Genomic DNA, 113,300 nt, shown 5'->3' with positions numbered 1-113,300 from the left:
CGCCGGCCTACCCCAGGACAGCCCAGGGCTCATTGCTCCGTGCTGGGTGACCCACACCTACCTGGTGGCCTCCTCTGACTGCTCACGCCCGCCCCAGGGCAGGAGGTACCAGAACCCAGACCACAGCTGCAGCGACCAGGCCTTTAAGGTGACCGGCCTAGGCCCTGGGACAGGCAAGATGAGAGGAGTGGGGGGCCAGAGGCCCGGGCTGCACCGTGCCCCTCAGCCGGCTGACCGGGCCACTGCTGGGGAGAGGCCGCTGGGCCTGCGGAATGATGCTCTGGCCTGGGCACCGGTGGGGGCAGGGGGCTAGCCAGGCTGCCAGGAGGCTGCAAGGGCTGAGCGGGCAGCAGCGTGGAGAGCGGGCCTCCGTGGGCCTCTCATGGGGCCCATGTCAGCATTCCGATGCCCTCCTGCGCCCCCACCCCCACCCCAAGCTGGCCTCTGCCCCATCCTCGCTCCCTCTGATAGTGCCCTCATCCCCGGGGTCCTCACACCCCTCCCCACACGTGGGCCCTTGTGCTTACACAGCAGCCCCCGCCCCTGGGGATGCCACCTTCCTCATGAGAGGGCAGGGGCTCTGGGGCCTGCTCAGAGTGACTTGGTTCTGGGTGCCAGGGGAGGAAATGGAGCAGAGGTGAAGATCCCAGGGAGGCGCCATCAGAAAGTCTGGTGGTCTGTCCTGTAAGACGGCAAGGGCCTCCTGACCCCCAGGGCCAGGGAGAAGACATCTCAGGGGCACAGATGGCGGTGACCAAAAGAGTGCCAAGACGAAGGGAAGGAATACGCAGAGCTAGATGGAGCGTGGGGAGAGCCCCTGGTGGATAAGGGCATGGGAGGAGAGTGGGGGCGCAGCCGGGGACATGCCCCCAGAGGCGGCCACTGCAGACATCCTGCCATCCTGCACCTCCGTGGCCGTGGTGAATGCACACAGACAGCCGGTGCAGCTCCTGGAGGCCTCAGGCTGAGGCCAGGCCAGAGTGGCCAGCATGCCTGACCAGCGGGTCACCTTAGTGCTGCTTTCTGCCTCGTCCTCCGTTCCAACCCACCTCATCTGACTCAGTGGATCCTTGCAGTGAGCTGGGAGGTGGCGAGGGAAGGCTTGCGTACCCATTAGTTGGACACAGTGAGGCCTGGAGCAGGACAAATCCAGCAGCCAGGCACCAGTGTCAGGAGCTGGGGAAAGGAGAGGTTGGGAGAGGGTGCCCCCCTCCCACCCCGGGGGTTAGGAGGAGCCTGGCAGAGAGGACTGCACGGGACACTCCTGGGCCCACTTCCAGCCAAGGCTTGGCAAGGGGGTGTGGCCAGCGTTAAGTAACCAAGGTAGGGCTACTGGCCTCCTTGGGATTGGCCTTGGCTGCAGCAGTCAAGCCAAGGAGGGGCTGGAGGTTGACGGCTGAGAAAAGAGGGAATAGGGGTCTGTCTCCCTGAAGAGCACAGCTGTTCCCCCACTTGCTTCTCTGGTCTCTAGCCCATCTACTAGGGGAGCCCGGGGACAGAGGCCGCTCTGGGAGAGGCTACTGGCGCTTGGGTCACATCACACCAGGCAGGACGGGGCTGTTTGAAGAGCCCAGTATGGTGGGCTCAAAGCTCACAGCTGAGGCCTGAAAGTTGAGTTAACATTAACTAGAGCAGAGGGAGAAGAGGGGTACTCCAGGCAGAGAATGGCACCTGCAAGGGCCAGGAGAGGGGAGACAGGAGAGCATCTGCAGGGAACTAGAGGCGATTTGATGTGGTAGAGTCAAGGTTCTAGTCAGGTGGGAGTGAGGGGCTGGATAGGGGTGGCAAAATTGCTCAAAATTGCTTGGCTTTGGAGAGGGCCCTGCCCTGGGCGCTTCACTTCAAGGTCGGTCAAGGCAGGCTTTCTGGAGGGGGTAGGGTAGGACTGGGTTATTAGGGAGGAGGATCCCAGGCCAGAATCCCAGGCCCCATGGGTAATCCAGGAGTTTGTGGAGACAGGTGCAGAGCTGGATGATCCTTCCGATACGTGGGGCTAGGTGCTGGCAAGCTCAGCAAAGCCATGGCCCTGCCTTGAGAGGCCAGCTCATAGGTATTCTCACAACTTCCTGAAGCATCAGCCCCATTTCTCTCCCGTGTCAAGGAGGAGAAACAGACCCAAGCTGTGCTAGGGCAGTTCCCAGGGTTGCTTGGGACACCGGACTCTCCCCTACTGAGCCTGGAAAGAACAAACAGCCCAGGGGGGGTGTGCGCGCGCGAGCCCGAGCGCGAGTGCAGGCCTCGGCCTCCCTAGGCGGGCAGGAGCCTGGTCTAGCTGCTGTAGCCGAGACAGGAGGACAGCAGAGCGGAGAGTGCCAGAGCACAGAAGGGAACACCACAGCCTGAAGTCAGTGGGATGGTAGGGTTCAAGCTACCCGCTAGGGGCTGACCCAGGGCCCTGCAGGGTTGGGGAGCATAGAGCTCTGGGTGTGGAGTGGGGGTGTTGCTCCTGTGTCCCACCACCACTGAGCACCACACTAATAGGCTACAGCTGCTGGGGGGTGGGGGCCTAATTCAAACCAGCAGGTTGCCCAGTTCCCTCCTGCTGTGTAAACGTCACAGCCTTGGCATTCGAGGCCTCACCAGAAGCTTCCAGGGTCCTCTCCCACCCTTTTGGTTCAAGGGACCCTGGGCTTTTCATTTGTGTTTGAGCCTGGCCCTCCACATGAAACCTATGGGCTCCTACCCTCCTCCTGGAGGCAATCCCAGGGGCCAGCGTCCCTGGAGCTTTGATGTGTGCTTGGTTCTGAGAGGGAGGCCTTGGTATCCCAGATTTTCAGATGAGGAGCTGAATTATAAAGGTCAAACAATTTATCTAGTTACCCAAACTAAGAACTGACAGAGTAGAACTTGAACCCAGGCAGTATGGCTCTGGCTCAAATCCCTTAAGGACTGTACCATAGAATTGCTCATAGATGTCCTTAATTCAAAATAAAATCAAATTAGGCCAGAGGCATTGAGATTAGTGGGGTCCTTCTCAGCCTTTCTCTGGGAACCTGGCCTGCCGGAAGAGATGCTGGTCGCAGGAGGACCTGGGTAACCATGCCTCCGCCCCCTGTAGGCCCTCTGGGAGGCCAACTCCTCTCCAGGCAAGCCTGGGAAGGGATGGGCACCACCGATTTCCATGTCCAGTTGCGCCAGGTGTTCACACCCTCTTTCAGGGTTTGTGAGCCAAGCAACGGGCAGTCCAAGTCCTCTTAGTACACATGAGCAGTCAGAGGCTCAGGGTCAGGCCTCCAGATGCAGAATGCAGGTGTCTCTGTTGCAGCCCCGGGTCCCTCCCTTTTTACCGATTTTCTCAGGGCTCTAGGCTGGTTGAGACCAAACAGTCCTCAGGCTAGCCCGTGGAGCTGTGAATGGTGGACCCAGGGTCTCCAAGAGGCAGAAGTACTTGGCCTCAAGCTTGGCACAGCCCCAAAGTGGCCTGGTGATTCACAGGGAGGAGAGGGGAAAGGGGCAAGGGAGCACTGCCTCTACCCTCTACCGAAACCTTTAAGCGGACCACTACAGCCTCCTGCCCCTTTGTGTCGTGGCAGTGCGCTGCCCCTGCCTCGCACACACATCGGCCACTGACTAGAGCTGCCCAGGGTCTGTCCCAAGACAAGCAGGTGCCCTGTTCTTCCAGGATACCCCACTCCTACCCCTGATATCTCCGACGCCTGAGGCTGCCTGCCGCCTCTAGAGCATCCAAGGACTTCTTCCTGCCCAACAGGATTCCTCTCAGCTTGCGTCCCAACTCATTCTATCACAAGTCCCTCCCGGGACTTCTTTCTAGAAACCAGCCCTCGAGTCCAGGCTCTTCCAGCGTGTGAGGCATGGCTTCCAGGCCTCACCTGGCCAGCTAATTTACATCACTAGCATGGCAAGTTTCTCTCTACGCCAACTACAGCTTCCTCTCCCTTCCCAACAGTGATGCCAAGCCAGCTTTCATGGTCACTTGTGATAGGGGCATTTTTCTTGAATTCTCTTAGCTCTTATTTAATGCCCAGCTAATTCAGAACAGCCAAGACCAAAGTCCTTGACACATTTCCCTCCAGTACTGCCCAGCTGATCAAAGCGATCATTATCAGAATGTGAACAAAATGCTGGAGCTCACTAAAAAGGAACCTCACTTGGGGAGTTCCCTACAGCAAAAAGGCTGTAATTTTCTTTAAATTTTAGTGCATCTAGATCTGACTATTGTCAGGGATTCTGACTTGAAGGTCTACTGTTAATTCTGAAAACTGAATCTCTGCAAGTCTGAGAGAGGTTATGTTGTATTCACAAAGAAAACACAAATTCCTCTGAGTTCTGAGGAGAACAAAGTTAATTGTACTTGCCCTGCAAATTCTCATGTGGACACTAAAAATATCACCAAGAACGTTCTCTCTAGGAGCGAGTGATATGTGCCCAGTGAATGTCAGGGAGGTAAGCGTGGGGCTGTCGGTGGTACAGCTGGTAAGTGTGCTGTCCCTAGGCAGCAGCTTCCAGATAGACGGGACCTACTCCTTCCTCGGCAGAGACATCTGTATGCAGGTCACCTCCGCGGAGTGACGACAAAGCCGGGAGGAAATCCGGAGTTTGCAAGGGAAGAGAGACCAAGCACCATCAGTGCTTCCCCGGGGAGGTGAACATCTTGATCTCTGCCTGAGGTTCCCTCCAGCTCCACCTCATGCCCCACCACTAACACTCAGCGACAGGATGAAAATGAGCTGCCGAAATGACGTCTCTTTACTGGCTGGGTCAGCAAAGGGACGCAATGGTTCCTTTTTCCATTTCAGAAAGATCTGAAGTCTGGATGAGTAAAGAAAGATGAAATAGGCACAGATTTAGACTAAGTATATATTTTAATTTCTACAAGGTCCCCCTTTCAAGTTTTAGGAACATTTAAATGAAGTGTATACAAATTAGATATTGCCAATATGTACAAAAGTATTTTCTACAGGTTTGAACAATACCAGCTATATCATGTTTCATTTGCAGTAAACAAGACGTTACAAAAACAGTCCAATACATTTTCTATTAAGAAGCACAATACACAACATAATTAAATTTTATTAAAAAATAACTTAAAATACAGAACAATCCCCTCTAGGCAGAAAAGCTATTTCTGTAGTTCATTCAGTAAACACAATTGAATGCTGCGGCTGAGGGCTGTTCTTTTCCATGGAGGAAACAATCGAGGCTTCCAGGGCCCACCTTTTTTGGGATGACAGTCCCCCCCCACCCCGCGCCGGCAGTGGGCAGTTATTGTCTGGGGTAGGCAGGGTTCTAGGACAGCCTGCCCCACCCGCACCCCTCGCTTTGTGCCCCGATCCGAGCCTGCGCCTATGCAGTCACTCCTGTGATTATGCTATGTTCTACGGCAGAGCCGACCTAAAAATAGGGAGACTTGATCAGTTGGCTTGATCTAATCACACGAACCTCAAAAATGAAGGAGGAAGGCAGGGGGATGGGAAGGCCACTGAGGGTTTGAAGATGGAGGGGAATGTGCACGAAGGAATGTGAGCAGCCTTCAGGAGCTGAGGGAGAAGCCTCCGGCTGACAACCAGCAAGGAACCAAATGAACTTGGAAGTAGATGCCTCCCTAGAGCCTCCATAAAAGGATGCTGCCCTGCTGACCCTTGATTTCAGCCTTGTTGAGACCCTGAGCAGAGAATCCAGCCATACTGTGCCAGACTCACAAGCTACAGAACTGTGAGCTAAGAAATGGGTGTTGTTTTAAGCTGCTAAGTGTGGGGTAGTTTGTTACATAGCAGTAGAAAACGAATACATTGTCCAAGGGTAACTTTTCTTAACCTAATTAGATTTGGCAGTTTCTGTCTTTCTGAATGTAGGGTTTTTTTCACCGAGTGTTACAGGCAACTTGAAAACCCTTCACATGAATCATGCATTGTTCTGTACTCACTAGGAAGTACGTCTGTTTGACTTGGGTCCTGTTTTCCTAATGCACTCTCGTCTATCAACCTGGCAAACAGCTGACCATTTAACCCTGTTTATGAACCTTTTATGGGTGATGGTTTTAATATATCCAAGGTCACCCTTCCACCCATCAAGGTTGTCAGATCCCTCCAACTGAGGGCTCTTTCCCACTTCCCAAGTACCCCAAGCAAGGCCTGGGGAGGGTGGAGCAGAGTCCCACATCAAACATCCAATATGAATTTCTTCTGTACAACTGGCTTAAACTGGCACTAAGGTGATTAAGTACACTTGGGGGAAAAAACTCAAAGATTAAAAAAACCCCAAAACCAAAAAACACCAGTTTTTACAGGTCAAACCATTTTTGGAGGAACCACCCGAAACTGAAAAAGTGTGATTTGTGCAGTCCTGTACACCCCTCTTCCCCTGGACTTATCATGTCATGTGAGCTTCACGGAGTCAGAGTGAGTCACAGCGGAAAGAAGACAAACGTGCTGGTGCTTAGAACAGCTCAGCCGCTGTTGTGGTAGAGCTCCCTTAACCTGAAAGACTGGAAAGCCCTCCAAAATGTCCCCGGGATGTGGCAGTGAGGTCTGGCGGTACCCTGAATTCTACTCTTCAATCCGCTCTCCCGGAGGCACGCGTGCCAGTTCTGTGCAGCAAGCCCGAGGGGCCACGCGACCCTCTGTGCCAATCCTGCCTGCTCCAGGGGGCCCCAAGCCACACCTGAGCTTGAGAGAAACCCTCCAGATACTTAAAGTGAATGTAGCCCAGAAGGAACCATGCCTGGTGCCAGCGAATTAAAAAAAAAAAAAAAAAAAAATCACTTCTCTCTCTCCTGTGAGATTCTAATGTAAAGTATACTTGAAGAGGCACCAAAAGGTACCGAGCACCCAAAGATGAACCAGAACAGAATTGTTTTTTACAATCTAAACTTCTGATAGTATTTATTAAAAAGCACATAAAACATTAGGGCCTTGGAGACAGTGCAGGTATTTATAGTTAAGGCTGATTTATTCTTCCCAACCTCACCCGCCAGCCTGGAGTAATACAGACGGTGGGCTGTATGATGACCACTTTCCTGACCCTCTGAGACCACCAAGAAGGAAGGAATGAGTTAAGAACTCCAGAGCCACTGCCTTAAGACTCCTGGCTACCATCAGTATCGATTCTGGGTGGTTTGTTTCTAAGAGCACATATGCATAAGACGGTGTAACTGGTATATAAATATTTGGCCACCTTTAGCAGTTCTTCACAGTTCTGGGCTTGGCAGCATATACGCTAAGACCTGAAAAACGGGCAAAAAGAATCTGTATTCTAAGGAATACATGAGATGGAAAGAAGTAATCTGTCTAAAATAATATTGCAAATTATACTTAAATTTCATGATTTCTTGATTCAAGAAAATGAAATTCATTCCCGAAGTTGGCTACTGTAAAATGTGGCATAAAAATATTTTTAGGAGACATATCTGTATTTTAAATTCTGTGCACATGTAAATGGACAATAACAATTAAGAAGTGCCTATTTTCGAAACTTATTTCTAATGTTGAAATAGAACAACAGACTGCCATTAAGTTTCTTACATTTTTAAGTTACCAGATATTTACAAATAAGATATAATTTGTATCAAAAAAGGGGACATTTTCAACTATATGTGCTGCTTTCACTGGGGCTCCGGTGATGAGAGTAACTTCGGTCACTTTCACTGTCAGAGCCGTAAGATCTACAACTCCTGTGTAACAAAAGAAATATACAGACACCTTTTAACTTCAACCCTCTGAATTCCTCTTGAAGCTTCTTTTTTGATACGAGTGGCTTGAAAGCAATACTGATGTGGCATAGCACAGTGGGTGGACGAGTGGGGTCCTGATGGTGGCAACAGTGTAGACTTTTCAAAGATGTTTTAAATGACACATGGCAGTAATATCAAGATTAAGATAAAGAAACATCGCATCTTGGGAAATTACTTGAAATCCACTCATGCAAATGAGCATCAATATTTAATTAGACCGAGGAAGCAAGGGATAAAAAAAGGTACATGAAGAGTTTCATTAAAAATATGGAAACCAAAATGGGGATCCCATGAGGGGTGAAGGTGGGGAAGACATGGACAGGACCACTGGGACACTGCATCAAGAGGACCTGGCAATGGTCACCAGTTATTTTGAAAAATATTCAGGGAGCCAGTCACTTTGCTAGATGCTAGGGACATACACGGTAGACAAAGTATAGCTTCCTGGGACTCAAGGACCACACAGAATAGTGGACAAGGCAAACAGGGCACACTGCGGGGAGGCGGGGGTGGTATAACTCAGGGTTATCAGTCAGGATGGCCCCCTGGGGCAGCGGGTTGCAGCTGAGACCTATAGGGTAGGTAGGTGGGAATTGGCCATTTCAAGAGGTGTGTATATCTCCAAGCAGAAGGACAGGTTCTAGCACATTAAAGGAGGGAAGAGAGAAAAGCCCCAGCTGGAGTTGGTAGGCGGAGAGGCCTTACACGGGATGCTAAAGAGGCTGGACCTGCCCCTTTGGGCAGTAGGAAACCCTTCAAGAGTTTCAAACAAGGGAGGTGTCTAGATCACACTGATATTAGACAAGGATCACTGACTGTAGCTGCAACAGATGGGGAAGGGTAAGACCAAAAGCGACCAGGAAAGGGACATTACAAAAAGTCGCCATTAAGACTTTGGCAGTACCAGCCCAAATAGGTTATATAAAAATGTAATATCTATAAATATCTGTAATACATAAAAATGTATTTTTACTAAAACTGATGATATAAACCTCAACCCTGCTGTTAAAGCAAATGATGACATTTTAGTATACTTTTTTTTTTTTTTAATTTAAAAAACTAATAAATTGGTTTTGCTATTTTTAGCAAGTAGCCCTATTTAAAGGAGTGGGGCTTGGTCTGGGTGGCCTTCTCTCTTTACTCCTTCCAAAGAAACTCTTTCTCCAAGGGTATGTAAATATTACGGAATCCATTTTAGATTCAAACATGAACAATAACCAACAAACCTGACCCAGCAACCCCTAATACAAAAGCCACCTCTAGGAGATGCCTGTGGGTTGCTGAAACTCAAGAGGAAGAAATATTTCTGACCTCAGAAGATTACACTTTCTCTTCTACGAGCCGTGTGTCACCTCCCACGCCAAGTGCCCACAGTACCTTGCAGTGACCTGAAGGGGGGAGACGCACCTGGATCGCCTGCTGTACCTTCTGCCTCGGCGGTAACTGTCGCTCCTCTGGCTTCTGCTGCGACTCCGACTCGTGCTGTAGTAGCTATCGTAAGTGCAGGACCTGCTCCAACGGCAACCACACACACTTAATCCCCACTCCAACACTCACAGGCTTCCGTTTCTTCTTACGGTCTCTTCAGTGTTCTCTGAGGACATGGGCTCTCTATGACTGTGTGAGGACACATGTGCACAGCAAGTACTGGAGACGTTTAACAAGTGCCCCAGTGAGACTTACCGCATGAAACAGAAAAATGTTCATTTCTTTTCTGCATTGAAAAATATCACAAAGTTAGCACTGACTTAGTCTGACTGAATCTGGTGGATCTTCGGCAATTATATTCAATAAATACCTGCCATTACAACTGGACATCAATTGTCACTCTGACACCAGAGTACAATGGGCCAACAGATAAAAGCTGTCAAAAAAACCTCACGTAGATGGGAGATGATTTCATGAGACAAATACATGTGTTTAAATTTTTCAATAGCCTACAACACTTTTTAAAAGGGAATGAAGGGTTTTTAAAACAAGGCCTTTCAATTCTGCCCCCACAGGTGGTTCCCACCCCCTGTCCGTACCTGGACCGACTATGGGGGTCGTATGAGCTGCTCCTGGATCTGCTCCTGCTGGATGTCCTAATAGGAATCACATGAGGGACCATCATTTTGTGGCTCAGGACAGGTTATATCAAAAATCTAGACTTTTATTTGCCCATCAAGGAAAAAACACAATGAAATCCAGTAGGTGTATTTATTTCATTTCTTTATCAAAAATATGTTGGATTTTTTAAAAGCATGTTGGATTTCATTCTGATTAACTTTTGTTCTTCTATGAGGTGCACATAGCAAAGTCACTGGCGAGGTTCTAACTGGGTGGGGAGGGGAAGTCTGCACAGGTCAGATATCTGCAGGTAGGATGAAGCTGCAGCAGTGGAAAATACCTCAGAGGCAAAAGAGGGTTTGATGAAGCTGGGAGAAATACAAACCTGGGGTCACCCCCCCACATGCTCCATCCCGTGGCCCCCTACTAACCAATCAGTCCTCCTATCCCAATCCCTAACCCAAGCCAAGAGGTGACTGCAGATGTGAACTGAGGTCAAGGAAGATATACTGGAGGTCGGGGGTGGGGAGATAGTGGGCAGGGCCTTTTTAAAGGATTTCTACTGCTTCTCTTTCCTCACTCTGATAAGATCACATCCTGAGGATAGCCAGTGAGAATCTGACAGTTCCTAGAAAGAAACAACTAGACTGAGGTGAAGGCACTGACTGCTGGTATTCAGCAATGACAGGATTCTTCTCAAAAGCTCCCCCACTCCGCCTGTGCAGGCCTTGAAAAGCAGACAGGATGAAGACCACGTGGCAGGGTGGGGATCCCACACGCACCTATGACTTTTGTAACTGCGGTAGGAACTGCTCCGGCTTCTTGTGCGGCCTCTGCTGTACCATCCTCTGCTCCGACTTCTAGAATAGCTTCTTGATCTACAATTGAGAGTGAAAAAATATAATTGTTAACTCACCATGCTGTTCAAATGATTACTAGTGGGACAGGAAGGGGAGAACACAACAAGGAAAGGTCGTTCACAAACTCTTCATAGCAGGTTTGACAGTGACAGCTAATGAAGGTTTAAATTGAACAGAATGAAATAAGCCAGAAAAGGCTGATAAAGGTGTATTCACTGGAGTCCTACTTGTAAGACCAGAAGAAGAAATAATCCAAAGCTCCACTAATGATAGAATGGGGCGGGGGGGGGGCAGGGGGCAGAGAAATTCAGTAAAATACTCTCAAGTAGGAAAATGAAGTACAGCTACATACATCAATAGAGACATCTCTTAGAACATAGTGTTGAGTGAAAAATGCATAGATAGAACATGTATGTAGGTATGCACATCTGTAAAGATTTTGTTTGAAGACATGCAAAAACACTGTATACAAACAGAAATATCTGTGGCAAAACTAAAGAACAACAACAAAGGGGTGCCTGCGTGGCTCAGTCGTTAAGCGTCTGCCTTCGGCTCAGGTCATGATCCCAGGGTCCTGGGATCGAGCCCCACATCAGGCTCCCTGCTCAGCGGGAAGCCTGCTTCTCCCTCTCCTACTCCCCCTGCTTGTGTTCCTGCTCTAGCTCTGTCAAATAAATAAATAAAATCTTTAAACAACAACAACAACAAAACTACAAAAAAAGTTTATAATAATGTTTAATTCTAGGAGAGAAGAGAGAAAGTAGGGTGGCATTGAGTAGTAGGGATGTATCAGGTATGTCAAAGCTTATTTTTTAAAATCTACATGACATTTTAAATTATTTATTTATACCTAATCATTTTTTTTAATCTATTTAGTATTTAATAAAACAAGGAACTTAAGTAGTACAATTCTGCCCCTCTGCATTCACTTGGCTCCCCACTCTTCTCCCCCAATTTTCTACCTGTCATTTAGGACAGAACGATATCCCTATGTCTAGGCTACTTATGTAACATCTTCAAAGGTTTTATTTTATTTACTATGTACTTATGTTTTAGAAGACATGTTCTGCTTCCAGTTTATCTACAAGAGAATGAACACATTATGTTCTAGTAAGATTCTAGTCATTTACTCGACAAACAATTATAGAGCAGATTCTGTGAGGTAACAGAAAGATGAGTAGAAAATGGTCCCAGACTTCAGTGAGTTCACAGCCTAGTAGGGGAGTCACGGCCAGGTGAGTAACCAAAACAGGGAGGCAAGGTTAGCTGTCTGGTCTACTACCCATTAGCTGCATAACTTAAAGCAAATTCCTTAGGCTTTCTAACCCTGTCTTCATTTATCACATGAAATGCCACCCACCCCAAAGGCAGCCGTAGGAAGCTAAATGAGAGTGGCCAGCATCACCAGCAGCTCAGAACTGTCAGAGCATGAATGGAAGGCAGACGTTAAGCAAACAGGGGGGCTAAAGTAGCTCAATTGTGCCTGCATCTAGGAATATGAACCTAGAGAGAAAAGGCCAGGATTCACCAGCTCTCTGGGCCTGCTGGGATTCAGGGCAGGAGGAGGAAAAAGAGCCCGCAACATAAGCATGGAATGGTCTGAGAGGGACAAAGAGAGCTAGCTAGCAGGTTCCAGGAGGGCCAAAAGGACTGAAAACATGCCCTGGCACTCATGCGAAGGAAATACCTGAAAATAGCCCTTTTAGGAAGATGTGGGGGAGGGAAGGCGCAGAAGACAGACTGCAAGCAACTAAAGAGTAAATGGGAAACAGTTATTACAGATGGCAAATGTTGTCTCCTATCTTTAAAGAAATCCAGGCGAGAAAGGGAAGATAAATAGCTAGAAAGGGGGGGGAAAATCCCAAAGATTTTTACTATATTATTAGGCTCAAGTGATGAAAAGCAAGCACAATATACTAAGGGATATGAGCAATTAAGAGATAGTGAGGTAAAACCATGAAATATTTACAAGGAAAAAAAAGGAATACAAATTACTTATTAACTTCATATCACCATGATTTTGTAAAAATTCTCATTCTCTGCACAATCCAGTCTATGCTGATGACAAAAGTTAGATGCAACCTGAACCAAAATAAATAAATTTTTACCATGCCCCTCCCTGCTAACCCTTGAATAAAGATCAACTAGATGCAGGTCTTGGGCAGGTTAACTTGGCCTCTCTGGCCCCCACCTTCCACTTGTGTAAAATGGAGAGTTAGATTAATGATCTCTAAATCCTACATAATTCTGTAAATTCAGGATTTCCTTCTAAGGCATCACTGAGAGGTGGGAGAGCAGCGTCACACGGTTAGAGAGAGAGACTTGCCACCTATCATGGCAACTCATTTCTACCGCCAGAGAGCTTTAACTGACAAGCAATAGTTGTCGACATTGAGCCCACATTTCTTCGCCTAAAATCCCCACTTCCTATGTCCTCACAATTGGCTCTTAGTCACACAGCATGAGACTTCCCCTTATTCCCTTCCAGATATTTGGAAATAGTGATCTCGTCTCTAATTCTGGTGTTCTTCCAAGATAAACAGTAACAGACTCTCCTTTGGGCGGGGGGGGGGGGGGGGGGGGGGGGGGGGGGGGGGGGGAGGAAAGAGACTACATTGCTCACCGATAAGATGATGTGGAACTTCGCGATCGACTTCTTGAGTGACTGTAGGAGACAGACCGTGTTCTGTGTCTTGATTTGGTTTCAGATTTACTACGAGATCTGCTTGGACTCCGGGACTGGCTATCCCCATCCCGACTAGGGGTCTGCTCATCACTTGAACTCTCCTGATTCCTTGGCCTCCGGTTTAAGCGTGCCGTCTTTCTTACTTCATCAAAGAGAGACCCAGGCCGAACTTTATTTTTGCTTTTAATTTCTATCCTCAAGCCTTGTGGCTTCATCTCAGGAGCAGCAGTCAGTGCCTTCACCTCCGTGGCGCTGGCCGTGGGGGCCGTCGGTGCTGCCAGGTTCCCCACCCCTTGCAGGGGCTTCCATTTGTTATCCAGGAGGCCCATCTGGCTCTTCTCAGCCGCCTCTCTCTTCACAGTGCTTTCTGTGGCGCTGGCCAGGCTACCAGGGCTGCTGTCCCGCTTCCCCACGTCCCCCATCGTTTTGCTTTCCTGTTTTCCCTCCTCTGTCTCAGGATGCTCTGCGTGCATATCCTGTTGTAGAACAACGTTTACGTCTGGGGTGGCAAGCCTTGAATTTCCTAGAGGGGATGCCTCCTTGGCTGGGGAACTCCTATCAGGAGTGCAAATCTCCATGTTGTCATCTGTCTGCAGCACATCCTCCACTCCGCTTGGGGCCCTTTCTGCAATATGCTGAATGCTGGAGGGAGAAGCGGCTCCCTGTTCGTCAGAACTGAAAGCTGTGGGAGAAGCGCCCAGTTTACTATCCTCTTTAGTAGGCTGCCCAGTATCTGATGAAGTCATGATGAGATTACATTTACCTGAAAGGCGGCCCTCTTCGCAAGACCTCTCGGTGTGCGAAATGTTTTCTTTCATGGTCTCACTATTTTCAGAAACTTGTTTTTTCTCTTTTGCCTCTTGAGTAACTTGTTTCTCACTAGTCTCCTCCTCCTCCTCCTCACCAAATTCTAGTGGAGGCTGCCAGTGAAATGCCTGTTTTCGTTTTGGAGCCTTGTGCTTTTTGTCTTTTTTCCCTTTCAGTTTCTCCTTTGCTTTTTTGGTCTGTTCCCGTCTAAGATTTTCCTTTGACCCGTATTTGTGCTTCCGTGCCTTTCTTCTAGTGTTTTCTGAATTGGAATAGGACCCCTCGGAATCAGAGGTTGAAGACCGCTGCTTACTTGATTTCCAAGCACCATTACCATCAGGCAACGAAGTACTTGCCGAAGACTTTGTTGGGGGTTTGGCTTTGCTGTGAATTTCACCAAATTCTGACTCAGAATCTGACGTAGCTTCACCTTCCTCCTTATCAGAAGATGGCCGGGAAATATTTTTATTGTTTCTAGTTACATCTCGTTCAGAGTTTGACTCAGAGTCCCATTTACTCCCAGCATAATTCTTCCTTTTGGGCTTATTGCCATTTCTAAGGTGATCAGAAAGATTCTCTTTCAAGGCCCTTTTCTTTGAACGAGGGCATTCCTGTTCAGGCTTGGATTTCTCTTCATCTCTGTTTTTCTCTTGCTTATTGTTCATTTCCATCTGGACTTGCCTCTCTTTTTCCTGGGCTGACTGTGTAACCTGAACACTTGACTGTTCACTGTCCGAAGAATAATCTAAAGATGACCTGCTTTCGCTATACTTCCTCTGACTCGAAGACTTGTCTCTGCTTTTCACATATTTATTGCGAAGTCTCTTCTCAGAGCTGCTGCTGTGCCTCTTATTTGAAGTGTTACTTTTTTTCCCATTGGATCTAAATTTTCTCTTGGCTCGTCTTCCATCATCACTGCTAACGGAGGAGTATGACGATGATCTACTACACTGTGAACGATCACTGTATTTATTTCGTGAATGAGATCTAGATGAGGCAGACCTAGATCTTGAATGTGAACTAGCTAGACTTCGTGACCTTGTGTATGATCTGGAATAAGATCTACTCCTAGAAGATCTGCTCCTTGACCTTGGTGAACTTTCCGAACTTCTATCACTGTATTTTGAATAAGCACTCCGATCACTTTCTGAATTTTTTTCTCTTTTATGGTAGGATGATGAACTTCCAGTGTCTTTGATATTTGCTAAACTGTAAGTGCTTTGGAGGGGCAGCAAATGGGTTGTTTTAGCTTTCATTTCCTGAATTCGCTCATAAGAGGGCTTCCAGGGCTTCTGTCCCGGCTTCCACCTTGAAGGAGGGGGACTGTCACTCAGTGGTATTACAGGAATATTTTCTGCTACCACTGGTTGTACTACGACGTTTTCATTTTGTGGCACTGTTGCTCTTAAAGGTTCCGTTTTAACTGGCTTATTTTCACTTAACTGAGAGGTTGTTCGTCTTGGTGATTTTGATGCTGTCCTTTGGTGCCCTGACTTGGAAGTAGATCTGGACTTTGATCTACTTCGAGAATGTGATGAGGATTTTGATGGAGTCCTTGATCTTGAGCTTCCTCTGGAATAAGACTGCGAGTGAGATTTAGATCTGTAGGAGTCTCTGCTGGAATGGGTTGAAGAGCTCTGGTCACCCTTATCAGATTTAGACCAGTCCCTCTTTGATGAGTGATGAGATGATAACGAGGAAGAACGAGATCTCCTTTCTCTGTCACAAGAGGATTTCATTCTTCGGGTGGAAGATTTTGAGGATTCTATGTCTGATGGTACAATAATCCTTCTCTTCTTGGTCTGCTTGTGTCTTCTGCAACGCTTCTGCTTTTTAGCTTTCTTTTTATGTTTAACCTTTTTCTCTTTCCTGCGTTTTTTATGGTGACCATCGGAGTGTCTTGCTGTACTAAGGTCTGAATAATATCCATTATAGGACCACGATCTGGATCTCTGGGACAAGCTTCTCTCATCCCATCGGCTTGAACAGGGGTCACTTAATCTATTGAAAAGAATACAGTATACATGCAGTTATTTACAAGCATGTTTTCTAGGCTTTAAGTTTAAAACACATTTGTTGTCAATACAAAAGCATTGACAAAAGCCTAGTTAAGAACAAAGTAATGACTCCATCAACACTTTAAGCACAAATAGGAAGGATACATCAAGGGGTGACAGGCCTCATCTTGACCTCATAATTTCAGAGATACACACTGACAACTACTAACAGATTCACTAATAAAAGGATTTTTGAACTAAGCAGAAGATTTCAAATTTGACAGAAAAACGGTTTTGAACCAAACCAAACCAAGAGCACTGCTGATATACTGAGTTCCTTGGCTAGGATGTTCATGACCCTCTGGCTCCGGGAACAATTTTTGATGGAGAGTCAAATCAAGTTCCCAAACAATTCTGTTGATTCCCCGCAGATACAGGACAGCTGCCTGAACTTTAAAGAGGAAGTCTCTTAAAAAGCTAGCATGACTATTATTTTATTTCAGCTTCACAGAGGTAATTAAGACTTTCTCTTAAGGTTTTAGTTAAATCACTTCCTACAGAAATTGAGGAAAAAGCACATGAAAATAGATGCAGGCTTTACAATCTTAGTGGTAATGGGTAATGTCAGGGCTCAAAATAGAGAGTTCTCTATACCACTGTGTCTAAATCACTCTCACATAGCAGACGCGTTCCCTCTTCCGACTTCTAACCATTCTCCTGGACACCCACAGAGGAGAAGAGACTACTACCATGAACAATTATAGAGGGGTCCCACTGGTGTTATTTTTCACTAGCTATTCTGAAGCCAGCCCCATTTCTACAAGAGATATTCTGCTGTGGGGTGTTACAGAGGGTAAGAGAAGGGTACACTTCTGAAGAAGCAACAGTCCGTGGGGTCAGAAGTTAATGCACATGCCAGGTACAGATTTTCCTACCTACCAATTCATTCATCAGTGACTAAGAGACCTGGCTAGGAAAGAATCTGCTATATGATTTTTAGGTCCTGATTATTTCTAAAATTGTACAAGATATCTTTGAGAGATTCAGTAGGTTTATAGTTTTGTGAGGGAAGATAGAATTCTGATTTAAAAGCACCCTGAAGCCAATCAGCCCTCCTACTTAACAGCTCTCTTTTTGCCAAGTATTCCCAAATGCATTCTCTTTGGTCACGGTCGAACTTTAAATGTTAAGTCTTTAATGAAAAATCCAGAAGTAAGTCTCTAGCCTCTTAACACTCAAAATATAGTAGACACAGGATTGTGCTCATACTCAAAGCTCTTACTTATCTCCTTTACTCCATTTTTCTCCACTAGGTGGTCTGTATGCTCTTAATCTCTGCATTTCTTCTTTCCAGTGAGGAGGAGTTTCACTGCTATCATCATCGTCTGATTCAGAACATGATCTTGATCTTGGAGGAGTGTGATAGCGCTTCAAAAAACAAAGATAGGAATAACTGTTTTTAAAATACTGCTCAATTACAGTCTGCTATAGGACAGAGTTAGGTATAAAACCCAATCTCAGATGCTGTTCAAAAGCAATAATGATTAAAGCACAAAAGGATGATACGAAGTTATGTCATGACAATATAAGACACCAAAAGAAATGGGATTTTTTCCTAAAGTCCTAATGATTACATTAATTAGCCTAGATTATTCAACATACTAAGATTTCTCAACATACTCATTCACTGTTTCACATGTCATTTCATACTTAAAATGCAGCAATAAATTTTGATCTAATAGCAGTATCTTCATATACCTATGGAGAATACAACTAGCTCCTTGAACAGATAGATCTTGGATTGTACCTAAAATTAAAGCTAGGATTTTGCCTATACTGCTTACTTAGATAAGTAATTTGAAAAAAAGAAAAGTCTTAACACACATACAATTGTGCCCCTTCCTTTAATCTTCCGTCCAGATTTTGATACAGATGGTTTTTGATCACTTACAACAGGTGTAACATCAGGAATCTTCCTGGAAAAGAAGACTGAAAATTAAAAATAAGCAAATGCTGGGCAGTTTTCTCAATATTTAAATGCAGAATTTATGCTCCTATAATACAAAGTCATTTCATTTAGATCCAACACTTTTGCAGAATAAGGCACTCCACATAACCTGATTTTCTAGGCAAACTCTTTAAATGCCAAACCTTTAAAAAAAAAAAGGGGGGGGTAACTCAATTGGGTAGAAATGTATGTATGATACTATGCATCTTTTTAAGCATAGTACTACTTTTAAACAAAATCCCTTTTTACCTGCCTCTTATCAAAAACAGTGATGTTCTAAGGGAATCCTAAGGTATTTCTGACTCTGATGCTTAAACTGTTTTTAAAACTATATTTTGTTATCTTATTTTATATTTTTAATAACTCATTTGTCTTCCCCACTCTACAATAAGCTGCCCCTCCTTCAATGCTCTGAATCTATTGCCTTATGGTAATTCTAAGAGTACAGAGTTTGTGGCAGCTAGTCCTCCATGCATGAGAAGTCTTCATACCTCAAGTTTTTTACCTGTTACTAACATGATGGCTGGCTCTTATTGAGTACTTACTATGTGTCAGACATTATGTTAATAAGCATTTTTAACATAACTGAGTCAAATGTATGTAATGTAAAGCTGGCCATTTTAGCCAATTTTAAGTGTACAGTTCAGTGTCTTAATTACACTGATGTTGTGCAACCATCACTACTATCTTTCTAAAACTTTTTCATTACCCCAAACCCAAACTCCACCCATTAAGGAATACCTCTCCATCCGCCCAAATTCCCTCAGCCTCTGGTAACCTCTAATTTATGGCCAAATAACATTCCATGATGTATGTACACATCACATTTGGTTATCCAACCATGTGTTGGTAACTTGGGATCTGTCTCTTCCTTTTGCTACTGTGAATATGTTGCAATGAGCACTGACATACAAATATTGTTTCATTTTCTATTTTCAATTCTTTTGAATATATACCTCCCCATGGAATTGCCTGGTTACATGGTAAATCTATGCTTAACTTTTTGAGGAACAACCCAACTATTTTCCCCAATGCCTGAATCATTTCAGACTCCTGCCACCAATGTATAAGGATTCCAATTTCTCCATACCCTTGCTGACACTAGTTTTTTGGGGTTTTGTTTTAAATTACAGCCATCCTGGTAGGTGAGTATTATCTCACTGTGGGTTTGATTTATATTTCCCTAATGACTAATGATGTTAAGCATCTTTTCATGTGCTTGCTGACCATCTGTATGAAACGTCTATTCAAATGCTGTGTCTATTTTTAAATTGAGTTGTTTTTTTGTTATTGTTGTCAATGCTTTTGGTGTCAAATGTAAGAATTCATTGCCAAACCCAAGGTCATAAAAATTTACTCCTATGTTTTCTAAGAGTTTTATAGTTTTAGTTCTTATATTTAGGTCATGGACCCAATTTAATTTTTGTGTATGATGTGAGGTAGGGGTCCAACGTTACTCTGTTGCATGTGGAAATCCAGTTGTCCCAGCACAAACATTTATTGAAGAGACAGACTTCTTTCTCCACTGAATGGACTTTGCATCCTTTTCTAAAATCAATTGGCCATACATACTGCTACAGGTTTATTTCTGGACTCTCAATTCTATCCCACTGGTCTATATATCTTTATGCCAGTACCACACTATTTTGATGACTGTTAAGTTTTGAAATCAGGTGTGAGTGCTCCAACTTTGTTCTTCTTTTTCAAGACTGTTTTGGCTATTAGGGGCCCCCTACAATTCCGTATGATTTGATATTACTTTTCCATTTCTGCAAAAAGGCTGCTGAAATTTGATAGGGACTGCACTGAATCCAAAGCTTGTTTTGAATAGTACTGACATCTTATCAATATTAAGTCTTCCAACCCATGAACATGCAAGGTCTTTCCGTTTATTTATGTGTAAATATTTTGTAATTTTCATTGTACAAGGCTTTTACCTCTTTAAATGTATTCCTAAGTATTTTATTCTTTTAGATGTTGTTTTAAATATAATTGCTTTCTTAATTTCCTTTTCAGATTGTTCACTGCTGGTTGTTAACAAGCACTTTAAAGGCATTAGCTCACTGAACTCTCATAACAACACTATTAGCATCTTCATTTTAAAGATAGGGAATTTTAAGATTAAGAGGTTACAAATCTTGCCCTAAGTCACAGAAAGAAATGCAACTTCACTCTTAAAGCCAATAGACAGGGTTTTCTAAGCTCCAGGAAATCGGGGTCCAGGTAAACATACAAAAAAAATAAATTCTTCTATAGAAAAATCTTAACTACAAAGTATACGTACAGTTTTTTTCAGTAATTTCATGACATTACTTAATTCTCACAGTGAGAAAGTAGGTACTCTTGGTAGACAACTGTTAACCCCATTTTCCTCATGAATAAAAAGGACTGAACTTGCCTACACGTGTTCAGCAAAAATTAACGTTTACCTGGGAACCTTTTAGGTACTGGTGCAATGCTACTATCCTCCACCTTCTCCCCAGAACATTCTGATTTGATTTGCTATATGGCCCAGAAGCTGGTATTTTCAAAAGCCTGCGAATTATTCTAAAGTACCACTAAGGTTGAGAACAAATAAGCTAGAGCCAAGTGTGGTACCCAAATTCCGCTAAGCAAATTACTAATGATATGAGTTTAACTGCTGATAAATCAATAAGGTGGCAGGTTCACTATGGCTAAGAGCCCCTGCTTCTTATCCTTGCATATGTTGAGTTCCTGAAGCACAATTATAGCTCCCAAACAACTGATCAAAATCTCAAAGATCCTGATAAAATAGATCAATTGTGCTATCTTTGTACGACACAACTACCAGCCAATTATAATTTAAAGTAATTCTGCAGAAAATAACTTCCAAAGATGTTATGTGACCAAAGAAGAGTGATGACCAAACAAAATTATCCGCACTTTTCAGTCACAAATGAAATCACTGCTTTAACACCACCAGATAAGAGAGGTCAGCAAACTTTTTCTGAAAAGGATCCGAGAGTAAGTATTTTAGGATTTGTAAGCCAAGAAGAAAATTAAGGCTATTATTCAGGTATTCAGATAACAAGAAAGAAAACAAATTTTCACTAATGTTTTATCAGTAAAATTTGAAACATGACAACTGAGTATCATTTCTTTGTAATAAAGATCTACTAACGAGAGGAACAGAGTTCTTTTGGAGGGGAGAATAAGCCTGCTTCTCCCTCTCCCACTCCCCCTGCTTGTGTTCCCTCTCTTGCTGTTGTCTCTGTCAAATAAAAAAATAAAAAAATAAAAAATAAAAACATTTCACTTAATTAGGATTCACAGTATTTCCTATCAAAATAGATAATGCTGTTCATCCGGTAATGCTGATCTGTAATGAGCTTGTACATATTTTATCTTTAAAAATACCTTCTCGCATACAGGGGTGGTATGTGCAGTGCCTGAAATCCTGGAGAGCTCAAGGGCATCGCTGCGATGCCGCGTGCACCAAGCAGCCGTGTGAAGCAACAGAGCAGCCCATACAAACCGCCACGACGACGCAAGTAGGCTGCTGTAGCAAGGACAGCCCTTCTGTATCTTCTTACAGTGAACGAGTGGATGCAGCTGTGTTCCAGTAAAACTTTATGCACACTGAAATTCGAGTTTCATTTCATTTCCACACGTCACAAAATACTACTCTTTTTATTTTTTCTACAACATTTTATCATGCAAAACCCATTTTTTTAAACTTCACAGGCTATATAAAAATAGGCAATAGACCAAATTTGGCCCACGGACAACACCTGTCATATGACAGAGAAACTGACCTTTCAAGTTTCCTGCCTTTTGAAAGCCAAATAGATTTTTTTTTTAAAGATTTTATTTATTTATTTATTATTTGAGAGAGAGAGGGTGAGAGAGAGAGAGAACACGAGAGGGGAGAGGATCAGAGGGAGAAGCAGACCCCCCGTTGAGCAGGGAGCCCGATGTGGGACTCGATCCAGGGACTCCAGGATCATGACCTGAGCTGAAGGCAGTCGCTTAACCAACTGAGCCACCCAGGCGCCCGAAAGCCAAATAGATTTGATCAATGAACTTGGTGTCTTATATTTTAATAAAGAAGAGTCCCACTAAAATTTAACAAGCCAGAATTTGCAATGAAAACATCAACATGTTAAACTTTTAATTCAAAGATACATCCCATTTTATAACAGCTTTTTTAAAATGAGACAATACTAGGCTTTAAAAATGTTTAATGAACTAATAAATAAGGCCCACCTTATGTAGAAACCTGACTGTAAACAGGGCATGTGCATCATTTCTCAGCCTTCAACAGAACTCTTCATAAGGAACTTATCAATGATTCACCACATTATGGTATTTTTGTTCAAACAACATTTAATAGATCTAAACTTGAGGTAACACAAAATATACTACATAGTATTTTTTGAGGCCAAATCTAAAGCCACACATTATCTTTCCCAATGCAGAGAACTTATCACTGAGCAAGTTATTAGCAAGAGTCACATATTTATGGTGCTAAATTATACCCCAATCACCATGCAGTTAATTTTACACTATTCAAATTGGAACACATTTTGTCATTCCATTGAATCCAAACAGTTCAACTGACCCTCTGTTGTGGCGACCAAATCTCACCTCTAATGAAAAGCCAAGAAAAAAAAATTAGTAATGAAATCTTTCCAGAGCTCCAGTTAAGAACTTCTCCCCTGGCCTATGTGCCCAACCCCCTTTCCCTACTAGTAGAATGTGAATTCTGAAAGGTAGGGTATGTGTCATTCATTAACCTGGCATCTCCCACAGTACTGTTCAAAGCGCTTTGACTATAGGTCATGCTCAATAAATGAGTGTGGAACCGCAAGGAACTGATGGAATTATCATTCACAGAAATGAAAACACGGGGGTTAATCACCCTACTTACGGTTCAGGTTCCACGGTGACAAGAGGCATATCTCTTCTCAGTAAAAATCGGTTCTCAGGAACTGGAGGAATCTCCTCTGGGCGGACCACAGGCTTTTCTCTTTTAGCATTTGAATCAACTGACCTTTTTTCATTGGTATCACTCCTCTCTGAGTGACTTAGAGAGAACAAAGCATGCCACCAATTAAAATGTAAAATGTTTGCATTTCAGATAATATTAAAGAACATATAAAGCATGACCACAGTACTAAATACCACAGTACTAAATTCTGCTATGAAAATTGTCAAATGATCCTAAAACTTTTTTAAGTTTCAAGGATTTTTTTTTTTCACCTGCAAACACGTAAATCTTTGCTATGAAATGTCTGTGCTACCCCTAGAATAGTCAAATTTCAAATTAAAGTCCAAAAAATATTATCCTTTTTCAACAATAGGTTATAAAGCTAAGTTTACACAACTGCACATGCTTTCCCCATCAGGGTGTATGTGTTTTTTTTTTTAGCTTAAGATTCCCCTGGTGTTTCACGCTTACCCTTTTGGGCTCATTATATGTTTATTCCTTGGCTCTTCTGAACTGCTTGCTTCCTTTCGTCTCTTTTTAGAATGTTTAACTTTTGGCCGCCTCCTACGTTTCCTTCTTCTGCTTCTCTCATGTTCAATTTCACTTTCTGAAGAAGATTCTGAAGAGGAAGAGGAATTGGAAGAGGAATCCGAGTCTTCTGAATGAGTTGGTTTCTTCCTTTTTTTCTCAAAAACTTTTAAGAAATATTAACAAGAATATTAATACTGGATTTCAGTGCCTACCGTTGAGAGTAAAACATGTGACTACCTAGTATCATAAAACATGCTTTATCAACAGAAAACTAAAGACAGAATTTAAATAAACTTTTCTTCATGTTGATAATACAATGTGCTGCTGAGACTGTAAGGTAACAAAGCCCTTGCCTCATGAGGCCTATATTCTAGTTGGATCAGGTAAGAAAATAAGTAACTGCATAATATGACAAATAGTTAAGTGCTAGGACAGAAACACAAAAAAAGCAGGGTAAAGGGAATAGAGAAAGTCAGGGGGTAACTGAAAATTACATTTGAACAGAGACCTGAAGGAAGTGAGATAAGGGGTCATGCAGATACTTGGATGGAGAGTGCTGCAGACAGTGGGGACAGCCAGCACAAAGGTCCCTGAGTGCTTGGCGTGTGTCAACGTGGCTGGGAGGACAATGAATGAGGGGGAAGAGGTGAGAGAAACCGCAGAGCAGACTGCCTTAGGGACCAAGTAAAGACTTTAGCTTTGGCTGACTAAGGGAGCCCTTGGAGAAGATCACTCTGGTTGCTGTTAAGGACAGATTAGAGGATCAAGAGTACAAGCAAGGAGACCAATCGGGAATTTACGCTGAGAAAAGATTATAGAGAAGGACAGAGGTAAACAGGACAGGTATGAGGCTACTGTAATCGTCCAGGTCTGGACAAGGCTGATAGCAGGGGGAAGTATAAAGAAGGGAGATTTGATAAGATTTCTACATGACTTGGATAGAAAGTATGGTAAGAAGCACCGGGGCTATTGCCATACAACTTGTATAGTTTCCTCCACTACTAAAATCCAGTAAGTATGTTTAAGTTATAGTCTTCAACATGTTTTACCTATATCCTAGCTCCCTCCACTCCCCAAAAACCCTTACCATCTTTTGTTGATTTTGTGGCAAGCACCCCACAATCAATAACTCGCACATCTGCATAAGGTCTACTTGCAGCATCCGTTTTCAGATTTTCAATCTGTTCGATAACTTCAAAACCAGAAATAACTAATCCAAAGACGACATGAACCCTGTCACAATACAAATTCGAGAAGGAACTGGTTTGATCCCAATTAAGCCAGAAGCAGTAATCACAACTGTTACAAATGACATGTCTACAGACCTCAATAGAAAAGCAAAGTGTCTGATGAATGAAACAACTAGAAGGGAATTAGAACTTGAAATCTGCTTCATAAAAGGAACATACAACAACAATTACTCAAATTGAGTCTCAGTTTTCTGCCTAAAACTATTTCTTTTTTATGGTAGAGTCAGAACAGTCAGACTGCCCTTAATACTCAGAAACTATTGTTACAGAGTCACTCAAGAGAGCACGACTGGGAGGTCTATCCATAGGCCCAGATAAAGACCCCATTCAATGACATGACAGCTATGAGGTCTCAAGACGGACTAACCTGTGATCCTTAAGGAGGGGCCTGGCTTTGAGAGATTAACCCAGAGATCAAGAGCACCCCCTTGAGGTTCACCCATAATCCAACCTGTATTGGACTGGCCACCCAAACAACTCCCCAAGGTAATAAAATGTCACTCTTACCCATCCAGGTGTGGAGCAGGTTTTGTGGTACTGTGTAAGAAACATCAACACAAAGATGGCAAAAACCAGGTGTTCAGGTGAACAGAGCAGAAGGGTTTTAAAGCACAGCATGTAGAGAACAAAGAGGTAAAGATAAAAAGATAGGGAAAAAGTTAAATGTGCTATACATCTAAACTTAAAAACCTTACAAACAGCAATAGTAGCCATTTTACTGGTTAAAAAAAAATCACTCAAGATTATAACAAATTACAAAGTTGTATTTATTTCTGCAATATGAAGACTATCCTTATACATATGTATGAAACAACTTTGAAATAGCATAAAAATACCTTAAAATTAAAGTTATTCTCGAATCCAAAACAACAAAAGCAAAAACAAACTCAAAATTTATCAAGATAATTAAAGAGAATAAAAAGTACTATCATTTGCCCTAAGGAAAGAAAAGTATGATCAATACTTGGCCCCTACACTTAAATGAGTTCTTCTATTTGTTATTTCTCATACTGAGTCAGTCTGCATCTTTTAGGCAGGCAGATGGAGGTAGGCCTTAGGAGTCCTGTTTTCAGAACTTCCTGCCCCTCCCACCTAAGGTGAAGCTCTGCCGCTCACAGCAACCCTAAAAATGCAATAGGGAGCAAACCTTCCCTTTGTCAACACTTCTGACATGGTAAGTAATGATGGATAACACTACAGACACTTTACATTTCTATGGCCCAGAAAATGCCCAACCTGCTTCTACAGTCACGATCTGGCCGATAGTCACTCTTGGGAAGCCTATGGGGTATATTTGGTTAAGACATTTCGAACCCAAACTGGTTGTTTCCCTTAGCATTGTCACAAATCTTCACAATATGTGAATTGCAGTGAAAATTCAAAAGCAGATAACTAGACTCAGAAGGATGTACCACCAAAATCTTAGTTTGTAAGAATGAGAAACAGAAGAATTTGAGAAAGAACACTGGCTATCAGATCATGCTTAAAGCAGTCAACTGTGCTAGGAGCTCCCATATCAATTTTTATATTCATTTTAAGGCAATTCTAAGATACGTGATTCAACAAAACACAATTTTAACCTTCACAACAATGTTAAAAATCATTATTCTACAAGGAATGGTAGCATTTATACTTACATTAAGAATATTCAGTTCTGTAAAAGCACTACAGAATTTAATTTTAATAAAAATTGTCAATTTAAGAAGTTCCAGAATTTAAAGCAATCCTGAGTTTTAAAACCACAAAGTCTCAAATTCTCCTTAGAAGACTGAGAAGTTGTAATTCAAGCCAATATAATAGTAAAAATGAGTAAAAACAGAAGAAAAAAAGACAGAAAATCTGGCAAGCAGGTGAGGAACTAATGCTTAAATAATTAAACTAGCATCCGGAAACTACTTTGGATAATAACTTTAAGACGGAAATGTGCTTCCCATATATATAAAACTTTACCAAAGCAGGCTTATGATAGGAAGATATGAGTACATATGCTAGACAATGATTCCATTGTATGAAAGATGTAAGAGGTAAAATTTGTAAAGATAAAAATGTCCTACAATGTTAAGGGATTGATTTCAAATACGTAGCAGTGAAAACAAGGAGTGGTTTATTGATTAGGTATATTCCTCCTCCTTCGTTGATCCTTTCTCTCACAACTCTCACATCTTTTGGGGAAAAGCCTACAGATTTTTCTAAAACACACAGAACCCAATTCAGTTTGCCACACTGGCTAATAGGAGTCCTGTAAAAACCACCTGATGGCAAAACTCTGGAGCAAATGGTGAGAGATGAGAACACTCTAGCTAACTGCAGTGAGATAGCAACATACCCCTTGAGACTCAACTGGAGGATGGAATCACTACGTTTATGACAGATTCCAGTTTTGTTCTGAATTCAAGTGACAACTGAAGACAAAAAAACTTGGTCTTTCACTGCAATAGTGAAGTAAACAAATGAAGATAAGTACAATTATTGCAGGGGCAAATTTCAGCTGGCCTGCTGTGCCTAAACTGGTGTGAATAATTAAGTCCATCACTTGCATCCTCAATTCAGGAGGCAGAAATACAAATGTATACTTAAATCGGGTTAGACTACATATTAAGAATACTGAAAGTACCTTAACAAAGAAGCCCCTCGGGGTTCTCAGTCTACATTCCAGGAGTAAAAATAACAGTGTAAAGCAGGCATACTGGCACTAGGCTGACACCAGACATGGATAAACAGAGGACACTGCCAAATGGGCAGGCAGAAATGATATACTTGGTCCAAACTATTCAATCCTACTCAACCAGACAAAGAGATCTCATCCCACCAACTCTTAACTGTACTGATCTTTCAAAACTACACAGTGGTAAAGACCCATGCAGTGGTGACACTCAATAAATTCAGACCTCACGGCCAGAGACTACCATAAATATTTAAGTTTATACATGCTTATGAAAACATACCTAAAGGAGAAAGAACCACAAAGAACATTTCAAATTATAAAGGCTTTCAATATTTTCACATTTCCATTTTCTCCTGTCACTTAGACACTGATTTTCCAGTTTCCTCCACCCCCTGAATGTACTTTAAAAATATATGCATAAGGATTCATTTAAACTTCGTAAATCCTAGACATTGAAAAGTGTCACTGTTACTCCAAAAAACAATCTACATTATTATACCATTATCAAAGAAGCTTTTAGCCTTATACAGAAATTAACAGTTCTGCACTGAAATGAAATCTAAACCATTATATACAATACACCCTCTTCCCTGCCCTCCCCCAGAAGAGGTGTGGAAACATGGTGGGAAATGTACTTCCCAGGATTAACCACGAACAATAAAACACACTTGTTTTACATGTATTGCTGCCATAAATCAAGCAGAAAGTTTTTCTTAAAATGGTTCAATGCACATAACAATAGGATTAAAGAGATAAAGGCAAAGAAAGAAAAAGAGAGCCTTAGAGTAATGAGACATTACCTTTGGAGCGCACGGTGTAACACTCTTTCTGTAAATTTTACACAAAAATGGCAAGAAATAAATTGTAATACACTTTTAAGACAAGACTGAATCTATGTTTTAATATCAATATAACTTTGAAATTAAATATTTTCAAGTTTTATGCAAAGCAAGAAAGCTTTTTTAAAATGGAGGGCTCTAAATTTTCTTTCACATAGGATATGTATGTAGAGACGAACTATGCTTAAGAAAAACACTGTGGTGAAGGTGGGAATCTGCTCAGAGCCTTAATATTGTTAACACTAGAGTGCGAGTAACCAGTGTATTTCGCTTTGCAAATCCTACAAACTAGCTAAGTCAACCAACATCTTTCTCAAAAAAAGAGTAATGTATCCTGAGTACATACATGAATATAAAAATCTGAATGCCTTGGAGCAGTTACTACCAGTGGAAAGCAAAAATGTCAATGAAAAGGACTGAGTTAAGAGAATTCAAAACAAAATTTAAGGGAACTTTCTCTTCTTTCTTTAGTAATTCACTTCAGGTAGTTAAAAATCTTTCATGTGTCTACATTTGAAATCTTTTTTTCATCACACCCAACAGACCACTATTAGGAATAAGTGAGCAAAATTTGGACCATAGTTTCTGTTCGACACTTCTATAGTTGTTAAGCCCCCGAAAATAATAATAATAATAATAATAATAAAAAAACAATAAAGCAGCATGACTAGAATTTTTAGGATCTTCTCAAAGGATAAAAAGGCAAGAGATGAAAAGTATAAAAGTATGCTATCAAATTTTGGCCAAGATACTTGCTTTTCCTGCCTAATCTCTGATTTTCCCCATTGTAAAAAATTTTTTTCAAAAAATACAGTCTAACCAACTTTAAATCTATTAAACATATCTATATACTCAGACCAAAATCCATATTATATATAGTGGACAAAATTCTTTATAAAGGTTTCAGACTATTAAATCTTGAAATATTTAAAAACAAGCTTTAATTTCTTATAAAGGCATTGATACATGAATTACTGTCAAAAAGAATATGATGTTTCAAATAATGTGGTGTATTCAATGAATGTTGTAAAAAAAAAAAAGTGACTCCAGGTGTAAAGTAGTATGAACATAAAGATAACCTCTTTCTGTCTAATGCAGCCTTGAACATGCAATTTTTTCCTTCAACTCCTGAAACTACCACACCATCATGGAAGAGGCACCAAATGATAGTGAGAGACACAGCTTGTGTAAGGGCCATGGAAACTACCCAAGCCATGTTACAGAGCTCTCCCTATGTGTTCCAAAAGTCACCAAATAGAGAGCTTTCAAAAATTCAGCACTAATGTTAACATAATATACATCAAACACCACTAGATACAAAATTCCTTCCATGCTAATACATATGTCACATAAACACTAAGTGATATTAAGACTGGATGTTACAGATGACACTTGATACTCAGAGAACTTGGTTTATGGTTAAGTTTCACCAACATCTTTGCTGATGAAAAATCTTGCAATGTACACATAAAGATACTACCCCCAAAAAGGAAGGAAAAACTAGAACCTCCCAGATTATTGACACTTACTAGCATTTCTTCTCATACAGATTCATGAATATGTGGAGGGAAAACCATTTCTGCCCAAATTTACTTTTGCTACCCCAAATTGCAGCATAGCTTTATAAACCCCTTAACACCAAACCGGTCTTCACCTCCCCTTGCTCTGCTCTGAAACGATCGGCACTTCTCTCCCACTCAGGTGAGCAGCCATTTCTAAGTCTGGTTAGGACATATCCTGGAACTACTTTATATTTTCCTCCCACAGTCCTATTTATACGTGTTAACACTTTTTGTTTAAAGTTTGACTTTTCCACATTATCTTGTTTTCTTAAATTTTTATAATTATCATGACCACTGACAGTGGCCAATGACAGAGACTGTTCTCCAAAGCTCTGCAGGTCTTTCTACTCCATGGCTGTACATAAAGTGGCACAAACCAAGCGAAGGGAGACAAGTGTACCACCACGTCAACGTTCTGTTCGCAGCTGATGAAGACTGCTGCCTAATTTAGGCAAATGAGCCTGAAGCTTCTTTGCAGCACCTTTCAGACTGATGTAAATTAGGCAATTACAACTACTTTCTTTTAGGCAAGACAATGTTTGCACACAAATCATTCCACATATTCAGAAATCAAGGATCAACCTACAAAACACTTTCTTCCTTTTATGCCCAAAATTTCATGCCACATTTATCTTTGAGAATGGGACAGGTACTTCATAAGCCAAAAAGGAAAGACAAACTAACTCAAGGTAAATAGCAAATAAAACTAGAACCAAGGTCTCCTGATAGCTAGAATAGTAGCTCTAACCGAAGAGATAGTTATTTAATACAAAGCTATAAACCACCTAATCTTTTTAATGACTACTTCATATAATACCTTCTTTATCTTGTTGATGAATGTATAGAAAAACAATGAAAATTAGAGAATTAACAGACTGTTATTACTGGAAGCCAAAGGAAATGAAAAATGTTTCCGTGTGTCATTTTATCTTTGCATTATTTATACAAGGAAAAGGTTGGATGAGATGATCTTGAAATCCTTTTCCACTCTAAGACTTTATAATTCTATAGCTTTTATTATGGTTTCTTCCTAGTGTTTGGCTTCAACAAATAAATAATAAAAAGAACAAAAAGACTAAATACTGAGTTAACTTGGTTACTATTTTGGTTCCAGGTCTTTGAATTCCTTCAAAAATATTTCAACATGAACAAACCATTATTTCCTCAGTGAATCATGGGGACAGTATCACTTCCTCCATGTTTCTTGAGCAGTACTATTTCAAAAAGAAATAGTAGGCCCCCCAAAGCAAAATCATTATGACTGATACAGCAGGAGATATAAGCAGTTACTGCAAAAATCATGAATGGCTTTATAGAAGAAAATCTGGTTTTTACATGATTGTTACATCCAAAGAAAGCAATATGTGCACAATTATGTTTAATAAAAATTATGTATGCCTTAGGAAGGGGAGGTTTTAAATTCTTCAGTAATGAAGACAACAGTTACTGCACAAAGCACAAGAGTCCCTGAGGAATATTTTGCAAATACAGTAATAGCACCAAATTTACTCCCTGGGAATGACAAAGTAGTAGATTTAGAATATGAACTACAAATATAATTGTGGAAGGATGTAGTAAAAGTCCTTGTTAAGCCTATAAAACTGGACCTATCAAGGCAGTTCTTGGCATTTTCCCACCCATTTTCACACTACCCTTTCCTGTCTGGAACGCAGAAGAGCTGTTTGAGGCGCCCCCAGGAAGAGCTGTGGTGAGAGGGAGAAGCTCAGTACCACCCTCACCACCCTCACCACCCTCACCACCCTGGGGCGGCCCACAGAGGGCTCTGCCACGGCCCGCACTCGCAGCCAGCCTCAGCTTTGAGAGTTTAGCTGGGATCACAGACACAACTTGAAGATAGTACATTATACTTTTGCACTACTTCCAACTCCAAAAGGATTTGGGCTTGCAAGACAGAGATTTTCAAAGATTTTTCTTTTTATGGGCCATCATCTCCATTTCCCCTTTCTATAACAGAAAGGAAGTGTTTTGTTTAGAAAGGTGAATGTTAGTTTTATTTTATCCTTCAACCGTGGGGAACCGGTACTTTCAGCCAGCACAAAAAAGCACATGCCACAAAAATTTCTTTAAAAAAAAGACAATTTTTTTTTGCATGTACAAAAACACTAAAATACTTCCAAGACTACTTTTAACTGCAAACTCATTTCCAGAAGCAAATTTCAACTAAAAGTAGAAAATTTTCTTTCAACGTAAGTTCAGAGTGATTTTAGTGCCATTCTACAGTTAATTATGAAAACAAGCTTAAAACTTTTAATCCTAATTCACGGATGTTACAATTTTCATTTGGCATTCCTTGCCAAAAATAGCAGTCCAGTGTAAAATTAAACTATGTAGAAACAGCAATGGCCGTAATTTTGATACTAAGCATTCCTACAAAAGACTTAAGCAAGTACTAAATAACACAGAAACAAAATAAATTTTTTGAAGGGACAACTTTGTCATATACTGGATGTTAATTAATGTATGTACCTGCACACCAGTTTTTACTCTTCACGTTTGATTAAACAAGCTAAATGGTATGTAACAATGGGAAGAAGCTGTTGCTACCTGATAAATTTTAATGTACTGATATAAAAAAAGGAAATCTAAAAGAAACTTTAGAGCCCTCAGATGGTAGCTTCTTGACCAATGAATTTCATTAGTTTATCATGTTCACAGTTCAGATAAGCTTAAAAATGGAAATGGGAAACCTCAATCAAAGAGTAAATAGCTTTATATTAAATTACTATAAAGGAAGTTTTTCAAAATATTTCCCACTATTTTTTTTTGGCCCTTAAGAAGGTTAAAGAAAGAAAAATACCCTAGTAGAGAAGTATTAATAACTACTGCTCTATGGGATCACAACACAATCTAGGAACAAATTTCGGTCTTCCTTTTTTCCTGCACAGCTCCAAGCACTGTCATCTTCCATCAGCTTTCCATTTTTAGGACATTCTTAGGAACAGAATGCCCCTTATCTGAACTTTATCAGATCATGTTGGAAATCTATTTTGCAGACAAATTTAAAATGTGAGATTTATTTTACATGAATAATTTACTCCTTTAAAGACAGGGAAGCGCCATTCATACTCGTCCATTCAGAAAGATGACAAGAACTTTTTCTGGCAAACCATGAATAAAACATTTCTCCAACATATATAGTACAACTGTAGAGATTTACTTCTAATCAAAAGCATTAAACTTCATGCTAGCTAATTATCTTTCCTATTTTAAATCCTGGGATTATAATATAAATAGGTTTTAGAGTAGCTTTAGATAAAATATAACTAAAAATATAACTAAACCAAGTAAGGTTTTGGTTGTGCCTGTACATACATGAAAAGGTGTTTGTTTTTTTTAAAAAGCAAATTTTAGCATTCTGAAGTTTCCTGAGTGCTAATCTCATAAATTTTGGTGGAAATGACAGCAATATTGGTTTAACTCAATTATGCATAGAGATCTCAAGAGATTTAAGTTTTTACAATGCTGATGCAATAGCAAAGTCACTCATCTCTGTACAGTATCAGAAAATAATGGTACCTCTCTCAAATTAGCTCAAAGAGCAACAATAAGAGAAAAAGCAACCACACAACGGTTTACTCAAAACAACTGTTCTCCAGGCCAAGGGCACATTAGTCCTAGTCTACGAACAATTTTTAAATGCTGATCAATAGTTTATATTCCAATCTAGTTTTGGTAAACTGAGCCCCCAAATTTGTTAAGTCAAAGCCAATTTCCTTTCCTAAGACGACAACATACTTTGAAAATAATGTACATCTTCAAGTTACATCTTTTAAGTACCATTCTTCAAAAGGAGGATATATGCTGAACGCTGAGGCGGTTGTTAGAGCCTACCAGGTTCTGTAACGTTAGAAATTAGTAACAAAGTCCAATTTGGCAGAATTCTAGCATTTAAACTTGGTTTAACTATACCATCTTTCTCATGAACAGCGCTTCTCTGTTTAAGAAAAGCTCATCTCTGAATTATGCCTACTCACATGAAAAACTGGGAACCATTGGTATGTTTCCCTCGATTTGCCATTGACAAAAGGAACGCTCTGTCATGTTTGAGAATAAAGTTTTCATCTGTTTGAAGAAAACACAAATTCGTCAGTCTCCAATTATAAGCCACTTTTAAAGTGTAATGTTCACAGTAATAACTAGAAAGCAAAGGATGAAATTCCTCTTCTGGTCAGTATAGATACTTGTCTGAATATTTAGAAAAAAATTTTTTTAACTAATCAAATAACAAAAGCATAAAAAGATCAAAAATACTACTTAAAGCCTTGGGGAAAAGAACATATATTTAATGCTTTATACAAACAGCCTTAGAATAGTCACTTTTAGTAGTAACATACTTTGGCTAAATGATATGTAAACTACGTATTAACTTTAAGGGAAAACCAGTAAAGAGATTTTAGAAAAATCTCTACAGTAAAGCTCACTTTCTTCAACTTTCCAATTATCTTGCTTAATGCACTATATATGGGAGAAGTTTAATAATCTTACGTGCTTAATTTCTATATGGTAAACTTATTATTCAACTGTATTGAAGCTAGACTATGAGAGCAAAAAACAAAGTTACAATTTTAGTTGTAAGGATGTACATAAATTAATGTATATAGACTCCTAATAGATAGGATCAAAAATTATCTAAGGAGGCAAGTCCCATAAAAACAAAAACTTAAAGGGCAAAATATAATTTTAAGATACACAAGTATCTGCCACAGGAACAACCACATTAAAGTGGCCTACAACATTAGTTTCAAATTGCTACAAGATGATAGAACCAGCTAATGATCTGCTTCCTACTGGTTCAAAGGAAAAACTGTTATGAAGATCACTCAGAGATTATTTTAATTCCAGCAAATACCTTCAAAACTAATTTAAATTTCCTTGTAACATTCATACAAACAAATCTTTCTTTAGAACAAACAGAAACATAGAAAACTTTAAAAAATGATTACCTTGGGAACAGGCTTCTGAAAAAGAGTAGTAATCCATTTTCCCCCAAAAGAAATATAAAAGACTATTATAACACTGAAGCTATCATGGCATTTAAATCTAGTAAGATTGGATCCCATTATAAATCTCTGCAACTGACTTTTCTAAGGCTTTTTGGGGCAAGTGCAATAGTTAGAGACTTATGCAAATGCTACTACTGTAGGAATAAAACACAATCATATAGTTCTAGTATACAAAAGAAAACATACAAACCTCTGAGGAAGTAGGAAATACCAACTTTTATTCAAAGAAATTGCTTGGTTTAGGGGGAAAAAAACGTAACTAGATTTTTTTCCCTGATGTAGAATAACCCATTGGGAAAAGAAAAGAGATAGAGATGCATGTATGAAATAGTATACAGAATTTTCCAATTCTTCAAGCAATATTAAGAAATCCAGCCACAACCTAACCCAGGCTGTCCATAAATTTATTAGGAAGGGTGCAAGGGAACAGAATTGGAGTTTGTGTTACTGAGCTTCGTTCTCTTACCTTTTCATTTTGCAAAAGACCACATTCTCTATAAACAAAAGAATATGTTGACAGTTTTAGGCAGGAAGATAGGAGTTTTCATGTATATAGTTGCCTAACCTCCATGCTGAAAGTCATGTTTAACCATAAAGTTAGCCTTAATTAATCTTGTCAATTAAAAGTTACATATTACAATATATTTTATCCCCAAGTTCATGCAAATAAAGTATTCTCATGCAGCATTAGTTTCATGCAAAAAGTGAACTATAAGTAAACCTCTCCTCATTAAAAAGTACATGATCAAATTTGCTTTAATATCAGAACTGAAACAAAGGACCATAAAATATTAAGCCTTACCTTTAAAATATCCACCATAAATTGATTCTCCGCCTTTTCCATTACCTGCAAATAATGAGTTACATTAAATTATAATGAAAATTAAAATATATTAATACATATAAATTACTTTTTATGCTTTCAATTTGCTAAAGAAGCTAACACCTTGTAATTGTTATAATCAAAATTCTACAGATCTTCAATTAACCTCATCTTGAAAATAAAAGTCCAAAAAAAGCCCATTCCTATTTATAATAAATACTATTAAAAATTATCTCCATAACCCATTTATTTCAAAAAGTAATCACACCAACAAAATTCAGAAGAATAAAAATAATCCAAAAGTACTTGGCATTCATTGTAAGGGAATTCACCGACTATTTATATTATTATTAAAAGTACATAAAAACAAAATACATTCTTACTCTACACATCTACTCACTGACCATTTAATATTTATATCATACTGTGACATAATATTTATAATGGTATAATGAGATAGCTCAAGAAACTGACTGATGGAGTTTTTAAAAGTGCAACTTTTAGCTCTACCTTCGCTGAAGTCCCCACCCTGAATCATAAAGTTTTTAACCACACGATGGAATGTAGAACCTTTGTAACATAACTTCTTCCCAGTTGTTTTCCCAAGGCCTTTCTCTCCTGAAAAAAAAAAAAAAAAGAAGTGAAATTTAGCTACAAACATCTTTCCATGGAAAGAACCATCCAATTAGTCCTTTGTGAAGTCCCTCCTGTGTGTTGGCACTGTAAGAGATACAAAACATAGGGCAATGAGGCAACACACAAACTAAAATAAGTATCAAGCAGCATATAAATGTTAAATTGTGTGGCATAGACTCTACATGCAACAGGAGAAAAGAAGGATTAGAAATGGTTATCACTCCAGTAAAAGAGGACAATCAAGGAATTGGTTCAAAGATTGTCCATGTATTTAACTGTATCTTACTTTAAAATAACATTATAGATGTTTTTCTTATTTTTTTCTACTTTTAAAAAATATAAATCCAATTAAAGATAAAAAAGAACAACCACATTATGTTTTGTCTATCTTCTAATCCTAAATTTCTTGTGAATCTGGAATGCTAAATTTGTTTAAAACAATGAAATTTAGAATTTATGAAGTACAATGTTTAGAGATGACTTTATTACACACAGTAGTACTTTCTTTTTTACTTTTGAGACCATTTCTTTGTCCTTTCTACCCTTTAAGAAATGCTTCCCTGATTTCCTATCGGTGAAAATAGTATTTTTTAATGTGCTAAACTCGTTTTACAGCCAGTCACTTTTTACAGAAAACATCTAACTGTTAAGCAAGATAAAACTATAAGCCATGACTTCTCATTGGAAATAATTTAATAACTCATTTACCTGAGCATAGGCAAAGGAAGTTTTTGCATGTTTTTGGACATATGTCTGAGAAGAGCTGAAACATAATGCGACCAACTGAAATAAAACACATAAAAAAGAAAGTAAGCAAGATGATTAAATATGCCACATTTTATATGAGAGAAATAAAGTAAATAGAATTAACAAATTGAAAGGTCCATTTTTGTAATTTAATTTTTCAAAAAACTTAACAGGAAAAAATTTAACTGAGCAGTACCAACTAACAAGAATTCCACTCTATTTGTTAGTGTTAGAATTCACAGGCAGCCTAAGCGGTTTCAGACCTGAAACTGTAGGATTTTAAGTGTCTTGTAAAGGGGCTTTACATTATTATTATTTTTTTTTTGTCAGAGGGAGACAGTGAGAGAGGGAACACAGGCAGGGGGAGAGGGAGAGAGAGAAGCAGGCTTCCCGCTGAGCAGGGAGCCCAATGCGGGGCTCGATCCCAGGACCCTGGGATCATGACCTGAGCGGAAGGCAGACGTTCAACAACTGAGCCACCCAGGCGCCCCAGGGGCTTTACATTATTAGATCCCTTTTAGTACAGTTACCTACCTGAACACTATTAATTTGCTTTAAAATATTCTCGATAATAGTTGTCTAATCTATGCTTGAGGCCCTCCAGTGATGAGAGCACATCATATCACAAGACAGTCATTGTGGCCAGTACTGTTAGAAGAAAGTTCTGTCCTCTATATCTAGCTTTCTTTATGCAAGAACTATTTAGAGCCAACCTCCTGAATTGCCACCCACAACTAAAACTCACATTCTATTCCCTGAGAGAGCATAAAGAGAATAGTTTATGGTTCCTAAAAAATACCAAAAACACACAAAACAGGCAAAAAACATACAATACACAGGAAATGATAAGGAGCAAGCCTACAAATTTGATTTAACTATGCCACAGAAAAGTGGCACAAACTTTTTGTTCTCAGGACTCGTTCCAACTCTTAAAAATCACTGAGCTTTTACAATGTGGGTTATATCTATTGCTATTTACTGTATTATAAATTAAAACTCAGAAATTTTTAAAACACAAGAATATAGAGCACACATTCTATCAGCTGTCAGAGTGGTGACATCATTACATATCGTGTAATCTCTGGAAAATTCGACTTGTGAATGAGAGCGCAACAGACAAATTGTATTATTACAAAAGCAGTTTTGACTTTGCAGACCTCACGAAAGGTCTCAATAAAGTAAAAGATGATATTCTGATTTACAATGATATTCTGATTTACAATCACTTTCCTGAGTCCCCTTTCCCTTTATTCTACAGAATCTTTTCCATCATGAATGAACACTTTTATTTACTCAAAGGGACTTATAAATAAATCAAAATTAACTGTGGACCAAATACAAGTCATTTTCAGCACAGACACAAACTGATTTGATTTACTCTCTATCACTAAGAATTGAATTTATTCTTGGCCCAGTCAGTCAGTTCCTCTGAGGACAAAACAAAGCTACAAAGCTACTACATAACAGACATCCTTAAGGGATAAAAAGTGGAATAATGGCATCATATAAGTCATTCTGTCTATAGCTTCAATGGAGCCAAATTTTAAAGCAATTTCAAAATGTTTTAGCTGATCTTTATATCTAAAGGAATGAAGAAAAAGATAGGAAATTAGAATTTTAAAGATATTATTTATTTTGTGAGAGAGAGAGCACGCAGGTGCTATTTTATAGAAAACAGATACTTTTTTGAAAATATTCTGATGTATAGTCTTTAAAGAAAAAAATAAGTCCATGTGGTTCAGTAGTTTACTTATTTTCAAGTGATAGCAGGCATTAACTGTGATTACAAAACATTGAAAAGAAAAATGTAAACTACAGTTACTTAAGGAAAAGGCAGAATAAATTTGCAGAAGAGAAGATTCTCTGGCTCCCAAACTGATGAAAAAAATGACTATGATAGCAACCCCATTTCCCAATTGTAAATGCCTGAGGTTTACCGTCTCCTGTAATAAGTTAACATGCTCTGCTGATGCCTCTTCAGAAACTGATGCTGCTTTTGAATGAATGAATGAATAAGATCTCGAGGAATATTGTTAACGCTACTTACACTTTAGTGGGATTTAGTAATCTTTGTTAATCAGTCATTACTGTCAATAATATTATCTTTTATATATACTAAGATTTCTTCCAAGGAACTACCACTGTGCCAATAAATACACTGCTCTATAACTGTATAACTAAAATCTTAAATTGGTTTATGTAAGCATTAGTTTGTGTAAGCATCAGTATGGTGTTTTCAGGGCAAAAAATGTATGATTAAGGACAAAAATGGCAGAGCGGAAATGGCTTCTGACTTTAATACCAACATACCAACACACAGATCCTTAAAAATAGCCAAGACAGGGGAACAATACAGAGATTACTCAGGTAGCATCAATACATTTTTAAACACTGGCACAGCCAGGAAAAGCCAAGACACACCTATGTCATGTTGTAATCCTCACTTGGCCACTAGATGGCAGGAATAAAATTAGCAAGTACCCAGAATCTGGGTAAAATCGAACATCACCTTTCAATAATATTATTGTTTCTTGTTCTTAGAAACAGCTGCACTGGAATTACACACACAGTAGTGAAAAAAGAGACATATATCATGGACATAAAAGATACAGTAGTTGGAAAAGTGAGCACTGGTTGGGAAAAAAATTTAGGAAATGTTGTACTACACAGGGCAAAGAATATCACATATACAATTACAAGTAAGGGATGAGGATTAAGAACAAAGGTATGAACAGATCATAGTGGGTAAGCAGAGAGCAAAATCTAGGAGGAAATTAAGGACTGGGTGTGCCATTTCAACAAAATCAGGCCATTTACCCATTTAACTGAGATCCTCCCCATGTTCAGGTTGTCCAATAGTATATAAGACACAGTGCTTATTTTGGGGAGCTCACAGCTTAGCTTGGAATAACAGATACAAATTCTTAAACAATGTGATGAGTCATCAGTGGTATGAACAAAATACACTTACATCCACCCTAGGCCTGACTGACGCTGTGTGAGGGCAGAGGGATAGGGACCGTATCTGTTTTACTCATCATTCTATCCCCACTGATTTGTACAGTGTCTGGTACATAATAAGTATGCAATAAATACTTGAACAAAAATAAGAACACTTAAAACCAAATTATTCAGAGATAGGGATTAACAAAATATAAACAAAGGAATACCTAGATATACAGATAAAAAGTATTCATTACAGACCAGGAAAAGTTATTACAAGTGGCATGACATCAAGACATAGCTTCATAAAAGCCATTTTCAGAGGTATAAAGGAAAAGAATCCTTTTTGCATCCAGGCAATAAAATCATGTCACCTACAGGGAAAAAGAAATTAGGCTGACTTTTGACACTTTACATTAGAAACTGAAGACAACAGAATACTGTCTACCATCTTAAAGGGACTGATATGCTGTGAACAAAGAATTCTATATATAGCAAAGGAAATACATTAATTAGATTTTATCCTGAAAAATCTATCTGAAGGGCACCTGAGTGGCTCAGCCGGTTAAATGTCTGCCTTCGCCTCAGGTCATGATCCCAGTGTCCTGGAATCGAGCCCTGCTCAGCGAGGAGCCTCCTTCTCTCTCTCTCTCTCTCCCCACTCTCCCCGCTCATGCTCGCTCTCTTTCTCTCTCTCGTTCTGCACTCTCTCAAATAAATAAGATCTTTTTAAAAAATCTTATTTGAAATATAAGCCTGAGATATGACTCAAAGAACTAATGAGAAAGGCTATTGGGAAAAGAATGGCATTGAGCACTAATCCATTACAACACATAATTAAACCTATATAACTATAGTAATTATGGTTACAAAATATAAATGTTACAGCTATTGGGAAACAAAGTATGTATTGGTAAATTCTTTTTTGTTATTTTTAAGAACCTTCTAAAAATGTTCTTTTTCTTTTGAATACGCAATGTTTTCATGATCCAAAAATCAACAGCAGAAAAAAGTAAAACGAGTGAGAAGTCTTATTCCCACTTCTGTCAACAGGTCTGTCAATACTTTCATTAATTTCATGTGTATGCTTCCAGTCTTTTTGTACACACAGGCAAATATTGATATATTCTTATTTTTCTTGTTTTAAAAAGATAGCTAAGTTTGCTAAGAGAGTAGATCTTTAAAATTATTACAAGAAAAAAATGAAGGTATCACACAAGAAAAAAAATTTAACTGTGTGGTGATTAACAAGACTTCCTGTGGTGATCATTTTGCAATATAAACACATATACTGAATCATTATGCTGTATACCTGAAACTAAGATGTTGTATGTCAATTATATCTCAATTTTAAGATAAAAATAAGCGGTTCCTTGGTTAAAAAAAAAATAGGTAGCATGTTAGGCACACTGTACTATACTCTGCTTTATACACTTAATGAATATATCATGAAGATACATATCACAGTACATTAAAACCAACAAGAGGGCGTAGAGTTGGTTAGAAAAAGTCCATTTCCTGATTATTTCACGGTGGGAGTCAACAACAGGTAGGGGAAATATGGTTTAGGAATACTTAAACATGTAATTCACCTGCAGAACTAAAAATATATTAAACATCTTTCAAATTACTGTGGCGGAGCAACCCACAGTAAAAAGATACAAAACAAAGAAAAGCAAATAGCAAGAAAACACAAATAAGATTTAAGATAAGACCAAACAGCTCTATAATTTTTTTGGCACATAGAGCTTTTTTCATGACAGGTCAATCAACACCCAGCTAAGGTACCCTGCAGATAGTACCAGCAAAAACTCAAGAGAATTTATTGGCTCTATAGTTAGTTGACAAGGATACGGGCGGAAATCAGAGAATCAAAGAACTGTAGGAACCAGGATGTCAGAGTGAGGGCAGATCTTAGAGCTTCCAGTTCTCAAAAGGCAAAAGGTTCTGAATACCACTTCTTTGTCCCAATCAATGCATGTTACAGCTCTGAATAGTTTCATTAATGATTAGATATATTAATCACTCAAATGAAGATAAAAAAGCAGTAAGCAAACCTAAGAAAAATATTTTAAAAAGCTTTTAATGAAAGTACAAGCAGAAATTAATAAATTAGAAAACAAAAATATTAGACTTGATAAATAAATTCTGAAGCTGGCTCTTTTGGAGGAAAAATAAAAAGGAATACCAAAATATAGGAAAAAGAATTATAGGAAAGTATGGATTACAACTCCATGCTGGCAGAGACTAAAAAACAGAGCCAAGAAAGAAACGAAAATGCTGTTAAGTATCCATCCAAAAGAGCGTTGTTAAATAACTCTTCATACTGAAGTAAAATGTCTTCTCAACTGTTTCACGGCACAGCAAAAGATGAAAAGCTTTAACAAATTTTATGAAGCAAATTAAATTGATACCAAAGCCTAGGAAAGATGATATAAAACTTTAAAACCCTACATACTGGGGCGCCTGGGTGGCTCAGTAGGTTCAGCATCTGCCTTCGGCTCAAGTTATGATCGCAGGGTCCTGGGATGGAGCCCTACGTTGGGCTCCTTGCTAAGCAGGGAGTCTGTTTCTCCCTCTCCCCCTCTGCCCACTTCTGCTCTCTCTCAGGTAAATAAATAAAATCTTTAAAAAAAAAAAAAAACCCTATATATCAATCTCATTTTTTAAAAGATACTATCAAATATTAGGAAATCTGGGGCGCCTGGGTGGCTCAGTTGGTTAAGTATCCGACCCTTGGGCTCCTTCCCCTGTAAGCAGGTGTGTGCGTGCTCTCTCTGTCTTAAAACAAATGAATAAAATCTTAAAAAAATAAATATAAGGAAATCTATTAATTTATCGAAGAGAAGGAAGAACTCTATAAATATCCTAAGACAAAAAGCAAAAGACCATTTGATGAAATTAACATTCATCCCTTAACATAAACACAAGAATTCTCAGACATCCTTCAAGTCAACAGCCAGCATTATGTTTAATGGTGGAACATTAGTACAGCACTAATGTCATTAAAGTAAGGAACAAGTTAAAAGTGCTTGTTAGCATCACTACTGTCTAATGCTGTTCTAGAAACTCTAGACAATGCAGTAGACAAGAGAACCACATGAGAAGTACATATATCAAAGAGTAAGTTTATCATTATTTGAAAGACATAACTGTAAATCTAAATAACCTAAAAAACAAACTGAAATATTAACGGCGACATTAAAATTGTTAATATTTACCTTATGATCAACAAGAACTAGTAAAAAAAAGGTAACAATTAAAATCACATTCACAACACCAATAAAAAAAATTCTAACTACTTAGCCTTAACAGTGCAGGGCTTATAAAAATTACAAACCTCTGACAGGCATAAAGGCAACCTGAATAAAAAGAGAGGCATACCTTGTTCTTAGACAGGAAAACTCAAAATTGTAAATGTGTCCAATTTTCCCTAAAGTGACCTATAGTCATTTAATTGTAACCCCCCAAAAGTAGTGAGATTTCTAGAAGAATTTAACAAAATGATCCTGAAGGTTGTCTGAATGAACATGCAATGCCCCTCGCCCCCAGTACAAACAGAAAATTAAAGACACTGTTACACTTCACCCCAATTACTTCTGTAAATACTCCTAAAAAACAAAGATAATCCCCTACCTAGCCCCAATACCATTATCACACCATGTTAATAGTGATTAACACCACAGTCTAATACACAGTCCATATTCAAATTTACCCAATTGGCTCCACCTGCCCTTTATACCTTTTTTATTTTTTTAGAGACGAGACAGCACACACGTGGGGATATGGCCAAAGGGAGAGGAACAGAGAGAATCCCAAGCAGACTCCCTGCTGAGCTAGGAGCCTAACATGGGGCGCAATCTCACCACCCTGAGGTCATGACCTGAGCTGAAACCAAGAGTCAGAGGCTTAACTGACTTTGCCACCAGGGCTCCCCTATACCTCTTTTTTTTAAATCCAAGAATCTAACCACAGATTATGTACTGATTTGGTTGTCATGCCTTGGTCTCTTTTAATCTAAAACAGTCCCCATCTCCATCCCCCCCCCCCCCTTTTCTTACATCCCATCAGGAAGCACAGGTCAATTTGACACATTACTGGTAATGCTGAAATATTAGCCAGATCTCTGTTATAAAAGTACTTCCCCCCACTTTTACATTAATAAGTGGAATGACATTTTGAAACTTAAGAGCATACCATGTTCTATAACACTTTTCACCTAATGGTTTGGCCACTGATGATCCTTTCCTGAACCAATCATACTGAGGGTTGTAAAACGTTTCTTCTAATTCCATCATTTCATCTGTATTTATCCAATTTGAATTCTTCTGTTAAGAGCTTCACCCACCCATCCACCCTATGACAGAGTTATTAACAAGACAAAGCCTGGGTCCCTGACATCATCAGCCTGGATCTGCTGGGAGCCATGTAAGAGGAAACTTCTATCTTAAATTTAAGTCCCCATTATTTAGCCTTTATGTTTAGCAACCATCACCTTCATATATTCTAACAATACAGATATTTTCATACGATGGTAAACTATATAACCACTAGAAGTGATTACATAAAGCTCAATTTATTAAAACGGAAAAAAGTTGAGAACATGCTGTTTAACAGAAAAAGGCAGGACCAGAATAGTATGTAGCGTATACTATTTTTTAAAAATTGTGTAGAACCAGTATACAGAATTAAGATAAAATGTTCAGAAAAGGTTAGTTGTGATTACCTCTGCATGGCAGGATTTTAAGGCAGGTTTAACTTTTTAAATATTACTGGAATTTTTATAATGAGCATGTACTATTTTTACTGACAGAAAAAACAATGAAGGCCTTTTCAGCTTAGAATGTGCCAAACAGATGCAGCAAGAGTTCAGATCACATAGTTTAGAACTTGCAAATTAGCTTTACTGATTGTAATATTCCTTTCTTTCCCTAATGTGTCATTCATAAACACTGGCAATCTCCATCTTAAATCTTTTTTTTTTTTTTTAAAGATTTTATTTATTTATTTGACAGAGAGACAGCGAGAGCAGGAACACAAGCAGGGGGAGTGGGAGTGGGAGAGGGAGAAGCAGGCTTCCTGCCGAGCAGGGAGCCCGATGTGGGACTCGATCCCAGGACCCTGGGATCATGACCTGAGCCGAAGGCAGACGCTTAACGACTGAGCCACCCAGGAGCCCCTCCATCTTAAATCTTACATGTTTAAAAAAACATTTTTAAATTGGTGGTTTGGAATACGGAAAACATTTTCTAACAGAAACAATGTTATAAGTGGTGATTAAGTTCTGAGGATAGCCAAGAAAGCCTATCTGATCCATAATTCTGATGTAATTAAGCAAATAACTAATAGTATTAGCTAAAATTCTAGGAAGGGAGGAAGAAGCAAAAGTTTTTAATCCCTTCCTGTATACAATGATAATGGAAGATACATTTCAGAAATACTTTTTTGTTTAAAAATTCCCTACTGCCATATCCAACCTCTTTCCTATCTTAGGTGCTCCACTCCCCAGCCAACAAATATCCTAATGCTACCCTACTCAGCACTCGCCTCAAATCTGACCTGCTCTTCAAGGAACTTCACAATACTACCCCTAGGTTTTGCACAGCAGCCGTGGTATAATGGATAAGAAAGAAAACCTAGGCTAGAGCCCTGGCTTTCACAATTACTAGCTATATGATCTTGGATCAATCAGTCCCCCTGACAGTCTCCTCATCTGTAAAATAGATATAAATCTTACATCATAATATTGTGTGGACTAAGACACCCTAAAAATATATGGTATTGGGGCACCTGGGTGGCCCAGTCGGTTCAGTGTCTGACTCTCAATCTCAGCTCTGGTCTTGATCTCAGGGTTGTGAGTTCAAGCCCCAAGTTGGGCTCCACACTGGGCATGGAGCCAACTTTAAAATACACACACACACACACTCACATACATATACTAATATTATCATAGCCAAGATTATTACCAGGTTTCAAACACAGTTGGCTATTAGTAATGTGACTTATCAGAGGCCACCTATATAGAAATGAGCAGAGCCAGAACCAGAGCCTGGTCTTCTGAGTCCTCATCCAGTGCTCTTTCCAATATACTCAGCTGTCTTCCCAGGTTCTAACATCACTGACTTTCCCTTGCCCCAAACACAACTCCCAGAGTGGCTCTCTGATTGAGCAATTAAAGAAAGCAGTCTTGCTGCGTAAGTTCAGGTCATGTATAAAAACAAACCTTCCCAGAAATGACAGCATTCTTTAAAAGGAGACACTTATTTGCCCAAGTTGATCTTATGTACTTCAGCATAAAAGAACTGCAGTTTGCATGTAACAGTTAAGTGGAAACTTTCAGGCTCTCTGGGAAAGATGATTGTCTTGGGGCAGAAGCTAGGTACCTTTGGTTTATTCCTGCTTTTCAGTCTCCTTCTTCTACTCCCAGAATCAGACTTCTAAAAAAAACACCAAGTTTTTCAGGTGGTGACAAGAGCTAGGTAAGAGTAGGGGGACAAAGAGCAGCAGCTGTACTAGTTTGCACTGTCTGCGTTGTCTGTTTGGGTCACTTCCAAACTACTAGTGTCACTGCAGTTTTGTGATGAAAATGTCAAGGTCTTCGTATTAACTACATTACCTATGAGGATCCCTTCTTGGACCTTAATTTAGGGACATAACTCTTCCCTTTGCCCCATCATATTGGGTACCCAACCTGAATACAGAGATCTACCCTTTTTAGCCCCTCTACTCACCCAAATTACCTAATTAAGAATAAGTCTTCACTGATTTGTGCAAATCTGTAAGGACTGCAAACAGGAATTTGGGATTTCACCAAATAGCAATCTACTTAAGACAGTCTCTTGGAACACAATGAAACTAAAATAGGGGGTTACCTGTAGCAAGGCTTACAGTCAGGCATTCACAGCTAGTGGTTTTGAATGCAATTTTTGAGATAATTTTTTAATCATTACTTCAGTTCTAGATAACTTTGTCAGTCACCCAAATCTTGCCCTTTTTAGTCTGACCTTTTTTCTGCCTATTTAAAGATATCTTTTTAGTTTCCATCTGCTTTCATTCCCAGTAAGGTGTTTACTGAACACCTGACCAGTTGCGTAAGTGCTATATGTTCTACCAAGGGTTCAGGCTGAAAGATATATTCTGGGAAGCTTTAAGACTACGTACACGATGTGCAAAACACAACTGTAAGGAGTGGTACTGGACGGCTAGTTCATACCACTAATGTCAGAATACACTTGGCAACAACACTGACAGATAAATACCAACAAAGGTAGAAAAATAACAGGAAAGCACAGGGATTCAGTGTGGGGGCGGGTAGGGGTAGGAGGTACGAGTTAGACCAGGAACAGCCATCTTACGTTAAAGGTAGAAAAGGGAAAAAAATGTGTGTATATTTCACTTGGGGTTTTGAGGAAGAGAAAGGGGAGGGAAAGGAAGATGCTATGACATCAACTTTCTCCTCTCAAAGTCCCCATAAAAATCCGTGTCTGCCTTCAAAACCATCCAGTGAGGTTTGGTGTTATAAGTGGATTCTTCAGGCGCAATTTCTAAATGAATGAATGAATGAATGAATGAATGAATAAATAAATAAATGAAAAAAAGGGAAAGAAACCACACCAAACCCTCTTGCTTACAGAAACCTGAAAACAAGCCTTTTTCCTAAAATGTAAACAAAAAAGGCCTTATCTACAAAGGTCTGTCTAAATAATACCTTAATATGAAAGCCCTGTACTTGACTCAGTGCACATGCTCATGTTCATTCACATACAATAATTAAAGCAACTTAAAAAAAATAGGTCAGATACCATGCTAGGTTCTTTACAAGTAACAGTCTGCTCTGCAAATAACATGTATCATTTAAAGAAACATTGCATTATCAAAAATAACATATAAAAAGAACTGTTTCTATGGGAAAACAGGAGTTGAGGGACAAGGGAATTTAAGGTTTCAGTAAGAATGATTTTTTCGGGCGCCTGGGTGGCTCAGTCGGTTAAGCGGCTGCCTTCGGCTCAGGTCATGATCCTGGAGTCCCAGGCTCAAGTCCTGCATCGGGCTCCCTGCTTGGCAGGGAGTCTGCTTCTCCCTCTGACCCTCCCCCCTCTCATGTGCTCTCTCTCTCAAATAAATAAATAAAATCTTAAAAAAAAAAAAAAGAATGATTTTTTCATTAAAAGTATCACTATTATTAGGCATGTTTTTAGCTATAAGAGTATACTGTAAAACTTCAACATCACTGTGGAAATCCTACAAATGATCACACTTCACTCTGTTCCCCCTTCCCCAGCGCTATCACTAGCATAGTCCTTATTGTTTTTCAGATTAGTCGGGAAAGACGAGAATAACTTAGAAGAGCAGTGCTGCTCAATTGCCCTTGCTTCCTACACACTAGCTCCCTCCCTTGTTATCTGATTATTATAACACAGATCGTAGTCTGCCTAATTAAAACCATGCTCCTTAATTAATCCATGCCATCACAATAAATTCATGTTACAAAAACACAATCTGGAAGATAGCTGCTTGTATTATTTTACTCTTCTTCCCAACAACCTTACTACACGGGCACTACTACACTGGAGTCCTTCCTATTTAATTTCTGAGTATATAAAAAGGGAAGAGGGGTGCCTGGGTGGCTCAGTCGTTAAGCGTCTGCCTTCGGCTCGGGTTGTGATCCCAGAGTCCTGGGATCGAGCCCCATGTCGGGCTCCCTGTACCGCGGGGAAGCCTGCTTCTCCCTCTCCTACTCCCCCTGCTTGTGTTCCCTCTCTCGCTGTCTCTCTCTCTGTCAAATAAATAAATAAAATCTTTAAAAAAAAATTTTTAAAAAGGGAAGAAATCATCTAAATAGTGCAGACCACTGCATCCAGTCACTCTATTCACAAGCTCAGGACCAGGGTGAGATTGAGATCGCAAATACATTTCTCCTGTTCCCTCAGTACATATCAGATCCCCACATGCTTCACTCTCAAAGTAGAAACTATCTTAAGTATGATGAGTCTAATGTTTAAAGGGAAATTTTGAATATAAGCAAATTTTGCTGTGCTATCTTTAGGACCACATTAAGACAAAACTGATAGTATTTCTGTTCTACGAAGAGGTCAGGTGGCTTGCCCAAAGTCACAAGCAGTACTCCATTTTCAATTCAGTTTCTTGGATCAATGAAGTAAAAACACCAATTTCAACAACATACCCATTTTTATCTATTTTGATGAATTGCTAGGGTTTTATGATATTGCTCTGAGGCCCACATAAAAAAAATTTCCAAAGTCAAGCATTCCTCTAAAGAAATACCCTGGTTATCACTTTTGAGAACAAACTTCGGGGCACCTGGGTGGCTCAGTTGGTTTTCGGCTCAGGTCATGATCTCAGGGTCCTGGGATCAAGCCCCGCATCAGGCTCCCTGCTCCTTGGGAAGTCTGCTTCTCCCCCTCCTTCTGCTCCCTCTGCCTGTGCTCTCGCTCTCTGTGTCAAATAAAATCTTTTTTTTTTTAATATTTTATTTATTTATTTGACAGAGAGAGATACAGTGAGAGAGGGAACACAAGCAGAGGGAGTGGGAGTGGGAGAAGCAGGCTCCCGCGGAGCAGGGAGCCGGATGCGGGGCTCGATCCCAGGACTCTGGGATCATGACCTGAGCTGAAGGCAGTCGCTTAACCAACTGAGCCACCCAGGCGCCCTCTAAACACTTCTTATTCTCACTTTCGGTACCTACCTCACGATGGAGGAACAAGCTCACCCACCACCCGCTGAGCAGCACTTCTCTAGAGCATTTTATACCATTTGCTCTTGCTTTTTCTTTCTGCATGTGCAATTTTTTCTGAACAGTCATGGGATCATGACCTGAGCCGAAGGCAGACGCTTAACGACTGAGCCACCCAGGCGCCCCAAATAAATAAAATCTTAAAAAAAGGAAGAAAAAAAAAAGGAAGGGCACTGTATTCCTCTAAAATATCAATGTCCTAAAAAACAAACAAAAAAAAAGGTATAAAAATGGAGGATAAAGTGACATGGCAGCTAAATGTAGTATCTGATGCTAGACTAGATTTTGCATTGGAAGAGAAAGAATGCTATAATTGACTTTTTAGGCCCAATCACAAAAATGGAAGGAATACAGAGATGGTAGATTAAAGTATCACATCAATGCAAATTTATAAAGTTGATAACTACATTGTGGTTATGTAATAAATATCTCTATTCTTAACAAATGTGCTAAGAAAAATACACTGAAGTATTTAAGAGTAAAGAGCCATGGTGTAGGTAATTTACCCTCAGACTGTTCAGAAAAAATTGCACATGCAGAAAGAAAAAGCAAGAGCAAATGGTATAAAATGTAAACGGGTGATTTATAAAGAACAGATGGGTGATTTTTACTAATTTTATTTTTCAACTTCTTATAAATGTGAAATAACAGCCACACGAAAAGTTCAGAACACCTATAGATAAAGCCCAATGCTTGCATTCTGTGAAAGCATATAGAACAGCAGTTCTCAAACTTTTTGGTCTTAGAACCCCTCTAGGGCACCTGGGTGGCTCAGCTGGTTAAGCGACTGCCTTCGGCTCAGGTCATGATCCTGGAGTCCCAGGATGGAGTCCCGCATCGGGCTCCTTGCTCAGCGAGGAGTCTGCTTCTCCCTCTGACCCTCCCCCCCTCATGCTCTCTCTCTCTCTCATTCTCTCTCTCAAATAAATTAAAAAAAAAAAAAATTAAAAAAAAAAGAACTCCTCTATATTCTTTTTTTTCTTTTTTTTAAGATTTTATTTATTTATTTCAGAGAGAGTGAGAGAGCATAAGCAGAGGGAGCAGAGGGAGAGGGAGAAGCAGACTTCCCAATGAGCAGGGAGCCTGATCTGGGGCTCAATCCCAGGACCCTGAGATCCTGACCTGAGCCAAAGGTAGCCGTTTAACTGACCAAGCCACCCAGGCGCCCCACCCCTCTATATTCTTAACAATTATTGAGGACCTTAAAGACTTTTTATATAGATTGTATCTATTGATATTTACTATATTAGAAATTAAAATGGAGAAACTTTAAGAAATAGTAATCAATTTTCAATAAAATAAACTCATTATATGTTAACACAAATATTTTTAATAATTTATATTTTCAAAATTGAACAAAAAGTTTTAATGTGTCATTATTTTACATTTTTGCAAACCTCACTAATGTCTCATGTAGCAGAAGACAGGTTTTCTGACTGCTCTTGCATTACAACTACTGTGTCATCACATGTCCTGGAACCTGTGGGAAACCACTGCGGACTGACAGAATGTGAGTGAACAAATGGGTGTTTGACACCCTGGGGTCTCATGAAAGCCAGCCATCTTGCAATTTGAAAACAAAAGGCCTACACCATTTTGCTACTATAATGTAGTATATCATAACTATAATTTACTTTGAAATACCTTACATAAACACTGATATAAAAGAATCTTGAGTTTTTAAATTAAACCTTAACCAGAAAGAAATACCCTCCAAAAGTGAGAATCAAAGGCCACACCTCAGAGATGGCTACTAAAAATACTTCTATCTTTTATCTCTCATCACCCAGTGGCTTTATAATTAGTAACATAAATGTTAGAAATGGGTTTTTACTGGTAAATTAGTGATGTTCAGAATTAGTGATATACAGATAGAATAAAAATATTTGGAGATACTCCATACCCTTGTATTAACAGGACAAATGAATCTGGAGGGTCACCCATCAGAGTAGAACCTGAGGCTGGGTCCACCAAAAAAGTCCCAAGTCTAGCCACATGTTTAGAATATTCTGGTGCCTGACAAACATTTGCATGACAATCTTCAAGAGCAGGAATCTTTCACATAAAAAGTGCTTGGAGCACTAAAAAAAACAGAACTGGGACTTCATCAAGCTTACAGAACTGGTTTTTATGTGTGAGCATACCTGCTTGCTAATGTCTATGTACGGCAAAATGTGACTTTTGGTGTACCCTGGTAGCAAGGTTGTGATAAATGCAATCTATGGCCTCACCTAACTTATTGGTGACTCCCCGATATGTACTTAAAAATCCCCTAATGGCCATTCTTGACTAACCTGGCTTAAATCAGTTTACTGGTAGATATCTAAAACCTGGTTCCTTGGGCTCCAATTTCTTAGTACAAGGATCTGAATGATAAGGCAAGGAAAAAGGGAGCTTCTGAGGCACCAAAAGAGGGAAAAACAAGATTACCACTTCATGCCCACCCTGGGAGGTTCTAACAACACTAGAGAACATTTAACCAGAGAAGGGTGAGTCTTAGAAAAATGAAGCTGTCAGTGAGGATTTCATATATACATGTACTTCCAAACTGGGTATCACATTTCATACAAAAAGCTAATGCATTCAGAAAACACGAACGTATTTGTAGAGACAATGAAAAATGACTGGCTAATTTCTGCCAGCTAAAATCTTTAGAAATTTATAAGGAATTCTAGGTTCAATCAAAATGGAATAAATATACTCCACCCTATCTTTTTCACTGAACGCAACTAAGAAACCTTGGACAGAAAGCATGGAACAATTATCTAAGGACTGAAAAATAAATGGAAGCAGGCAGACTGGGGAAGTAACACAAAAAAAGCCCACCAAATTCGTAATGAATTTTGTTTTCCTACCTTATCTTGTGGCTCAGAATCAAAAGCAATCTGAAACCCAGAATTGCACTGTGGGTACAGAAAGAGCTCTGAGGAAAGCCTTGTATTTCTAGGGATCCCTACAGATGACAGTGAACAAGGGAAATCTCATTTTCTTTCTGTTCTTTCCATTCTCTCCCATTCTAGCTCCTAGGCAATTCCACAGGGATGGTGGCAAGAACAGTGGTGACCAGGCAAGCACATAAAACTTCAAGGCAGGCAAAGAATCTTTCTGACTAGAGGAACTGTGCTCCCAAGAGCATAGGAAGAATCCCTGCTGCTCTTTTACTCTCAATTCTCTTGCCACTTAGCCTCAGAGACCGACACAGTTGTAAGAAGGACATGGCAGAGTAAGGACACTAAAACCCTGGCTTTCTGGCCAGATGACCAAAAAAGGGAGTTCCTAAGGGCCAGAATATATTGGGGAAATCTCAAAGAAGAGGGAGCTCCCTCAAAAAAACAATCCCATGGAGTATGAACTCCAGGGCTTATCCATGCATTATGCATGTGTGGATCTGACTCTTAACAGCAGAAGGTGGTTGCCAGCTGAACCTAACCAGGCTGTCTGCCTGCTACAATATCATCATCACCATCATCAACAGTGAACATTCTCCACGGGATTTTAAACTAGACCCAGGGTCATGTAACATAATACACAAAATGTCCAGGATACAATTCAACATTTATCGACTTTTAAAGAACCACAAGAATCTCACATTCCTTACGGGAAAAGACAAAAACAGCAACTCTATGATAATACAGATGCTGGAAATGTGTTAGACAAAGACTTTAAAGATTTTATTTATTTATTTGAGAGAGAACATGAGAGAGAGAACAAGTGCGGGGTGAGGCGCAGAGGGAGAAGCAGACACCCCACTGAGCAGGGAGCCCAATGGAGGGCTCGATCCCGGGACTCCGGGATCATGACCTGGGTTTAAGGCAGACGCTTAACTGACTGAAACACCCAGGTGCCCCTAGACAAAGACTTTAAAGCAGCTATTACAACCATACTATGTTAAGTACAAATACTCTTAAAATGAATGGAAAAACAAAATCTCAAGCAAAACCACAAGGAAAAATTTTTTTAAAGATTTTATTTATTTGACAGAGACAGAGAGTGTGTGTGCAAGCAGGGGGAACAGCAGGCAGAGGGAGAGGGATGTGGGGCCCCAATGTGGGGCTCAATCCCAGGACCCGAGCCGAAGGCAGATGCTTAACCGACTGAGCCACCCAGGCGCCCCCCACAAAGAAATTTTATTATTTTTTTTAAAGATTTTATTTATTTGACAGGGAGAGTGACAGCAAGAGAAGGAACACAAGCAGGGGGAGCGGAGAGGGAGAAGCAGGCTTCCCGCTGAGCAGGGAGCCCAATGCGGGGCTCGATCCCAGGATCCTGGTATCATGACCTGAGCCAAAGGCAGACGATTAATGATGAGCCACCCAGGCACCCCCACAAGGAAATTTTAAAACAAAAAATACAATGGTCAAAATTAAAAATTCACTAGGTGGGCTCAACAAGACAATGAAGATGACAGAGGAAAAAGTTAGTGAACTTGAAGACCAATTAATAGAAATTATCCAATCTGAAAAATAGAGAGGAAAAAGACAGAAAAAAAATTCAACAAAGCCTTAGACTTGTGAGGTAACATCAAAAGATCTGATATTTGTGTCATTAAAGTCCTGGAAAGAGAGGAAAAAGAGTGCTGGACAGAAAACATATTTGGAGAAACAGTAGCTGAAAATGTCTTAAATTTGGCAAAAGACAAAGATTCAAGAAGATCAGTAAACCCCAAAGAGAATAACCAAAGAAATTCACACCCAGACACATCACAATAAAACTGCTGAAATCTAAAAACAAAGTAAAAATCTCAAAAGCAGTCAGATGAGAACAACACATTACATATGGGGCAACAACAATTTGACTACAGATTTACCAGAAACCATATCGACCAGAAGGCAGTGGAACATTTTTCAAGTGCTAAAAGAAAGTAATTGTCAACCCAGAATTCTGTAACTAGTAAAAATATCTTTCAAGAATAAACGCAAAGTGCCTGGGTGGCTCAGTTAAGCATCTGACTCTTGATCTCAGCTCAGGTCTTGGTCTCAGGATGGTGAGTTGAAGACCCTCACTGGGCTCCATGCTGGGTGTGGAGCCTACTTAAAAAAAAAAAAAAAATAGAAGAAGAAGAAAGTCAAAGTAAAATTCTCAGGTAAAAAAACCAAAAACCCAACGAAGAGAATTTGTTTCCAGATCTGCTCTAAAAGAAATGCTTTAAGCAAATTCTTCAGGTGGAAGGGAAATGATACCAGAGGGAACCTGAGACTTCAGGAATGAATAAACAGCAACAGAAATGTAAACATATGAGTAAATAACGAGAGTATTTTCTTCTCCTCTTAAGCTAGTATGTGTGATGTTTGAAAGCAAAGGCTTTCAATGTTTGCAGATGTAATATATATGACCAATACAACATAAGGTTGTAAAGGTATATTATATGGTGGGATGGTTTCAACATTTCACCTGAAGTGGTAAAATATTAATTCTAAGTACACCGTGAAAAGCCAAGTATATATGCTGTAATCTCTAGAGTAACCACTAAAAAAACTATAGAGAGATCATCAAAAAAATCAATAGAAAAATTTAAAATACTAAAAAATATTCAAATAATCCAAAATGCAAGAAAACAGAGAAATCAAAAACAAATATTAGACAAATCCAAACAAACAATAATTGCATTAAGTGTAAATAGCCTAAGTATACTGAGTAAAAGACAGATTATGAGAATGGGTAAAAAAACAAGATCCATCTATTTACCGTCTATAAGAAACCCACTTTATTTATTTAAGGTTTTTCGGGGGGGGGGGGAAGGGACGGGGCAGAAGGAGAGGGAGAGAGAGAATCCCAAGCAGGCTCCACGCCAATGCAGCGCCCCACATGGAGCTTGATCTCACAACCCTGAGATCATGACCTGAGCTGAAATCAAGAGTTGGACACTCAACCAACTGAGCCACCCAGGCGCCCCAGATTTTATTTTCAAGTAATCTCTACACCCAACGTGGGGCTTGAACTCACAACCCCAAGATCAAGAGCCTCATGCTACACCGACTGAGTCAGCCAGGCGCCCCAAGAAACCCACTTTAAATATAAGTTAAAAATAAAAGGATAGAAAATGACCTACCACATAAACACTAACAAAAGAAACAGAGTAGCAGTATTCATATCAGACAAAGTAGGCTTCGAAACAAGGAAAATTACCAGAAATAACAAGGGTCATTACATAATGATAGAAGGGTCAATTCATTAGGAAGACATAACAATCTTAAATGTGTATGCATCCACCTAACAAAAGAGCCTCAAAGGAAATGAAGCAAAAACTAATAGAACTGAAAGAAGAAATAAATCCACAATTATCGGTAGAGACTTCAATACTCCTCTATTGGTAAACAAGAGAACAAGGAGACAAAAAATCAGCCAGGATACAGAAGAACTGAACAACACTATTAGCCAAATGACTCAAATTGACATTTATAGAACACTCCACACAAAAACAGCAGAATATACATTCTTTTAAAGTGCACATGGGAAATTCACTAAAACAGAACATATCAAACCTTAATAAATTTAGAAGAACTGAGATCATACCAAGTATGTTCTCTGACCATAAATGGAATTTAAAGCAGAAAACATTAACAGAAAAACAACTGAAAAATATCCAAGTACTTAGAAATTAAAACACTTCTCCATAATTCATGAGCCAAAGACTAAGCCTCAAGGGAAAATAGAAAATATTTTGAACTGAAAGAAAATAAGCAATATGTCAAAATTGGTGGGGTCCTGCATATAGAAGGAAATTTATAGCATTAAATCCTTATATTGGAAAAGAAGGGTCTCAAGTCAACAATCCAAATTTCCACTTAAAGAAACTAGAAAATGAGCAAAGTAAGTCAAAGGAAACATCAGAAAAGATACGTCATTAAAACTGGAAGAAAATAGGGAAAAAAATCAACAAAACAAAAATTCAGTTTTTTGAAATGATAATAAATATGATAGTGATAAACCTCTAACCAAACAGACCAAGGAAAAAAGACAAAGGGCACAGATTATCAACATCAGGAATAAAAGAGGAGCTATCACTACAAATCCCACAGATAAACTCACTCAAGAAGAAATAACATGAACAGTTCTGCAACTATTAAAGAAATGAAAATCTTAGTTAAAAACCTTCTGAAAAGCAATTCCTAAGGTACAGTCCCGGAATTATTTCAAATAGGAACCATTTTATTCGATTCACAGAGAAAAGCTCTCTATATAGAAACTCTTCCTCTTCTAATATACACTTACACTCATTTTGTAATTCAAAAGCATAACTTATTATAAAACATACAAATTTCCATTGATAGTAATAGAAATGAATACATACGGTATTGTATTCAACTCAATTTTTATCAGTACTTCTTGATCTCTCATTAAAGTGGTCATTATGGCCACTCCCAAAGGATCTTTGATACTACTTTGTATTTACGTTAACTATTAACAATACAAGAAGTCAAGACTATCACTTGGCTAAGTACTCAATGACATACTTACTAATGGTTAAATCCTACAAAGTGGGGTACCTCACTTCAAATAGTTGAAGTGATCCTTAAAAGTTGTGTAAAAATCAAGTACCTACTATTTAGATAATATACTGAAAAGTTCTAGAAATATTATGTATGAGATTGAACCATATGAAATTGCCAATTATCAACTGGTTTAACCCAGAACAGTATAAGCATTCCTTGTATGATTCAGTGTTTTAAAAGTGCTAGTCACTTCTATTGGAATGTCATTATAATGAATTACCTTGAATGCTGGGGACTGAAGTTCGTTCAACATCTAACAAACATATTCTGGAGATTTTTCATAACAAAGGTTATTTGCAAATCTAGGATATGAACATGTACTAGGAAAGGAGTACTTTACATGGCTATAGAACCTTTGTTTTACTTTTCATGAGTCTGCTATTTTTTTTTGACAGTGGGAAATAGCTTTATTTTTTATTATGTTCAATTTGCGTTTTTAATTCTTAAAAAAACATAAGCCCTGTTATCTGAAGCATGGACTCACTATAGAGTAAGGGTTAAGATCCATCAAGGCTCAAAATATTAGAAACAGAGAATGCAACAATATTTCTAAGATCACAACATTCCTTTGCTCAAAACCCTTAAATATCTTATCTCACGGTGTCAAAAGTCCTTACTATGGTCTATAGCATTTCCTGCTACTCTCATCCCTCCTCTACTCCACCCTGGGCTTCTGGCAGTTCTTCAAACACCAAAGTACACTCCCTCCTCAGCGCCTTTGTACTAACTTCCTTAGCCAGGACTGCTCCTCAAAGATATCCACGATGGCTTACCTCCTCATCTCCTTCAGATGTCTGCGTTGTCATCTCAAAACAGCCTTTTCTGATCCACATATTAGAACAGTACCCCTACTACAAGCCACTGTATTTTTTTTTCCTTGTTTATGGTCTGCCTTCCCCAAATAGAATACAAACTACAAGGAAGAGAGTCCTTTGTTTTATTCATTGCTATATCCCCAGAGTCTTGAACAGTAGCAGGCTCTCAATAAGAATGTGCTGAACAAGATGCTGCACAAAGACTGCATATATGTTTCCAACTAAAACTTCTGACACCGATACAAAAAAAAAAAAAAAAAAAAAAGGGGCTAAGGAAACAGTTCGGTACCCGGCCGGCTCTGCTACTTAGAATGAAACAACTACCCTTTAGAAGAAAGTATTTTCAGTAATATATACTAACGAATGGCTGGATTCCCTAAAGACGAAGCATTAACGCTAAATGCATGCGTGCTGCAAGTCTCTGTTGGTACAGAATATTTTCTTTTATCACACAAGACTTTCAATAAGTCATTTTCCCATGAACCAAGAAATTCTGGCTAAAGATACTTACGGAAAAATAGAAGTGGGAGTTAACCTACTGATATACAAGAATTAGGAAATACAGAATATACGAATCCAAACCTCACACAAGAGAAAAATACCAGAAAAAGGAATTGGAGTGTTTGCCCCCTTGGAAACACTAAGAGAGAAAAAGTCCGAGACAGACTGCACCTCTTTCCTTGGCGCCAGGGATGGTACGAACACTCAGTCCGGGGGTGCAAGGCGTGAGTGTCCCCGCAAGGGGCTTCGGAGGGCGAGGCCCGGACTCTGAGTGGGATGGGAGTGGTGGATCCCGTTCACTCTCCTCTCCCAACGATTTTCTCAGGAGCAAAGGTAGTGCTGACTGAGCCTACCCGCTCCCAAAAAGGCTTGGGGGAGGGTTGATGAGGGTAGACCCCTCCCCTTCCCCAAGGATTGTCCAGGCCCCCGCAGGAGCCCAGTCTCCCGCTCACCCGGCTCCCGGTTGATCTCGATGTCGAAGTGGCACTGCGGCCGATCCTGCGCCCCCATCGCGACCGAGGCGGCGGCAAGAGCTAGGAGAAAGGGGGAGGAAAGCGGTCAGGGCGGGAGCTAGGGCGGGGGCTGGGGCGGAGCCCGCGCCACGGTCGCCTCGCGCCAGCCTGTCGCGACACCACGGGAGGCCAAGCCGGGGTTCCCTCCAGCCCCGGGCCTCCCGACTCCCAAGTAGCGCGCACACACATGCGGGCGAGCTCTTTACCTGGTTGGCCTGCAACCTGAGCAGCTCTCCGCGAGCGGAGGAGAAAGCGCTGCCACGGCGGCAGCCGGAGCCCAACGCCACTAACGGACCACCACCCCCTCCCCCGGGCCGGCCTCCCCGCGCCACGCTAAACCCCGCGAGAGTCGGGACAAATACCGCGAGAGCACAGGCTCGAAGGGGGTGTTTAACCGAAGGGTGAGCGCGCACGTGGGCGTGTCCGACGCTCCTATACCTGATCTAGTCCTTTTTGCCCCGCCCCTTCCGCCCCCACCCCCCGTTAGAGTCAGTCCGCCCAATCTGGGAGCCCTGATCACGCCTGCGCTCTCTGTTTCCTCTCGTCTCCCTTAAGATCCGTGAGTGCCCGCGCGTTTTCCGGCATCGCGACGCTTCCGTGTTATCTACACCTGCGAGCAAGCTGTAAGAAACGAAGTCGAGGTTTAGTGAACGGACGGGTCTTTTGGCTTGTTTCCCTTTTCTCAAGGCGTAGTTATGACACTCTCCTCCTGCTAGACTGTTTCACTTCAAAGGCCTTAGGTGGGCGTCCGTTCCCTCTTTGGCGTCGGCGTCGCAGGGATAGTCTTTGTTCATGGCCATTCATCTTTTGTGAAGAGTCAGTTCAAGACCTTTGCCCATGTTTTATTCGTGTTCGTCTTACTGTTGAATGCGGGAGTTCCGAGTACAAATGTTTTGTTAAACAGGTGATATGTGTATGTTCTAAATACAAATCTTTTGTTATATATAATTCTGAGTATTTTCTCCTGAGCTGGGTCGTTTCATTGTTTTGATGGTGGTTTGTGCAAAGCAGTTTTTAATTGTAGTGAAGTTACTTGATCAGTTTTCTCGTATGGTTTGTGCTTTTTCTGTGCAAAGAAATCTCTGCTTACCCCGAACTCCTGAAGATTTTCTCCTGTATTTTCCTCTAGAACTTTTACGTGTAAGTTTAAGATTCATTGGAATTTTTCATTCTGGTGTCAGGTAGAGGTTGCGGTTCGTTTTGGTTTTTGGTTTTTTTCCCCTATGGAAACAGAGTAGTTTCACCACCATTTGTTTAAAAAAACTTGCCTTTTGTCCGTTGAATTACCTTGGCTTTGTGTGGTTCTGTTTCTGAACTCTGTATTTTTTAACTGTTCTATGCTACGGCTACACTGTTTTGTTTTTTGTTTTTAAGTTGATTTCTTAAAACTAAAATACACACTTTTTAAATATTTTATCAAAATTATCATTTAACTTTTTAAGTGACAGTTCAGAGGCAGTAAGTAAATTTCACATTGTTGTGCAATCATCAGCATCTAGCCACTGAACATTTTTCATCTTGGAAAACTGAAACTCTGTATCCATTAAACAATAACTGCATTCTTTCTACCCAGCCTCAGGCAACCACTCTACTTTTTTTTTTTTTTTAATTTATTGTGGTAAGAACACTTAATGTGACATCTATCCTCTTAATAGATTTAAGGTTTTATTTATTTATTTGAGAGCGAGCAAGTGAGTGGGGGGAGGAGCAGATAGAGAGGGTCAAGCAGACTCCTCGCTGAGCTGGATCCCACAACCCCAAGATCTTGACCTTAGCCAAAATCAAGAGTTGGACACTCAACCCACTGAGCCACCCAGCCCCCCCTTTAACAGATTTTCAAGTGTACAATATGGTATTGTTATCAATAGGCACAATGTTGTACAGCAGATTTCTAGGATTTATAAATCTTACATAGGTGAAATTTTTTTTTTTTTAAAGATTTTATTTATTTATTCGTGAGAGAGAGAGAGAGGCAGAGGGAGAAGCAGGCTCCCAAGGAGCAGCGAGCCCGATGCGGGACTCGATCCCAGGACCCCGGGATCATGACCTGAGCCGAAGGCAGACGCTTAACCATCTGAGCCACCCAGGCGCCCTAGGTGAAATTTTATAACCATTGATAGCAACTACTTTCACCCTCTTCCCATCCCCTGGCAAACACTCTTATTCTTTGCTTCTATAAGTTCGACTATTTTAGTTACCACATATTAAATGGAATCATGCAATATGTGTCCTTCAGTGACTGACTTGTTTCACTTAGCATAATGTTCTCAAGTTTCATCGATGTTCTCACATATTGCAGGATTTCCTTCTTTTTTTAAGGCTAAATAATACTCCACTGTATGAATATACCATAATTTCTTTATCCATTATCAGCAGATGGACACTTGGGTTGCTTCCATCATTTGGCTATTGTGAATAATGCTGCTGTGAAGATGAGTGTACAAATATCTCTTTGAGATCCTGCTTTCAATTCCTTTGGGCATATACCCAGAAATGGAATTGCTAGGTCATAAACTAATTCTGTTTTAAATTTCTGGTTTTGTTTTTTTTAAGATTTTATTTATTTGAGAATGAGAGAGCACAGGAGCAGGGGCAGAGGGAGAGGGAGTTGGAGAAGCGGAGTCCCCTGCTGAGCAGGGAGCCTGCCTTGGGGCTTGATCCCAGGACCCTGAGATCATGACCTGAGCCAAAGGCAGGCACTTACTGAGGCACCCAGGTGCCCCAAGCTAATTCTGTTTTTATGGGGAACTGCCGTTCTATTTTCCATAGTGACTGCACTATTTTACATTTCCATCAGCATTGCACAGGGTTTCAGTTTCTCAACATCCTTACCAACACTTGTTATTTTGTTCTGTTTTTTAATAATTGCCATCCTAATGAGCGTGAAGTAGCACACTGTTTTGATTACTGTAGCTTTATAGTAAATTTAAAAATCAAGGTCACTTAGGTAGTTTCTAATCTGTTTTTGCACCTGTGCCACCTTGTGAAGTGCAGAGACCTTCTGCACCGTCATGGAAGTGCTATCCCTGTTGGAGGTTGCCAGTTCTACCTCTCTAAAAGTACAGTATCTCTATCAGAGCAACAATCTCCTGGGTTTCACATTTGTAACCTAGGCTGAATTGAGAAGCTAGTGGTCCTGGGTCTGATTTTGCTTACACTGTTACAGCTGACCATTTATAGGTTTGGAAAAGACAAAATGTATATGCCTATTCAGAGATGAAATGGGTTGGTAAAGCTAACTTTCATACACAGACTTGTGAAAGGAAAAGAAGGGGAGCATTGCCCAGGGAAGTAATTTGTAATTACTGTGCTTTGAGCAGCTGTCTTCAGTGTAAGTTGGCTTTAGGGCTCTGGGATGAAATGCTTAATTTGGGGAGTATTTAAAATACTTTAAGGCTCCCGAAATTTGTTCTTATCTTGACACTCCCCTAAAGTTTCTTTCCTGCCATTGATTATATGATGTGGGGCAAACCACTTTGATCCTGGAATTCAGTTTCTTTGTCTGCAAAATAAGCAGGATGAAATACCTTCTAAGTTCCCTCCTTGCTCAAAATTCTTTTATTCTGTCCTGTGAGTTGAAATTATATTTCAGATGATTTGAGGATAAGGTATGCTATTTGGTCTGTGGTCAAGGGGAAGAAACTACTGGGACAAGGCAGGCCTAGAGCTAACATCCACCAAAAGGATTGATACCTCCTCCCTCATCATCAAGAGTAGTAGAAAATTATCCAAGCAGTTTACAAACTCAGGCTTAATTTGGAGAACGCTTAGTAGTAGGAATTTTCAGGTAATGATTTAGAGTGGGATTATACCAGCAGTTGGCACTTCAATGGATAGGGCTCTAGCAAAACTAATCAGGAATGCTAGTGGAGAAATTTAGATGAAACATAATTTTTTAGAAAATAGAAATTACCAAAATTGACTCAAAGAAATAGAAGGCCTGAATAAACTAGCAATCATTGAAGAAATTGAATTAGTAATCCCTAATCTCCTTCCAAACAACGGTGAAGGACATTTTGCCATAACCAGATGGGAAATTTGATAATGGTCTAAATATTAGGTGAAATCAAGGAAATATACTTAATTTTGTTAGATATCTAATGAAGATAAAGATAATGAAATTTTGGTTATGCAAGAAAATGTTCTTAGTTTTTTAGTGAAGTGAAACAAATGTGGCAAAATCATGGTAATTGTTTAGCTGAGAGGTATATGGGGATTTTTGAGCTGTGTTCGGTATTTTTATATTTCTTTGCAATTACTCTTAATAAAACCAGTAAGAACAAACATAGTCTTTCCAAAAACACAAGTTCCACATTGTTTCATAGGCATATTTTACCAGACCCTTAAGGATCAATAATCTCTTCTCAATCAAAGTATTTTAGAAAATGGAAAAAGACAGCTACCTAACTTACCTTGTGATACCAACACCAAACAAAGATAGATAGGGCAAGAAAGTTAGAGACCAATCTCATTATAAACATGGATTTAAAAACCCAAATAAAATATTAGGAAATGGAGTTTAGCAGCATTTAAATTCCAAAATGTTCATGAACTAGTTGGCTTTAATTCAGGAATACAAAGATGGTTCGACATCAGAGAATCTATTTCTATAGTTCACCATATTAACAGATTAAAGAAAAGGCATATGATTATCCCAATATATGGTGTATTGGTTATCTATGTATTGCCTCTCAGCTCCTTCAATATATCTTCTGTAATACACAGTTTAACCCCAAGCAGGGATCTGTACCAAATTAACTTTTACATTTGTATAACTTAGGGAGAAGACAAAAAAGGTAAACAAAAGGAGAGAAAAGGAATCCAATGAGAAGATAACTACGCACACAGTTCTACCTTATTTGCTTACACCATTTTTTAAATAAAAGGATATCCTATATCTTAAATGGGAAATTGCAGAAAAGAATAGGTCCAAGACTGCTATCTTTAGAAAGACCTGCTTAAAAGGTTGGGCTGTGGGTGGAATCTGGGAACCTGTATGATAATCAATTTCCTACACTTAAAGAAAACTTCAGTTAAATGATTAGAGTGCTTCACTCTGCCTAAACTATTTGAGCAAACAATATGGTTTATGCTGAACACCTGCTTTCCTTCTGGGACTCTGGAAACTTGGTATGTAGCAGGCAGAGGATGCGTACATATGTGACCATCCCCCAGTAAAAACTTTGGGCACTGAGTCTCTAATGAACTTCCCTGGTAGACATTTCTCACATGCTATGATTCATCCTTGGAGGAATTAAGCTCGTTCTGTGTGACTCCATTGGGAGGGTGAAGCTTGAACCTGGTTTCCTCTGGGCTTTACCCTCTATGCCTTTTCCCTTTGCTGATTTGCTTTGTGTTCTTTTGCTATTGTAAATCATAGCTTCACAGCTATGATGCTGAGTCCTGGGAGTCCTCCTAGCCAATCATCAAACCTGCAGGTAATCTTAGGACCTACAACACAGCAACAAATATTACCAGAATTTGATAACAAAATCTATATTGAAAATCTGAAAACACATTTTTTTAAATCCTAGATTTCCTTTTTTTATGGGGAAACAAGGAGTAGACTATTTCATTTTACAGAAAAATATATATTTTGATAGAATAACATTCTCATGCTATTAGTCAAGAACAGATGGGCTTTTTCCATGAGCGTCAGGGGAAATGGCCATAGCAGCTCCAAGCATCCATCCTTATACCCTGGAAGTCTGAGGGGAGAGCACTTTTCCTGCCAGCACCAGCGAGAAAAATCCCAGCGAGAGAGCTCATTGACGATGAGGTTCATATGCCCATCAGTCTTGATGGCCACAGTAGTGGGCAGAAACCGTGACTGATCAGCTTGGGGTGGGGCCACAGGAGAAGAATGGGGTATGGCAGCACGGAGATGGCCCCTGAGGCAATGGCTGCCTAGTAAGAAGTCTAAGAAGTCGAGTTCGATCGAGAGCTGAGAGTGGACCCCAGAGAGCCCTGAGCAGTCCCGACGCTGCCGGCCTAGTTGCCGTCACACCCCGGCGGAGCCGCAGCGGTGGGGCCGGCCACAGTCACCATCACTGCAACCATGATCAGTGAGGCCGAGACCCAGCAGCTGCCCGCCGCCCCGGCCCTCAGCGCTGCCTACACCAAGCCTGGCCCCAACGGCAACGCAGGGAGCAGCGGCCTGGGTGGCCTCACATCCGCGGCACCCACCGTCGGGAACAAGAAGGTCATCGCAGTGAAGATTTCAGGAACAGTAAAATGGTTCAATATAAGAAACAGATAAGGTTTCACTAACAGGAATACCACCCAGGAAGATGTATTTGTACACCAGACTGCCATAAAGAATAACCCCAGGGCGCCTGGGTGGCTTGGTTGGTTGAGCATCTGCCTTCGGCTCAGATCATGGTCCCAGGGTCCTGGGATCGAGTCCCACGTCAGGCTCTCTGCTCAGCGGGGAGCCTGCTTCTCCTTCTCCCTCTGCCTGCCTCTCTGCCTACTTGTTCTCTCTCTCTCTCTCCCTCTGTCAAATAAATAAATAAATAAAATACTAAAAAAAAAAAAAGTAACCCCAGGAAGTACCTGCCCCAGGAAGATGGAGAGACTGTGGAGTTTGATGATGTTGAAGGAGAAAAGGGTGCCAAGCCAGCAAATGTGACAGGCCCTGGTGGAGTTCCAGTGCAAGGCAGTAAATATGCAGCAGACGGGAACCATTATAGATGCTATCCACGTGGCAGAGGTCCTCCACGCAATTCCCAGCAGAATTACCAGAACAGTGAGAGTGGGGAAAAGAATGAGGGATCGGAAAAGGCTCCCGAAGGCCAGGCCCAACAGCACTGGCCCTACCGCGGGCGGAGCTTCCACCTTACTACATGCAGAGACCCTATGGGCATCGACCACAATATTCCAACCCTCCTGTGCAGGGAGAAGTGATGGAAGGTGCTGACAACCAGGGTGCAGGAGAACAAGGTAGACCAGTGAGACAGAATAGGTATCGGGGTTATAGACCACAATTCCGCAGGGATCCTCCTCGACAAAGATAGCCTAGAGAGGATGGCAATGAGGAAGATAAGGAAAATCAAGGAGATGAGACCCAAGGTCAGCAGCCACCTCAAGGTTGGTACCACTGCAACTTCAGTTACCCACGCGGACGCCCAGAAAACCCTAAACCACAAGATGGCAAAGAGACAAAAGCAGCGGATCTATCAGCTGAGAATTCGTCCGCTCCTGAGGCTGAGCAAATGCCTGCTTACCATCTCTACCATCATCTAGTTTAGCCATCCAACACGAAGAAATGAAGAGGAAATTCCAGCAATAAGAAATGAACAAAAGATTGGAGCTAAAGACCTTAAGTGCTTGCTTTTTGCCCATTGACCAGATAAAAAGAACTATCTGCAGCATGGGGTTTTTATTATTTTTACCTAAAGACGTCTCTTTTTGGTAATGCCAAACTTTTTTTTTTTTTCCAAACTTTTTTTTTTTAAGATTTTATTTGTTTGACAGAGAGAGAGAGCACAAGCAGGGGGAGTGGGAGAGGGAGAAGCAGGCTCCCCGCTGAGCACGGAGCCCGATGTGGGGCTCGATCCCAGGACCCTGGGATCATGACCCCAGCTGAAGGCAGACGCTTAACGACTGAGCCACCCAGGTGCCCCCCCCCTTTTTTTTTTTTAAAGATTTTATTTATTTGACAGAGAGAGACACAGCGAGAGAGGGAACACAAGCAGGGAGAGTGGGAGAGGGAGAAGCAGGCTTCCCGCCGAGCAGGCAGCCCGATGCGGGGCTCGATCCCAGGACCCTGGGATCATGACCTGAGCCGAAGGCAGATGCTTAACGACTGAGCCACCCAGGCGCCCCAACTTTTTTTTTTTTTTAAAGCCTGATTTTTCTCAATACAGCTTTAAAGTCTTTTAAATTGTTTCATATCTGGTCAAGTTGAGATTTTTAAGAACCTCATTTTTTAATTTGTAATAAAAGTTTACAACTTGATTTTTTCAAGAAACTCAACAAACGGCAAGCACCCATTAATAAAGGTCTTAAATAATTAAAAAAAAATCACCTTAATTGTGGATACTGCACCCACCTTTTGGCCTTTTAGGCCAGTGGCTTTTTTCCCACTAACTTGCTTTAAAGTATGACTATGTGTTCACAAATGTCTAATCCTTCATTGTCTTTAGTGGGGAGCTTGTATGCCATCAAATTCATATGAAAAACTCACTACAACAAGCACTTCTTGTCAGACAGGTTCCTTACTCTATATTGATCAACTTGTTCTCTGATTTCAAACTCTAAATTCTGCTGAGTCCTTGGCTCTGATGCTTTTTCTAGACACTAGCTTTTGCAAGTAGATTGGGTTTTGGTAAAAATTTTTCATCTGCTGTGGTGCTAATGGAAGCTACATTTGCTCAGCCAGTCCATCTGGGTCTACCCACCCAGGGTGTGGTATCTTGGTTGTTTCCCTCAGAAGAAGACTCTGACAATGGTTTGAGTGCAAGTTGCTTATTTGAGAAGTGGCCCTAGGAAACTCCATCTAGAGGGTGGAGAAGTGAGCAAGGAAGATAGGCAGTAAAGTGTGTGCTATTAAGCCAGCTACCATAGTGGTGATTAGAGCTTAACCCAGGCTTATTAGGAGCTCCCTGAAAGCAGGGCCCAGTGCCCTTCTCCTCTATTTTCCTCACTGTAGAGCCCAACACAAGGCCTGGTCAACTGAGAACTCATGTTATAATTGAGTTGATGACCACATAGGTGAACACTGCTCTAAAATGGACCCGAGAGAGAGAGAAAAAAACCCTGTTGGAATGAAAGGTCTTTGCATAGCTCTTGTTTCTGCCTGCACTGCTAGGTCCCTTGATGGCCACATGTCAGGTTCCTTGTTATTCATCTCTCAGCTGCAATGTTACCTCCTTGGCTCATTCCTGATTCCATAATTTAAAGTAGCCACCCAGACACTCTCCAGCACATGACCCTATTGTAATCTCTGCACAGCCACTTATTACCATGTGAAGCTTTCCTTGGTTGTTTATATATTTTTTGCCTGTCTCCCCCATAGATACAGGTTATTTATACTGTGTTGTCTTCTTTATATAAGAATAAAGTTTCCATGAGAGCAGTGACATTGTCTGACTTCCTCACTGCACAACCTTCAGCGCATACTAGTGGATCAGTAAATAGTTTTTGAATGAATGAATTTATCACAAACAGAAACGAAAACAACCTCCCTTTGGACCCTAGACTCTTACTTAAAAGATCTAGGAAGGAAAAAAAAAAAAAAGATCTAGGAAGGAAAGAAAGGTTCCCAGTGACTGAACAGAACATCTAGATTCCAGAGGAATCTGTAGGATTTTCATTGGGAAAAGAGGGAACAGATTAACTTCTTAAAATTGCTTTTATTAAAATGGAATCAAAACCATATTACGTGTGAGGTAGAGTAACAATAAAATGAAGATACTATGTACCCAGCTTAAGAAATATACTCAGGATCACCTTTAGTAACGGAAGTTTATTACAGAGGTTCAAGAGCATATGAGATAGCACTGAACTTCCTTTCCTCCCTAGCCATATTGTGACTTGGGGTCAGACTTGGGTGTCAAAAAGCCTCATGAGGAAGTGGAAAAATAGCTTCACATCTTGTGGAATAAACCTGACCTCAAATTATCTGCTCTCTTTGTTTTAGCTGCCATATCCTCATCTCAGGAGAATGTGGTAATGACAGAAGTCAGTCACCACAGTTGCAAATCCTGGGAAGCAGGCTTGGAAACCCCAGAGAAAGGCTCAGGCCCTTGTAGGCTGTTCGGAGATCAGCTTGACCCTGAGAGTTGGAAAAGGGCAGACAGGCTGAGTAGAGGCTTAATCTTGAAGTAGGAGGTCCTCTGAGAAGAGAGAGCGGTTAAGACATTCTGGCCAGGTTTGGTCTTTATCTTTTTAAATCACCTTTCACAACTATATTGATTTCTGGGTCCTTTAAGAGGGATGGCAGATACTTGTGCTTCAGGCGGTCTCTGAAGCAGACAGGTAGAGGTAAGCTGGGGCACATATGATGACAGCTAAGTGGCCTGCCCCAGCTTCTCCAGTTTATCTCCCCAGAAAAGGGTCCTCTGGAGAGTAGGGTCATCTGTGGCTTAAATAGGCTTGGCCATTTCCAGAGGCTTGTGATTTGCCCTGCTTCGGTCCTCTACATGTGGACTGAAATACCTTCCAAGAGACAAAGGGAGGGAAACGGCAGGTCACAAACTCCTTCCCCCTGAGGGAGAACTGAACTTTGTCTTCAAGGCTATTGCCTCTGCTACACTTACCTACTATAGGCCCTACTGGCTTGCTCAGAGCCCACACATTGGAACCTCTGATGCTCTGTCACAGACCCTCACCTACCTTGCCAGTAGTGGACAGTTCCTACAAGGTCAGACTCACCTTGTGCTGGCAGAAGCCCCACTCAGGGGCTGCCATGCAGCTTTTTACTTTCTTTCTTCTCTGACGTCTCGGAGTTGGCTGCAAAGGCTGCCTGTTAGTCCAGGGGACCGAACTCCCCTGTAGGGAACCCCAACTCAGGTGGACACTTCTGGGGCATTTGTATGCTTTTGAGATCATGCCCCTACCCCCTGGATTGAGTCCTTATTGCCTATAGCAGTAACCTTGGTAACATACACATTTAGTGGCTTTTCCTTCTTCCCTGTCTCACTCTCCTTATGGCCTTATTCCTGCTTCCTGAGATCATCCCCCAAATAAACTATCTGCACCCAAGGCCTTGTCTTAGGCTTGTTTGAGGCGACACCTAAATTGAAACATCAGCTGATGGGCGCCTGGGTGGCTCAGTCGTTAAGCGTCTGCCTTCGGCTCGGGTCATGATCCCGGGGTCCCGGGATCGAGTCCCACATCGGGCTCCCTGCTCGGCGGGAAGCCTGCTTCTCCCTCTCCCACTCCCCCTGCTTGTGTTCCTGCTCTCGCTATCTCTCTCTGTCAAATAAATAAAATCTTTAAAAAAAAAAAAAGAAACATCAGCTGATGCTCTCATCCCAGCTTGGGCCAAGCCGTATGTAAACAAGTCAAGGTGCCTAGTAAAGGGAGACAGCTGCCATCCAACTCCAGCTGATGGTTGCCATGTGGACCTGCAGGCCCAGCATTGCTATAAATCCAGGCTATAATGGGAAATCCTCTCTAAATGTTAGGAACTAATTCAAAACTAAAAACATTGCATAGTGCCCACCATATCTGCTGACCAGGTCAGGCCCATGAGCAGCCCACTTGGCATAGTATATGGGCATCAACCCCATGAACAGTGGGGGGAGGAAGAATCCATTAATGGGCTAGGACCCTAAGGATGGAAAAATGGGTGAGGGAGCAAAGAACAGGCTTCTTCCCAGATTTGAGAAGGGCCTGAAAGGGCCAGAGCCCTCAGATAACACATCAGAGCACACATTAACACACATTGTTTACTTCGTGCCCAGCTCTCAACCACAGTATCTCAATCTCACAACCTCAGGAGGCAGATATTACTTTCATTATCCTCATTTTATAGGTGAAACAAGAGCTCTCAAAGGCTGCAGCTGAGCTGGGACTCAAAATGAGGTCTCTTCACTATTTACACATTTAGTCTCTCTGGGTTGCAATCCTTGATTCCTACAAAAGGAGCCAGGCATCGGAGATTCTAATTTTGGGTTCACTTAGGAAAATCTCCTTGCCTCATTTTACAGATAAGTCTCAAAGAGGGAAAGTTCTTTATTGAACAAAGCTAATGAAGGCAGAAGGGATGATAAAATAGGAAATCACCAGTATGCAATCCCTAATGAAGTAATAGATCAAAACTAGGCAGATCATAATTTAAGCAAAAGGCTATCAGGCACCTGATTAATAAATTAAATCAGGTCATTCCTGATGTGATGCAAAAGCAAGTACCTCTTACCTGCTATGATGTATACTTGCCAAAAATATTAGAATCGGAGTCTGAATGAGCCTCTAGATCTACCAGTTTATAGGAAAAGTGGGCAATAGTGGGACATATTTAATGACACCATAGGGATATAACTAGGTGAATGCAGAATATGAGAAATTTTGGGGCAAATGACCTAGTTTTTCCAACAAATGGCAAAGAAGAAGGGGAACTGCTAAGTATTTTCACAGAGACTTAAGGGACATAAACACAATGCAGTGTATGAATCTTGTTTGGATCCTGAGTTAGAGAAATCAACAAAAAGACATTCTATGATAATTGACGGGGCTCAGGACATGCTACTCCAAACTATGGCACATTGGCTTATTGAATATTTCAAGCTGAAGAATCTGAGAAATGGCACATGCTGAAGGACTTTCTGACCTCCCATGAAGCAGGTCATAAGACCCTCATGTGAGGGGTGCCCCCCCTATACTCAGAAGAAAGGAGCACCCTTATCTCTTAAAATGGAGCAACACTGAGAATTTGAATGAAAAGACCATGTTAAGTTTCCCCAATTTACTACACCTCGCTCATATCCTTCTGTTTTCCACTTTTCATCTAATCTCATATAAAAATACTCAGGTTTAACTGTTTCTTTGGGTCTTCATTTCTTTATGAAGGCCTCCCATGTCACATAAAACTTTCTTTTGTTAATTTGTCTTTTGGTATAGAGCCCCAGCCAAGAACCTTAAAAAGACAGGAGGAAGAAGGTATTTTACAAAAGTATTTGAAAAGATATTAGTAGATGACATTAAGTAATAATTAAGAATTACTACTGATTTTGTTAGCAATGATAATGATGTTGTTACATATATTTTTAAGTCCTTACAGTTTTTCCGGAAGACCAAATGGAACACTTATCTTATGAAAATCTCTATACCTCAATATGAGTGTTCTGTGGAAAGGCAAGCTTTATTTCAAAGCAACCTGAAAACAATGGTTAGGTCCACGACTACAACTGGTAGGGGGGGAGCACACAGTTACACGTCCATTTGGCAGCGCCTCAGTTAGGAGGCTCGCCAGTTGCTGTTGATTGCCCACCACCTAATCAGTTTCATCTTCATGTTGAAACTGAAAAGGCAGAATTGAAGATGCCCATGATATCTCTGTAATCCAAACATGCCCATTTCAGAAAAGAGAACATCTGGAGTCAACTTAATCTGCTTAATTATTAAAATAAATATTTACACTGAGAATATAGTTCATTTAGTAGCTTTCTTCACATTTTCACATTTTTAAAAGAGCCACAAGGGTTCATCCATGTTTTAAGCAGTTGAGTTGGTAAAGATCCTGTCTTTACTTCATAGGACATGGATTACACTCAATTACTCCTCATGACAAACTGAAAGATTATTCCATTGCTTTTGAAGCACTGGTTGGGTTGGCATCTGCGATGGTAGCCAAATAAATGAGATTTCTGTGTAACACATGCTGGTACCTATGGGTGAAAAAGAGGCAAAAATTAGAGGCTTTGTTTTGCTGAACATGAACAAAAGACTGGGAAGGAATTTACCCACTCTACTGGAATGGCTCACCTATTGATTGGATGATTCAACATCATCAACCTCCTTGATTAACACCAATGAAAATATATCTAGCATCTATCTGTTCTCACTTATCACTTTCATAGCTACCTCTCTGGTCAAGCCACTATCCTTGCATACACTGTTGTATTGGGCCAGTCTCCTAACTGGTCTCCCTGCTTTACCTTTGCACTCCTACTCTATTCCCCACATAGCAACCCAAGTGATTACTGTACAGTTTAAGTCAAGACTTGCCATACCTCTGATTAAAACCCTCCAAGGGCTCCCCTCTCATTCTGAGTAAAGCTGAACCCTTCTAGCCCTTCTGGTGGCCTACAAAGCTCTACATGATTGGGGCCTCTAGTTATCTCTCTGACCTCAGCTCCTACCACTTTCCCTTCACTCTCTGAGTTCTGGCTGCAGTGTCCCCTTTGCTGTGACTTGAAGATAACCAGTGTGCTCTAGCCTAGGGGGTTCTTCCACCTGATGCTGTCTCTGCCTTATATATTTATGTAGCTGGCTCCCTCACCTCTGGTGAGGACATCTGAGTAGATGTCCCACCAGAGATACCCTGTGTAAAACAGCACCCCTTCCTGCCAATTAGCCTGCTTTATTCTTACTCAAAGCATTTATTAGTATGTGCCTAATTGTATGATTTCCTCCCTCTAGATTCTAGACTCTAGGATGTAAAGTCCATAAAAGCAGAGCTGGTACCTGATTTGATAAAAAGCAGAGCTGGTTTTGGTACTGATTCCCCAATAGCTGAAACAGTGTCTGGTACTCAGTAGTAGTTATAAAATATTTGTGGAACAAAGTTAAAGAAGGAACAAGGCACTTCTATGGTATCAATATGAGCTTACGAGAGTAGTGATTCTCAATCAGGGAGTAAAATTCTCTACCGAGGAAGACAAATCAGACTGGGGGGGTGGGCAGGAAGCCCACCGGAAATTTTGGTAACTTTCTTACCCATAGGTTGAGAATCACTACACCAAAAGGAATGTTTTGCAACTGTTTTCCATATAGAAAAATGAGAGTTTACTATGAACTGCAAAAAAGCAAATTACCAGATGCCAGAACCAAATGTAAAGACTTACCCAAAGATGGATATCTCTACTATTTCATTGACCTGTTCAGTGAGGAACTATAGGTGATTTTTTTGGGGAGATGGGAAAAGGATGGTTTTCTTAAAGATGCCTTCAGTAAGAATGAAATAATGTATTTTTCTATAATAAATGGAGGATAATTCCTGGACTACATTTAGAAAAGAGACCGTTTTCAAGATACATTCATTAGATCACTCCTTTCTGCCCGTGGACACCGCCGAGTAAGCATCATTAAAGTCTCCCCTCCCACCGCCGTCATGTCTAAGTCAGAGTCTCCCAAAGAGCCTGAACAGCTGCAGAAGCTCTTCATCAGAGGTTTGAGCTTTGAAACAACCGATGAGAGTCTGTGGAGCCATTATGAGCAATGGGGAACGCTTACGGACTGTGTGGTAATGAGAGATCCAAACACCAAGCGCTCCAGAGGCTTTGGGTTTGTCACATATGCCACTGTGGAGGAGGTGGACGCAGCCATGAATGCAAGGCCACACAAGGTGGATGGAAGAGTTGTGGAACCAAAGAGGGCTGTCTCAAGAGAAGATTCTCAAAAGACCTGGTGCCCACTTAACTGTGAAAAAGATTTTTGTCGGTGGCATTAAAGAAGACACCGAAGAACATCATCTAAGAGATTATTTTGAACAGTATGGGAAAACTGAAGTGATCGAGATGACTGACTGAGACAGTGGCAAAAAGAGGTTTTGCTTTTGTAACATTTGATGACCATGACTCTGTAGACAAGATGGTCATTCAAAAATACCATACTGTGAATGGCCACAACTGTGAAGTAAGGAAAGCCCTATCTAAGCAAGAGATGGCTAGTGCTTCATCCAGCCAAAGAAGTCAAAGTGGTTCTGGAAACTTTGGTGGTGGTCGTGGAGGTGGTTTTGGTGGGAATGACAACTTTGGTCATGAAGGGAACTTAAGTGGTCGAGGTGGCTTTGGTGGCAGTCGAGGTGGTGGTGGATATGGTGGCAGTGGGGATGGCTATAACGGATTTGGTAATGATGGAAGCAACTTTGGAGGTGGCGGAAGCTATAATGATTTTGGCATTTACAACAATCAATCCTCAAATTTTGGACCCATGAAAGGAGGAAATTTTGGAGGCAGAAGCTCTGGCCCCTGTGGTGGTGGAGGCCAATACTTTGCCAAACCACGAAACCAAGGTGGCTATGGTTGTTCCAGCAGCAGCAGTAGCTAGGGCAGTGGCAGAAGGTTTTAATTACTGCCAGGAAACAAAGCTTAGCAGGAGAGGAGAGCCAGAGAAGTGACAGGGAAGCTACAGGTTACAACAGATTTGTGAACTCAGCCAAGCACAGTGGGGGCTGGGCCTAGCTGCTACAAAGAAGACATGTTTTAGACAATACTCATGTGTATGGGCAAAAAACTCGAGAACTGTATTTGTGACTAATTGTATAACAGGTTATTTTAGTTTCTGTTCTATGGAAAGTGTAAAGCATTCCAACAAAGGGTTTTAATGTAGATTTTTTTTTTTTTTTGCACCCATGCTGTTGATTGCTAAATGTAATAGTCTGATTGTGACACCAAATAAATGTGTCTTTTTTTAAATGTGCTGTGTAAAGTTAGTCTACTCTGAAGCCATCTTGGTATACTACCCCAACAGTGTGAAGTTAGAATTCCTTCAGGGTGATGCCAGGTTCCATTTGAAATTGATTTGCAACCTGCTTGGGCACAGAAGCCATTGTCTCCACAAACCTTGGTGTAGTTGAACTGACAGTTCATGTGTTGTGACCTGGAGTTCACCATTAAAAGGGTCACCCAAGCAAAGTCCTGGAGTTTATTTGGTTATTAATATGATTGTTGGCACATCCTATGCAATATATCTAAATTGAATTATGGTATCATATAAAATTATAGATGGGATTAAAGCTTGTGTATCATCCATTATCATGTGTAATCAATAAACAATTTAATATTCTCTTGAAAAAAAAAGAGACTATTTTCTTTAATTTTGGTATATAGCTAGAGAGCACATTCAATTACTGTGCAGAAGTTGCCTTTGGCCTAACTTGTAAGTCTTATTGGTCCCTCCCTGCGTGCATTACAGAATGACTGCAAGTTAGAAAATGAAGGGGGCGGAGCGCTCAGCTCAGGTCTTGATCTTAGGGTGGTGAATTCAAGACCCGCGTTGGGCTCCATGCTGGGCGTGGAGCCTACGTAAAAAAAAAAAAAAAGGAACTTAGCAGTCAAATGGTCTAACGCCCCTCAGAAAAAGGATAAGCTGGGGATCCATGAGGAGAAAGGGGCCAGAGCTCACATCTCCTGAGACTAGTTTTTCATCTGCTCCCTTCCTCATCCCTGTTGTCATCAGCTGACCTGTCTACGTGAAGGAGGTCTGCAATGAGCATTATTCAGATTTTGAAGAGGGTGCCACGTCTGACTCCAGGCTTCACAATGTGCTGTCTGTGTAGTCCTGGGCAGGTAAGCAACCTCTGAGAATCATCGGCGATCAATTATCCAAGACTCCTAGTTCAGGACAGCTGCTGTATCACCACACTGGTTTCACCCTACACTCAGAAGTCGGGGGGTGGAGCGGGTACTTACTGGACGCACTCATTCGCCCGGCCTTTGTTCTGATACTCCACGATACAGCGGATGAGCTGGTCATTCTCCTCCAAGAGCTGAAAGACCAGAGAAAGGGTCAGTGCAGCGCGTTATCCGGACGGCCGGGAACACTGACCACCAACTCTCTCCAATGCCGGGCTGTCCTGCCCCGGTGCCTTTGACAACTTTGTTCCCATCTCACTCCATACCCTTGCAAGTCATGCTCCCACGCACACCACAAGCCTCAGCTGGGATGCCGCTCTTTCCAGGAAGCTTCCCGCACCCGCAGCCCTTGGGATCTCAACTAAGGAACGCCTCTCGGCCCGAGTTAGCGCTCACCCGCTGGATCGTCTCCTGATTGACTTCCGCCTTGCCTTTCAGCCAGTCCGGTACGAAGGCCACCGACATCCCGGAAAGCCAGGTTGACCCTGGCCTCAGGGCCTACGGACCCCCGCGCCTCTAGACCGGAGCCAACCAGCAGGTCCGGACGCACTACGGCCGCAGCAGGGACCTCGATAGGTGGGGCCTACGCTCTCGACGTTGATTGGGTCCTCCCTTTGACTGGGAACAGGCGGAACGTCATTTGTGATTGGGCGCGCAAGAGCGAAGCTCAGCGCGCCGGCCTCGGGCCCGCCCCTCGGCTGTTTGCCCCTCCTTTGCATTTGCGCAGTCTGGAGGCTAGCCTCGGGGGGCGGGGCGGGGGCGGGGCGGGGCGGGGCGGGGGCCGGCTCCCCGCCTCTTAGGCACCTTGTCCTGTCTGTCTGTGGGAGTACCTTGCCCAGGGTCACATGGAAATCGTGGCCGGAACCCAGATTTCTGGCTCCAAGTCCACTCCTCCCTCTTTCGACATCACTCTGGTGCATCCAGATCTGCGTCTGGAGCCTTTGCCTTCAGCCAAGCCAAACCCTGCAGGGCCTAGGAAAACACTGGTGTTTGCTTCACTCTTGGCTGAGGGAGAAATTCGCACATATGCCTATTTTTCCTTTGGGTGGTAATAATGCTTATTAGGCTTACAACCCTAAAAAACACTATTATTTTCTCCATTTTACAGGTGAGAAAACAGGTGAAGTCACCTGCCTAAGATCTCACAGCTACCAAGGGCAAAGTGGGTATCTGTCCACAGGCAGTATGATTTTATTTTTTTATTTTAGATTTTATTTATTTATTTGACAGACAGAGAGATAGCAAGAACAGGAACACAAGCAGGGGGAGTGGGAGAGGGAGAAACAGGCTTCCCGCGGAGCAGGGAGTCCGATGTGGGGCTCGATCCCAGGACCCTGGGATCATGACCTGAGCCGAAGGCAGACGCTCAACGACTGAGCCACCCAGGCGCCCTGGCAGTATGGCTTTAGAACCCTTGTTCTTAACTACTACCCCATACTGCCTATGCACCATACTGCAGAGGTGGTTTGGTGCACGATAAAAGAAAGAAGCTGGGCCCACCCACCTGGACCACATATGCTGCTGGCAACCCTGAAACTCAGAAGTGGTTGTCTTCTCTCTTGTTCAGCCCATCCACTGTGGACATGGGGACAAGACTGGTTTTCCCTGCAACACAGAGTGAGCACTAGCCGCATCATTTAGGAGGAAGATCTTGGAAGCCTTTACTCAAAAGGGGTCTGGGTCAATTCTGCCTCCTAGAGCTTCATTTCCCTAAGCAGGCTCATCTGCTTTTGCTGGGCTCTCCCTCCACAGTCCCCTTATTCAACCCTGAGAGGAGGCAGCTTTCATCCCATTTCACAGAGGGATAAACCCAGTGAGGAAAGTGGGGCAACATACCTTCAGGGCTTCCTGGTTCCCAGCCTGTACTATTAACCACACACCGGGATCCTTCCCCAGTCAAAGTCCCCAGAGGTTCTGCAGAAAAGAGAGTGGGCAGAGAAGGAGCAGAGTGCAGGCCTTGCTTTGTCCTATGCAGCTCTATTGTTGTTTAGACAAATGGTAACGACAGTAACAGAGATGGTGTTAAGCTGAGGCAGGTGCAGTGGACCAACCTGGTCCAGCATACAGAGAAAACCCTCCAGGATAGTAGATGTTTCAGTATGAAGAGGAAGTTACCCAGGTGACAGGTATCCAGAGCCTGGACTCTCCCCTAGGAAAAATCAGAGCCATAGATGGTTTTAGGCAAAAGAGAAATGAAGTCAGAGATGCATTTTAGAGTTTTCCTGGCTATAATATAGTGAAAGGTAGGGCAGCCAGACAAGAAGAAGAAGAAAAAAAAACATGGAGAGGGCTACTTGCTGCAGGTATGCTGGCCAGAAATGGTGAGAGCAGTGAAAAAAGAAATCTGTGCATTTGAAAGACATTAGGAATAGACTTGGCGGGCCTTAGTGAATTAAGGGGCGGCAGCAGGGGGAGAGGAGTAATTAGGGATGACTTCTGGTGTCCTGGCTTAGGCAGCTGAGAGACTGGTGATGCCAACTGGTGATGCCATTTATGGAGACAGGGAATAGTGAAGGAGAAACTGACTGGAAGTGAGGATGATAAAGTCAGCCATGGACATGTGCATGCAAGGTGATGTCAAACGGACATGTTGAAGTTTGTGGCTACTTGGGTCTGGAACTCAGGGTCAAGGGCTGGGTTGGTAATCTAAGCTTTGAGAAGCACCTCTTGTGGAAACTGACTGGAACCTCGCAGTGGATAAGGCTGCCCAAGGAGAGTGAGTTGGTTTCTCTCATGGCCAAGGAAAAGAAAGTACAAAGGAGAATGGGGGGTGGGGAGACTAGAGATATAAGAGGAAATCCAGGAGAGGGGGGCAGTCATATAAGAAATAAGAAAAAGCAAGATAGTACAGCGGATACAAAGGCTGTTGAAAGGTCAATCTAGGTAGAGAATAGATCTTTGATGTCCTTAATGAAGGAAATTTCAGTGATGTGTCGAGGCAGCAGTGAGAATTGCCAGGGACAGTGAAATACAGGAAAGGTGAAGCAAACGGAACCTTTAGAGCAGGCCACTTTCCCCAAGAAGTTTGGCTGTAAACGGGGAAAGGGAACGAAGGTGGTAGTTGGAGGGACAGAAGTTGGTGGGAGCTGAAGGCTATCACTTTAATGGTTGCTCTTTCCTCAGTGAAGGAGGCACATGGGAGAGTGAGGGGGATGTTGAAGAGTGGAAGATCTGGGGAGCATGAGGGAGATTTTTAGGTTGGTGTTAGGGAGAATTGGAGAGAGGCAAACATAGGACTGCTGGACAGTGTTGAGGACCTGGTGGAGGCGGGCAATGTACATACATAGCACTGACCTGTGTCGTTTTGAGATTTTTTTCCAGCAAGACTTATAGCTCAGGAACAGATTTAGAGAAGCCAGAAGATTGGATTTTTTTTTTTTTTCCCAGAGTTGGAGCGCTGCCAGGCAGGTGTGACAGAAGAATAACCACACAATGGAGGTAAGCATATTGGGAAGAAGGTGATGGAAGTGATAGACCTTGGACTTCCAGCTGATGGGGAAGGAAATAAAGATTGGAGAGAGGTGATACATAGAACAAAGTAAAAGGCCAAGTGGACTGGAGGTTTCTGCAGGCCAGAGAACAATGGGCAGACTTCTGAGAACAGCCCAGGAGCAGTCAGAAATCAGGTGTCTGCATTTACAACTTCGGACTTGGAGCTCTTCTGCGGTGATACAGTAGTCCAGGGTGTGACCTTGGAAGTAGAGGGATGAAGAAGCCTGGAAGAGAAACCCTCTGGAGTCAGAATGGCCAGTGATTAGAGAGGAGGGCTAGTACTTCAGACATCACATCTCACCATCTCTAGCCCAATCCACTGTGGTGCCTGAGCCACTCTAGCTGCACCAGTCAGAAGGCACCAAGCCCTATTATAAAGCACTCACATTGCAGGTTCTGAGATCCTGAGGTTCCACATTCAAAAGCTCTGGGTTTTTGTGGGTCTGGCGCCAATTTTTCCTTCCCCATCCAAGCCAGAGCCTTGCTTTCATGACTTGTGAGAAGAACCTGTCTTCATTCACTTGTGAATGCACTTTGAGAAGGGAATCCTAGCCTCTTTCCTGGCCCATACAGTGAAGGGGTTTCAATCTCCTTTATCAATCAAATCCCATTGATTTTATCCTTTGTGCCTTTTATGACCTAGCTTCATGATCATTCATCACACAGGCCAACCCTGACTTAGTGTGGGAGGGGACTACACAAGGGTGTGAATACCAGGAGGCGGGGATCCCCGGAGGTCGTCTTGGACTCTGTCATAAGTCTCTTCTGTTTTCATTTTGCAATTTTTCTCTGGCTATGTAAAGCTTGCTTCAATTTCCACCCATGTGGTAATGACTTTCAAAAGTCTATGTCCAGCCCAGACCAGCACATGCAATGTATATTCATGTATACATTATTTGTATACATTGACATCCCAACCAGAAATCTCAAAGGTGCCTCTAATTCAGTTTGTCTAAGATGGAACTAGTGATCATTCTTCTTTCCAAAATCAGATCCTCTTCCAGTGTTCTTTATATCTATGAATCCCTCCACTAGCTACCCATTCACTCAAGGCTGAAGAGTGGCATTACACTCGAAGCTCCTTTGTCGCCCCTTCACATCCAAATCATCACCAAGTCTTGTTGATTTTGCTCCTGTGAGTCTCTGAAGACTGCCCAGTTCTCTTCCTCCTCACCATGGCTCCAGTCCAAGCCCAAGCTCTAGCATTATCCTCTTATGCCCAGATGGCCTCACTGGCTTCCCAGCTGGTCCTGTCAGAGCTTCCATGAGCCTTCTTCATTTTGATCTTAACTACAGCAGCCAAAGTGATTTTACAAAATGCAAGTTTGATCAGTTTGCCATTGTCCTAAACTTTCTACCGTGGCCTACAGGATCCTACATGTCTTAGCTACAGGTCTTAGCTCTTCTCTCCAGTGGCTCTCACCCTATTCCTTACTCTCTAAACTCTTGAGTTTTTTTCTTTCATGCCTTTTTTTTTTTTTTTGGTGGTAACATATATATAACATAACATTTACCATTTTAACCATTTTAACCATTTTAATTTTATTTATTTATTAAAGATTTTATTTTTATTTTTTTAAAGATTTTATTTATTTGAGAGAGAGTGAGGGAGGGAGAGCACGAATGGGAGGGAGGGGAAGAGGGAGAAGCAGACTCCCTGCTGGGCAGGGAGTCCGACCCTGGTATCCTTTCCAGGACCCTGGGATCATGACCTGAGCTGAAAGCAGATGCTTAACTGACTGAGCCACCCAGGCGCTCCCATTTTAACCATTTTTAAATGTAGACTTCTGCGACATTTAAAATTTTACATTGTTGTGCATCCATCCCTACCATTCATTTTTCAGAACTTTCTCATCTTCCCCAACTGAAATTCTGTGCCTGTTAAACACTAGCTTCTCATGTACTACCCTGTTTCTTTTCATCCCTCCAAGGAGACCTACTGCCTTCCTGTTCTTTATACATACTCTACCCTCTGTTTGAAACACTCTTCTTTACCCCTTTGCCTAGTTAGTTACTAGTCAGCTGGTGTCACATTCTCAAGAAAGCCTCCTCGGACTCCCAAGTTCAGACCATAAGCTCCTGTAACTTTTCTGAAAAACCTTGTTCCTCTCGGAAGAGCACATATCTCAGTTTGTATTTGAACACGTGTAACTGTTTAATTGTTTGATGATGGGTGCTCTCACTCTGCCCTCTCTTAACATAGTTTTTAGTGTCAGGGGCTCCTCGTTGTGTCCCCAGTGCCTGGCATAGTGTCTGGCACACAGCAGGTGCTCACAATTTGTTGGACGAAAAATAGACGAATTCTGCTTCCCTGCATTGGGCCATCCATCTGTGATAACTGTGAGTGCCTCCATCCCCAGACTGGGGTGTGTCCCTCCGGAGTCGGACTTTAGCACCACATCCAGGGTGGCAGGAGGCTGTGCTCTTTGGTTTGCCTATCTCGAGCTTCCCGCCCAGCGGCGCAGACAGCAGAACCCACAGCTGGGGCGTGTCGCGCAGTTACGAGGAACCTCCCTGCCTCCGCAGGTCAGTTGTGTACTCTACCCCAGCAGCAATCGAGCTAAGACCGAGAAGTCTCCTGGCACTTCCGGACGTGGGAATTAAAGGCTTGGACATCAAACCCACGCGGGTGAGAGCCAGGAGATGGGAAGAAAGTTGGGAGGCGCGCGCGCCCCTGCCACACCCCCTTTGCATTTGGGTCGCAGCGCTTTAAGAACCCGCTCATTCAGGACTCCTCCGGGACCGGGTGGGGAAAGCGCTCCAGGATTGGTCGGTTCGGGTGCGGGTGTTGCTTAGCAGCAGCGAATGGGGAATTCAACGCTTGCGCATGCGTATCATCGCCTACCTGCGCCTGGGCCGCCAGTGACCTGGGCCGGGTCCGCCCGGTGGGCCGAGGTTGCAGAGGAGGCGGCGGGTGGTACTGTGGCGAGGCGGCGCGACGGGCGGGTGCCGACTCCCGGAGGCCGCCGTCGGGGCGAGGTGAGGGCTCGCGGGCGGAGGCGGGCGCCGCGGCCCGTTAGCCGAAAGCAGGCGGGGTCGGGTGTGGCGCAGGGCGGGCCAGGAGATGGAGGCGGCCCCGGGCCCGCCCCGCCCTCAGGCCGGGCTTAGCCCCACCCGGTTTCGTGGGGCTTCCTGGAGTCATCTGTCCCCCTTTCTTCCCCCGGCTGCTCTCCAGGCTCGAGGATAACCGAGGCGCGCGCCTGCAGGAACCCTAAGCTGACAGATGCGCGTCGAGCGCTGTTCCCAGTGGGAGGAGAAGGGGTGTGTCCAAATGAGAGCGGGGGCGATCGTTTCCTTGATTATCCACGAAGCCCCTGTCGGAGTACTGTTTAATTTTAGTAGCAAACTTTCCTTAGCATGCCGAAATTATACGACTTGGTTTACCCAGTACTGGGTGCATTGGACCAGCTTTTCCGAACATCTGGTGTAGGAGGTGGTGGACATTTGTGTCCATGATAGGCTTACATCTAGACCTCCAGAGCCAGAAGGATAAAAGCACTCCGGGGAAAATCAGGTTTTTAGAAATCAGAGCCACAAAAGAATATTCTCAGTGGCGAAAAGTAATCGGTAAAATTTGTTACATGGTCAGAACAACAACAACAACAAAAAGCTCAGACTGATGGGTAAGATCATCTTAATTAAATTTTACAAAGGAGTTCATCCTGATAAGGGTAATTTTAGTAAAATTAAAATGTAAATAATTGGAAATGTATTAATATTGGTAAATATAATTAAATTGATATCATAGCGTTTGCTCTTGAAAATACATTTTAGACAATACATTTTAGACAATGATTGTTATAGCTCTAAGCGTTAATGCTTACAACACACAAGACATCTTGGAGTCAGAAAGTTTTATTCTTAGAAGGAGCCTCAGAAACCAGCTGCATCCAAAAGATGATTGATGGTCCCAGAGGAAAACTGACTTAATCCAAGTAACACAATGAGTAAGGAGCAATTGTAACAAGTGTAACCCTAGGCCTCTGTTCCTTCTATTAACAGGTCTCTGACTAGTTGAGTAGTAATGCTCTAGGAGAAAGAGAATAGCTGTAATCCCAAAGATTGGATTTAGAGAGGCAGAATAAAGTGAAAAGGTTACATAGGCTTTTGAATATTTTGAGTAAGGGAAGTTTGGGTTTGAATCCTGATCTATCACTTATGTCTTTGGAGCTACAGTTTTCCCACCTGTCCGGTGTAGATTATGTCTACCTTGTAGATAGTTATGAGCATTAAATAACTATCAGTTTAAAAGTTCCTATCACAGTGCCTCACATGTAATATTAGCTGCTATCAAGTTCAGTCCCGTACTCCTCTTAACTCCTATCAAAGAGTTGACCTCTTACCCCCCCCCCCCCGCAAACACTATCCCCAATCAACATGGAACAAAGGAGCCTGAGTGATCTACAAATTGGGTAACCAGTTCTAAAGTCTTGTGGCTGAAGATTAATTCAGTAAGGGTGACATAACTCAATATTGTTTTCTGTATTGTATATTCGAGGAGTGGATAATATGCCTTATGGTGAAGACTTTCTTGAATATTTGAGTGCCAAATGAAACTTGTTTTGCTTGTTTATGTTACTCTTTTGCAAGGCCTGGTCATGGCCTGGTCATTTAATGCTGTTTTTCTCTCATGTTTTCTTTCTCTCTCTCTCTTTTGGAGGGAGGAGGGGGAGGAGTATATGTGGTAGGGATTTGGGAGAGGGCTAAGTGTAAGGGGGGAGGAAAAAAACCAGTGGGAACAAGGGTGGCCTCCAGGTAGGCACAAAGTCTTTGCTGGTAGAATAGGGATAATCTATGACATGAGCAGTTTATAAATAGATGCTGAGAAGAGGATTTAGGAAATGGGGGAGGTAGATTAAGATATAATTTTTATAAAGCCTAATAGTAACTTGGGTGCTATATATTTGATTACTAATTCAGTTTCTACTTTAAAAAAATTCTATTTATATAAATATTTATATAAAAATTTATATATTACCTATATATATATTATATGTACCTAGATATGTATTGTGGAACGGTGCTCAAAATATAGATCAGAATATGGCAAGATCTGCAAAACCGCATTTCTTGTCTCAGTGGGCAAAAATAAGGCAGCTCTTAGGTCATTCATTCATTTGCTTAAGAGTTTTTACTGAGGCCTTCTTCATGTGTGCCAGGCATGGTGTCAGGTTATGAGGCCTACTGGCCTGTAGAAGGAGCTGGGGAGACCTGGAAGACAGACTAGGGTCTCTGTGTGGGTACTCTGAGGGTGCTTTTGTCCTTGTATAATTGATAATATTTTTTTCTCTAATTGTGGCATGATTTTCCAGATTTATACCACTACTTCTTGTTTTTTAAACTGAATACTAGTTATCTGCAAACAGCTTTTATTTTAATTAGTTCTGAGATTAGAGCACCTTCCAGTTTGGAAATGTCATGTAGTTATGGAGCTGCTCACTATAAAATATGTTTTTCAACATTCAAGCACAAATCATTGAAACTACAGTTAATTAGGGGCGCCTGGGTGGCTCAGTCGTTGGGTGTCTGCCTTCGGCTCAGGTCATGATCCCAGGGTCCTGGGATCAAGCCCCGCATCGGGCTCCCTGCTCGACGGGAAGCCTGCTTCTCCCTCTCCCGCTCCCGCTGCTTGTGTTCCCTCTCTCACTATGTCTCTCTGTGTCAAATAAATGAATAAAATCTTAAAAAAAAAAAAAAGAAACTACAGTTAATTAGCAGAAGAGATTATTGATCTACTTATAGAGATATTTAAAAGTGACACAAACATAAAAAGCAGGTAGGAGCATCATTTAAGTAAGTGGTATAAACACTTTAAGTTAATCCTTTTTTTTCAAATTTTATTTAAAAGTAATTATAAGAAGTTGCCAAGATAGTATAGAGAGGCCCCATATACCCTTTACCTAGTTTCCCCCATTGGTTACATCTTACATAATAAGTATAGTACAATGTCAAATCTAGGAAATTTAACATCGATATAAAGTGTATATAGTTCCATGCCATTTTACTACAGTGTAGGTTCCTATAACCACCATCACAGTCAAGATACAAAATTGTTGCATCACCACAAAGATCTTCCTCTTGTTCTCCTTTCTAGTCACACCCATTCCCCTCCTCCCCACCATCCCTAACTCTTGGCAACCACTAATCATTTCTCCATCTCTAATTTTGTCATTTTGAGAATGTTACATAAAAGGATTCCTATGGTACGTGACCTTTTGAGATTGGGTTTTTTTCCTTCAACACAGTGCTTTTGAGATCCATCCCAGTTGTTTTGAGTTTCAACAGTTCCTTTCTTTTTACTACTGAGTAGTATTCCATGATATGAATGTACTGTTATTTTTTTTTAACCATTCACTATTTGTAGGATATTTGGTTGTTTCCAGTTCTTGGCTGTTATAAATAAAGCTGTTAAGAACAATTGTACACAGTTTTTGTGTGGACATAAATTTTCATTTCTGAGATAAATGCCCAGGAGTGTGATTGATAGATCATACGTTAATTGCATGTTTAGTTTTATAAAGACACTGCCAAACTACTTTCCCGAGTGACTCTACCATTTTATAGTCTTACCAGTAAAGTATGAGAGAGCCGGTTTCTATGCACACCTTTCCAGCATTTGATATTTTCACTTTAAAAACTTTTAGCTGTTCTCATAGGTATGTAGTATTGTCTCATTGTGATCTTAAGTTACTTTTCCCTTAATTGCTAGTGATGCTGCACATCTTTTCATGTGCTTATTTGCCATCCATGTATTCTTTTTGGTGAAATGTCTGTTCATGTACTTTGCCCATTTATAAACCAATGATATGTTGTTTATAAAATATTTTCTCCCAGTCTCTGAATTGTCCTTTCATCCTTTTCACATGAGGTTTTGCAGATTGAATATTTTTAATTTTGACGAACTCCAATTTACTGATTTTTCTTTTGTGGATTATGCTTTTGGTATCATGTCTAAGAACTCTTCGTCAAGTCCTGAAGATTTCCTCATATATTTTCTTCCATTTTTATAGTCTTACTTTTTAGATTTACATTTATGACACATTTTGAGTTGATTTTTATGTAAGGTGTGAGGTTTAGGTCAGGAATTTTTTTTTCCCCTGTAGATATCCATTGCTTCAGCACCAACTATTGAAAAAACTATCCTCCCTCCATTGAATTGCTTTTGCACCATTGTCAAAAACCATTTGGCTGTACTTCTGTAGGTCTATTTCTATGTTCCCTATTCTGTTCTCTTGATCTTTGTGTCTGTTCCTCTGCCAATAGCACACAATCTTGACTAGTGTAGCTATAGAATAAGTCTTGAAATAGGATAGCATGGTTCTACTTTATTCTTTTTCAAAGTTGTTTTAGCTATTTAAGTTTCTTTGCCTTCCCACACAAATTTTTTTTTTTTTTAAAGATTTTATTCATTTGAGACACAGATACAGAAAGGGAGAGAGAGAGAGAGCATGAGCAGGGGGAGAGGCAGAGGGAGAGGGAGAAGCAGGCTCCCCACTGAGCAGGGAGCCTGATGCGGGGCTCGATCCCAGGGCCCTGGGATCATGACCTGAGCCAAAGGCAGACGCTCAACGACTGAGCCACCCAGGCGCCCCTTCCCACATAAATTTTAGAATAGTTTTATCTATCTTTACAAACTGTCATTCTGATATTTTTATAGGAAGTGCATTAAACCTGTGTATCAATTTGGGGCAGAATTAACATCTTTATTATGTTGAGTCATCCATTCCATGATCATGGTATATTTCCTCATTTATTTAAGACTTCTTTGATTTCTTTCAGCAGTGTTTTGTAGTTTTCAGCATAGAAGTCCTGTAGATTTGTACCTAAGTATTTTATTTTAAAAATTATAGCTTCATTGAGATTTTTTTTGGTGTGATTGTAAATCGTATTTTATTTTTAATTTTGGTTTCTATGTGTTCTTGCTAGTTTATAGAAATACAGTTGATTTTTGTATGTTGATTTTATGTCTTGCGACCTTTTTGAACTCATTAGTTCTAGGAGGTGTTTTGGTAGGCTCCTCGGGATTTTTCATGTAGATTGTTATGTCATCTGCAAATAGGAGTAGTTTTGTTTCTTCCTTTTGTATCTGTGTGCCGTTTATTTCTGTTTCTTGCCTTACTGCACTGGGTAAAATTTCCAGTAATGTGTTTAATAGTAGCTGTGAGCATGGACATCATCGTTCCTGATTTTAGAGGGAAAGCATTCAGTCTTTATTAAGTATGATGTTAGCTGTAGGCTTTTTGTAGATGTTCTTCACCTAGTTGAGGAAGTTCACCTCTATTCCTATTTTGCTGAAGGTTTTATCATGAAGGGGTGTTGAATCTTGTCAGATGCTCTTTCTGTATTAATTGACATCATTGTGTGATTTCTTTTTAGCCTGTTAATATAATGGATTATAGTGATTGATTTTACTATATTAAGCCAGCTTTGCGTCCTTGGAATAAATCTCACTTGGTTATGGTGTCTAATTCTCTTTATTATATTGCTGAATTCTGGTTGCTAATATTTTGTTAAGGATTTTCACATACAAGTTCATGAGGATTATTGGTCTATAGTTTTCTGGGTTTAACATCAGGGTAATATTAGCTTCATAAAAAGAATTTGGAATTGCTTCCTCTTCTTTTATTTTTTGGAAGAGATTGTGCAGAATTGTGTTAATTCTTTTTTTTTTTTTTAAAGATTTTATTTATTTATTTGAGAGAGAGAGACTGAGAGAGAGAGAGCACATGAGGTGGGGGGAGGGTCGGGAGGGTCAAAGGGAGAAGCAGACTCCCTGCTGAGCAGGGAGCCCGATGCAGGACTTGATCCAGGGACTCCAGGATCATGACCTGAGCCGAAGGCAGTCACCTAACCAACTGAGCCACCCAGGTGCCCGGTGTTAATTCTTTTTTAATTTTTTGCATGTTCAGTAGAATCCTCCAGTGAAATCATCTGGGCTTGGAGATTTCAGGAGTTTTAAAATTACAAATGAAAATTTCTGAATAGGAAATTTGTTGTAAGATTGTTTAAATTATCTATTTCATATTGGGTGAATTGTGGTAGTTAGTGCTTTTTGAGGAATTGACTATCTCATCTACATTGTCAGATTTATGGATGTAGAGTTGTTTATAGTATTCCCTTATTATTTTTTCTAATATTAGCATTTGGTGCTATAAATTTCCCTCTTAGCACTACTTTAGCCGTGTCCCACAAATTTTGATATGTTTTCCTTTTTATTTCAGTGTATTTTTAAATTTCCTTTGAGATTTCCTTTTTGACTCATGGGTTATTTAAAAACGTGTTGTTTAATTTTTAAATGTTTGGAGGTGTTTAATACCTCTCTATTATTACTTTTTAGACTGATTACACTGTGGTCCCAGATCACACTCTGTATGCATTTTGATGGGTATTAAGGAGGGCACGTATTGCATGGAGCACTGGGTGTTATACGCAAACAATGAATCATGGAACACTACATCAAAAACTAATGATGTACTGTATGGTGACTAACATAACATAATAAAAAAATATATTAAAAAATTTTAAAAATAAAAATTTATTGAGGTTTGTTTTATGGCCCACATCTATCTTGCTGTATGTTCTGTGGGTCCTTGAAGGGAACTCTATTGTTGGATGGTGAGTTCTGTAAGTGTTGATTACATACTTTGGTTGATAGTGTTGTTGAGATCTTCTGTATCTTTGCTGGTTTTCTATAGATTTTTGAGAGAGTAATGTTGAAGTTTTCAACTGTAATTGTGGATTTGTCTATTTCTCCTTTCACTTTATCAGTTTTGCTTCACCTATTTTACATCTCTGTTTGATGCATATACGTTTAGTTTTGTCTTCTTGGTAGATTTATTCTTTTATTGTTATGTAATGTCCTCCATCTTTGGAACTTTCTTTGCTTTGAAGTCTGCTTTATCTGATATTAATATAACTCATTCTTTTTTTATTATTTGAGAGAGAGAGAGAGAACATGGGCAGGGGCAGAGGGAGAGGGAGAGGGAGAGGGAGAGAGAATCCTCAAGCAGACTCCCTGCGGAGCACAGAGCCCAATGCAGGCCTCTATCCCAAAACCCTGAGATCATGGCCTGAGCTGAAATCAAGAGTCAGATGCTTAACTGAACTGAGCCACCCAGGTGCCCCGCTCTTTCTTTTGATTAATGTTTGCATGGTATATTTTTTTCTATTCATTTACTTTCAGTCTACCTATATTTTTATATTTGGAGTGAATTTCTTACAGAAAGTAAGTAATTGGGTCATGTCTTTCATCCACTCTGTCCATTTCTGTCTTTAATTGTATATTTAGACCATTTACCTTTGATGTAATTATTGCTATATTAGAACTTAAGTATGCTCTTTTATTTTTTGTTTTCTGTTTATTATTTTTTGATTCTGTGTTCTTTTTTCCTGCATCCCTGTGAATAATTCAAATTTCTTTTAGAATTCCATTTTTATTTATGTATAGTGTTTTTTTTTTTTTTTTAAGATTTTATTTATTTATTTGACAGAGAGAGACACAGCGAGAGAAGGAACACAAGCGGGGGGAGTGGGAGAGGGAGAAGCAGGCTTCCCGCCGAGCAGGGAGCCCGATGTGGGGCTCGATCGCAGGACCCTGGGATCATGACCTGAGCCGAAGGCAGACGCTTAACGACTGAGCCACCCAGGTGCCCCTATGTATAGTGTTTTTGAGTGTATCTCTTTGTATAGCTTTTTCAGTGGTTGCTCTAGTATACAGCTGTGTACATATGCATACTTATATATGCATGTATGTACATCTACGTTTGTGCATGTTTATGACGTATCATAGTCTCCTGGAGTCAGCATTTTACCATTTCAAATGAAGCATAGAAACTTTACCTCCCTTTGTATCTCTGTACCCTCCCCATTTATGTCTTAAATATTTCCTCTAAATACATTGAGAGCATCAGAAATGTTATAGTTATTGCTTCAGTCATCAAACATAATATACAAAACTTATGAGGATAGTCTCTTGTATTTTCCCATGTTTTTATTCTTTCTGTGGTGTTTTCTTTTTTCCCAAGATTCCTTCTTTTATTATTTCCTTTCTGTTTGGAGAACTTCCTTTAGCCATTTTCTTAGAGCAGGTGTGCTGGCAACAAATTCTTTTAGTGTTCCTCATCTAAATATGTTTTAATTTTCCTTTCATTCTTGAAGGATATTTTTGCTGAAAATACAGAATTCTGCCTTGGCAGTTCTTTTAGCACTTGAGAAGTATGTTTTCTTTGGGCCTCCATGGTTTCTATGAGAAATTTGCTGTCATTTGAATTGCTTTTCCCCACTCTGTGTTATTTCTTGCTGCTTTCAAGATTTTTTCTGTCTTTAGTTTTATTAAATTTGAGTGTTATATTTGTTGGCATGGATTTCTTTGGGTTTATCCTTTCTGGGGTTTATCCTGCTTTTTGAATCTGTTGGCTTATGTCTTCTGTCAAATTTGGGAAGTTTGCAGACATTTCTTCAAATACTTTTTCAGTCCTGCCCTCTTTCTCCTCTGCTCCAGGCACATGTGTGTTAGATAATTTGTTATAGTCCCACAGTCCCTGAGGCTCTGTATATTTTCAATCTAATTTCTCTCAGATGGTTCAAATTAAGTAATTTTTATGTTCTGTCTTCATGTTTACTGATTTGAATCATTCTTCTGTCCCCTCCATTTTGCTGTTGAGCTCATCTGTTGAATTTTTTACTTCAGTTATTGTATTTTTTAAATTCTAAAATTTCCATTTGGTTCTTTATATCTTCTATTTCTTTGCTGCGACTTTTAATTTTTCATTTGTTTCAGGTGTGTTTATAATTGCTCATTGAAGCATTTTTATGATAGTTACTTTAAAGTCTATCATCTTGGTCTTAGCATCAGTTGATGGTCTCTTCTTATTCAAGCTGAGATTTTCCTGGTTCTTAGTATGGCCAGTGAATTTTGATTGAAACCTGGACATTTTAGGCATTATGTTACGAGACTCTGGATCTTATTTAGATCTGTTTTAGTTGGTCTTTTTGTTAGCAGGGGGGTGGGAGTGCTATCTCATTACTGCCAAGTGCGAGTAAAAGTTCAGGTGTCCCCACTGGGCCTCTTTTTGGCTCCTTGAGGGCAAGGGGCTGCTCATTAGTCCTGGGCAGAGATAGGAATTCTGTCTCCTTAATGATACAGTGGGAGAGCCTGGCTCTTTGCTGCCTGTAGCTCCCTGCCTGGTCTTCTCTGACACCCCAGCAGCATGGAGGGTTGGGGGGGACACCTCATTACTGCCAGGCAGGAGTAGAAGTCTGGGCTCTTAATTCAGCCTTTGTTGTGGGTGTATGATGGCTACAGGTTTTCCTGTGGTATTTGACTGGGGTGGAATGCTTTTGTCTAAAACTTTTCTGTTTTGCTAGGCTGCACGCACCGTTCCTGCTTCTTTGGCTGGAGAAAGAAGGCCTTTTTTTCATTGTTGGGGCTTTTTTTCTTCTTCTTTTTTTGTCTACATTCATTGGCATTTTTGGGTTGCCAGCTTCTCTAGCACCAAAACCAGGATATATGAGGCAAAAAGAAAACTGAGCAAGCTCACAGTTCTGACATTCCTCAGTTCCCAAAGTCCCTAGCCAGTCTGCCTTTTTCTCCACCTTTCAGATGTTTATTTATGTCTCTTTTATATATAATGTCCATGGTTTTTAGTACTATTAGTGGGAATAGGAAAAAGTACTTAAGCTCCACCTTTTCAGAAGCAGAAGTCCCCAGTTCATCCTTTTTCGAGCAGTAGTCAGATCTCTTATTCAAGTATAGACCATCTCATTTATAATCTGAGTTTGCAAACACCAGATCCCTGCAGTATGCAAAGCTCTTACCAGGCCCTGTGAAGACACAGAGATGAGACTCTCCCTATTTGTATTAACATTTTTTCATCTTGTGGAATACAAAGTACATTTCACAGAGGAAAAAAATGCTGTTGCCTCTGTTCTTAGACACTTCCACAGCAGTGTGTAAAGTCCCTCCACTCCTCAGGAAGCTGCCGTCCTGTATACTCACACACTCATACATGTACACAAACACAGGTAACACTTAATAGCACAGTGTCCCCTTCATTTAAGCATCATACAAATTTTATTTTATTTATTTATTTTTTAAAAGATTTTATTTATTTATTTGAAAGAGAGAGACACAGCGAGAGAGGGAACACAAGCAGGGGGAGTGGGAGAGGGAGAAGCAGGCTTCCCGCGGAGCAGGGAGCCCGATGTAGGGCTCGATCCCAGGACCCCGGGATCATGACCTGAGCCGAAGGCAGACGCTTAACCGACTGAGCCACCCAGGCGCCCCAGCATCATACAAATTTTAAAGTATCTTAAGTGGATGTGGGTTCCACTAGTTTGCAATACTAGGAACTTGATAGAGCTGACAAATGCTTTTATTTAACTTGAATGCTGTTGTCTGAGGAGAAGCAGGTTTTATCACCAAAAGGATCAATGGGTGAAGTAAAGAGCCTGCAGGGGATGTTTGGGTCCTTTAGAGAGTGGTAGAACTGGTCCTTAGATTACTATCACTTGGAAAGGTCACTGTTTTCCTTTTTACTGGTTTAAATCAATACCTGACACGTAGTAGATGTTCTATAAAAGTAGCACTAGAGAGGATATTTGGGAGTTGACAGTTGGAAGAGCATAGAATTTACTCAGCCCGCTAGAAAGTACCTTTCTTATTTTGCCTTGGGGTGTTTCTGTCCTGTCTGACTCTCTTGGTATCTCATTGATTCATTCTCTCTCTCTCTCCTTTTTTTTGGGGGGGGGGGCGGGGGGGCAGTACTCAGTGTCTAAATCTTGGCCTAGCATTCTTATTGAAGTTGTTGTTCTTTCTTAGCAAGTAGTGTTCTCAGAAACATCTTAATTACAGGTATTCTTAAACACTTATCTACAAGCGTTGCAGAACGGCTATACCTTGCATTCACCTAAATAACACTGTTCTCAAGATAGCAAGCAAGTTGTGGTTCTTGTTTCGCCCCTAAGCCCCAGTCTCACATTGATCTTGTGGTCTTCCCCTGTCTTTATCAGGGCTTTGTGCCCGTAAATCTTTAAAAAATTATTTCTAAATTGAATATTTCAAACATTCACGAAAGTGTAAGAAGGTAATAAGATTAAGCCTCCATACACCCATACACCTCTTGGGGGCTGGAGGTCTCAGCAAGGGCCAAGCAGCTGGGGTACAGCCCACAAGGCCTTCTGGCAGTTGGCCAGGCCCTGCCAGCAGTGCTGGGAACTTAGCAATTTTGTGTGTGGAGGTATTTTTCCTGGGGCTTTTCACATTTTTACTCCTCGATGGAAAGTGTGGGGAGATGGGACAAGTGGACTTTGTAGGATCTGTTGGCTAGCAGACTAAGTTTTCTTTTTGCCTTCTCTTGTTCTTATACCACTGCAGTCTCTTCATGGGTAAAATGGGAATAATTATTCATTTATCCATTCTAGATATGGTCTTTATTCTTAGAACTTACACTTAGGTAATAGAAACGATAAATTAGTAAAATAGTGAACAGAGAGATAGGCTCTCTGAGAATTTAGAGGAGGTAGAAGTACTTCCGGCTGGACAAGTCTGGGAAGGTTTCATGGAAAGGGTGGATGGGAGACAGTCCTTGATGTGAATTTGGATATGGGGAGACCAGAGGAGTAGCAGACATGGGCCAAAGAATGCATCAAGGCACAGAGGTGAAGAGAAAAGTGTACATCATAGGGGTTCCCCTTTCCTCCTGCTCATAGGAAATGAGAGGTCAAATGAGGTTACATCTTTGGAATTCTTTTGAAAGAAAAGTCCACCAGTGTATGTACCTATTAACAGCCTATCAAGTAGAGGACCTCACAAACCCAGTCTGTGAAACAGGATGTGTGGGTGCATGGAAAGACCCATTAAAGCTGCAGTAGCCACCTCATGTGGTGTCAGGTCTACTACGGCCTACATGTGTAGGTTATGCCCTGGGCCCGCACCTGCAGAGTTAATAGATGGGGCTAAACCCAGCCAGGCTCTGCCAGCGGAACTGGTCCAGGCTGTTTCCACCCTGAGAAGCACCTTGTTCTGATTTGCCAAGGGCACCATGAGGGCTCAGAATCTGTTTCCTTTTGTTTCTTACTAGTGCCCACATATCATGGCCAAATATTTAGGATCTCACTGTCATATAATTTGCTAAATGACTTCCTTTAGCCATCTGTAGGGACTCAGTCATCATTTTGAAGACTGGCATGGTATCAAACATTTGCAGAAATTCAGGAGGACATACTCTACTCTCTCAGTTACATTTTTGCCTTCTGTTCTCCCTGCCACCAACTCAGGTTGGATGCTCAGAATCCCTCCACCGCAGGTGAGGATAAGACAACGAAACTGCTCAACACCTGCCTTCCCAGGTGACCTGAAATGCACAGGGCACTGGACCCCCCCCCCCGCCGACCCCCTGGCTTCAGGGTCAGGTGCTTCCTGTCCCTTTGGGGCCATCTTGCTACCTGTGTCCTGGCGACCCCTTGTCTTTGCTGTTGCTCCTGAGCCTTTCTGGCACAGCTTCCTTGCTTCTCTATTCCTTTCTCCCTCATCCTGATTGGTTTTGTTCTGGAAGGGGAGAGATTCGTTAGAGAGAAGGAAAAGGAGGATTACAGGTAAGGAAGAGACAGGAAGGAAAACAAAGGAGGAAGATAGGGAGCAACATAGCAGTAGAGGCCAGGAAAGTTATAATACATGCAACATTTGCAGTTCCAGTGGGGGTGAAGGTGAAACCATCAGAATGACGTTTCAGGTACAGGGACGTCTCTGTCACCATCATCTGCCCTCAGTAACAAGATGACCTTGCTTTCCTCAGGTGTCCTCATGACTTCCCCTGCAGACCATGTCTATGATCCTTTTTGCCTGTGTGGTGAGGGTGAGGGATGGACTGCCCCTCTCGGCCTCCACTGACTTTTACCACACCCAGGATTTTCTGGAATGCCGGAGACGGCTCAAGACTTTAGCCTTGCGACTGGCCCAGTACCCAGGTCGAGGTTCTGCGGAAGGACGTGACTTCAATATACAGTAAGCAAGCATGTTCACTTTTCCAGAACATCTGCAAACTTCGGTTTACTTTTAACCATATATCGGGGTAATGTTAGGCTGATCACATTGCGTGTTATGAGTGGGTCGGCTGTCAGACAGTGGTCTGGAGGTGGTGTGTATTTACAGCCATAGAATCAACGGAGCATGATTGTCCCACCCTTGCATGGAGCATGCCGCTCCAACTCCTGCCCTTCTGTTAGTGGAGTGCTTGGGAGCATCGGGAGACCTGGGTTCAATCAGTTTTCATGCCTTTAGTTTGGTAGTTTATTGTGCCTTAGATGGAGAGGGAGAGAGTCCAGATTATAACATCAGGGAGGGAAAAGGATGAGAGTGGGAAAGCCAGGAAAATAAAAGACTTATGGTTCTTGCCTTCAGTTTTTGCTTTTTAAATTTTTCACCTTTTTAAAAAAAATTTAAAACTTTTCTCATTATGTAACAGGAGCAGGGGAGTGAATAATGAGCACAAGCAGGTTCCTTTGCAAAGTCTCATGAGGGAACAAGAGCGATAATCTAACTGAATGTAATACAGTGGAGAAAATGCTCCAGCAGAAGTAGGAATCAAGTGGTTCCAGTAATCCTAGTAATAATGCCTAGTGTTATTGAGTGTTTTCTATATGGCAGGCACTACCCTAAGCTCTTTATTGGCTTGTGAGGTAGGTAATAGTACCCTACCTGTTTTACAGAGGAGGAAAGTGAGGTTAAGGGACTTAGCTGAGGTTGTCCTGTTAGTACACGGTAGGGCCAGGATCTGAATGCAGGCAGCTGGGCCCCAAGGGCTGCTCCTTATGTGTTCTATCGTTTCTTATGCTAGGACTTATTCTTATTCTAGGAAAAATTGTTTTAAATGTGTAGCTGAGCTTGAAAGAAAGAATTCCCAAGGTGCCAGAAATGAAGGGGAACCGAATATCAGGGTGCTGAGTGTGTGAGCGGACACTGAGGCTCCTGGGTAACCAGTCATAAATTTTTATGTAGAGATTTCCAATTATAAAAAGATGATAGAACAATAAAACCTAAAAACTCTTTGCCAGAAGCCTTTCTGCAGGGGAGAGCAGGGGCTAGGCAGGGTTGGAAATCTCAAAATGGCTTGTCCTAGCTTTTTACATCTTTGTTTTCCACTATTTAGGCCCTCACTTACCAAGTCCCCCCTGTTCCCCTTGAACAGTACATTTTTAGCTGACCTGATGAGGTGGGGTCCTTTTACGGGATTTCAGCCTCAGAATCAGAAAACCAAAGGAAAAGTCCAGGCTTCACTCCAGGCCTGGTGGTGCGGTCAGGCGAGGAGGGACCAGACAGAAGGGGGTGGCAGGAGGCGAGCACGTGCAGCTATCACCCTGTGGCGTGGGCTCTGGGTGCTCAGGAGCGAAAACCGAGCTGCATCTGCCTACATTTGTGGCTCCTGTCTCTCTGGGTGCCTGAAACCACCTTCCTCCGTGTCCCTTCCTCATTACGCTCGGATTATCTAACATCCTATGGGGCTTGGTGCTGAACTGCAAATACGAAAAATTTTCTCTCATAAGAAAAAAAAAAGAGGTCTGTGACTTCAAATGACATTCTGGGTGCTTCAGTAGTTTTTTGAAAACTGGAACGTAAAATGTTCTGTTCGTTCATATTTTGGATTAAATATTCACCATTATTTTTCACAGATGAAACAGGATTTTTTTTTTTTTTCCCTATACAGGTAAGCAGTACTATAGCTTATTTTATAGTTAAGGAGTTGAAATATTTTCCCACAGTTACATTAACAAATTACAACAACAGGAATTTATTCTCTCACAGTTCTGGAGGCTAGAAGTCTGAAATCAAGGTGGCGGCAGGGCCATGCTGTCTTGGAGGCTCTAAGGAAGACCCTTCCTGTGCCTCTCTACTACCTTCTAGTGGTTGCTGGCAGTCCTTCCGTGTCCTGTAAAAGAGTTACTCCAGTCTCTGCCTTCTTGATTACGTGGCCTTCTTCCCTCTGTCTCTAATGGAATTTCACACCGGTCATTGGATGGAGCTACTCTAATCCATTATAACCTTATTTTATCTTGATTGTATCTGCAAAGACTTATTTCCAAATAAGGTCATAGTCACAGGCACTGCGAGTTAGGACTTCAACATATCTTTTTAGGAGATACAAGTCAGCCCACAAATAGGGGTCCTCTTTCCAATAGAAATACCCATCCTAGAGAGACTTAACCCCTTCTGGAAAGTTCCTCATATAAGGAGGAGGTTATTCTTTTTTTTTTTTTAATTGACAAAATTTTTATATAGAGACTTCCAGTTATAAAAAGATGATTGAACAATACAACCTAAAAACTCGTTGCCAGAAACATCCTGACATGTGGGTAAATGTCTATGAAAAATTGTTTTAAATGTGTAGCTGAGCTTGAAAGAAAGAATTCCCAAGGTGCCAGAAATGAAGGGGAACCGAATATCAGGGTGCTGAGTGTGTGAGCTGACACTGAGGCTCCTGGGTAACCAGTCATAAACTTAGGACTTGAGTTTCAGGACGCAGGAAGGGAGAGGCCTTTGCCTTATGTCGGGCGAGGTGTTGGAACAAGAGCCACGCTTGAAGAAGGCATTCTTGTCAGGCGACAGCCCTGGTGGCACGGTGATAGGTGAGAAATAGCTGCCCACCAGTAAGGAGTTGCTCATCTTTACTTGGCTTTGAATGGAAAGGAAAAACAAAGTCTCATCTAAGACATTGAAACCCTGCTTCTGTGGCTCATGTAGGATTGGAGTTTAAGTTTATACTCCCCACGGTCTAGGAATTCCTAAGCCAAGGTTCAATGATCAGTATTGGTTCCAGACTGATGACACTCCTGGAGTAGCTGGCCAAAGCAAATGGAAAACCACTCTGGAAGGAGTGCCACAACTCAGTCCTTGAGAGATTCTTACAGAGAAAAAAAGAAGCTCCACAGCGGCGCCCCCTCACCAAAAATTACAGAACACCAAAGGAGCTCTCCTACAATGAGTGGGAGTCAGTAGACACCACAGAGAGAACTCGGGTCCCCAGAACCTGAAATGATAGCACGACAGTCTGAAAAGTAGTAGAAGGAGAAAACCCTGCATCAGTTTTAGGAGCCCAGAATAACCCAGTACCACAACCAGATGGAGACAGTGCAAGAAAGGAAAATTATAAGCCAGTCTTACTTTGCATAGACACAAAAGTCCTAAATGAAACATTAGCAAACTAAATCTAGCAGTTGTGTGTATGTGAATATGTACAAACTATCCCCCCAACCCCTCCGCCAAGAAGACTTTATTTCAGGATGCCGGGATGATTGAACATTAGAAAGCTACTGATGTCGATTGAAGAAGAAAAACAGTTTGCTCTGTAGATGCAGAGAGGTCTGAGGCTACCTCTCCCTAGTGGAACATGCGTCCCTCGTGCAGGAATCGAGAAGAGTGATCACACACTGTCAGTGGCAAATTACTGCTCTCTAGTTTAGAGGAAGGACCAGAAAGGCGCAGTGCCAGGTAGCCCCAGCTGAAGAGACAATATACACGCAGCAAACAGCTACAGGGCTGTTCAAGGCCAGGCAAGTGCAGGGCGCAGACCTGATTGTGTCGGAGTATGGGGCGGGAATACAGGGGTCTGCTCCCTGCTAATGCAGATGTTGCCCTTTTGTTGCAGTTTTTCTTCTTTGCGGGATGTGGCTTGCATGGCTATCTGCTCCCGCCAGTGTCCAGTGGCCATGGCCTTCAGCTTCCTGGAGACCGTGTGGTGGGAATTCACAGCTTCCTACGACACCACCTGTATTGGCCTAGCCTCCAGGCCGTACGCCTTTCTCGAGTTTGGTTTGTAACCTTCTGTCTTCTATATTGCTCTCTTACGGCATTGTATGGGTTGAACTGATAGTTTAGATTTGGCTTTGACCATCAAGGAAAACCCCTGGCGGTGCTATGACATGTCACTAGAGATCCGCCTGGTACCCTGAGATTTCACAGTGATTGAAGTGGCCCGGAAGCTTCAAGCTTTAGCACCGGCTTCCCATCTCCTTGGGGCCTGAGGCAGGGCTGGGGAATGGTGGAACCCGTCTCGGTTATCCACCATAATCCCCTGAAGCAGGGGTCAGCAAACGGTGGTCCGAGGGCCAGCTGCCTATTTTTGTAAATGAAGTGGAAGGCAGCTACGCTCATTCTCTTACGGGTCACCTGTGGCGGCTTTGCCCCTCACCGGCAGAGTTGAGTAGTTGTGACAGAGACTACGGGGTCTAGAAGCCGAAAATATTGACGACGTGGCCCTTTAAGAGGGTTTGCCACCCTGCTCTAGAGACGTGCTGCTCAGCGGGTGGTGGGTGAGCTCGTTCCTCCATCGTGAGGTAGGTACCGAAAGTGAGAATAAGAAGTGTTTAGAAATTCATACAGTAATTTGACATTCCTGCAGTCTTTTTTTTTTTTTTTAAAGATTTTATTTATTCATTTGAGACACAGAGATACAGAGAGAGAGAGCATGAGTAGGGGGAGAGGCAGAGGGAGAGGGAGAAGCAGGGTCCCCGCTGAGCCGGGAGCCCGATGTGGGGCTCGATCCCAGGACCCTGGGACCATGACCTGAGCCGAAGGCAGACATCCAACCATCTGAGCCACCCAGGCGCCCCACCTGCAGTCTTTTTATTGCATTTTATCAAAGTATCAGTCTGCAACCATTTGGAAATAAGAAAAACTGGCCCTTCGCTCAGAGGTCTGAGCAATACTGCTCTGGAAGAGGATAGTTTTTTCCTAGGCGTTGCCAGAGAGGCCTCGTAGAGGCTTGATAATTACAGTGTACGCTCTGTTTTTCTCAGGTGAGTCAAGTCATTCTGAGCTCTTGGGAGAACAGGAGTTGAGGTGGGAGTTGGGGGGCCTTCTGTGGCCTCTATGTAGGCAGCTGCCATCTCTGTGATGCTCTCGAACGAGGGGCTGGCTGCAGTTGGTGGGTGCAGAGAAGTGTTGCCACGTGTGCTTTCTGGAGCTCCTGCCAGAGCCCTCAGACTCCCTCATGGGGCCCACCGGCTGGTGCATTTCTTTGTCACCCAAGAGGTGCTGGCGAAGTCCCTGGCACGCAGGCCTCTGCCTGGTAGACCTGTGACACAGGCAGAAGGTTCTCCCCAAGTCTCCCTGTGAGGCCTGGTTCACTGGTGCTCTCAGCCCCACTTCTTCCTGCAAAGAGGGCACTCTGGCCCCGGACAGACCACAGCTGTGGCGTCCCTTGGTTGTCAGTCCATTAGCAGCCGTGGACTGTTCTTCTCCCCCCTCGGCTCTACATGTGCCTTCCTTCTAAAGTGCTGTGCTTGATCTGACAGCAGACCCTGCCCCAGCGTCATGCGTGCTCCCTACTGAGTGAGAGGAGAATATAATAGTAGTGATTCTAGGTATGCATTATGCATCATTTTGCTTTGCCAATATGTGTGAAACTCTACTTCGAATACTTGTTAAAACTTAATGGATTAATACTTTAAAATATACAATCTTAGTTTACACATATATCCACATTTATTTGTAATTTTTTTCTCACATGCCTTTTTTTAGGACAGTTAGCTCAAGAATAACTCTCTCCCTTTTTAAGTTTTCAAACAGTCGGTGGATCGCCCTGGGTTGTACCACCGGCAGTGGTTGAGCTCGGACTCAAGCCCCTATCCCTTGACTCCCTCATCACTGAGGTTCTGGAAAGCGTTGTTGCCTTCTCCATGGACACTCATGTTTTAAGTATTATGCACTGAAGAAATCGATGAGACCAGTCATGACACGTAGTAATCATTTGACCTTTAGGTATATCTCGATACTCTGGCTGACCTACTAGCTTGCTTAGAAATGTAAACTTCATTTTGCACATACTGTTCTATGATACCCATTTTGTTGCAGCTGCTTAACTTGGGTTGCTCTCTTTTCTGCAGACAGTATCATTCAGAACGTGAAGTGGCATTTTAACCATGTAAGTTCCATTCAGATGGAGAGCAGCTTGGAAAAAATTCAGGAGGAGCTGGAGTTCCAGCCTCCAGTGGTTCTCACTCTGGAGGACACGGATGTGGCAAATGGGCTAATGAACGGTCACACACAGATACACTTGGAGCCTGGTAAGTGGTTTGCTGTGCTCTGGTGTTGATGAAGATGAGGTGACGTTAGGTATTTCAAATGGACAGTGACTTTTTTTTTCCCAATCAGGGAGGTGTTTTTTGGGGGTGGGTATATAAAATATGTGGGGAAATATATGGACTGATCCTGTTTCCAGGTGACTGTTACAAAACACTTGACTGTTATGATAGTGAGTTGACTGGGGGAAGGGGCAACTCATGATGACATTCAGAAGAGTGACTAGGCAGATTGTTTTCTTAACCAGGATGAAGTTTACAAGTTTAAACATAAAGGATGTGACTTCCTTAGATTTGTACATGCTCTCTCTCTCTCTCCTCTCTCTCTATTTTTCCCTTTGACAGTGAATCCTTATCTCATCTTATCACCTAGTGCAACATTGCAAATCTCCACTGAGACACCCCTGTCCCCCTTGACGGAGGGAGGGAAGGGCTGCGGGGATGTGAGTAGGCAGGACCAGAGCTGTGGCTTCTAGTGCTCTCACTGTCTGCTTCCCCATGAGCCCTGGGGATATCCCTCTGTCCCTGTGGATTTCCAAGCTGAGTGCCTTGGCATCCCGTGACGCAGTCTGGCATTAACACCATTAGCCACTCAATACCTAGCACGTAACAAAGCATGATTTTTTTTTTTTTTTTTGCATTCCCTGTTACAATTACACACAATTAAACCAATTTTTAATTAAAGTGGATATTTACATTCTAAGTATTCTGTAATGGTGTAAGAACTGAATCCTTCTTTGAGAGATAGAGTTGTCTACACTATAACAGTCTATTTTAACAGTTTTTATACTAAACTCATTGCTTGAACTTTAAAAGTGGTGTATTAAAAATGTTCACATTTTTGGCTTACCTTTGTGTTTTGATTTAATCTGTTTCAACCAATACATTACTGGATTGGCTCTTATGCCAATCAGTAAGTTGTCATTTATATTGGGAATGGACTTAACTTTTGTAGAAGGAAGACTGGGTATTTGAGCCCCAAACTTCTTCTTTTGCCTTATGTAAAGATGGGGTAACTTTGTAATATGTGTTTTGTTTTTTAACCACTTAGACAAGAGAAGCAAAATCCAGAAAATGTCAACTTGCTTATCTTTCTAGGACATTTTACTGTGGTTTGACTCACCCTATTGTCCCGAGGCTAGAATCTTTACAGGTAGCATGTTCTGTTCTAACAGGAACTTTGATAGCTCAATGGAAACTCTAACACACTAACAATAGGCATCAGTTGGGTTGTGGCTAGATATTTGTATGTGTGTGCGTGTGTGTGCGTGTGTGTGTGTGTGTGTATGTGGGAAATGTGGGACAAGAAAGGATGGTTTTAAAAGATCACAGTAAGAGAATGGGGGTGGGGGGGAGTCACCATTTAATTGTGTGACCTGGAATCAGTCTTAGCAGGTATCTTTGAAGAGAGAATGATCATTTGTTCTAGAGTTCCAGAAACAGCTTATAGCTCAAATAATCAATGTTTCCCTCCTCTTCCCAATTATTTTAGAATGTAAGAAACTGCATGTGCTGCAGATTGCTTTAGAAGCACAGGAGACATTGAATACTGTCCTTGTTTAGAAGTTGAGAGTTGAAGTATATGATAGAAATGCTGTCAGAATTTGACAACCCATTTACAAGTAAAGCCATAAATTGCTTTAAATCAGGATTTCTCAATCTAAGCCGTATTGACATTTTGTACTGGATAATCCCTCGTTGTGAGGGGCTGTCTTGTGCATTGTAGGATGCTGAGAAGCCTTCATGGCCTATACCCACTAGATGCTGGTAACACCCTGTCCACGGTGTTGACAGCCCAAAATGTCTCCAGGCGTTGCCAGATGTCCACTGAGGGGCTAATTGCCGCTGGCTGAGAACCACTGCTTTAGACAGAAAGAAAATCAGGCCTTGAAAAACCTGTGCTTACTCAGAGAAGGACCTCTTTCTGGAAGAACTCACTTCGGATTCCCAGTTCCATTCTGTCCTTCATTTCTCGCCTTTTATGCTCTCTAACAGCAGCTGCTTTTAATTAATACGTTTGTAATTCTGTGTTTAACATACTGAGCCTATCATTAGTGGAGGTCTAGTTAATGTCTTTGTTTATTTTTCTTTCATATAGAAATTATTTTCACTAGACACTTATTTTTTTTAATTGTGAAGCTCCTAATTTCCGAATGGAACCAGTGACAGCCCTGGGGGTCCTCTCGCTTATTCTCAACATCATGTGTGCTGCTCTGAATCTCATCCGTGGGATTCACCTCGCAGAACATTCTTTACAGGTAACCTTTTTTATTATAGTTTAAATGGAAGGACCTATGATGGAAGAAACTGGTGGGGATACACTTTACTTACAAGGTTATTATGCAGAAAGATTTCAAAAACTTTTAATTAAAATATGATTTTTATGTTCAAGTTTATTCTTTATAGTAGGTTGAACAAATATGAGACTTGCTCTTTTGTATGTGTTGTCCTCAGAAGCCAGAGGGGCCTGCCGGGGGAGCTGGTGAGAAATAGCGTGCTACGGGGGCATCCTTGGGGCCCCCGGGAGTCACTGCAGAGGCCCGATTGCTCAAGAGCAAATTTGATTCTCAGACTTTGAGGTTCCGGCTGTGTCCCCCCTGGGAAAAGTTGCCACCTACTCTGATTTTTCTCATGCAGATGCCACCCTCCCTGTGTCTTTGTCAGAGAACTGTAGCACCAGGAAGCTGATTTGCCAATCTGCTCCAATCAAAGCAACTTCCTATTTCAGTGCTTTTAAAATAATTTTTTTTCTAAATTTTCAAGTATTTAAAACACTTTTAAAAAGTACAGAATCATTGTAGGCATAAACAGATAGATACTACTTTTATTTTTTATTTTTTAAAGGTTTTTTATTTATTTGACAGAGAGAAAGACAGCCAGAGAGGGAACACAAGCAGGGGGAGTGGGAGAGGGAGAAGCAGACGTCCTGCCGAGCAGGGAGCCCGATGCGGGGCTCGATCCCAGGACCCCGGGATCATGACCTGAGCCGAAGGCAGACGCTTAACAACTGAGCCAACAGACGCCCCTAGATACTACTTTTAAAAATAGAGCCATAATGCTCACAGCCGTGACTGTGGTAGCCAGAGTTCGAAGCACAGCTGAGGCTGTCTCAGGAGACTAATGTAGGCTGACCTGTGTGGAGAGTGGCAGCAGTGACCGCCTGTCACCACATCCTGTCTTTAGCCAATGTGTGCTGTGGTTCCCACTCCTATTTTGTATGAATATTCACACGCAGATACTTACCAAGCGTCTGTACGCACTAGAACAGATGCCTGGCCGACAGGATGGTAAAGTACAGTGTGGTGACATCACGAAGGAGGTCACGGTGCGTGGAGGTGGGCAGAATTCGGGAAGGCTGAGTGCTGACGGATGAGTAGGATTGTGAGAAGTAGTGGTGTTGGGGGGCAGTCCAGTCTGGGGGCTTAGCACAGATGCACAGGGACATGAGGGCGCATGGTCTGTCCAGGCTGTTGAAAACAGTTGCATGCCAACCCTTGTTCTGGTAAATAAACAGGGACTTATGTCTCCTTCAGGCAGCGATTTTGTAGTATCAGCCATACCAGAGTGAATGAGGTGTGAAGGGCTTCACGTCCTAGTGTTTCCATTCATCTGAATATTCCTTTTCTTGTGTTTCTTATATTTGTTTTAGGTTGTCCACGAGGAAATTGGAAATATTCTGGCTTTTCTTATTCCTTTTGTAGCCTGTATTTTCCAGGTGGGTGAAACATTAACATTTCGGTGAGTAGGTTGAACCCCATGGTCCTATTTTGTTCTTCTGTTGGAACCATCAGCAAGTTTCTTAATGTGATTTTGTTCCACCAAGGCATGGTATGGACAATACCAGGTCCTTCCTGGAAGGACCCTAGGCCCATCCTGTCCAGCTGTCTCATTTTACAGAGGAAGAACATTGGGCTCAGAAAGGGAAAGCCACTTGCCCTAGGCCACAGAGCCTTTGACAATGGCTGAACAGAAGCCAGGAATTTGGATTGGACTCCCAAGAAGGGAGGGATGAGATTGCTGTGGGGATTGGGTTGAGCCTGACTAATGTGAAGCAGCGTCTTACTTATTGTCAAGGCAGTCCAAGTATAGAAACGTCTTTCTGCAGAAGTAACAACTACTTATATGTTCTTTTTTTTTTTAAACCAGGACTAGGTTAAAAAAAATTTTTTTTTAAGATTTTATTTATTTATTTATTTATTTTTTAAGATTTTATTTATTTATTAGAGAGAGAATGAGAGACAGAGAGCACAAGAGGGAAGAGGGTCAGAGGGAGAAGCAGACCCCCTGCTGAGCAGGGAGCCCGATGCGGGACTCGATCCCAGGACTCCAGGATCATGACCTGAGCCGAAGGCAGTTGCTTAACCAACTGAGCCACCCAGGCGCCCCTAAAGACTTTATTTATTTATTTGAGAGAGGGAGAGAGAGAGAGAACATGAGCAGGGGGGAGGGACAGAAGGAGAAGCAGACTCCCCGCTGAGCAGGGAGCCCCACATGGGGCTCGAGCCCAGGATCCTGAGATCATGACCTGAGCCGAAGGCAGACGCCCAACCAACTGAGCCACCCAGGCGCCCCCCCCAAAATTGTTTTTAATAGTAATGCCATCTGACTCAAATCTGTCCTTGGGAGGTGAGATAAACATTACAACATTAATAGTGGGCTTTGATTGTTATTTAGTTATTTTCAAGCAAACTTCATACTTATGGGGTGGAGTAAAATGGAGCTTTTGAATCTCCTATAGGCAGAGTTAATTCTAGTAGAAAAACCTGACTGTAATTTCCTTTCCTCATCCTCCACAAAGGCTAGGACTTTAGTACTTTCTCTACATTCTTAAGCTTTTTTATTTTATTTTTCCCCTTTCAGTTAAAATTTCTGTTCTCAGGACACTTCCTCTCTCTTCCACATCTGTCCTAGAATGGTCTGTTTTTTAAGAATGACATAATTGTGTCAAAAGAAATTTTCATCCCAGGACTGAAAATGCACTCATTTTTGAGAAATCAAGTCTCCAGAACCTTGGGTGTTGCCATTTGAGGTGCCCAAAGCCTGCATTTCAGGGCTGTGGGGTCTTACCCCTTGGCCTTCATTCCCTCAACTGCATTCATGTACTTGGATAGCTCTTTCAATGGGGACCTCTCTCCCACCCGCTGGAGCTTGAGCCTTTGTTGAATTGCTCTGGGTTTTGAGAACGTGCTTCTTGTTTTTTTTCAACGTTGAACCAAAAAGCTGCTTTTTACCTTTTGCAGAACAAGAATGGTCTCTTTTCTGTGTGATAGCCCTATATAAAATACCGGTCATGAGGCTCTCCTGGCTGTGAGACTTTCCCTGTGTCAGAGATGTTTTTGGAGACATGATAAAGGGCGTGTCTGGGGAACATTGGTCCTTGATGTAGTTGTAACTCAGGAAAAACGAATGATAAAAGCATGGCTCTTTTCCCTGGCTTTCGTGCCTGTCATGGCTCCCCTGAAGGAAGAATCCAGTTGGAGGTCAGTCAGCCTTGTTGGGGTGTCTTGGCCTGGCTCCCTTCCCTTTACCTGCATCTCTTCTTTCTCCACAGCCCCCAGCTAGGGCATTTCTGTCTGTATTTCTTAAACGTGTTAACGATTGTCGTGTACTCATTCCTCCTGTGACATCTATTTCACTTCTCTCTTCTGAATCTCCACTTTCACCCAGTGATTACCAGCAGCTTACCCAGCATGTCCAGGCTGCACTGTAATGAATTCGGTTTAATCAGCTAATGTGAGTGCAGGTGCGAGACGTGAATCTTGCGTCTGACCCATGGCCATTTCCTCATCTCTGATTGGACTGCCTCTTACGGTGTCATTTCAGTGTTATTTGTACCTGTTCTACAGTCCAGCCAGGACTATGAAGGTGGTGTTCCTGCTGCTCTTTATCTGCCTGGGCAACATGTACCTGCACGGGCTGCGGAACGTCTGGCAAATCCTCTTCCACATAGCGGTGGCTTTTCTGTCTTCGTATCAGATACTGACCAGGCAGCTTCAGGAGAAGCAGTCTGACTGCGGAGTTTGAAGGCGACGCTGTATGACAAATGGATCCTTTGGCTTTCTCAGGAGGGTCGTCTCTGTTTCCCTTCTGGCTTCTCGACTTCACCTCAAGTTTCCACCCTTGAAGTTCCCTTCAACCAAACCAGGCCGAGCCCGAGAAATTGGGGGATTTTTAACAGGTGCAGTGGAAGGCAGGAGGTGGCTTGAGACCCAGGCCCGGTTTTGTGCTGAGCGTTATGGCCGAAACTCCAGGTCCGCACCTCTCCTTAGGTGAGAATCTGGGGGCTCACTCCCAAGGACCATTATTGGAAGATCAGAACGGAATTGTTTTGGATGACGCAATAAAGCACGAGATTCAATAACACTAGTTTTAGTAGCTGGCGGTTGTCTCTGAGGAAACTTACTTTAAAACCCATATCAGCTTTTCAGTCTAAATGTGACTTGGTTAGTTTTTTGTAGAGGGTCAGTACAGGGTGAATTAAAGATTTCAAAATATGGCTCAGAAATATAAGCTAGATAAATTTTGTTTACATTTTTTGATAACTTAGTCTGATATGATACCTTTAGAATATTTAAATGTATTTTGGATATAAATTGTGAACTTATCTTCATTTAGGGAAAGGACAAACTTAAGCTGAGAAAATGGTTAAGAAAGCTGAATTTATTTAATTTATATATAACTTTTTATGGTGGTGGGGCTGTGTGGGTACAGAAATGTTTTGTATTTATCTGCAGGGTATATCTGAATATTTTAAAAATTGAGTGACCAGTGTTACTGGATCATAGCTTATGAGTATGAGCCTGAGCTTATAAGCCTGAGAATTTCAGGATTCTTTGCAGTGGCCCACAGACCGGAGTAGGTGAATCACATAGATTCACATAGTGGCACTTTACAGATGCAGGTGGTATTGAAAAAAACAAAAACAAAAACTATTGTCATCAGCCTTGTACATGGTAGCCGAGTGCCTGTCATTTTAATGATGATCAATGCCTGACCCTGTGTACCTGTTCCCAGAAGCCCTCCCAAATTAATTACTCCTCGACACCTTTCCCAGTCATCATAATTAGATCGAGGGCCTCATTCTTTATGAACAGGAGTTAAGTAGGTGTTAACTTTTTTAAAGCTTCATAAAGATATAACTAACCCTGTGCTCTGCAAAGTTACTTTTCTTGCCTCATTGTCAAAATAGTTGATTGATCACAGCTTTCCGAAATGGGGCTCTAAATAAGATCCCTTAGGTCTCCAGAAATTTCAGCCTGGGTTGTCCAGTACCATTCAGGAGGCCATTTTCCGAGCTTGCCCTTTGGATTCTTCTTGGTAGAAATCTGGAATCTGAATAGCTCAACTGCAATTGCATGGGATTTTGGGTTGAATTATGTGGTCTTGATAAATGAAAAAATCCCACTTTGATAGTTTTTAAAAGTTGAAAACCATTGCAAGAGTTAGTAAGTACGTGGGGAAAGCAAGAATATTATTTTAGGGAATTCAGTTGTACTTGGTTGTATACTGTTAGTGCATTGCTATTGAGCTACTTGATGTCACTTTAAGAAAAACAGGTTCATGTGACTGGCAACTGTTGGGAAAATGTTGCTGCAGTCATTTTATTTTCTTATAATACAGTTTTCTATTTTTAATCAAACAGTATCTGGATGTGAAAGATATATTGGCACCATCCTCAGATGTCAAGTTCACAGTTGTCTCTCCTTTGATTCTGTATCTGCATAATCTTCTGCATACCCAGCAGGTGAATCTAAAGACTTTCTGGGACATAATTTTGAAGAGATGGTAAAATAGAATGGGAAGCCAAGGAAGGGAGACAAATCCTTGTTAACATTAGAAGCACCAAAAAAAAAAAAAAGGCTTTAAAAGTTGGTAAGAACAGCTTACAAGTGAATTGTGGGGTTTTTTTTTTTTTTTTCTTTTTTCAAGCCCTTGTGTTACTGGTGTTGCCGTGTAGCCCTGTACCCCAGATGCGATTGCTCTTGGGGTTGAGCCTGTGATCCACATCCAGCAGACCCTGAAGAGGAGTCCCTCCTGGTGAATGCTTCCTACACCAGCAGGGAGGTTATCTACACTTGGTTGAATGTGGTTGTCATCAATTAGCATCTACATGGGGTTTGAGATTGATTTTTGCAAACAAAAAGGAAAAGATGCACAAACAGTACAAAACAATGACCACATAAACATTGCTTAACTAGAATCCAGCTGAAAGAAGCCTCAGCTCACTGGAGGAAGAGACAAGTGATAGGAAAGAAGTTCTGGGAGTATTGTCCAAGGGAAATCCCAGGCTGGTTTAGGCCTGAAATTTTGTGCCCCCCCCCCCCCCCCGTGTCATCCTTGATGCCAGAAAGCTGGCCCCCCATCGCAGGAGTTATCCTCACTACCCCACAGACTAATTGCTGTTCTAGCACTTTGTTTTCCCAGGGGTTCAATGCTACCTGCCCAACCGACCTCGCAGGGGTAGATCTGGGAATAGATGAAATCATGTTGGAAACAAACCTTCAAAGTGCCTTCTGGGATCAGATGCTGCAAGATCTTAATATCAGAGTATGTTATTCCCATCTACTGTATCGGGCTGGGAATGTGGCTCAGGGCTCTTGACCAGGGTTTCCCAACCAAGGGGCCAAGGCCCAAAGGGTTTTCCCTTCCCCAAGTATGCTGGTCAAAGAAACACGCAGACTCTGGTTTTCATTTCCCTAGGCTAGCCTTACTGCGATGAGGATCGTTCCTGAGTTTCTTTTTCCTGGGTGGAGACAACCGGGGGCATATCTGGGGTGGCACTTCCTCTCAGTACGGGAGACCCCACCGCCGGCAGCAGAAGGAATGTGACTGGAGGCTTCTGGTTTTGCTTCTCAGGCTTGCACTCTTACTACCTGTAAACTCTGTTGCAGGCATCGTGAGGCAAGGCCCACCACTTTAAAGCTCCTTAAGGGGTCGGCCAAAGGGTGTCAAGAAGAGTGCTGAAATTCAAACATTCAGCCTCATTTCCATCACCTCACCTGGAGCTCCCTGTTCCTTTCCTAGGTGCCCCCATTCTCCAAGACTCCTCTGCCTCTTTCATGTCTGTCCCACACATTCCAGCCCTGGACACAGAGGCTGAACCTGGAATCTCTGGAGGGATGAGAAAGCCATCTTTGAGTGTAGTTGCTGGGTGGGTACAGGAGCTTCAGAGTGGGGGCAGACTGCACTGAGGCCCGGCTCTCTTCCCCTTTGCCCCTGGGAGCTTCAGCACACACTTAGGAGTCCACGCTCAGAGGGGAGTAGCACTTTGGTGCTCAGAGTCAAAGATGACACCCAGCAGGGCCAGCTGTTGGGGGCGTGGAAAGCAGGAGACAGATGGGAAGCAGAGCCGGGGGCATGTTGGGGCCGCATGCGGCACCATCCAGGGCTGCTATTTGCTGTTCCTTGAAGGAGTCAGCCACTCATTGTAACATGCAGGACGGGTGGCCCTTAGGAGCCTGCTGCCATGCGTGCCCAGAGCAGCACAGGTGAGGACCAGTAGGCGTGGGAATGTTTGCGGGGACAGATGTGCGCCCCTGTTCTGGTGTGGCTTGCATTCCAGATGTTCCCGCACAGAATCTTGCCCAGGGACGGGGAAGCTCCACTGTGCACTGTGTTAATAATGGTGGAGGAAGAGAGAGGAGATGTGCCCGTGAGAGATCGGGGAGGCCTGGGGATCAGCTTGACTCTTCCACTCAGCCCTGCGAGTCATGCCCACAGGCCTCAGTGTCCTCAGCTGGGCAGTTCCCCCGGCATGCTCTCATGAGGCTAAAAGCCTAGTGGAGGAGAGTACTGGGTGAATCCCTTGGTCGTGGGCAGGAGGAGAAAGACTTTCACCCGATACAAGGAGGTCCGTACTTAAGGCAGCACGGTGTGGCCGTGTCTTCCAGGTGTCACAAAAATGGGCATTTTATCAAGACTGCAATGTAAATGGACTCATTCTTTCACTCTGGAAAGGAAGTGGCCTTTCTCCTCCTTGAACCTGCCTCCTGCCCTCCAGTCCCAGAGCTCTTGGTACCATTGGCGTTGGGCCCTCCAGGGTCCAGGGAGGCCGGTTCTGTGGGTTGGAGCAAACCTCAGGGTCCGTTCCTGACCCAAATGAGGAGAGCTCTGATTCTCCCATGTGGGAGCAGTGACATCAGACTTCTGTTTCTGGGGAAACGTCTTGGCAGGGAACCTGTGGAAAAGGGCTCGTCGGTGAGGTCTGGGAATGGCCGGATATGGAAACATCTGCCCATGTGTACTGATGGCAGAGCTGCTGCCCACAAGCGCCTTTTATTTAGGGTAAAATGGTCAAATCCGTTGTTCTAACCTGTGCTTGGTACATATGACCTTCTTTAACCCTCGGGTGATCCCAGGGTTAGTTACTTCAGAAGTATTATTTCATGAATTATTCATATGACTTGACCCCCCAGAATTCTGTTTTATTTAATAGACTTTTCTACTAAGAGCATAAAAGGTTGCGGCTGATTTAGCCAGGGCAAAACCATTGACTTCACATATTTGTTTTGAACGCTTGCTGTCCATGTTGTACAAGCTTCTTACTGTTTTCATGTAATAACAAAGATCTATTTTGAATAAATGATGAGTATGTTTTAACAGACTCTCACACAGTAGTAAAGCCTAAACTCGTGTTAACGTATGTAAAGAATATTGTATAGCCATTTATATACCATGTATATATAAATCAAATAAGGTGGCTTCAGAAGTGAGAGAATAAATCTAAGGTGCTTATTAACTTGCGTGTATTCGTGTAAAAAGTTCTGAGCGACAGGTCTGTTTTCCCAGAGGGTGTGATGTGGGCCTGGCATAATGGAGGGGGGATGCTGAGAGAGGTGGACTTCAGGTCCTCTGTCCAGTGTCTGGACAGCTGCACGGCCTCAGTCCTTAGCACTAATGCCTAGACTCTGGAATACAATCATGGGTCCAGGAGAGACCTTGGCAAAGCCAACATAGCAGCCCTCGGGGTGGGGGGGTGGGTAGGGAGGCCTGCCTTCTCTGCAGGCTCTGCTCCTGCTTCTCTGTGCCTGTGAGCAGGCCCTTACCCTGCGCTAGATTTCTGAGCACCGGCTTAGTTTTCCTCTCCCAGGACAGCCCCGCCACCAAGAGGCCAGCAGGAGGCGCAGCGGCCTGCAGTTGTCAGGCTCCGGGCCCAGGGGACTGCCCCCTTCTGCAGAGGTCCTTCCTGCGGCGGCCGACAGAATTCCCAGAAAGTAAGCAAGTGCACCAGCCTCTCCTGCCCATATCCCAAACACACTGGGGGAATGCGTGCTCCCAGCTTCTCTCCACCATCTGTCCTGAGTGAAAAACTCTGGGGGTGGGGGGTGGGGTGGGGAGGGCAGAAGCTTCCAAAATAAACACTAAGTTACTGGGTTCTGGGATTTGTGAGTTGGCAGAGCCTTGGGACACCACCCGGTTCAACCCCCTTGTTGCTCAGGTGGGGAAGTTGAGGCCTGTCCGAAGGGGCCAGTGACAGTGCAGCCGAGAGCTGCGTCCCCTGGGCTGGGAATAAGGTGCTCTACATACCGCAGCACCGCAGAGAGGAAAAGGGGATGTTGGCCCATGAA

General features: G+C 41.9%; 3 protein-coding genes and 1 pseudogene across 18 annotated transcripts; 2 read left to right on the top strand and 2 right to left on the bottom strand.

Annotated features, from left to right (window-relative positions):
* Positions 1–4,804: 4,804 nt before the first annotated feature.
* On the bottom strand, positions 4,805–59,456 carry NKTR (natural killer cell triggering receptor). 12 transcript variants are annotated; one of them, XR_004677049.1, is made up of 17 exons: positions 59,350–59,453; positions 59,084–59,164; positions 37,087–37,161; positions 36,253–36,360; positions 35,722–35,766; positions 33,891–33,978; positions 25,337–25,366; positions 24,667–24,812; positions 23,520–23,742; positions 22,989–23,144; positions 17,978–18,065; positions 17,372–17,517; positions 13,223–16,093; positions 10,522–10,617; positions 9,718–9,774; positions 9,098–9,404; positions 4,805–7,630 (listed from the first exon to the last, which is right to left on the bottom strand). XR_004677049.1 is itself a non-coding variant. In XM_034992940.1 (17 exons), the coding sequence occupies exons 2-17, from the start codon at positions 59,139–59,141 to the stop codon at positions 7,543–7,545; spliced, it is 4,377 nt and encodes a 1,458-aa protein (XP_034848831.1). In that variant the 5' UTR covers positions 59,142–59,164; positions 59,350–59,456; the 3' UTR covers positions 4,805–7,542. The 12 variants fall into 12 exon arrangements, 11 of the variants coding, with proteins under 11 accessions (XP_034848831.1, XP_034848798.1, XP_034848821.1 ...); XM_034992940.1 differs by having other exon boundaries at positions 9,098–9,199; positions 59,350–59,456; XM_034992907.1 differs by lacking the exon at positions 59,350–59,453 and having other exon boundaries at positions 9,098–9,199; positions 58,803–59,131.
* Positions 59,457–61,809: 2,353 nt separating this feature from the next.
* Positions 61,810–66,550, top strand: LOC118002418 (annotated as a pseudogene).
* A 5,376-nt stretch (positions 66,551–71,926) lies between these two features.
* SS18L2 (SS18 like 2) lies at positions 71,927–76,778 on the bottom strand. The gene is made up of 3 exons (XM_034992881.1): positions 76,564–76,778; positions 76,225–76,301; positions 71,927–72,477 (listed from the first exon to the last, which is right to left on the bottom strand). Exons 1-3 carry the CDS (start codon positions 76,630–76,632, stop codon positions 72,390–72,392), a joined length of 234 nt encoding a protein of 77 aa, XP_034848772.1. The 5' UTR covers positions 76,633–76,778; the 3' UTR covers positions 71,927–72,389.
* A 5,283-nt stretch (positions 76,779–82,061) lies between these two features.
* On the top strand, positions 82,062–112,342 carry SEC22C (SEC22 homolog C, vesicle trafficking protein). Of its 5 annotated transcripts, XR_004677045.1 has the most exons (8): positions 82,529–82,638; positions 95,454–95,662; positions 99,300–99,463; positions 101,539–101,718; positions 103,873–103,991; positions 105,383–105,448; positions 106,974–107,213; positions 107,557–107,641. XR_004677045.1 is itself a non-coding variant. In XM_034992843.1 (7 exons), the coding sequence occupies exons 2-7, from the start codon at positions 95,481–95,483 to the stop codon at positions 107,755–107,757; spliced, it is 912 nt and encodes a 303-aa protein (XP_034848734.1). In that variant the 5' UTR covers positions 82,062–82,288; positions 95,454–95,480; the 3' UTR covers positions 107,758–112,342. The 5 variants fall into 5 exon arrangements, 4 of the variants coding, with proteins under 4 accessions (XP_034848734.1, XP_034848726.1, XP_034848744.1 ...); XM_034992843.1 differs by lacking the exons at positions 82,529–82,638; positions 106,974–107,213 and adding an exon at positions 82,062–82,288 and having other exon boundaries at positions 107,557–112,342; XM_034992835.1 differs by lacking the exon at positions 106,974–107,213 and having other exon boundaries at positions 82,539–82,638; positions 107,557–112,338.
* Positions 112,343–113,300: the final 958 nt, after the last annotated feature.

The sequence above is a fragment of the Mirounga leonina genome, unplaced genomic scaffold (assembly GCF_011800145.1).
Source record: "Mirounga leonina isolate KUSES-001 unplaced genomic scaffold, KU_Mleo_1.0 Mir_115, whole genome shotgun sequence".
Lineage (NCBI taxonomy): Eukaryota > Metazoa > Chordata > Mammalia > Carnivora > Phocidae > Mirounga > Mirounga leonina.
Note: the sequence above shows the minus strand (reverse complement) of the source record. Positions and strands in the feature narration are given on the sequence as shown.

Excerpts from the sequence above, each read along its gene's own strand:
- NKTR (XM_034992940.1), bottom strand. The coding sequence starts at position 59,141 with ATGGGGGCGCAGGATCGGCCGCAGTGCCACTTCGACATCGAGATCAAC. Across the intron at positions 37,162-59,083 it reads CGAGATCAACCGGGAGCCGG|TTGGTCGCATTATGTTTCAG; the intron begins GTGAGCGGGAGA and ends GTTTTATTTCAG. Across the intron at positions 9,775-10,521 it reads CGCAGTTACAAAAGTCATAG|GACATCCAGCAGGAGCAGAT; the intron begins GTGCGTGTGGGA and ends GATTCCTATTAG.
- SS18L2 (XM_034992881.1), bottom strand. The coding sequence starts at position 76,632 with ATGTCGGTGGCCTTCGTACCGGACTGGCTGAAAGGCAAGGCGGAAGTC. Across the intron at positions 76,302-76,563 it reads ATCAGGAGACGATCCAGCGG|CTCTTGGAGGAGAATGACCA; the intron begins GTGAGCGCTAAC and ends CTGGTCTTTCAG. Across the intron at positions 72,478-76,224 it reads CGGGCGAATGAGTGCGTCCA|GTACCAGCATGTGTTACACA; the intron begins GTAAGTACCCGC and ends TTTCACCCATAG.
- SEC22C (XM_034992843.1), top strand. The coding sequence starts at position 95,481 with ATGTCTATGATCCTTTTTGCCTGTGTGGTGAGGGTGAGGGATGGACTG. Across the intron at positions 95,663-99,299 it reads GGACGTGACTTCAATATACA|TTTTTCTTCTTTGCGGGATG; the intron begins GTAAGCAAGCAT and ends CTTTTGTTGCAG. Across the intron at positions 105,449-107,556 it reads TTGTAGCCTGTATTTTCCAG|TGTTATTTGTACCTGTTCTA; the intron begins GTGGGTGAAACA and ends GTGTCATTTCAG.